At 47.7% G+C, this 144179-nt stretch overlaps 2 protein-coding genes across 3 annotated transcripts; one reads left to right on the forward strand and one right to left on the reverse strand.

Annotated features, from left to right (window-relative positions):
* Positions 1–15854: 15854 nt before the first annotated feature.
* SHQ1 (SHQ1, H/ACA ribonucleoprotein assembly factor) lies at positions 15855–77946 on the reverse strand. 2 transcript variants are annotated; one of them, XM_044301469.1, is made up of 12 exons: positions 77905–77946; positions 77116–77269; positions 75332–75396; positions 74627–74749; positions 70316–70467; positions 64615–64727; positions 58560–58672; positions 57219–57373; positions 52464–52517; positions 41069–41192; positions 38761–38881; positions 15855–16885 (listed from the first exon to the last, which is right to left on the reverse strand). In XM_044301469.1, the coding sequence occupies exons 2-12, from the start codon at positions 77256–77258 to the stop codon at positions 16255–16257; spliced, it is 1794 nt and encodes a 597-aa protein (XP_044157404.1). In that variant the 5' UTR covers positions 77259–77269; positions 77905–77946; the 3' UTR covers positions 15855–16254. The 2 variants fall into 2 exon arrangements, with proteins under 2 accessions (XP_044157404.1, XP_044157405.1); XM_044301470.1 differs by having other exon boundaries at positions 77832–77909.
* A 24186-nt stretch (positions 77947–102132) lies between these two features.
* Positions 102133–143340, forward strand: GXYLT2 (glucoside xylosyltransferase 2). The gene is made up of 7 exons (XM_044300899.1): positions 102133–102542; positions 123578–123761; positions 124487–124618; positions 133472–133723; positions 138394–138517; positions 139713–139885; positions 142220–143340. Exons 1-7 carry the CDS (start codon positions 102283–102285, stop codon positions 142400–142402), a joined length of 1308 nt encoding a protein of 435 aa, XP_044156834.1. The 5' UTR covers positions 102133–102282; the 3' UTR covers positions 142403–143340.
* Positions 143341–144179: the final 839 nt, after the last annotated feature.

The raw sequence follows: 144179 nt of genomic DNA on the forward strand, positions 1-144179 counted from the left end.
TACCATCTAAACGCCACCTTCACAGAGTTCTCTTGTATTTTTATACATTTCGGGAAACTGTGAGCACCTTTGGACCCACTTTTTGCTATTATCATCTTGCGTGAGATGTAGCTCTATCTCCTAGTCAGCCACCCATGGTGGGAGATTGGAGTCTCTTGCACAGAGTATTTGCCTATATATGTGGGTGGTGCACTTGTGGGGCAGAGTTGGCAGTAGTGTGAAGTTTTCTAACCACGTTGGATCTGGTAATGGAACATACTTAGAGGTCTTAAACTGTCTGCAGACGTTTTCGAAGTCATTCCCTTGAATAAAGTTCCTTCCAGGGTCTGGTCTTCCAGAAAGGGCAGCGTAGAAGTCGGTAGGGGCCTGTAACTTCGTTAAGTCACCCAGTCTGTGTCGGGTCATTGAGAGACAGATTTCAGACGGGTCTCTAACTTGTGGGCACATAAGGTTGGGGAGGACTGATATAGGAGAGATTCTTGCTTGGCCAGTGTTGAGCTCTTTTGATTTGTGGCAAGCACGTAACATCCCTCTGGTAAGTTCGCTGTCTATTTTGACCCCCTCTCCCACTTTTCCAGGTAACCACAGTCTGTGGAGTGAGTCTTTGCCCAAAAGGGCCAACTCGAAATCTACATGCATACAGTGAGTTTCCTGTCTGGTCAGCCTCAACCACCTTTCTAAGTGAATTGCCTGAATATAAGCCGGGATGTCTGGGAGGGAAATGCCGCCATGTTTTTTCCTGCGAGAGAGCAGGCGGAGGGACATTCTAGGTCGGCCACCAGCCCAAAGATATTTACTTATGAAGTTGCAGGGTAATGAAATGGGATGAGCCCGTAGGGTACACATAAGTAATGGCAGGATGTAGGTGGTTAAGACATTCTTCCTGCCTAGCCAGGTGAGGAAAGGTGTGGATAATTGTTATATGTGCTTCCTGTGATTGTGGGGACAGAGATCCACCTCTAAGTAGATGATTACAAACATCGACAAAGCGAGGTATTAGAGTGTCCCTGAATTTTTTGTAATAGGAGATTGGAAACCCATCGGGCCCTGGGCTCTTACCGCAAGGTGAGGAGCCTTTTGAGAGAATAGAGGTGACTTTGGTAAGTAACGGGGGATAATTGAGGCAAAATAGGAGCTTAGGATCTAGTGGGATCATGACTCCCAGATATTTTATTGCCTGGGAAGGCCATTTAAACGGTGTGAGGGCTTTAACCCTAGCTCGCAAGGTAGGTGACAGAGATATGCCTAAGGCTTCCGACTTATCAAAATTTATCTTAAAGTTCGAGATTAGCCTAAAGGATTCGAATATCTGTAGGACCTCCGGCAGGGCCTCCTCTGGACTCGTCAGCAAGAGCAGCAGGTCGTCCGCAAAGGCGGCCATCTTGTGGGAGTGATTTCCCAGTTTTACGCCTTTGATCGTGGGGGACTGGCGGAACTTTAGCAGTAACGTTTCCAGGGTGAGAATGAACAGGATTAGGGACAACGGGCATCCCTGGCGGGTACCGTTTTTGATTTGGAAGGCGTCTGATAGGGTCCCGTTGACCAGCACTCTTGCAGATGGTGCTGAGTACAATGTAAAAATGGCTCGTGTAAAGTCCTCTGGGAAGCCAACGCCATTCAATACACTTCTCATATAGTACCGACTGACCCTATCGAACTCCTTCTCTGCATCTGTGCCTAGCAGCACAAGGGGGGACTTAGTTTTAATAGCGTGTGTGGCCGCATGTATCCCTCTACTGATGTTATGTCTGCCCTCTCTGCCTGCCACGAAGCCCACTTGCTCTTCACCCACCAACCCAGGAAGCAGCTTCGATATTCTGTTGTTAAGCAGTTTAGCCCACCATTTTAGGTCGGTGTTTAGCAGCGATATCGGTCTGTAGCTTCCACAGACCTCTTTATCTTTTCCATCTTTGTGAATAATCGTTATATGTGCTTCCTGGGATTGTGGGGACAGAGATCCACCTCTAAGCAGATAATTACAAACATCGACAAAGCGAGGTATTAGAGCGTCCCTGAATTTTTTGTAATAGGAAATTGGAAACCCATCGGGCCCTGGGCTCTTACCAGAAGCGATAGACAAGAGGACTTGGTCTACTTCTTCTATCGTAAATGGCAGGAGTAACCTGCGTATATCTTCTGTGGATAGGCTCGGAATGTTAATGGAGCCTAGAAACTCCGTGATGCGGTCGTCGAGCTGCTGATTAGAGGAGGATGCCGGGAGGTTATACAAAGTCGAGTAGAAGGAGCAAAACTCCTGTGCTATCGCTGGGGTGTTGATAAGTCGGAGGCCGGAGCCCGATTTAATGGCCTGGATAAAGGATTTGTTCCTTTGTCCTTTTAGAAGGCTAGAAACTAATTTGGATCCCCTGTTCCCGTGTAGATATTGTTTAAAACGCAGGGTCTTTAGAGCTCTAGCAGCCCGTACGTTCAGTAGGTCTGTAACCTGTTGTCTCAACCGTTTTAGCGACTCCAGAACCTCTACTGATCTCGCTCTCTTGTGCAAAGTCTCGAGTGTGGAGATCTGCTGGAGGAAGGAGTCTAACTGTTTCTGTCTATTTCTCTTAACCTTGGTGCCCAAACTTATAAAGATCCCCTCTGATAACCACCTTGTGCGCCTCCCAGAGAGTTGTCTTACTGGTGAGGTCCTGGTAGTTTTCCCTGAAATAGTTTCTAAGGTGTTGATCTATAGCTCCTCTGTGTGATTCGTCTTCTAGAAGTGTCTCGTTCAATCTCCAAACCCAGGACTTCGGTGGGATTGCGTGGAACCTCACCTTCACTCTCACCGGCGCATGGTCAGATATGACTATGTTCCCAATGCTGGCCTCTGTTACTGAAGACAGCAGTTGGTTTGTCAAAAGTAGATAGTCCAGGCGCTGGTATGTATTGTGCGCCCGCGAGTGTAAGGTGTAATCATTCTCCTCAGGGTGGGTGAGGCGCCAGACATGAGACCCCCAAGTCAGTGAAGGTGAGGAGAAGTCTTCTCAGTTGCCTCTTAGAGAGAGGGCGGCCTGTAGAAGTTGTGTCTTTGGATGAGTCTAGAGTGAGATTAAGGTCTCCCCCTATTATGAGGTGTCCCTCTCTGAAGGTTTTAAGAATCTCCAGCGTGTGGAGCAACCAGGGAATCTGTCCACTATTAGGAGCGTACAGGTTTGCCAGAGTAAACATGGAGTTCGTCACACTACCTTTCAGGAATAGATAACGTTTAGATGTCAAAGTGAAGGGTATATTCTGTCCCAGGCCTATGGAAACCCCCCTGGCTGCTGAGGAATAAGAGGCGTGATGCCACACGGAAATGTTTGCTCTCGGCACTCTCCTTCTTGAGCAGGTGGTAAATTTGGTTTCTTTTTTGCAGGGTATTCATGCCATTCACATTGAACGACACAATCTTTAAGTCAGTCATGGCGGTGGTATGGGGGGCCTGAGCAAATGAGCAGCGGTAGTAGTCAGAGGGTGACACAGGGCAACATATGGAAAACAGAGTATAAACATTGCAATAGAAAGGATTCTTAAATAAGCAAAAACAAAAACGGTATAATTTACCAAAGAGGTCTTAGACCTCAGGAGGGGGAAATTAGTGTGGAAGTGCCCGAGTACCAGATCTCACACACTAAGCTCATTCAAGGAATGCAAATAGCAGACATAGTTAGGTAATACAGAGTGAAGGCACTAATCATGGAACAGGCACTCTACATCGCCACCCTTGAATGGCTGCCCATTGTTCCAATCTAGCCCGGGGTGGCCATTTTAATGGACTAACTCCAGAACGGTTGGGGCGACAAGATACATGTGGGGGGGGGGGGGGGAGGAGTAGGTAAGATCAGAAGTGGTGTACAAGGACAGCAGTAGAGGAGAAAAGAGAGAAGAGAGGGGGGGAACCCCATGGGAAAGGAAACAAGCAGGGGCTACATAGAACCTGAGTCCTGCAAGAGGAGGATGTGGCAGCGGCCTCAAAGTGTGCTTCCAAGGCCTCTGGAGGTATTGATTCAAGGGACCCTCTTCTTCGGGGGTTTCTTTTTTTGCGCCGAACGCCATCTCTCCGGCCGCGGCAGGCTTGGGAGGTCCAGGATCGGACTGCAGGGAAGCCAAGACTGGCGGAGAGTCCTGCGTTTGGCCAGCGTGCTCGTCGCCAGGTCTTGAAACAGGAGCACCTTGTGCCCATCTAGAGTGATGTCTCCCTTCTCTCTAGCCGCTCTCAGAATGGCAGCAGTGTCCAAAAAGTTCATTAAGGCACACACCACATCTCTGGGTAGGTCTCCCGCGGCAGGTTTAGGCCTGAGGGCTCTTTGAGCCCTCTCGATGACAATGGCGGCGGCTTGGTCTTGTCCCACCAAAAGGGCAAATAGATGGCGTACGGCAGGTCCTCCGCCGGCACCACCTCAGGTATACCGCGTAGGTGAACATTTTTCCTCCGCCCTCTATTCTCCTGGTCCTCCAGGTGCACATAGGCCGCGTTAATCATTTTAGACATATCGGTCAGGTGGTTTTGTACTCCGGCTTCATGTTGAACCAGGAGATCGTGGCTTTCTTCCAGGTATTCAACCCAGTGTCCGAGTTGCTGGAACTCAGCTTTGATGTCAGAGAGTTCTTTCAGAACCGGGATTAGGGCCTGGGTTAGCGATTGTTGCAAGAAGCTCCGGGTAAGAGGGAGGGAGTCTGTCTCACTTCTGTTGAAAGATTCAGCGTCTGAGCTGCCGGCATCTGAATCGGCGTCTTCCCGCCCTGAATCCGTTCACGCCTTGGGCACCATCATGCCGCTCTCACGGTGCGAGGACGTTCTTCTATAGAGGAATTTATTCAGGTCTCCATGTCTTTTTTGCCTTCAGGGTGTTCCCTGTCGCACCATCTATGTCTCTGAGAGTTTTCCCCATCGTGGGTTCTCTGTCTGCTGATTATAGCTGATAAAGCTGGGCTAGCGGCGAAGAGCTCTGGTGGAGACGTCCTACACCATGGCTTGCTGGCTCCGCCCTCGACTGTAGAGTATCTTCCATAGGGACTTACAATTCATCGATTAGCCATTCAGTGGTGAAATTTGTTTGTGATACAGCCTTTTTGGGGAAAATTGGTCGGTGAATGTAGACTTTCTTTTGTAGGGACTGAGTAATTGTGTCGATTAGCCATTCAGTGGTGAAATTTGTTTGTGATACAGCCTTTTTGGGGAAAATTGGTCGGTGAATGTAGACTTTCTTTTGTAGGGACTGAGTAATTGTGTCGATTAGCCATTCAGTGGTGAAATTTCTTTGTGATACAGCCTTTTTTGGGAAAATTGGTCGGTAGCTGTAACTACGGTCAAGGACAATATATGTCCTTTACGGCCCACTGGGTAAATGTGGTTCCTGCCCAGCCACACCAGCAACTTGGCCAGGTGACGCTGCTTCCGCCTCCACGTTCTCATGCCGTTGGTCCTGCAACAATGTCCGCCTCTGCCTCTTCATCCTCCACCGTGTCCTCAGCCTCCACTGCAGGGACAATTCACAGTGCTCTTCCAGCATACCACATGTACAGGGCACGGCGGTGTCACGCTGTTTTACACCTCGTTTCCCTAAGCGAACTGAGTCACACAGGGGAGGAACTGCTCCGTGTCCTTCATCAAGAAGTCAAATCCTGGCTTTCTCCGCGACAACTAAAAATCAGAACCACTGGTGACCGACAACGGGAAGAACATGGTCTCAGTGCTACGTCAAGGGAGGCTGAGCCATGGGCCCTGCATGGCGCACGTGTTCAAGCTGGTTGTAAAGCGATTCCTGAAGTCTTCCACCCATCTGCAAGACATCGTAAAAATCGCCAGTAAACTATGCAGTCAGTCTTCAGCCACTCGTACACCGCCAAACACACCCTCCTTGAGCTGCAGAACGGCGTCCCCCAAGATAGGCAACGTTTCCACCCGTTGGAATTCCACCCTCCATATGTTGGACCGACTGTACGAACAGAGAAAGGCCATAAACGATTTCTTGATGATCCAAGCAGACAGAGGTACTCCCCTGTGTAACTTCGATGTTGGCCAGTGGCAGTAAATCATCTTTTCCAGGATGTGAATCAGTGGAATGACGTTGTCCATCCCATAGTCCTGGCGACTGACAAATAAAGTTGCCTCCTCAAAGCGCACGAGCAAATGGCAGGTGTCACACAGTGTATGAGCTGGAACACACCAGCCCTATACTGTGACCGCTGCAGTACCAAAGAACGGCCACTACACAGTGTATGGATGCTGTGGCTTCATAGACTGTTGACTTGCAGAACTGTGTTTGCTGTTAACCCCTGATCGATGGAGGTTCCAGGGTGGATAGGTAATTTATATATTAGTCCTGGAAAACCTCCTTCTTCCATAGACATGGGATTTTTGTTGGCTGATCTCCCTGACTGGAGGAATTTTCACCTAGAGTCTGAACAGGATAGATTTCAACCTGTCCCACTGTATTGTTTCCTCCGGGGTATCTGGTAGCCGCTTATCTCTTTTGCACCAGATCTCTAGTAGTGTCCTTCAATCCTTGACCGTCCACTTTGTTGCAAAACTACAACTCTCATCATGCTCCCCACAGCCTGTGACTGCCAGAGCTGTCGCACTGGATGGCGACTACAGGTACTGGTCTTGAGCCACAGTAGGTACGTGTATACTACCGCCTTCAGGCTGCAGCACACCCGGTAGATGGTGACATCCTTTCCCCGACACCTGCAGGATCTCCGTTCCGCACCTCTCCCACTTCTGTTTCCTAGAGCTGCGGCACCCCACGGCTGCGTGCAGAGCTGCACGCTTGTAATACACATAATTAGGGAATTGGGTGGAAAATGAACCAGATCATTGCGGGCTGGCGTTACGTGCTGCGGGTTTAGAGACCAGGGTAGAAATACAATACAGCATCTTACTGAGCAGAATGCAGACCACAACCACAGCATGAAATACATGAAAGCTTTGGCTACAGCATGAAGGCTTAGACCCGGGGAGATGTAAGCTCACGGGACCAGGATATCGGATCATATTAAAGGGACAGTAAACTGAAGCTGCTCATACCGCAGATATTTGTCGCTATATCCCATTGATTTCAAGAGGTCGATGATTATCAGATATGCGTAGAAACTGCCCCGCTGTACCCCAGACACCACATTAACCCCCTTCAGTCCTTTGCTTGGTGTTAGTCTACTTTCACACTGCCATTTTGGCTTTTGGTTTGTGAGATCCGTTCAGGATCAGGTTGCATTCTAATGCATTCTGAATGGAAAGGGATCCGCTCAGAATGCCTCAGTTTGCATTTGTTCAGTCTCCGTTCTGCTTTGGAGGCAGATTTAAAGGGGTTATCCCATCATAATGATCACTGTTAAATCTGTTAATGATTTGACAGTGATCATTTTTGTAAATATACTTTATTAACAAATCCCCACCGATTAGGATAAAATTCATACCCACTTACCTGATTGTTGTGACTCGGTCTCCCCTGGTTACGACCATTGTTCTTCTCCAAAAGCCGGAAGGTCGCGCTTGCCCAGAAGACGACTCCTTTTCTCCCGGCCGGTCCGCTCACTGTTCTGAACGCGCACGCTGCCGCGCATGCGCGACAGTGACTTCTTCCCAACCAGAATAGTACAGAGCTGCGAACGCGCACGCCGGCTCTGTAGGAATAAGTCACCATTGCGCATGCGCGGCGGCGTGCGCATTCAGTCCAGCGCACAGCACGGCCGGGAGAAGACTTCAATCAAGATGAAGCCCGCCCCCAGCCAGAATCCAGGAAGTGAACGCGCGGTGGCAGCAGGTAAGTATGAAAACGCTTAGTGGGATAACCCCTTTAACTGAGCCGGATCCTGGCACACAATGTAAGTCAATGGGGACGGATCCGTTTTCTATGACACAATCTGGCACAATAGAAAACGGATCCGTCCCCCATTGACTTTCAATGGTGTTCAAGACGGATCCTTCTTGGCTATGTTAAAGATAATACAAACAGATCCGTTCTGAACGGATGCAGACGGTTGTATTATCTGAACGGATCCGCACAAAACGCGGCGGTGAAAGTAGCCTTACATGTAGGGCAAAAAAAACAAAAAATATGAGAAACCGTCTTTGTTGCCTCTAGCAACCAATCATAATGCAACTTCAGAAAGAAATACTGATCACCGGTTGGTTGCCATGGGCAACAGAAATGTTCTTTTTGTTACATTGTTAATAAACCAAACAGACCTTAGCTTCACTATCTTCAAGGGAGTTTACCATCTTAAAGGGAAAGGGTCATCGGAAAATGTCTTACTTAAATCACGTGTTAATGTTAAACACTTTTTTAAGATATTGTTTTTCATTTTCTGTGTCATTTTCCATAGTTAAACTTCCTCTTTTGTAGAAATCAGCCGTCACCTCATAATCATCATCATGAACAGGATTACAATGTACAGATAACATTCATAAAAGGCGATATCAGAGCTCACCTCCTCCCCCTCTCTGCACAATAACCTCTTCACAGGTTACAGAGCATGGCCACAACACTTCCCACAGAAGAGGCATGTCCAGTCTACAGGTTCCTATAGGCCAGGGGTGGCCAACCTGAGGCTCTCCAGCTGTTGCAAAACTACAACTCCCAGCATCCCCAGACTGCCTTCAGCTATCAGCCTACAGCAGGGCATGGTGGGAGTTGTAGTTTTACAGCAGCTGGAGAGCCGCAGGTTGGCCAGCCCTGCTATAGGCTATGTGGCTGCTGTAAAGCATATCTCTGAACTGCTGTTAAAAGCAGCTCAGGGAAGATGGCCGTCCCCATAATCAGGTACAGAAAAACGAATAAAAACATATTAGAATTTTTTATTTTTATTAGGCAATTTTGGTCAATGAAAGCTATATTTTTTCTGTTTTTCAATTTTCTCACACGTTCACCCCATAGTGGAAAAACAACAATAAAATACATATAATAACATTCCCTTAATCCGGCATCAATGACTCTTAATTATTCGATCCTGATCCATCACAGAAATAAGTGTAAGGAGCTGTTCCGTTCATCCACAGACACAGCAGCGATCTGCTGGATCTTTGGTACGGCGGGCTCTAGTGAGAGACTGCACAGTGTGAACACAACCCAAGGCTACAGTCACACGACCGTACGCGTTTTGCAGTCCGCAATACACGAATACCAGCCAATGAGCGTTTCACATTTTGCGGAAAACGCACACTGCCAGTCCTATCATAGAAATGCCTATTCTTGTCCACAACTGCGGACAAGAATAAGACATACTCCAGCTTTTTTGCGGGGCCGCGGAATGGAACTACGGATGCGGAGGGCACACAGTGTGCTGTCTGCATCTCTTGTGGCCCAATTGAAATGAATGTACCCAAAGACTTCGCGTGGAAGGGTAGAACGCAGGAACAAGTGCTAGATTATAAAACGTTCTGGATTATCAGATGCTGGATCAATACTAACACCGATCAGTCATGACGTTAAAAGTAAAGCGCGAATATCACCGAACGTTGATGTATTGGAAGCAGGAAAAATCTGCAAGCGTCAGGATCTGTGCTACTTTGGGGCTAGACGACTGGGTCAGAGCATCAATAGTCTTGTGGGGTGTTCCCAGTATGCAGTAGTTAGTGCCAACCACCCAAAAGTGGTCCAAGGAAGGACAACTGGTGAACTGGTCGGCATCCATGGCACACGAGACTCCCTGAAGTGCGTCGGATCCTAGGAGACCGCTCTTCATAACTTACAGAACCTCGAGGATCTGCTGCTGGCGTGGAGCCTACGCCTCAGGGCCCGTGCACGCGACCATATGTCTCGGAGGGCATACAGTCGTGGTCAAGGGCCCTCAATCTGTTTTGGCGGCACGAGGGTGACTTACACAACTTAAGGTTTTAATGTTTAATGGTTAATCAATTATTTCTTCAATTTATCTTAATTTTGATTATTTCTTCATGAATATATTTCATTTTTTGTGTGCTTTTGTTACATTTCTCGGAAAGTGACCAGAAAAAACATGAAATAATAGTAACATTTTAAATTCAGCATGAAAACAGCCCCAGCGAGAATTCCTCATCCGTTATACATTGGTAACAGTTACAATATAAATTGAAATTGGTTATCAGGAATTGTCCCTGCTGGGTATGAGCGATTGTCCCCGGGCCCGGGAAATGGACTCCTGCGGAGCGGTAGAATAACCAGCTATTTGCAGTCACAGCAGGAGGCCGCTCTTTAGACACACGAGAAGACCAGTAAAGTGATATTGTCTTAAGCTGGGGGCCTGTGTACACGGAACGACAGGTCATGAGACTCGCTCCGTGCAAACGAGATCTAACGACAGGTTAATCGGAGAGTTGATCTCCACACCTGTTGGTCTCGGAGGTCCATCAGTACAGGTCTCCTGCTGCATTAGACAAGGACTAATCCTGAAGAATGAACAAATGAATGGAATCATTGTAAATGGCCTTATTTCTGTGTAGGGAAGGGATGAGCGGCAGGTTACAAACATATGGCGCCTCTTATCTCAAAGAAGCAAATCACCAAGGAGATAAAAATGCAACCTGTTGTATCTGCCATCATCGAGGATCAAGCACGGCGTTTGGCCATAAAGAAATTGCCCAAAACATTTAAGGAATCTTGGAAGTCTTAGGCCCCTTTCACACGGGCGTTGCGGGAAAATCTGCGGGTGCGTTGCGGTAACATGCACGATTTTTCTGCGCGAGTGCAAAACTTTGTTATGCGTTTTGCACCCGCGTGAGAAAAATCGGCATCTTTGGTACCCAAACCCGAACTTCTTCACAGAATTTCGGGCTTGGGATCGGTGTTCTGTAGATTGTATTATTTTCCCTTATAACATGGTTATAAGGGAAAATAATAGCATTCTGAATACAGAATGCATAGTAAAATAGCGCTGGAGGGGTTAAAAAAAATTAAAAAATTATTTAACTCACCTTAATCCACTTGATCGCGCAGCCAGCATCTCTTCTGTCTTTTTCTTTGCTGTGTGCAGGAAAAGGACCTGTGGTGACGTCACTCCGGTCATCACATGGTCCGTCACATGATCTTTTACCACGGTGATGGATCATGTGATGACCGGAGTGACGTCACCACAGGTCCTTTTCCTGCACACAGCAAAGAAGACAGAAGAGAAGGCGGGCTTTGCGATCAAGTGGATTAAGGCGAGTTAAATAATTTTTTAATTTTTTTTAACCCCTCCAGCGCTATTTTACTATGCATTCTGTATTCAGATGCATTTATTTTGTATTCATAACCATGTTATAAGGGAAAATACTAATGATCGGGTCTCCATCCCGATCGTCTCCTAGCAACCGTGCGTGAAAATCGCACCGCATCTGCACTTGCTTGCGATTTTCACGCAACCCCATTCATTTCTATGGGGCCTGCGTTACGTTAAAAACGCACAAAGAGGAGCATGCTGCGATTTTCACGCAACGCACAAGTGATGCGTGAAAATCACTGCTTATGTAAACAGCCCCATAGAAATGAATGGGTCAGGATTCAGTGCGGGTGCAATGCGTTCAACTTACGCATCACATCCGCGCGGGATACTCGCCCGTGTGAAAGGGGCCTTAGGATCCTATTCACACGTTCGCAAATGGACTATAATAGAAATGCTTTTTCTTGTTAGTTTCTGCGGACAAGAATAGGACATTTTTTAGTTTTTTTTGCAGGGCCGCGGAACGGAAGTACGGACAGCACACTGTGCGCATCTTTTGTGGCCCCATTGAAAATGAAAGGGTCCGCACCCGTTCTGCAAAATGTGACTGAACCCTTAAAGGGATTGTCCATTTCATCAATGAGGTCTTTTGAGGGTCCTGGCCAAAAGTGAGTAAATCTGCCCTACTGGTATTTGCCTATTTAAAGGGAGCACACTTCATGTCACTTTGCCTAAAAAGGGGGGCGTTTCTGGCTGCGGAGGGGTCTGTGGAATGGGGCAGGGGCTTAAAGGGGTATTTCAGCTAAAAACATTTATTCCTTGTTTGCTCATTCTAGCTGCTCCTGGTCCGTCGCTGTGCTGGGGGGAGGGGCCCGGGACTGAGTCCCCCCCCAATTTGGTAATCAGCGAGGGTCCAAGTGATCCGACCCACTCCCATCTTACTTATATAATCTATCCCGAGTATAGACAATGAGAGTTTGTGGCTGGGATATTCCGTTAAAAAAAAAATCATGCAATTTGGAAGCCAAATAGCGGAAAGGGCCCGGACACCTCACTGTTTGACGTAAAGCCAGGAAAAGCCAAATATATCCATAGGCCTCCATTCACCCCACAGAGGTAAAAAATGTCTCTCAGTAAATCCTCATTCACACGAACGTGTCCAAAACCGTGAAAAGGTGGTCAGTGATGCCTCCGTGAAGGAGCCGTGTGCAGCTGAAAAATTATTTTCATCAGCTTCTCTTCCTATATAGAGATGAGCGAATTTCATATTTTGAAATTTGTTTGCGCTTTGTTTGGTGGTAAAAGCAGAATTGCGTTATGGATTCAGTTACCACGGACCATAACGCAATTCTATGACGGAATGCCTTTAGAGGCATTCCGTCATAATAAAGTCTATGGGCTTCAAATGGATCCGTCCCGTTACCGTTATGCAGGGGAGTCCTCTCCTGCATAATGAAAACGGGACGGATCCGTTTTGCAGCCCATAGACTTCTATTATGACATTATAGAATTGCGTTATGGTCCATGGTAACGGAATCCATAACGCAATTCTGCTTTTACCACCACAAACAAATTTTATAACATTAAATTCGCTCATCCAGTAGTTTTCACAGACCCATAGACTATAATGGGTGTGACAAAATAGAGCGTGCATCCGTGCTAAAAACACGGATTGTGGTAAAATGACTGGGTGTGTGTGCTGTGCATGGAGAACACATACGTGGAACACTGTTGTGTGAATGAGGCTTAATACAGTACCATGATAAACACCATATGGCGGCACAGGGAGTCCTCTGTGCTGATCGGCGGCCACTCTACGGGAACTGCAGCATTACATGCCGGTCATAAATAACCAGCCGTGAAATAAATGTACAGGCTAGGTTTCCCAGAGGGCAGGCTGTCTGTTGGCGTCCACTGGATGGTTGTCCTTCGGGGGAGCAGCTTATCAAAGAATGAAACATTACTCACCTGCTACAGGTCTGATCCCGGGGGCTTCCGGTCCTCCCTACTGCTCACATGACCACTCTGCTGAGGTCAGGGGAGCAATGGACATGACATCATAATTTCCTGTCCGAGGGGGGGTCAGAGCGGCAGTGCCGAAATTGAGGGAAACCTAGCAGCTATTGATTTTAGAAAATGGATGCAGAAATGGTTTAAAAGGGCCACGAAAAATGGAGAGCGTGTCAGTTTTTCACTGTCCTGTGACTGTAGCCTAACAGTACTTTCACACCTGTCGTTCTGATTCAGTTTTTGAAGCCAACAGTGGACTGTAAAGCCATCGAAATTATATAAGAAAGACTTTTTTTTCTCATCTCAAAAGCATCCTTAAAGGGGTTGTCCCACAAAAATATTCTAGTTTTCAAACCAGCACCTGAACCTGAATCTTTTTGTAAATGCATGCAATTAAAAATTTAGACCAGCCAGAGTTATTCAATAAAATGGATCTGTATAGCGCCACTTTGTTTGTTTCTTATTCCTTCGTCCGGTTTACTGGGAAGGCCGCACATGCTCCGTTTCATCCTTCGACGGCTTCCCGAGTTGTGACAGGGACACGTCCCCTTAGATGCAGCAGAAAGGACGCTCCCCCTGAGCTGGCAGCTTGATATAAATCTAGCAGAGCAATGAATGTGGAGATCTCTGGACCCATGCAAGGTCCAGGGCTGGTTCTAGCTTTGTTAGAAAGAGGTTGTCATGTATTATAGGATGTCCGATTTAAATTTTTTACATTAGTCTTGGGATAAACTTTAAACTTGCAGGCATGCTCAACCTGCGGCCCTCCAGCTGTTGTAAAACGACAACTCCCACAATGCCCTGCTGTAGGTTGATAGCTGTAGACTGTTCGGGCATGCTGGGAGTTGTAGTTTTACAACAGCTGGAGGGCCGCAGGTTGAGCATGCCTGCTTTAAAGGGTCACTGAGTTTTGAGAAAACTCTTGCTATGCCAAAAGTTTTTCATTGGTGAGCGCTGAAAACTCCACCGATTGCTAGAATGAGGAGAGAGATGGGCTCATGCATTGTCCTCTCCTCGCCGCAGGAGATGGGCTCAATAGAAAGTCTACGGGCTCGTCTCCATTCACTATGCGGGCGCTTCTCCTTCGGTGGGGGGGGTCTCAGCACTGCACCAATCAAAACTTTTAACTTACGTCTCTATGAGATATCAAAAGTTTTCTCAAAACTATTTAAAGAGCCGTTAAAGAGACGCCCCCCTCTAAGGGGAATAGATAAGAAATGGAAACTTTCTGGAATTGGTCATGGTAGATCTAGCGACCGCACAAGAGACGTTCCTAATTGCCTGCAGCGAGGAGCTGCGTCCCCCCCCCCCCCCCCCCTCCGGCTTATCTCGAGTTGCAGCTCCGTTGCTTATCTTGCAGACAAATGGCCTGCGCGCACAACTCAAACAGCTCAGGCATTTATCTCTCCTGACATGTGCGTCCCTGTTTGTTTTCTGCAGCCTTGAGACATCAGCTCAATCTTCTGCCATTATTTAAGCTGTGTCTGCCGGCAGGGTAATGCTCCCCAGTCGCTTCCTGACGTATTAATCAATTTCTTCGGTGCATTTATCACTGAGCGCAATAAATCCGCGCAGATCAATGTCTATCGCCGGCTCTGACGCCTGCAGAAATCTGCAGGAAAAAATACTCTGAGAAAACCGGAAAAGAAACAAGAGGAATGGCGCTTTAATCCTGTTTGTTACCACGTCGTCGTCCTCCTCCTCGCTTCTGGTGTCAAAGCCGATAGTAAGGGAGTCAATAGCACCGATTCCCTTTCAGATTTTCTTCTCCTCCGATTGTGACTGGAAAAAACCACTGTAATATAATTAATTATAGATAAGCATAAGCATTAACGAGAGTGGTAAAAATCCGATAATCTGGATTGACAGCGCCATGGCGGTTCGGATTAACCTTTCGCATACACACAGATGTGTCTGCACCAGTTTTACAATGATGTACCAATGCCAGGTAGATCTCCAACAGTCTATGACAATTTTCAGCACCACATGTATAGCTAAATTCCTTTAATCCAGCAATCTCGATTAATAGATCAGTCATGAAAAGTCTATGAAAAACCACATGTAAGGCTATGTTCACAAATCGGCTTAAAATCTGCTGTGAATTCTTCATGGCAGAAACCCAATCAGACCCACAGATCACCCGAGAGAGTATTAGCCCCATTGTCGTTCAGTTCAGCAGATTCGCAGCTTTTCCAAATGACCACAGGAGGATATCCAGCATCTGTATGACCGTCACCATGCCAGAGGCGCAGCCTGTACTGCAGTATTGATGTGACCTCAACAGATACCAAGAAGCTGCAGAACCCAAAGTAAAGGGGCAATACCTTGGTGATGTGATCATTGACAAAGCAGCACGAGCAGTTTATACTCAATCACAATAAGTTTCCATGGTTTTTTTTTTAAGCGAGAAGAGAGAGCGAGAGCAGTGAGCGAGCCGAGAAGAGAGAGCAGAGAGCGAGCCGAGGAGAGAGAGCAGAGAGAAGAGAGAGCGAGAGCAGAAGAGAGCGAGAGCAGAGAGCGAGAGCGAGAAAGCGAGCCGAGAAGAGAGCGAGAGCGAGCCGAGAACGAGAGCGAGCCGAGAAGAGAGCGAGAGCGAGCCGAGAACGAGAGCGAGCCGAGAAGAGAGCGAGCCGAGAAGAGAGCGAGCCGAGAAGAGAGCGAGAGCGAGCCGAGAAGAGAGCGAGCCGAGAAGAGAGAGTGAGCGAGCCGAGAAGAGAGCGAGCCGAGAAGAGAGAGTGAGCGAGCGAGCAGAGAGAGTGAGCGAGCGAGCAGAGAGAGCGAGCAGTGAGTGAGCAAGCGAGCAAGAAGAGAGACCGAGCAGTGAGCCAGAGAGAAGTGAGCAAGTATGAGCCAGATGGATGAGCTGTGAGCGAGAGTGGTGAACGAGAGAGAGATGAGATGACAGAGAGAGAAGCGAGAGAGATGAAATGAGTGAGAGAGATGAGCGAGCAAGAGAGCGATGAGAAAGATTTCTTACTTACAGTGTAATAAATCAGATATAACATGCTTCGCTCACTAACAATCCTCAGATATCTATCTATTCAATAGATAACACTGATTTTGCTGATCTATAAAAAATACAATGAAGCATTAAAATAGTCACAGTATAAATCCATCGTTCATCCAGAGCCTCCATGAGGAGAGAGATTAACCCACAGATAGCAGCTTATCATCTCCCTCCTCCTCCGGTACCCCTACAATGTGCAGACGATTCATCATCCCCAGATCCACCTCTAAGAACTCCCTGGTCTGACGCTTTGGTTCGGTACATGGCGGACAGTCTGCTGCGTTCTGGTCTTGGGACTTGTCCGGGGTAACAGCAGGAGCGTGGCGGTGGCTGTTGGGAGTCTCCGGGCTGGTAATTGCCTCTTGCACCTTCTCCTCTGTGCTCATCGGTGCTTGTAAGGGAACAGATGTGACCCCGGGATGGGACTCTGTATCGGCAGCTGTATTGTCCACAACCTGTATGAGAGGTGCCGCCGTCTCCCCCTGGAGGGTCTCAGAGGAGTCTTGCAATTCATTTTCCTCACCGCTGCTGCTCTCGTCCTCCTCGTCTGATGAGGTGTATTCAGTCTCTGATGAGTCAGAGCTGCTCGATGCCTCGGATGTAACCTGCGCTGACGGCTGCCGGGGAGCATCGTCTGGCGCCTCCAGCAGTTTCTCTTCCTCTTGAACCAAAATGGCAGCTTCCTCCAGCTCTTCCAGCTCAAGGCCCAGATCTGCCTTGGAGACGGCAGTCGCTTGCAGGCAATCTAACAAGCCAGCCACTTTCTTAGATCTAGTTTAGAAAAATAAGAAAAAAATAAAATAAAATGTAACATTTTCCAGCAGTCACAGTTCCAAGAAATAAACCTTATATAACTATAAGACTACCATCACGTTAAAAGTCTTATGGCTGCCAATGTTGTGGAGAACCATGAATTGGCTGCGTTTTTTCTTAATTCGATGTTTGAAATAGACTTTCCTGAGCATTATGTTATTTTTAGGGCCACACCCCTGCACAGACATAGAATTAAATAATATAGATGCCTACAGCCACCACTAGAGGGAGCTCAGTGCATACTGGGTTCAAAGTATAAACCGTATGCAGTAAGCTCTTAAACGCCCTCTAGTGGTGACTGCAGGCAGCAAAAATTATTCTAATTCTATAACTATGCACGAGATTTGGCGCTCTATAATCAGGAAAAAAAAAGGAGCTCTGAGCGCTATCAAGATATATTAGGGAATTGATCAACGTAGATTTCTGGATCTATTTAGTGTTTCGGTCTAGAAATTTACTCTAAGGGCAGTCATAAATCGGCAGATCTATAATCTGGACATTTTCTGGACTTCTGATTGTCCTATTCCCTTGAGCAGGTAGAGATACGTGCATTGAGTACATGATTAGGTAGACCTGCCAGTTACAATCTGGGGAGGCAATGCACAAGAACCTAACTCAACCGGTCCGGCCACGAGCAGACGCCATAACAGAAACACAGATTTTATTTTTTGCTTCCTCCTGGCACATGGGTTCCTCCGCAGGTGTAATTGACAGTTGGCACGTGAGTAGGTGACACACCTCGCACCGGTTATACATTAACCCCCACCATGTGTATACACAAGGACAGCAGGACGCTTCCTGCCCAATGTAAACAGCTGCGGCCTCTGGGGTTTAGTTCACCACATGCGTCTCGTCTCCGTGTCAGGGTTGTCTGTGATAAGATGTATGAAACACCGACAATCTAAATCTGTCAAAAGCCAAAAAGCAGACGATCGGTTTAAAAGGGACACTAAATAGTGAAAAAAAAAATATATAAAATGCTAGAAACACAATGTCATATAATGGATTTCTGTATCTATCCTGGGCCTCTAGTCTGCCCCTTCCCAGCTTTTAGCCTTGCTGCTGGAGGAACCATTGGCAGACCAGAGAAGCCAGGCCAAGACGGGGACAAGGAGGAAAGTGCTTTCTCCACACGGTTTCTACAAGATTGTTTGCTTTATAGGTTTGCAGAAGGGTAAAAAATACAGGGGTGAAAGGTTTTATTCTCTTCTTATTCTAATTTGTTTAAGGTTTTTGCATCCCTTTAATAAATGTTGTCCTATCAGGACAACATAAATCACTGAAAAAAAAGGTGCACCACAATAGTTTTTAACATCAGCGTGAGGGTCTAGCCAGTATGGTCAGTCGCATATTATTGTGGTGCACCTTTTTTCTGTGATTTATGTATTCCTATATTTTCATCCACACATTATTTCATCTTGTGTAGGATGTTTTTGTGGTGCATGTGGTCCGCTGCCGGCAATCCTCCATTGTATGCATTTTTGCTGGGGATTGCTGTTAGCAACTGATCACTTGCGGAGGAATTGCTCCCCCGATTATAAACACGCTACAGTGTTTGGGGTTGAGCATTTCCTCCCATTTACGCCACTTTATTCAGTGTTTTTTCCTATCAGGACAACTCCTGGCCTGTAACAGGCCTGCTGGAGAACGCAACGCTTTATTACATGGGCACCCACAGTTTTTCATGGACTTTTACATCTGTCACCACTATGTGTGATAGGCTGGAGGCCAGTGTCTGCCTCTGTTCTGCTGTCCCGGGCGGTTGGGGGGCCTCGCTCCACTCTCCCTGTGTATATTGGGTTTCTAGTATCTAGTAACCAGCAAAGGTGTGATCTCCTGTCTGACTCCCCATGTACCGTACCTAGTCTGTTATCTGGAATATGCACGTACTCAGCTTGCCCAGACCTTGGACTGTATTCAGACTACATCTTTAGCCTGGTCCCTCGGTGTATCCGACCCCCGGGAGTCAGCAGCTAACTACACCAGGACCATTCCAGGAGGTAGCGGCCTGGTTGTTTCCCTGCAGCGAAGTCTAGAAAGGTTGAATACAAAGGAACTTCTAGGACAAACGCCCTTAAACTAGTTAGTTGGCACAATTACGATGTGTCCGTTACAGTGTGCAACGGTTGGCAGCTGTCTATCCGCACTTTTAAGATGAGTCCCTTGCCCTATCTGGCATCTTCATGCGTTCCGTCAATCTTAAGAAAAGATACTTTTTATATTATATACAATAAGTTACTCCCTAGGTGCAATAAGGGTGGTGCGGTTGCACCCAGTGGCTCCCTTCTGTCCATGCCACACCCCCACCTCTGTGCTGTACTGGCCGGGTAGTCACTGAAGTCTTGTGGGGTTGCATTCTGTACATGCGCAGTAAAGAGATGGAGATTACCAATCTACTTTCCCTTTACTGCGCATGTACAGAATGCGATTCCGTGAGACTGTCTGGCCGGTACATCGGAGGTTGGGGCATGGCATGGAGCTTCTGGGTGCACCACCACCATCATTGCACCAAGGGGGCAATTTACATATTATAAGAAGTCTGACGGAAGCCATGAAAATGCCAGATAGGACATGGGACTCATAGGTGCAAATGGACAGCTGCTGACCATTCACACAGTGGTATGTGGTGACAGGTGCCCTTTAAGAATCATTTTGTGTATGCTAATGAGAATTACTATTGATAATTCAGATTATGTAAATGAGCATGTACTTTAAAGGGTCCATTCACACGTCCGCAATTTCGTTTCCGCAAAATAATTGCTGACCCATTCATTTCTATGGGGCAGCACAACGTGCTGCCCGGATCTGGAATTGCGGATCCGCACTTCTGGGTCCACAATTCCGATCCCAAAAAAAATAGAACATTACCTATTCTTGTCCGCAATTGCGGACAAGAATATGCATTTTCTATTAAGTGCTGTCCGCAAAATGCGGAACGCACATCGCCGATGTCCGTGTGAATGGACTCTAAAGCAGCTGCACACATTAGACAAATGTCAGCCAAACCCGGACAACCATCTAATATGTGCGAGGCTGTCCCAATCTACAGATGTCGGGCGACCGGAGGATCAGGCATATTGGATTTCAAGATCCCTAATAATTTTTTATCATGACATTCCCCTCTCTCTGTTGGAGAACACACGCATGGGGGGGAGAAGAGAAGCCTAGCTGTCTACTGAACAGTGCCTCGGTAACGCAAGTTTAATGTAACGGTTACCATACCGCTGGGTCTACAAAAGCTATTGGTGATGCTGCAGTGCAAAGCATAGGGGAAAGGGAGAGCAGCGGCATGAGGCAATCATAAGACAGGAGGGAGATTTTATACTACTACGAATTACACATACTGTAAGTTCAAATATTTACTTGCCGCCCAGGGCCTGAAAGAATCTAGAACGGTTCAATGGAATTGGCACAAAAGGAGCCCAAAACGAGGGTTTTTCCCACCTCATTTGCAGGTCGGTGGGGGTCCGGCTGCTGCGCCCCTCTGGACTTTTTCCAGACTCGCCGGCGCTCAGCATGCTCAGATCCCTGGTGGGGGATTATCCACCTCCTGTCAATCTGATACCTAATGTCCTAAACTGCACTTTTCCCCCTCGGCGGGCGAGCGAGCGAGCGCAGGGATCTGTTTGCACTTATAAGCAGCTGGATGTATCCGCACAATCACAGGCAGCCGCTCCTCCGGGAGAGCGGGGGGGAGCAGGGTTTTCATCTCACTTCCCTCTCATTCCATTCCTGTGACATTACTGAATTGGAAATAAAATAAAAACGAACTGAACGGGGAAGAAAACAAACAATGTGCAGCCCCGATCCAGCAAAAGTGAGTGGTTAACCTCTTGTCGGCTGGAGGTGGTGGGGCAGCACAGCTGAACACCCGTCTGAACTATACGACCAGCAGTTAAAGTATAACAGGGTTGCACCATCTGACCCTTACCCCCATGTACAGATTTCCAAGCAGATCCAGCACCCCCCCTCCCAATAACATTAGGTCATTGACAGATCCCATTGCAAACAGCAGGATCTGTCAACAGCAATGTAATGTGCATGGACACGTAGGACAGACCATCTGACACCAATCAATCTCTCCAGGGGAAAAAGAGGGACTGAACAAGAAAAATCCAGTCCAATCTATATATTTGTTTTCACTTTCATCAATACACCTGCTTGCTGTCAATGAACAAAACACTAGAGCGGTGGTTGAGCATGCACACTGCTCCTCCATTCATCTCTATGGGACTGTAAGTGATCTGGGCACCGCGTTCTGCAACATGCAACCCTGTCAGAAGAATTTCCCCATGGCATCTGTTACCCATATATTAAAAAAAATAAAAATAATCTACCCTACGGGAGCCAATGGATACATTTAAATGGATTTTACGGGTTTTTTATATTGATGACCTATCAAGATAGGTCATCGATACCTGATTGGTGGAGGTCGGACACCCAGCACCCCTGCTGACCAGCGGCGCTCGGGTTGCTGCCTGCTCACAACTTACCAAGCACAGCGCCATCCACTGGATAGTGGCTGTTCTTGGTATTGCAGCTCAGTCCCATTCACTTGAATAAGACAGAGCTTCACCTAGGCCATGTGACCAATGAATGTGATGTCACTGGCCTAAGAAGAGGGTGCAGCGCTCACAGATCACCCCAGCCTCTTCAAACAGCGGGTATTGGACCTGCCCCGATCAGATACTGAGAATAGGCCATCAGTATAAGGGCTCACTCACACCACTGCATGAATGGGTCAGTATCCGTTCTGCAATTCTGAGAAACGGGTGCGGACCCATTCATTTCAATGGGGCCGCAAAAGATGCGGACAGCACGCTATGTGCGATCCGCATCCTTGCTCTGCAAAATAGATAGAGCATGTAGGCACCAGACATCTCTGGCGCCGCTTATCCTCCAGGAGGAAGAGGAAAGGACATTACCTCCACCCCTACCAAATATACAGACTATATACTCACCGACACAGGGGCTGTCTCATGAAAAATAGTCTACAGATCCCGCCCCTGGATCTGAATGCTTTTCTAATTGCATGTAATTAAACATTTAGTATAGTCTCTGTTATTTAACAAAACGTATCTGTATAGCGCCACCTGCTGTTTTTTTTTTTTTTCTCATTTCTTTGTCCTGCTCACTCAGATGGCCGCACATGCTCAGTTTCACCCTTCAACTGCCTCCTGAGCTGTGATAGGCAGAGCATGGACACGCCCCCTTAGCTGCAACAGAAAGGACACGCCCCTTGAGCTGTCAGCTTGATTTAAATCTAGCAGAGCAATGAATGGGGAGATCTCCGTGTCCATATGAGGTCCAGGGCTGGTTCTAGCTTTGTTAGAAAGAGACTCTCATGTACTGTATTTGCTGTCCAATGTTCATTCTTTGACATGGGACAACCCTGACAAGTGAGTGTCTGGAGTGCGGGAAGAAATCCACATTTCTGATAAGACTGAAGGGAGAAGCAGCCGCCCAGCGCTGACAATAGAAATTCCAGGGCGTCAAAGTAAAAGTGTTTTTTTTTTTTATCTCACTCAGTGTGCGAAGGGCAAGGATCTGTTTGTAAAGCTATGGGGGGGGGGGGCACCTTTCTAAAACAACAAAAAAAAATACCAACCTCCTTGTGATTTCCAAGGCTCAGGCTACAGAAGCCCCTGCATCGCCCTTTCTGTTCCGTTTTTTTTATTTTTATTAACGTATCTCCTTTTGGTACCATTACAGCGGCCAGAGGGGTTGTCATCCGGCTTTCCACTGCACCTGAAAGGCACATACGGTACCATTGCCTCTACCTGTGCACTTTTGGAGAGTTTGACCTTGGTGATCCCACTGACCACAAGAATAAGCCCCATGTGCCCAGTCATCCCCCATTACAACTCTGTTATCTATGTTTCACCCCGTTTGCAATATCTCAGCTTGCTGTCAGTGTGTGGAAACATTCTGGTCTGCATCCGGAGGCTGTAATGATTAGCACTGACATAATGCAGTTCAGGTCGGGCAGAGACGCACAGCATTATAAATCATAACACTGGAGTCCGGTGGAGGAGCAGAGTTCACTACAGGAATTCACGCCCCCACATTGAGAGCGTTTCGTGCAGAGAACACCCTCGTTTGAAACTGACCGCAGGGGAGATTTACTAAGCAAATTGTGCCAAAAATCTGTCTACATGCAGTCTACCAAATTTATTATGGGTGTTAGACGCCTTACACCTCACAAGGCAGCTTTGAAAAGTGCCTAAGAAAAGAAGTGTGGTTAAAGGGGTTGTTCAGGGTAAGAAAAACATGGCTGCTTTATTTCCTGGCCCCATTTACTTCAAGGGAGCCGAAAAATAAGAAAAAGCAACCATGTTTTTCTAATTCTGGACAACCCCTTTAAGTGGAGTTATAACGCAGTTTTGTAGCTGGAGCCACGGAAAAAGGAGGACACCCAAGTGGACAGGGAGCCAGGAACCCGGACTGCCCGGCCCAAAGCCTCATACGTACGTGCCTTCTAAATTTAGGATGATAGTAAGACATGAACATGGCCTATAGGCCAGGGTCACACACTGGGCAAAGCTGTCTAACACAAAAACTGGCTTTGTTGCCCATAGCAACCAATCAGAGCTCAGCTTTCACTTCTTAACCTGCTGTGAAAAAATGAAAGCCAGGCTGTGATTGGCTGCTAGGGGCGACAAGGCTAGGCTTTGAATTCAACAGCTTTAATTCATGGAGGAAATTGAACAAGTGTCATAAAGGGGGGCCATAACCTGCCAATATCTGAAAAGCCACTTATAGGAAATGTTCGACTCCGCCCCTCAATTTGGTCACGGACATTTTGGCGTACATTTGAATAAACCATTTCCCCCTGTGGGCAAAAAACATGACGGGTGGGAAAAAGGGTATTAAAACCACAATAACAAAAATAAAAAAAGTTGAATAAATCATGCTCAATTTGTGATAAACTTGCTTGCTAACTCTCCCTCCATGTTTCCTATAATCAGGCATGTCCTCCGGCAAAATCTGCGCCGTCGCCACGCGTCGTCTGCCGCCGCCATGTTGCTGCCAGGCACCGGATTCAGATGAAAGAACTGTTTTCTGTGTAGATAATTACCGCACAATAACAACGCTGCCAATCAATGCCCCCGGGTGCCAGATGGCTTCAGATGAGTCGAAACACGAGGCGCACGCAGGTTTGTCTGGTCTCGGCAACGCATCAGGGACCTAAAGAGGATGCAATGTATAGCAATGTCCACAAGAAGATGGCAGCAGTGGTGATGGAGGAAGGAGCCAGCTCTGCCTTCATTTCAAAAATGAAAGAGACAAAAGTGCAATAATCCATTTATAACAGAACATGATGGGCAATATCAAGCCTGATACGTGCAATGCCAAGGCAGAGGGATTGTGGGTAATGCTGGGTAGACGACACGATCAGGAGAGGCGGTCTGCTTAGTGATGGTGGCGGTAAGGAGGAAGTCTGATCAGGAACCTATAGGAGATAAATACAATTTTGGCCATTTTCACAGATGAGCAATATGGCCCATATACTCCTGTCCACCACAGAGCCCAACGGGTCCGGTGTTACTGTCCAAGTGGTTTGTATCAGTGGGCTGGTGGAAAGGCCGCCGCCGCCATACTGTTTCACCAATTTGCATCAGCTGGTAGTGGGCCTCCGATCCGGAGGACCAATTATCAAATTGGCTTCTGGAATCGCCAGAAAATAAACTTAGACCCTACATACTTACCAACGTTCCAGTAGGTAAAATCGGGACATATAAGCCCCGCCCCCGGCAGCCCCCTGAAGCTGCCTGGGGTTTGGGTTAGCCCCCACCATTTTTGACCCGGGACAGCGCAAATTTGGACCCTTTTGTAGCCCTACAGCAGGCACCAGCAGCCTCCCATAGGCCAGCTGTTGAGGAACTACAACTCCCAGAATACTACAATCACTTCTATGGGCGTGCTAAGAACAGCGCAGCAAGTGTGCATGCTGGGGGATGTAGTTTTACAATGTACAGTCGATGCTCCAGTAGCAGAAGCGGAGGCTCTGCACTTGTGCTGGCACAAGACTGTCATGGCCGACCCGAAAGTCCAGCACTGTCAATCGGCAGGGGAAGGGTCTTCAGCTGCGGGTTCACCCTCTAGCAGGTGTGATTGAGGAGACAAAAAAATAAAATTAAACATGAACGGACACAGAAAGAACATACGTTCGTGTGCATGAGCCCTAAATCGAAGAAATAATAAGGCACGAATGCAGGGAGATGGAAATATTCGCCATATTGATGAAGGCTTACCGCCAACCATTTACGACACCCGGCCGTACACCGCCACCTGCTGAACGCGCACCCACCTTATACAACTTTCTAATGCAATTAGTTTTCATTGCATCACAGTTTTAATATCTGTGCTTACTACCAGTGAATGAAAACATCCATTGGCTCCTATCGGCCCCGATGCGTCTCCCAGTTTATTATAACGTGTCCAGTCCAGGCAGCTAAGCCTCCGCTGACACACTGTAGCAAAAAGGATGACAGATTTGTGCCACTTGATATATGTACTCAGATAAGACTGTCTAGACCAGGGGGTCAGCAACCTTTGGCACTCCTGCTGTTGGGAAACTACAACTCCCAGCATGCTCAATTCACTTCTATGGGAGTTCTGAGAAGGGCCAAGCAATTGTGCATGTTGGGAGTCGTAGTTTCACCGCTGTTGGAGTGCTGAAGGTTGACGATTCCTGGTCTAGACTCCAAACTCTCAAATGTGAACGTTAGAAGGCAAGACTGGATGCATACAAGTTTTCGCACGTACTGCCGGCAAGCAGAGATCTTGAAAATGGCAATGAATAGAAAGACACAGTATGTTAGAACTTTTTAAGACACGCTGATCAGTGGCAATCACTATATTGCAGCATACTTCTGAACATGTATACGCCAAGTCACATTACTGTTGTCCTCCATGGGTTAATCAGTTACGACGGTGAGAAGCGGCGAACAGGAAACCACGTGAGCGGTATTGTAGTAGATAGGGACATCCTGCTTGTGTCTACCGTCCATTGTAACCCACAGACCAAAGACGACGTCCTGCAGCGCCAGATCTCGTTCATTTCCTCTGCAGCAGCCCTCGGTAACCTCCGAGGCGAGGCACGCTGACAGCAGAGCAGTCAGCACATTAAGTAATAGACAAGTCCCGGGAGGACGCGGCGGAGGGGCACGCTCTCTCGGCTGAATGGCTTTTAAAAGCTTCATATTTTTCTCTCCCGGGAGGATAATCGTTTTACATTGTCACAAACTTTGCGCTCTACAGTCTAATAGGATTCTTGCTCTTCTCCGCGATCTCGGCTTAGGAGCGCAGCTCTTGCAGCCAGGGTTTATATCAACAGCCGCGCCAAGAAAGGGCATGTACGTTTCAGGCACGGTGTCCGCTTGTGGTTTAGCTGGGGTTAAACCGCGAGTGGGTCAGCAGGATTCCCACTGAAAAGCTTGGCAAAATCTGCTGTGTGAACGGGGCATAAAATGGACACAAAAAACACCACCATAAAGCCTATAAAGGCAAGTAACGGTCAACTGATCACGCTATCTGGTCTCAAAGGGAAAGTCCGCTTTTCAGGGGCAAAATGATATCACGATTAATTTGTTTGCTATATTGTCATCAGTCAGAGCTCCATTCTTCTGACACAAAGCTCCAAATCCCCTGCAGAGACAGAATCAAATGATACTATTTTGTTGATATGCAGCCACTAGACGGAGCTCATTTATAATTCTGTCTGCCTGCAGCCACCACTAGAGGGAGCTCACTTATAATTCTGTCTACCTGCCTGCAGCCACCACTAGAGGGAGGTCACTTATAATTCTGTCTGCCTGCAGCCACCACTAGATGGAGCTCACTTATAATTCTGGCTGCCTGCAGCCACCACTAGAGGGCGCTCACTTATAATTCTGTCTACCTGCCTGCAGCCACCACTAGATGGAGCTCACTTATAATTCTGTCTGCCTGCAGCCACCACTAGAGGGAGCTCATTTATAATTCTGTCTGCCTGCAGCCACCACTAGAGGGAGCTCACTTATAATTCTGTCTACCTGCCTGCAGCCACCACTAGAGGGAGCTCACTTATAATTCTGTCTACCTGCCTGCAGCCACCACTAGATGGAGCTCACTTATAATTCTGTCTACCTGCCTGCAGCCACCACTAGATGGAGCTCACTTATAATTCTGTCTGCCTGCAGCCACCACTAGAGGGCGCTCACTTATAATTCTGTCTACCTGCCTGCAGCCACCACTAGATGGAGCTCACTTATAATTCTGTCTGCCTGCAGCCACCACTAGAGGGAGCTCATTTATAATTCTGTCTGCCTGCAGCCACCACTAGAGGGAGCTCACTTATAATTCTGTCTACCTGCCTGCAGCCACCACTAGAGGGAGCTCACTTATAATTCTGTCTACCTGCCTGCAGCCACCACTAGAGGGAGCTCACTTATAATTCTGTCTGCCTGCAGCCACCACTAGAGGGAGCTCACTTATAATTCTGTCTGCCTGCAGCCACCACTAGAGGGAGCTCACTTATAATTCTGTCTGCCTGCAGCCACCACTAGAAGGAGCTCACTTATAATTCTGTCTGCCTGCATCTACCACTAGAGGGAGCTCACTTAGAATTCTTTATGCCTGCAGCCACCACTAGAAGGAGCTCATTTATAATTCTGGCTGCCTGCAGCCACCACTAGAGGGAGCTTACTTATAATTATGTCTATCTGCCTGCAGCCACCACTAGAGGGAGCTCATTTATAATTCTGTCTGCCTGCAGCCACCACTAGAGGGAGCTCATTTATAATTCTGTCTGCCTGCAGCCACCACTAGAGGGAGCTCACTTATAATTCTGGCTGCCTGCAGCCACCACTAGAGGGAGCTCATTTATAATTCTGACTGCCTGCAGCCACCACTAGAGGGAGCTCATTTATAATTATGTCTACCTGCATGCTTATAGCCATCATTAGCTTACAGGAGATTACCGCATACTGCTTTATTATTGGGTTCAATGCATAAAGGGCATGCAGAGCTCCCTCTAGTGGTGGCTGAATGCAGTCATAACTTTTAACTCTGTCTACGCAGAGAATTTGGTGCTGCAGATCTGACTGCTACAAAGATAAGTAAGAAATTACGGTAATTGGCACAGAATTTTAGACTTGGACAAAAATGGTGGTGTTAAAAGCCAGAGATTTGGTTTAGCCAAGAATAGGGGCTGTGCAGCGAGAGGGAACATCGGGGAAAACATGATTTACTTACAGCACAAAGCACAGCTCTTCAAAAGGTACCATGAACATAGGGGGTTACTTATGGATGGACTTCCCCTTTAACAAGTACATTTTTTCTCTGCATGCTTGCCTAGCAGGCGAGTTCTTCCTGTACTGATGTTAGTGGTGTCCTCCCCTCTCTCACAGCATAAGGCCTCCTGCACACAAACGTTATTTTTTTCCCCCGTTTCCGTTCCGTATTAAATGGCTCCGCAAAAAGAACAGAAGGTATTCCGTATGCCTTCCGTTTCCGTATTTCCGTTCAAGGATAGAACATGTCCTATTATTGTCCGCATAACGGACAAGGATAGGACTGTTCTATTAGGGGCCAGATGTTCTGTTCCACAAGAAATTGAATGCACAGGGATGTCATCCGTATTTTTTGCGGATCTGTTTTTTGCAGACCGCAAAATACTGAAAAAGCCATACGGTCGTGTGAAGGAGGCCTAAGTCTCATACATACGGTGAGGCAAAGAGAATGTTAAGTTATTCACGACCCCCTGATTCTCACAAAACGAGTCTCACACTGACACGGAGGGAGAACTACAGCTGCAGCATATCCCCCTCCTCCGTGGTTTCTGAACATTTACAGACAGGCAGGGAAGCGGGCACTACAGGCTGCTGGAAGGTGAAGTGAATAAAAGGCTAATAAAATATTATTATATCTTTCCAGTAAAGTAACGTGGACGAGGCTTTTGTGAGCCGTCGGCGGCATCAGTTTTACAGGGATCACGCCAGGTTATGCTTTTCAGAAACACATCCTATATCATAAAAGGGACTGTTCTGGGGGGGGGGGGGGGGGGGGAGACGACCTCCCTCCATAATCAAATGCAGTTGTTCCTCGGTTGGCTATTTAATTTGAATTTAATGAGGTTAGGTGAGGACAATGCGAGGTACACATGTAACCAATTTACAATTCTGAATGGTACCTTTTAGCCAGACAGGAAGATATCTCCCCCCCCCCCCCCCAACCCCTTTCTTTTTAGGATAAAAATAAATAAAAAATCTATATAAAAAAAAAAATATATATATAAAAAACCAACCTCATGGCTTCCTCGATAAATCTCTGCCATCACTGATAACAATTTTGCATAAAATCACATGTAATTAAAGGGAAAAACACCTCTTTCAGAAAATGTCAATTAAATATAATTTACTATATTTGCCTCAAAATTAAATTGCTAGTTCCACAAAACAAAAATGACAGTGAATATTTTTTATGTTACAGTTAATGTATTTTTTTTTTTATTTGCTCGGCCTGAAACTAGGTTAGGCTGGGTTCACTTATGCGCTTTGAACTCCGGCAGAGGAACAGACTACCGGAGTTCACTGTGTCCGGCACAGCCGGATACCACCGTACACCGCCAGATCCCCATTCACTTTAGTAGGATCCGTCTGCTTTCCGGCATACATGGCGGTTTTTTCGGCTGCTCAAAAAAATGCCGAAACAGACTGCTGAAGTTCAAAGCGCGTATGTGAACCCAGCCTTCAAGGGGTTATCTGATATCTAAAATATTCCCCCCAATGCCCGGGCCCCCCCCCCGTATGGAATTATACTTTCCTGCTCCCCAGCACCCACGTAGCTCCGGATACCCCCCAATGCCCGGGCCCCCCGTATGGAATTATACTTTCCTGCTCCCCAGCAACCACGTCGCTCCGGATACCCCCAATGCCCAGGCCCCTTGTATGGAATTCTACTTACCTGCTCCCCAGCACCCACGTTGCTCCGGATACCCCCCAATGCCCGGGCACCTTGTATGGAATTATACTTACCTGCTCCCCAGCACCCACGTCGCTCCGGATACCCCCCAATGCCCGGGCCCCTTGTATGGAATTATACTTACCTGCTCCCCAGCACCCACGTCGCTCCGGATACCCCCAATGCCCGGGCCCCTTGTATGGAATTATACTTACCTACTCCCCAGCAACCACGTCGCTCCGGATACCCCCCAATGCCCGGGCCCCTTGTATGAATTATACTTACCTGCTCCCCGGCCGGCACCCCCATAGAAATGCCTATTGTTTGCAATTGTGGACAAGAATAGGAAATGTTCTATTTTTTTCCGGAGCTGCGGATGCGCTCCAGAAATGAGGATGCGGAGAGCACATAGTGTGCTTTCCGCATCCATTCCTGCCCCATTGAGAATGAATGGGTCCGCACCCGTTCGGCAAAATTGCGGAACGGACCCATTTGCGGACGTGTGAATGGAGCCCAACAGGCAGAACTGGATAGACGGATGTCTTTTTTTCAGCCTTACAAACAATGTTATGATGAAATATCAGTGTGGCTCAGGTTGCAGGAAGCCGCACAGGAAGCCCGCCGAGCACTTCTGCATCCATATACCACTGTCGCCAGGTCTCCCTCGCCGGTGGTTACTCTCTATAAAAAGTTCTAATTCCCCGGGGCACAATGAAGGTTAGCAGGTTATCACCACCAAGGTCAGCGCATGGTAATAAAGCTCCAGAAGCAATTAGTGTCCATTAAAAGACAAGTCGTTAATGCCGGCTCACTATTTTCCATTCCAGCAGCGGAGTCACTCTGCCCCGGAGCCCAGATCATAGCAAAGGGACCATGACTGGATCCAAAAGTGAAGAACGGGTCGTAGAAAACTGCAGTATAGTCCGACATGGGTACAGTGATTTGCTAGCATTTTTCACCATCAGTTTTTTTCTTACCAAAAAATAATGCCACACAGCAGTACCAGATGCAGCCTGCAAACAAGGGTGGCGCTGCTTCTGCAAAAAAAATTATAATATTGCCTTTCACATACCCAATGCATGGGGGAACGAATGATCGTACTTACGATCAATCCTCATTCACTTTTTTATACAGTCAGCAGCACATCCCTTGTTTAAATGACGCATTCAGATGCTTGAAAGATGCAATTATATGACACGCGTTTTGCTGGTTTGTCAGGTGACCGGCGGCACTGGGACACGGGCAGATTAACGGCAAGGAGGGTTCACAGGAAAGACGGCTTCCGATAATAAACAGTGTAAAAGGGCCCCGAGACTCGTCATGCACATTAGACATCTATCTCATCTCTTCTCTCTCACACACACCTGTCTCACACACACACACACACACACACACACCCCTGTCACACACACACACACACACACACACACACGCCTCTCTCTCTCACACACGCCTCTCACACACACACGCCTCTCACACACACACGCCTCTCACACACACACGCCTCTCACACACACACGCCTCTCACACACACACGCCTCTCACACACACACGCCTCTCACACACACACACGCCCCTCTCACACACACCTGCCTCTCTCTCTCTCTCACACACCTGCCTCTCTCTCTCTCTCTCTCACACACCTGCCTCTCTCTCTCTCTCTCTCACACACCTGCCTCTCTCTCTCTCACACACACCTGCCTCTCTCTCTCTCACACACACCTGCCTCTCTCTCTCTCACACACACCTGCCTCTCTCTCTCTCACACACACCTGCCTCTCTCTCTCTCACACACCTGCCTCTCTCTCTCTCACACACCTGCCTCTCTCTCTCTCTCTCACACACCTGCCTCTCTCTCATCTCTCTCACACCACCTGCCTCTCTCTCTCACACACCTGCCTCTCTCTCTCTCTCACACACCTGCCTCTCTCTCTCTCACACACACCTGCCTCTCTCTCTCACACACACCTGCCTCTCTCTCCTCTCACACACACTGCCTGCTCTCTCTCTCACACACAACTGCCTCTCTCTCTCTCACACACACTGCCTCTCTCTCTCTCACACACCTGCCTTCTCTCTCTCACACACCTGCCTCTCCTCTCTCTCACACACCTGCCTCTCTCTCTCTCTCTCTCACACACATCCGCTCTCTCCAAACCTGCCTCTCTCTCTTCACACACACCGCCTCTCTCTCTCTCACACACACCTGCCTCTCTCTCCTCTCACACCACACCTGCCTCTCTCTCTCTCACACACACCTGCCTCTCTCTCTCTCACACACACCTGCCTCTCTCTCTCTCACACACCTGCCTCTCTCTCTCACACACCTGACTCTCTCTCTCTCCTCTCACACACCTGCCTCTCTCTCTCTCTCACACACCTGCCTCTCTCTCTCTCTCACACACCTGCCTTCTCTCTCTCTCACACACCTGCCTCCTCTCTCTCACACACCTGCCTCTCTCTCTCTCTCACACACCTGCCTCTCTCTCTCTCTCACACACCTGCCTCTCGCTCTCTCTCACACACCTGCCCTCCTCTCTCTCTCACACACCATGCCTCTCCTCTCTCTCACCACACCTGCCTCTCTTCTCTCTCTCACACCCCTGCCTCTCTCTCTCTCACACACTGCCTTCTCGTCATCTACTCACACACCTGCCTCTCTCTCTCTCCTCACACACCTGCCCTCTCTCTGCTCTCTCACCACCTGCCTCCTCTCTCTCACACACCTGCTCTCCTTCTCTCTCACACACCTGTCCTCTCTCTACTCTCTCACCACCCTGCCTCTCTCTCTCTCTCACACACCTGCCTCCTTCACACAATGCTCCTCTCTCACACACCTGCCCTCTCTCTCTCTCACACACCTGCCTCCTCTCTCACACAACCTGCCTCTCCCTCTCTCCTCTCCACACCTGCCTCTCTCTCTCACACACCTGCCTCTCTCTCTCACACACCCTGCTCTCTCTCTCACACACCTGCCTCTCTCTCTCACACACCTCCTCTCTCTCTCACACACCTGCCTCTCTCTCACACACCTGCCTCTCTCTCATCACACACCTGCCTCTCTCTCTCTCACACACCTGCCTCTCTCTCTCACACACCTGCCTCTCTCTCTCACACACCTGCCTCTCTCTCTCACACACCTGCCTCTCTCTCTCACACACCTGCCTCTCTCTCTCACACACCTGCCTCTCTTCTCACACACCTGCCTCTCTCTCTCACACACCTGCCTCTCTCTCTCACACACCTGCCTCTCTCTCTCACACACCTGCCTCTCTCTCTCACACACCTGCCTCTCTCTCGCACACACCTGCCTCTCTCTCACGCACACCTGCCTCTCTCACGCGCACACACACACCACACCACACACACCACCACACAACACACACCACACCACACACACACACACACACACACACCCTGTCCCCGTCTCTCTCTCTCTCACACACACACACACACACACCCACCCCTGTCTCTCTCTCACACACACACACACACCCCTGTCCCCGTCTCTCTCACACACACCTCTCCCACACACACAACACACACACCTCTAATTCTTATTACTAGATGGTTATTACTAACACAGACAAGTCAGCTTTAAGAAGCTGTTAAAGGGGTTTTCTAAGAAAACACTGATGTCCTGTCCTCAGGAGAGACCCCACCGGGACCCCCACAGATCAGCGGATCACATAACGGGGCTAGGCTGCAGTATCAGACAGTCCCTGTAATATATCACACGATCAATAAGCCTGTCGCCTACCTGAAAATCACAGCTGCTCAGGCGCCCAATGTCTATAGGGCAAAAATATGATGCTGGAATTCCTTTATTCTGGCAGCGTCTGATAATCGGACACTTGTCTCTTGAAAAATTATCTAGAATCAGCGCAATCCAAAAATGATCAATGACAATAATCCTGAATATTTGATAACCCATCGTGTCCGGTGACTACTGCCGTATTAACAGAATTTTACCGTTACCTCCACAATACGGTATTACATGATGTGACTGTTCCGATTAGCCTGATCCAGATATAGGTCAGGGAAATCCGCTCGCTGCGGGCAGCTTTGGATTGGATATCAGTTGTACGTATATCTCTGTAGCCACCCACCACGATCAGATCCAGGCCCGGATACCACGGAGCGTCCGTCCAGCGCTCACATACATGACGCGCCGAGCTTCCCTGCCAAATGCACTTGTAATGAAAGCCGTCGCACAGCTCGCAACCTACGCTGCCAAATCCATCTTCCTCACACAAGCAGCGTCTTGTGTCCATGCCAAGGTAAATACGTCTGTATGAAGCGCGAACCTCCAATACAGAGACACGCTGCAAGGTGATGGCGGCAGCCACAGCAAGAAGCACCGCCGAGGCGGGGATATGACGGGCGATAATATATCTGCAGCAGAGGGAGTAATGACCTCCACCAAGACAGCGGATCAACGATCCCATCAAGGCAACCAAATCGTGTAAGGATTAGAGAGATTACTACGTATCGGATAGAAAGCTTAATGTGTGCGAGCGCTCCGGCCGTGGTAACCACATGCGGCTTCTCTTCTCTCATATCTATCTAATAAGTATCTAATACACCATAGACATTCTAGGAGGAATAAAAGAGGAACATCACAGCACAGTGCTCTAGGACAAGATGCTCCAAAATTCTTATTACTAGATGGTTATTACTAACACAGACAAGTCAGCTTTAAGAAGCTGTTAAAGGGGTTTTCTAAGAAAACACTGACGGTCTATCCTCAGGAGAGACCCCCCCCCTCACAGGTCACATATTGGGCTGATCTGCAGTATCAGACACCGCTACATGTAATACCGCAACTCCGTGGTGCTCCCCTTCGACGAGCCTTTCTTCCCCGGCCTAAACCAGCTGATAACAGAGAGCACCAGCCTACGCTCAGAGCAAATAAACACCGCTTTTTATTTTTTAGGGCCACTTTAGAAGAAAACCCTATGAACAAATGTCACGAACTCGGCTCAGAAGGAATAAAATGGGGATTTCCAGAAGAATTTGCAGAGACTGAGGTTCCGTTTCAGTGTATTATGTAAATGTAGGTGGTGGAGGCGGCGGGGGGGGGTTTGATAAGCTCACTTAGCGGGAAGATGGAACGAAGCAATGACATTCCACCGTGACCTCGGGGGTTAAGGATGCAATTTTCCATCTGGTGAAACCTGGCTGCGGCGCACAGGCTGCCACCACCTGCTGTTCAGCGCTGGAGGATCTGAGGAATCAATCCGCTGACAATGAAATCGCTGCCGAAGCCGCCGTTCCACTTCAGTCATTTCCTTGAACAAATCAGCTTATCTGTATGCGCGCAGGCGATGCCGGATAGATTTCCATACCGTATCATCAACGTCCTGGGATTTTTACAAGAAAAGGGGAACAGCTAATCGCATTCTTGTACTCGGCGCCTTCTCAAAACTGTGCTTTTTTTGTTTTAGTTCATCACTGTTTTCAAAATGTCTGCTTCCTGTCAGTGAATGAAAAAAAAATGTTTACATCCAGAGACCGAAAACCTGCTCTGATCGCGTCCAAATGCTCGGCGATTTATTTCGATAACCAAATGCAGGGGGAAGGGGGGGGGGGGGGGGATTGGAGAACTTTCCAGCTGCAGACCCTTCACAATCAACAAACAGTTGGAGGGCCCTGGTTGTGGGGGGGTCCAATCCGGCACTTAGCACCTAGCCTCATAATTGTAGACGAGTGGAAATGATCATTTATGGCCATCAGTGGCACCATTGCTCGGAGGGGATCTACAATGTTACCAAATAGACCACTAAGCCCAACACACGGAGGTCCCAGCAGTCCCATTCTCAGGATCGGTGGTGGTCCCTGCAATCGGACCACATCTAGTGATCAGTGGTGATCCCAGCAGTGAGAATTAATCTCAAGGTCAGTGTGGGTCCCAGAAGTCAGACCTCATCTCATGATTGGTGGGGGAGCCTGCAGTCGAGCCCCATCTCATGCTTGGTGGGTGGGGGTTCCTAGGGTTTTCCTGTGAGGGTCCCTGCAATCACATATAGTGATCAGTGGCGATTCCAGCTGTCAGACCCCATCTCATGGTCAGTGCAGGTCCCAGAAATCAGACCCTCTTCTCATGATCAGCAGGCAGGGATTCCAGCAGTCAGCCCTATTTCCTGATGGGTGAGAGTCTGTACAGTCCGACCCAATCTAGTGATCAGTGGTGATCCCAGCAGTCACATCCCATCTCATGATTGTGGGAGCCGCAGCAGTTGTACCCCGTCTTATGCTCAGTGGGGGCCCCAGCAATCACACCCATTCTCCTGATGAGCGAGGGTCCCTGCAATCAGACCACATTTAGTGACCGGTGGCGTTCCCAGCAGTCAGACCCCATCTCACCATCAGTAGAGATGCCAGAAGCCAGACAGACATTCTCATGATCAGCAGGGGCCCTAGCAGTCAGACCTGTTCTCCGATCACTGGGGGGTCCCAGCAGTGTAATGCATCATCAATTACTATTAGTACAGAATCCATTCAGCCGCCTCTTGTGACTTTCATTTGGGGCTTGCAGATGACAAACACATTTGCTGCTATTCCGATAATCTGAAGGAAGAACATCCTGGACAGAAGTCCTGTTAGAAGAGCCGGGGCATTTACACTTCACATTATGCAGTGAGGTTTCTGCTATAGTATTTAAAAAGGCAAAAAAAAAAAAAAAAAGGGGTCTCATTTTGGAAACAGCTGCTCCTCCCGTGCTGCACGGAATATACGGAGTGCGTCTGTCTGTGTAAAATTGGCTTCCACAAAGCTTTTCCCCCTGGAGAGAACGCAAGTGAAAAGCTGTAGTTTTGCACAACGTCTGCCAAGCAATGGTCCTAATCGACACTGAAAACATTAGCTGACAATACGGAGGCGCGTCGAGATCACTCAGGAGCGGCAAAGAATCCCTTTACCGATAAAGACGTTTCCGCTGAGCGCTGCAGACTTAACCCGTGAGATGCTCACAGACGTATCCAAGGGTCTTCTTCTCCCCCCTAATCCTCCCATTCAAGATGTTCCTCATTAACAGAGAGTTAACCTTCGGATGAGGCCACCCAGCTCGTCATTAAAAAGATACTGGAGACGTCTCCGTAACCATTACCCCTCTAACCGCCGTGGATCCTGCACGGTAGAATGGAAGAAGAACTGCGCCACCTAGTGGCCAAACTATGGTGAAAACTGGAAGAAAGTCTGATACTCCAGAAACGAGGCTGGACTTCAATGGAATGAGAAGGATGCAATTAAAGGGACGGGACTTCTCACCACAGATGCAAACAAAAAAAGCCACTTTTATAAGGGAACGGAGACAGCATTCAGCTAATTTTTGCCAGGGACGCCATATGATATCAGTGGTGGGAGCTGGGAACTTTTTTAGACAGGTTTAATTAATATCATTTTAAAAAGATACAAAAAGAAAGGGATGCTTTCCAATGCAAGAACAGCGCCACCCTTATCCATAGGCTGTGTCTGGTATTGCAGCCTGTGTACAGCTAGGCTAAGTATGCATGTCAATCCATTAGGGCAGAGGATAAGCGCCAGCTGCCGCTTAGCCCTGGGGAAAACCACAGGATTGGAAACGTATAAAAATTCATCCCGCCTGACCCTTTTTCCCCATATAATAGGCAGCAGACCCCACACACCATCACTAATGGGGTCCGCTAATCTAATGTCTATGGCCACCATTCGTTCCAGCCTGCCTGGCGTATCGTTTGCAAGCCCTAAATAATTCTTCATCTACAGATACGCTCACCTCCCTCCCCCACAGCTTCCCTGCATATAGCAGAGTCTCATGTCCTCGGAGATGCCGAGGTTCCATCCCGGCTCCCGGCAGCTCCTTGCGCTGGAAACGTTTCATATTTCATCTCTCTCCGGCGTCTCCGCACAAAACAACCCAACTTGCTCTTGTCACTGTGACAGCCAGAGTTAGAGCAATCTGCCATGTGTCTCTCTGGGGGAAGCGAGCTCTGCGCGAGAACCTGCTCTGCGAACCCCCTGAGCTGGCGCTCTGCGCAGATGGCTGGTGCTGATACTCGCTGTCAGTGTATTATCGCACACTCCCGCTCTGCGTGAAGACGGGACAGAGGCCGGATCCCAAGCTGACCTCGCACTAAATAGCTGCGCTTGCAGATAAAGGTGAATGCAAAAAAGTAATTCTGTACTGCAGTGGTCTGCAAACCTATGGTCTTTTACATTTGTTGCCAAAGTACAACTCCCAGCATGCTCAATACTAGGTGATGTAGTTTCGCAACAGCTGTGTAGCCATCAGTTGAAGACCATCGCTACTTTGTAATGGTTTATTGCAACGTAGTGGCAGCTATTAGGGAGGGGGAAGATAATCGGCTTAAATACTGATGACCTATTATTAGGATGGGTTATCAATATCAGATTAAAGAGGGTCTGACTCCCGGCAACTGCAAAGAGGCACAGCACCGTGCACCGTATAGTGCCCGTGCCTGGATCTGCATGTCTGTCCCATACAGGTAAATGGGGGAGAGCTGCAGTAACCAGGCACGGCCACTACACAGTGTATGGCGCTGTGCCAGGTTCCGATGTCCTGCATGCTCTGCAATCAGCTGATCGGCAGGATTGCCGGGAGATCTGAAACTGATGACGTATCCCAAGGATAGATAAATAAAAAGTCCTGCAAACCCATTTAAAGTAAATGCCCACCCTTGAATAATATACATTTTTGCGGATTCATTTTGTAATATAGCTTTATGACAACTCCATTTTTTTCTGACACAGAGCTCCAAATCCCAGGCATAGACTAACTAAAAATTTACTCTTGCTGCCAGCGGCCACCACTAGGGGGAGCCGACTGCATACTGACTGTATAATGAATTCAATATCACACTATGCAGTCAGATCCTATTAGGACTTACTTGACTTTCTGAATCCAGATACAGTAGTCTGTAATATACAGGTCATTAAGAATGTAGGCGGGGTCGTTCTCTTGAAATACGGCATGGATGTCCAGCAGACACTTCAGGATAGCTGCTTTACCTTAAGAAAAAGAAAATAATTAAACTTTGCACGTCACAATACTGAAACCTTATCAGCTGGAAAACAATAATATCAAGGTAAATTAAAGGGGTCCTCCCAAGATTTAAATGTATCCCCTATCTACAAATTAGCCGGGGCTGCAGGCAATACAACAGCGACCCCTGCTGGCCACATTGTCATGTAAAATAGTGCTTTGCTTAGCTGACTCTGGATGCAGCAATCCCTCAGGGAGAAATTACTACCTAATGGAATACCCTAATCAATGTCCTGCTGGCTCCTTCATCAGGACTCAAGCTATGGCTACAGCATCATGTATCCTGTCATGGGGGAGTCCTGATTGATAATGTTCTGGGAGTTAAAAATTGGTGACCTTCCCCCCCCCCACAATAGGTCATCAATATCCGATCTGTAAAGGCTCTTTACAGGAGCGGATGCCGTGCGTGCAATCCGCTGCGTGAAAAAGACAGCCAAGCCCCGCTCCGGACAGCAGAGACACGGAGCATTAACGTGATATTTTTACTACGAAACCACAGTGAGATAAAGTTGTCACTGTGATTTTGTAGTAAAAAGATCACAGAGAGGCAAAGAGCATTATCAGTCATGTTACTGCTCCGTGTCTCTGCTGTCCGGAGCGGGGCTTGGTTCTCTTTCACACGAGCGGATGCAGTGCGTGGAATCCGCTGCGTGAAAGACTCCTAAGAGTCCAACTCCCAGCATCCTGCTGATCAGCTGACTGAGGCTCTGCTGCCGCCTCCTCGACCTGTGAAGTCATGTCCATTGGTCACATTGAAATTAATAGGACTGAGTTGCAATACCAAGCACAGCCACTACACAATGTACGGCGCTTTGCTGGGTATACTACGAAAAGTCTCTTTTTTTTCTTTTTTTTTTAATCTAGATCTTTGATGACCCCTTTAATTGCCCTTGCACCAGGTTTATAGGCAGACACTGCCTGCGTCCATGTGTAAACATATAGCGGCAGTCGCTGCCCTTTGGATGTCTACGGAGCTCGCCGCTGCGTATTCCTGGCTCCGTTACCCGCAGGAGATAAAAATAACAGAGATTGTCGTCTAAACTGAAACGTCTTTTTGGCATTCCTCGGTGCGCTCACATTTTTTGCAATCCCCACTCTTGGCAGGCGACGCGCTGGGAGAAAACGATATCCAGATTGTGTTAAATAAAACACACATTTTTCTCTCTAGCGCAAAACCCACAACCTCCCCACAAAAGGCACAAGCAGAAACCCCCCGAACTGTACGTGGTTCCCTGCGTCCCGCCGACCTCCCCGCTGTGGTGCTGCCGCCTGGTGAGCAGACCCTGGGATGGTGCTGGTACTGACACTGCAGATAAACGCATCGGCATCTGCCAAAGTCAACTGAATTTAAAGGGGTTTTCTGGGCCAACGGTGTTGACGACCTTGTCCTCGGGATCAGTGTGGGTCCGATATCCAGCAGCCTCACTGATCAGCTTTTACCTGCAGCCGGCAATGGAACTACAAAGCACAGCTCTGTTCAAAAGTTAATGGCTGTGACGGGTTTCACGTGACTGCCTTAGTGATGCTGAAGGGCTCTGGACAGAATCCATCTCCTTCCCCCTCTGGCAGCTGACAGTATAGTCCCTTCTTACTTCCAATGCGGAAGGAGTTTCCTTAGCTATACGGACACTTTACTGCAAAGATTATGCTACTCTCCTGACAAGCAGGCAGAAAGCCATTTCTGTTGGCTGCCCTGCAGTTAAAGGAGGATGACTGTGCAAGTGGAGAGAATGACTGAGCATGTGTGTCCACTAGTACTCCGCTCAAAGGACGTGCACATTGCGATACACTTTTGAACACCAGGTGGTGCCATATGTATGAACTGTGCAATTAATGGGATATTTAAAGGGGTATTCCCATGGCAGCCATTCATTCCTAAGATCGGAATACTAATTGTATATGGCGGCCAGTGGTAGGTGGGGTTACAAAAACACCCACCCTAGCGGGCTGCGCTACAGCAGTCAATAGGAGCTACAGAAACAGCATAGTGAGTAGTTTTCTGAAGTTTGGGAGGCACGACATAATTTCCATGGCTTCCATCCACCTTCGGGGCTATGGAAACGGTGCGGCACAAACCGTTCGTCTGTTTCTGCAACTCCACATGGGGAGGACACATTTGTTGCCTACGGCTACGAAGGGATCTAATATCTTACCGAGTCGGAGCAGAGCGCAGGTGTCCTCTATCGCCTTGGTCACCAGGCAGAAGTTTCTATACAGTGGATAGCACAACGAGCGTCTCCCAAATGACACCAGGACGTCCGTGACTGACCTGTAATTCTAAGCAAGGGAAAGCAAAGGGTTAAAAAGGAGTACAGATCAAAGCCTCATGCACACATACGTATCCGTTTTGCACTCCACAAAATGGCAGATCCGGAAAAAAATACGGATGCAGTTCATGTGCTTTCTGCATTTTTTTTTTGCGGACCCTTTGGCTTCAATAGGTCCGTGGCCTGCATTTCGTGGTCATATTCTATCTTGAGGAGCGGACATACGGATGTCCTTAACGAATCCGCAAAAAGATAGAACATGTCCTTTAATTGGCCGCAAAAAAAACGCGGACCCGCTGAAGTCAATGGGTCTGCAAAAAAGATCACTGATGGTATTGCGGACCGCAAAATACATACGGTCGTGTGCATGAGGCCTTAGTCTAACACTGTGCAATCAATAGTGAGACATCAAAAATTCTGAAAAAAAAAAAAAGACAAAAAAGAACAAATCTACCATCAGCATGGGACGACCTACAGCGCAGCAAAAACATAAAGGAGGAAGATGTAGAGAAACGAAAGACCTTTCAACACACACACACCAGTGCGGGCAGCACGAAAAACGATGGCGACTGGCGGGGTAAAAAAAAAAAAAAAAAAAAAAAAAAAAAAAAAAATTGGAACCAATTTTTCTGATCCTTTTTTTCCCACCATCAGGAGGAGAAGTCGGAATACCGCCATACGCCTCAGATGGTTGACGGGTTCAGCCAACATTCAACTACTGTGTATGGCCGTTCTAATTCAGAGTCAATAAAGGGGGTCTTCCCTTCAGGACCCTCCTCTATTAGCCAACGTGAGGACAGTGACAAAGGACGCTGTAGCGCAGTAAACAAACTGCAGTGTAATGCTTCCTTTCTCCTGCGATGGCGCTGCAGGACACCCTGCCGATCCGGTGAATGTCAGCAGCACTGCAGGGTGTCCGACCCCCCGGATCAGATGGTGAGGAGTTGAAAAAAAACTCGTAAGAGGACCAGTCTGCTCTTTTGATACGTCTCTCTTAATATTCCCCGATCCTCTGTTATTCCTCCTAGAAAGGTATGAATAAACTGACAACTGGGTGTCGCCATTCCCCTTGCGTGCCCTGCAAAGCCCGACATCCAGTGACAACCTCTAGTGGCAATCTGGAAAGGAAGGCGATACAAAGATCGATGCAGCAAACGTCCCCCTCAAGCCGCTGTAATAACCCCGTAAGATTCATGACTGGAGACGGAGCTCGCAATCTGATTCCGTCTTCAAAATGCGACGCAACGCGTGGTGCTTACAGAAGACGTGTGTACATCGCTGATCTTTAAAGATGACTTATGAGAACGTTTTCCAGAAAGTCTTGGTTGACGAGAGGGTGGGGGGGGGGGGGGGGATGGGCGCAGCATAATACGGCGGCTGAGCATTGTACGCCGCAGAGCGAGAAGAGCCAGAGGTGATTGTGCCGTAGCAGAGTCTTCGAGGAGGCAATTAGTCAATGGCGGGGACGGATCCTGCGCATAAAACGAGTGTTTATTAGACATCGACATTTACCGCAGATTAAAAATTAAACCGTTGCGGGCCCAGCGGAGGCTCTCAGCGCCCGCCATGAATATTTCACTTGTGTGGAAGCGGCACCCTTTCATTGCCATACGATGACTGTTTGTAAAACCAGCCCATGGGTTAAAAAATATTATTATATATATATATATATATATATATATATATATATATATATATATATATATATATATATATATATATATATATATATGTATAGAGTGCCACCCCTGTCCACAGGTTGTCTCTGGAACTGCATGGGAGTGAATTGGACTGGGCTGCAATACTGCACACAACCTGTGGACTGGGGAGGCGCTGTCTACAAAAGAAATCGGCCACGTTTACGTAATTCCATGGAGTCACTTTTTACATAAACCTGATGTTGGGAAAGCCGGAGGACAACAAATATGGCTGCCAATAAACCCCCAACAAGGGGGGGGGGGGGGGGTTGGGGTCATCCAGCTCTCCTATAGTAATGAACAGCACAGGCAGCAACATGGGAGCAGGGATCGCCCCACAGCTAATCCCAATCGCAATTCAGGGTTTTAGGAAAGCAGAGTGTAAAGCAGCCCCTATGGACGGTCACTCAGCTTTCCCAGGCATAGATTTAACTGCGAGACCGCAGAATAGAATTATACCCCCCCCCCCCCCCATATTATATATATATTCATTAGGGAACGCAATGCTCTTTATTAGCCAGTACTACCAGCGCATTAACCCCCGAGAGACTGAAGCCGACTACTGAACATGTGTATAATCCACTGATATCCACTGCAACTGGAGAAGCAGCATCCCGCCATATACCTCATAAGTGCTGCAACCCATCTGCGTCTCCTGAAGGCCTCTTAAATAAATGATCACAGCCGCTCTTCCGTGCCAAGACACAGCTCCCGGTGAAGGCTGCGAGCAATTCAAACCTTTCTGAGCTTTTTTTTTTTTTTTTCCCTCCAGCAACAAAACGATAAAACTGAATTAGAGACTTAATACAACTGACAAGGAGGAAACCATCGGAGATTCGGGCGACCAGTGCCAAAACAGCAAAGGAACCTCGTGGGCCGGATAGTCATAGTCCAAATTAGAAGCATTAACACCATTATTACCAGTACTAGTTAACGAGTCGTTTACTGAAGCCATATTTATACAGCATCAGTTGAGCTCAACATTAAGTCTGTATGCAGCCAGCTCCCCCTAGTGGTGGCTGAACAAAGCCAGAATGTTATGAACAGAGGCATGTGCGAAGTGAAGAATGATGGAGCCCACGTTTACGTTTTTTCCTGCACAGCAATGCTCCTGCGTGGTTGGCGTTACAGTCCCGTGCAAAGCAGGTGGCCGAGTCAGGACAGTGCAGGGACAAAAACATTGATGGGACACCACCACTGCGGCCCTTTTTTAGTGGGGGTCCTAGTGATATGCCATCACTCCCTTTAACGACCTGGTCCTCTAGGCTTAATGGCCACAACTCCTATCTAAGGACCTTGTTGCCACCTTCATCCAATGAGCCAAGATGGACACATATGGTCCCCCCCAAGTCTGCAATGGTGTCCCATGGGTGCAGTAGCCACGAAAGTCCAATGAACTCCATATTAAATCCGTATGCAGCAAGCTCCCCCTAGTGGTCGCATCTGGCAGCCAGGATGTTGTGAAAGGAGACATGTGCGATTTCCACCGAAGCATGATGGCGCTGCAACACCAGCCTCCTTCCATTCAGTAACTCCCTTTAATGACCAGGTCATTAAACAGGGTAACGGCATATCACTAAGGTCTGACTTCTAGGACCACCACTCCTATCTAAGGACCCTGTTGCCACCTGGATGCAATGAGACAAGATGGACGCCTATGGGCATGAGTCTGCAATGGTGCCCTATGGGTGCAGTAACCTTGAATGTCCAATGAACTCAATACTGCATCTGTATGCAGCAAGCTCCCCCTAGTGGTGGCATCTGGCAGCCAGAATGTAATGAAAGGAGGCATCTACCGAAGCATGATGACGCTGCAGCAGTAGCCTCCTTCCATTCATTAAAGGGAGTGATGGCATATCGCTAAGGTCTGACTTCTAGGACCACCACTCCTATCTAAAGACCTTGTTGCCACCTTCATGAGATAAGATTGGCGCATATGGGCCTAATTCAGCCATGGTGCACCAGGGGTGCAGTGGCCGACCAGCTTAACTGTAATATCTAACAAATGCATTTTGGGCTATTTTGATACAGGCAAGACCTATGGGATTTCTGGAGCACAGAATTCCAGACTGAAGGAATCGTATTTCTTCTCTTGGGCAAGGCTCGAATTTCATATATTTTTTTTGCTTTCTTCTCTAGAAGAAAACGTGATTTTTTTAAAAATGTAATCCATCACAATCGACTCTGTTCCCTTTTATTGTCAGGCTCCGAGCATCAAAAGGAGACATGGCCGAGTCACATGCGTTCTGCGCACCGCTGCACATTGGGGATTCCTCTGGCAAGATTTCAAAGCACAACAAGGTCTATCACATAGTGTGCGAGTGTCGCTCCGGGCACAGATAAGATCGCACTTTGATAATCCCACAAAAGAGATGGCACGGTGCCAGCAGCAGCGGGGAAAAAAAGTGCTACAAGACTGGCATCGGCACCGGAAAGGATGGAGGAAAGTGAGAGTGATGGAAAATACGCTGCAGATGTTATACAAGGAGATCACATGTCAACCAGAGGGTGAACCCTCGGCTATCACGCACCAGCATTTATTATACCGCTACCCAGAGCCAATCTGCTAAAGAGATGGGATCTACCAGATTATCTAATAACCCGGGGCAGGGGGGCACAAGCCCCAGTGTATATGTATAGCTGCTCATCCTTCTGAATGGTTTAACTGACCGGTGGAGGAGAGAGCATAAAGTGGACGCCATTGCACCCATACCCACAGCCCCTACAGGGATGTTAAAGAGGTATTCCCATTTTATAAAGTGATCGTATATCACTAGGCTATGCCATCACTTTATGGGTGGGTGTCTGACCCCTGGGACCCCTAGCAATCCTTAGAATGATGCGCTGGGCCCCCATTGTTATTCCCTGCACAGAAGCGCTCCTGGCCACCCAGCTTTGCAAGGAATCGCAACCATCTCAAGTCACTTGAATGGAGCCATGCTGTAGTTCCACTGCACGGCGGGTGGTTGGGATGGCGCTGTTAAAGAATCAGCTCTGCCACCCCTTCATTCTCAGGATGAGTGGGGGTCCCCAGAGGGCAGACCCCCAGGAAACAAATTGATGGCATATCCTGGCAACATGGGAATTCCCCAATAAACCATTAGAGTCCGCCAATACACCTTTTTCAGGTGGCCACTAACGGGTCTTAGGCTCAGCCTAGTCGAAGCACGCCACAGGATCTTGGCTCTCACAAGAGGGCCAGAGTCCTGCTCTAACAGCAGAAGCGCTGATCAGGGATGTTTAACCCCTTTTATGCTGCAGTCAATAGCAACCGCAGCATCTAAGTGGTGTAGAGGGAGGAGGCTCCCTCTCTAAAGGCATCGGCAACCCACAAATGAGATACTGGGGTGCCCATGTCTTCACATGGCAGCCGGGGACCTAATGAAGGCCCCGGGCCGGCCTGCAAAGAATACCTACCAGGCTGCGCCTCTCTGGAGCATGCTAATGGTACCCGTCAGTATAATACACTGTACTACATAAGCAGTACAGTGTATTATTGAAGCAATCAGAAGATCAACTGTCAAAGTCATTGTAAGAGTAGTACATGGTTAAAATAAAGTTTAAATAAAATTTTTATGAAATAAAAAAAATAAAAAATAATCTCGAAGTTAAAAAATAAATAAATACACCTTTTCCCATAGAAAAATGCTTATCAATGGAAAAAAAAAACTGCAAAATAAAACCCCCTCCACATATTTTCTATTGTTGCACCCATAAAGACTTGCACCATACAATTATCACGTAATTTATCCTGTACGGTGAACGCATAAAAAATTAATTAAAAAAAAGCCCAGAATTGCTGTTTTTTGCTTATCCGCCCCAAAAATATAAATAAATAAAAACTTATGAAAAGCTTTATGTATCCCAAAATGATACCAATAAAAACTACAAGTCGTCCTATAAATATCACTCACTCAGCTCTGTATAAAAGTAGTAAAATGTAAGAAAAACAAAAAAACAACAATATGCATTTGGAATCGCGGTGATCGCACTGACCCAGAAAATACATTCATCGTGCTATTCATGACAAAAAAATAAAAATTAACGTCACAAAATTTATAAAAGTAAAAAAACTCATTGCCATTTTTTTTTCTTCCCCCTTCAGAGCCAATAAAAGTTAATCAGTAAGTTATGTGTACCCCAAAGTGGTGCCATTAAAAACTACAACTTGTTCCACAAAAAAAAACAAAAAAAAAAAAAAAAAAAAAAAAAAAATACAAAATACAGCTATATCGACCAAACAAATAAGGCTACTTTCACACTAGCGTTCATGGGTCCGTTCGTGAGCTCCGTTTGAAGGGGCTCACGAGCGGACCCAAACGCTTCCGTCCAGCCCTGATGCAGTCTGAATGGACGCGGATCCGCTCAGACTGCATCAGTCTGGCGGCGTTCAGCCTCCGCTCCGCTCGCCTCCGCACGGACAGGCGGACAGCTGAACGCTGCTTGCAGCGTTCGGGTGTCCGCCTGCCCGTGCGGAGGCGAGCGGATCCGTTCAGACTTACAATGTAAGTCAATGGGAACGGATCCGCTTGAAGATGTCACCATATGGCTCAATCTTCAAGCGGATCCGTCCCCCATTGACTTTACATTGAAAATCTGAACGGATCCGCTCAGGCTACTTGCGCACTTGCGAAATTTTTCAAAGTTATTAATGCAGACGGATCCGTACTGAACGGAGCCTCCGTCTGCATTAATATGATCGGATCCGTTCAGAACGGATCCGATCAAGCGCAAGTGTGAAAGTAGCCTAAAATAAAAATATAGTTTTTGGAAGGCCAGGATGAAAATAGAAAAAAATTGCTTGAGCACTAAAGCCCAAAACAGGACAGGCTGGTGACCGAGGGGTTAAATGATGCGTTAACCATTTTTAAACAGTTTTAATGCATCTAATATAAAAAAATGCAGCAACTGAACACAGTTCTGTGGATACAGGTGTTATAAAGAATGGTAGCTCCACAGTCAGGTTCAAACTGACGCTGCCGTCGTGTGCCATCGCCTTCTGCCTCTTCTTCCTACCCTACAGCCAGTATAGGGGCCTATTCACAAGACCGATCAGTTTTTGCGGACTGCAAATTGCGGATCCGCAAAACACAGATACTGGCCATGTGCGTCCTTCCCTATGATAGAAATGCCTATTCTTGTCTGCAAAAATGGACAAGAACAGGGCGTGTTCTATCTTTATTGCGGGGCCGCTGCCACGGAGTGATGTCCGCATACGATCCGCATAATTGCGGAACAGATGCGGACAGAAAAATACAGTTGTGTAAATGGGCCCATAGGATGGGTTCACATTATGTTTTTTGCCATATATGTTGGATGCAAAAGTGTAGCAGACCATGATTTTCTATCCTGCAGAGTCCGGTAAAAAAAAAAAACGTATACGTTAACTTTTTGTTTTTTTTACAACGCGATTCTATGGTGAACAGATGCCACTGTAGGTCATCCGTCTGAGACCTCCGTTAACATACATTTTTGTATATGTTAAACGGATGGAAAAAAACATGATGGGAACCCGGCCTAAGAGGGAGAGATGGAGCCAAAAATGTATTGGCGGAGAAGCTAGGAGACCACTATAGCTGCTGCTCTCACAGATTCACCCAGCTTTTCCAGACATGTTTAATCACCCCCCACTGATACACAAATAGGCAGGCAGAGATCAGTAAAGCTGTGTGCGGCCCCCTGTGGAAGCCGTCATGGTGGTCATAGTGGTCGCGGCACAGCTTCCCAGGCTCCAGAGCTGACACTCATATGTTCTCTGGATGAAATCTTGCAGGACTTGGGAACGTTAGGTTTTTGCATCAACAATTTCTATTGCCAAGTAAAGCACAGAACAGGACGGGATCCGGCACAGACATGTTGATATTTCTGCAGCCAGCAGATGCAGCGCCGGCGGTCACGCGTCTTTCCTATTGCCGAAACACGATATTATTATTGCTGGAATTAACTCGAGCAGCTTGAGACCCTGGATGCCAAAATTGTACATTTGTCACATTAACCCATCGCTAACAGTCTTTACAGATGGAATAATATGATGGAAAACAAAGGCAGTAACCAGGATTAGAAAACAGGTTATTCTTCCCCCAGAAACAGCACCACTCTTTTCTATAGTCTATATCCAGTACTGCAGCTAGTATTCACAAAAAATAAATAAAAGTATGAACTGCAGAACCAGGCGCAGAGGCCATGAGGCGGCACGCCAGGCGCAGAGGCCATGAGGCGGCACGCCAGGCGCAGAGGCCATGAGGCGGCACGCCAGGCGCAGAGGCCATGAGGCGGCACGCCAGGCGCAGAGGCCATGAGGCGGCACGCCAGGCGCAGAGGCGGCACGCCAGGCGCAGAGGCCATTAACCAGCTGGTTAAACACACGCATGGTTTACCTACCAATCTTGGAGTATGTGCTGCCAAAGCAAGCACCAATAATGTCCTGTAGCTTCTGCCAACACTTGCATCCGAAGCGTTGGTAAGGAGAGGAGACGAGACAAGGCCCCATCCAGCTGCTGACTGTTTCAGACGCCCTGAGGTGCGATCCTGCTGAACTCCATTAAGGACCAGCGGATCTAAGCTCCGTGAACCCATAGCCGTCCATAGGGAGGTAACCAGCAGCTGCATTACCCACTTCATCAGGGTTAGGAACAAGCCAGGGGACCTCCACGTAAGAAGTACTGGGACGGCCACTTATAGGGTAGGAAGGATGAGGGATGAACCCAACGATCGAACCCAGGCCATCAGAGAACCCACCTATAGGCTCGGACTCCACCAGTTGTGTTCCGGGCTGCTAAGGGACCTCTACCCCGAGAGGTGTTAACAAGGCTATTTGAGACCTGGAAGGAGAGGCCGGACACCCCCCCGATCCTAGTCCCAGCCTTAGGCCCTAAAAGTTATTGTAGAATCTCTTCAACCCTAGAGCAGGGAACTTCTCTGCGTCTATCTCCCCTGTAGGGACAGGAAGAACGCCGGAGGGTGGAGGTGGGGGACATAGAATGTGTCGGCAGATAAGAACCATTTGGCCCATCTAGTCTGCCCAATATATCTGAATCCTATGGATAGCCCCTGGCCCTATCTTATACGAAGGATGGCCTTATGCCTATCCCATGCATGCTTAAACGCCTCCACTGTATTTGCAGCTACCACTTCTGCAGGAAGGCTATTCCACGCATCCACTACTCTCTCAGTAAAGTAATACTTCCTGATATTAGTTTTAAATTAGAGGGGCAAAGGTTTAAAACGATGTCCTCTTGTAGCAGTTTTTCTTCTTCTAAATATTCTCTCCTCTTTTACCTTGTTGATTTCCTTTATGTATTTAGAAGTTTCTATCATATCCCCTCTGTCTCGTCTTTCTTCCAAGCTATACATGTTAAGGTCCTTTAATCTTTCCTGGTAAGTTTTATCCTGCAATCCATGTACCAGTTTAGTAGCTCTTCTCTGAACTCTCTCCAAAGTATCAATATCCTTCTGGAGATATGGTCTCCAGTACTGAGCACAATACTCCAAATGAGGTCTCACTAGTGCTCTGTAGAGCGGCATGAGCGCCTCCCTCTGACTACTGGTAATGCCTCTCCCTATACACCCCAGCATTCTGCTAGCATCTCCCGCTGCTCTATGACATTGTCTGCCTACCTTTAAGTCTTCTGAAATAATGATCCCTAAATCCCTTTCCTCAGATACTGAGGTTAGGACTGTATCTCTGATTTTATATTCTGCTCTTGGGTTTTTACGCCCCAGGTGCATTATCTTGCACTTATCAACATTACATTTCAGTTGCCAGAGTTCTGACCATTCCTCTAGTTTTCCTAAATCCTTTTCCATTTGGTGTATCCCTCCAGGAACATCAACCCTGTTACAAATCTTTGTGTCATCAGCAAAAAGACACACCTTACCATCGAGGCCTTCTGCAATTTCGCTGATAAAGATATTAAACAATTTGGGTCCCAGAACAGATCCCTGAGGTCCCCACTGGTAACAAGACCTTGGTCTGAATATACTCCATTGACTACAACCCTCTGTTCTCTGTCCCTCAGCCACTGCCTAATCCACTCAACAATATGGGAGTCCAAGCCCAAAGACTGCACTTTATTGATAAGCCTTCTATGTGGGACAGTATCAAAAGCCTTACTGAAGTCCAGATAAGCGATGTCTACTGCACCTCCGCCATCTATTATTTTAGTCACCGAATCAAAAAAATCTATAAGATTAGTTTGACATGATCTCCCTGAAGTAAACCCATGCTGTTTACCTCGGTTTCGCCTCCTGTTGTGCGGTCACGAGGGATGAGATAGAAAATGGATCTGGTGTAGATTTAGACGTTATGTACAGACGGCGACTCTATATAACTTCGGCGCATTCACCGCCAGAGCAAGGGGTATTAGGACCAGCATCTAAAATGCCGGTCTTAATAAACTACCCCTTACATGTCCTGCTAACAATTCCTCTCCAGGCACTTTCAGCCATAGTAGACTACAGGGGACTGTCTACCGCCACTGACACATATACAAGTATTCAAGGTATTGCCTAGATTGGAAAAAACATGTCTTCTCAAGATAAAAAATAATAATAATAAATTAGCGCCACACCTGTCCACAGGTAGTCTGTGGTATGGCAGTCCATCACCATTCACTTTAACAGAGCGGAGATGTAATACCACACACCACCTAGGACCAGACGTGGCGCCATTTTTTTGAAGAACGCAGACAGTTTCCTAAGGCTACTTTCACACTAGCGTTTTTTGCGGATCCGCCATGGATCTACTAAAACGCTTCCGTTACAATAATGCAATTGCATGCATCCGTCAAGAACGGATCTGGTTGTATTACGTCTTCTATAGCCATGATGGATCCGTCATGAACACCATTAAAAGTCATTGGGGGACGGATCCGATTTCTTTTGTCTCAGAGAAAAAAACGGATCGGTCCCAATTGACTAACATTGTGTGCCAGGACGTATCAGTCTTGCTCCGCACCACATCGCGGACAGAAACGCAACCAAACAGAACGGAATGCATTTTGGTGCGTTCAGTTTTGTCCCCATTGACAATGAATGGGGACAAAACTGAAGTGTTTTCTTCCGCTATTGAGATTCTATGAGGGATCCCAATAGAGGAATTGAAAACGCTAGTGTGAAAGTAGCCTAATCCTGTACAACCCCTTTAACAGCGCCCCGTGTGCCTGGCCGATTGTAAGACAGAGGTAGGAACACCACAACGATGGCAAACAGTGGGCAGTAAGTGGCATCTTCCGATTTGCCAGAGAGGGCCAAATACCCATCAGGCAAGAAGTGCTACCCCCGAAGAGGTCAAGGTACAATGAATTACCTTTACATTCAATACTACAACCCTCTGCGCCAATCCCTCCCCCCGGGATTACGTACGTCTATCCTGCGTCCGGCGCGTTACACAGGGTACAGACTCATCCATGGGAATACACTGAATTGTATTGTTAATGAGCAGATGTGCAGACACCACTTATGACAGCGGCGCTCCTTTTTGAATTAGTGCGGGAGAATGAAAACCTTTGCAGCACGATTCACGCAACAGTCGCATCAAGGATTGCACAACTGATGTCGAAGTCTCGTCTGAAGCATTTACTCACCTCAAACCAGCTCAGGATCCCACTCAACTTTCTTATGTTCCATGCCGACTCAACCTACATCATAGAAACAGGTAAAGAAGGTAAATGCATTACAAGGAAAATGCTTAACCAACAATTCCCTAATGTAATATTACCTCAGCTTGCCCTCCCTTAGTGGTGGAGTATTGAAGACAGCTATGTGTATATCAGAAAGCTAGCAGCTGACTATTAGGGACTTGCTAGTTTATGCATATGCTTATCTGAGCATCAGTTACATATAGACAAATCTATAAGTCACATAAACACATTATCAGTGATCCCGAGTTACATCCTGTATTATACTCCAGAGCTGCACTCACTATTCTGCTGGTGCAGTCACTGTGTACATACATTACTTATCCTGTACTGATCCAGAGTTACATCCTGTATTATACTCCAGAGCTGCACTCACTATTCTGCTGGTGCAGTCACTGTGTACATACATTACATTACTTCTCCTGTACTGATCCAGAGTTACATCCTGTATTATACCCCAGAGCTGCACTCACTATTCTGCTGGTGGAGTCACTGTGTACATACATTACATTACTTCTCCTGTACTGATCCAGAGTTACATCCTGTATTATACTCCAGAGCTGCACTCACTATTCTGCTTGTGCAGTCACTGTGTACATACATTACTTATCCTGTACTGATCCAGAGTTACATCCTGTATTATACTCCAGAGCTGCACTCACTATTCTGCTGGTGGAGTCACTGTGTACATACATTACATTACTTCTCCTGTACTGATCCAGAGTTACATCCTGTATTATACTCCAGAGCTGCACTCACTATTCTGCTGGTGCAGTCACTGTGTACATACATTACATTACTTCTCCTGTACTGATCCAGAGTTACATCCTGTATTATACTCCAGAGCTGCACTCACTATTCTGCTGGTGGAGTCACTGTGTACATACATTACATTACTTCTCCTGTACTGATCCAGAGTTACATCCTGTATTATACTCCAGAGCTGCACTCACTATTCTGCTTGTGCAGTCACTGTGTACAGTCGTGGCCAAAAGTTTTGAGAATGACACAAATATTAGTTTTCACAAAGTTTGCTGCTAAACTGCTTTTAGATCTTTGTTTCAGTTGTTTCTGTTAGGGATCGACCGATATTGATTTTTTTAGGGCCGATACCGATAATTTGTGAACTTTCAGGCCGATAGCCGATAATTTATACAGATATTCTGGGAATTTTCATTTTTGAAAAAAATTTTTTTGTAAATCTTTCTTTTTCATTTATATTTAATATTTTGGTGTTTTTATTTTTATAACTTTTTTTTAAACTAACTTTTAGCCCCCTTAGGGACTAGAACCCTTGTCCTATTCACCCTGATAGAGATCTATCAGGGTGAATAGGAGCTCACACTGTCCCTGCTGCTCTGTGCTTTGTGCACACAGCAGCATGGAGCTTACCATGGCAGCCAGGGCTTCAATAGCGTCCTGGCTGCCATGGTAACCGATCGGAGCCCCAGCATTACACTGCTGGGGCTCCGATCGGAGGAGCAAGGGAGAGGGGATCCTGTGGGGGGGGGGGGGGGCGCACTGCGACTGGGGTGGGGGGGCCCTATGCGCCACCACTGCTTAATACTGGGGGGGAGGGGGGGCGCACTGCGCCACCAATGCTTAATACTGGGGGGGCTTGGGGGAGGGAGGCGCACTGCGCCACCAATGAAGCTTAATCTCTAATTTATTCATATACAGGAGGCGGGAGCTGCAGGATCACATAGCCGGCTCCCGACCTCTATGAGCAGTAGCTGCGATCCGCGGCACCTGAGGAGTTAACTACCGCAGATCGCAGCTACAGCTCATAGAGGTCGGGAGCCGGCTATGTGATCCTGCAGCTCCCGCCTCCTGTATATGAATGAATGATAGATTAAGCTTCATTGGTGGCGCAGTGGCCATAGCTCCGCCCCTCCTCCTGTCCCCTGTCCTTACATTGGCGGCAGCAGCAGCAGCAGCAGCACAGGGGGAGGAGACACTGCTCCTTCTCCCCGTGCTGCTGCTGAGGGAACACGGAGAGTGCTGACAGCAGCGCGATCTGTGTTCCCCATACACTATCGGAATATCGGCAAAATAAATGCCGATACCGATAGCGTTAAAAATCCTGAATATCGGCCGATAATATCGGTAAATCCGATAATCGGTCGATCCCTAGTTTCTGTGATGTAGTGAAATAGAATTACACGCACTTCATACGTTTCAGAGGCTTTTATCGACAATTACATGACATTTATGCAAAGAGTCAGTATTTGCAGTGTTGGCCCTTCTTTTTCAGGACCTGTGCAATTCGATTGCGCATGCTCTCAATCCACTTCTGGGCCAATCCCTGACTGATAGCAACTAGAGATGAGCGAACTTCTGTTTTAAGTTCGGCGTCTAAAGTTCGGGGGCGGGTTAGCGGAGAATCCCGATCTGGAACCGGATATGGATTCCGACTTCCGTTGTGGTCCGTGGTAGCGGAATCAATAATCGGCCGATTATTGATTCCGCTACCACGGACCACAACGGAAGTCGGAATCCATATCCGGTTCCAGATCGGGATTCTCCGCTAACCCGCCCCCGAACTTTAGACGCCGAACTTAAAACAGAAGTTCGCTCATCTCTAATAGCAACCCATTCTTTCATAATCACTTCTTGGAGTTTGTCAGAATTAGTGGGTTTTTGTTTGTCCACCCGCCTCTTGAGGATTGACCACAAGTTCTCAATGGGATTAAGATCTGGGGAGTTTCCAGGCCATGGACCCAAAATGTCAACATTTTGGTCCCCAAGCCACTTAGTTACCACTTTTGCCTTATGGCACGGTGCTCCATCGTGCTGGAAAATGCATTGTTCTTCACCAAACTGTTGTTGGATTGTTGGAAGAAGTTGCTGTTGGAGGGTGTTTTGGTGCCATTCTTTATTCATGGCTGTGTTTTTGGGCAAAATTGTGAGTGAGCCCACTCCCTTGGATGAGAAGCAACCCCACACATGATGCTTTACTGTTGGCATGACACAGGACTGATGGGTAGCACTCACCTTTTCTTCTCCGGACAAGCCTTTTTCCTGATGCCCCAAACAATCGGAAAGAGGCTTCATCGGAGAATATGACTTTGCCCCAGTCCTCAGCAGTCCATTCACCAAACTTTCTGCAGAAGATCAATCTGTCCCTGATGTTTTTTTGGAGAGAAGTGGCTTCTTTGCTGCCCTTCTTGACACCAGGCCATCTTCCCTCCAGTCTTGGCCTCACTGTGCGTGCAGATGCGCTCACACCTGCCTGCTGCCATTCCTGAGCAAGCTCTGCACTGGTGGCACTCCGATCCCGCAGCTGAATCCTCTTTAGGAGACGATCCTGGCGCTTGCTGGACTTTCTTGGACGCCCTGAAGCCTTCTTAACAAGAATTGAACCTCTTTCCTTGAAGTTCTTGAAGATCCTATAAATTGTTGATTGAGGTGCAATCTTTGTAGCCACAATATCCTTGCCTGTGAAGCCATTTTTATTCAACGCAACGATGGCTGCACGCGTTTCTTTGCAGGTCACCATGGTTAACAATGGAAGAACAATGATTTCAAGCATTACCCTCCTTTTAACAGGTCAAGTCTGCCATTTTAACCCAATCAGCCTGACATAATGATCTCCAGCCTTGTGCTCGTCAACATTCTCACCTGAGTTACCAAGACGATTACTGAAATGATCTCAGCAGGTCCTTTAATGACAGCAATGAAATGCAGAGGAAAGGTTTTTTGGGGATTAAGTTAATTTTCATGGCAAAGAAGGACTATGCAATTCATCTGATCACTCTTCACAACATTCTGGATATATGCAAATTGCTATTATAAAAACTTAAGCAGCAACTTTTCCAATATTTATGTAATTCTAAAAACTTTTGGCCACGACTGTACATATCTATTCTGCTAGTGGAGTCACTGTGCACATACATTACTTATCCTGTACTGATCCTGAGTTACATCCTGAATAGTGAGTGCAGCTCTGGAGTATGATCAGGATGTAACTCAGGATCAGTACAAGATAAGTAATGTAATGTATGTACACAGTGACGCCACCAGCAGAATAGTGAGTGCAGCTCTGGAGTATAATACAGGATGCAACTCAGGATCAGTACAGGATAAGTAATGTAATGTATGTACACAGTGACTCCACCTGCAGAATAGTGAGTTTAGCTCTGGAGTATAATACCGGATATAACTCAGGATGAACACAGGATATGTAATTTATGTATATTATACCTACATTTTTGGACTGATGGAGGAAGTCTGAATGAGTAAACTATAAACTACTAAGCAAAATGTGGATTCCTTTAACCTTATCCTGCAAAAACCGTCTTCGCTGCAGCCAGGACATGATGTACAGCGCCGTTACACGGCATCAATATATGGTATACACACACCACAGCTTTGCTAGGATATATTTTTCAGTTACGTGCCGCCGGGCAATTCAGGAGGCAGGCGGCAAAGTCAGAATGGGCAGGGAGCGCTCCTCGCTATCTGGTAAATCTACTGCAAAATACTTCTAACAGCAGCCTTCAGCCTTATCCTCTGAAGGAGTGGGACTCATTTTTCACCTGTCAGATTATTCCTCGCTCGTTGTCTGCGCGCCTCGCCTGTCAGGAGGGGAGGCGTGAGGCGCACAATAGAAGACTATTACAGCAGAATCCTCTTGGCAGGAGTATTCTCCAGACAGAAGACGGAGCCAGAGCGAGAGGGGAGGAAAAAAAACCCACTCACATTTCTCTCTCCTTCAGTAACGCGGACCTCGTAGCAGTAAGCCAGGAGCAGATCGATCAGGCTCAGGTACACCGCCTGCTCGCTTTTCTTCGCCAGTAAATACGACTTGTTCGTGAATTTTCTCAGCTGTTCCTTCTCCTTTTCTGTAAATTTTACTAGAAGGGGGAGAGGGGAAAAAAAAAAAATTAGAACCTGGTCCCGCGTCATTGCTACAAATTCTATTACATCTGTATCTGGGAAAGCTGTTTGACACCAACAGGGTCACCATTTCTACATCTGCAAGAGTTGTCATCCAGCTTTCCTAGAGTCCTGACGAGTGCATCGGCCTAGCTACGCAGCAACATGAAAGAAAAAAAAAGGTATGTATGACCGCCGTGGGGTTTTGCTCTGGTAGACAGGATTAGCGGACGCAGTATAGAGGCAACAACAAGTTCTTTGGATCAAACAGTTCAGTGTTTTATTCACACTTTAGGCAAGTGACAAAACAAGCCGTCATAGACGAGCAAAAAGCCGCCTTGCGGTGTTGGTGGTAATTCACACCATGCAGCACAAACCTGTTTTCACGCCAATCAGGTAGCAAACCTTCATCCAGACACAAGGCTCCCGGATCCCAACACAGAGACCTCGCTTCTGAGCCCAGCTGCCTATTTAAGGACAGCCAGGTGCTGACAATACCCGGACCGGCACTTGAAATCCGGTACGGTATTTGACCTCACCTGGCTGTAAATCAGCCCAGCAGCACATGCTGGGAGGAAAATACCTGTTTTCCCAGACAAAATCTCTCACTGTGTCACACCGCCAAACTGTGCATGTATGCTGTTCAGGACTCCGGGAAAGCTGGGTGACACTACCTGTTCTAATGGTGGTTTTCCTGCAGTTTTGAAACCCTCTCAAGAAAGCTCCTAGCACAGACCACCAACTCGTTTGCTCCAAACCGCTTCGGGGAAGATCTATATACAGCTGCCTGATACACTGGCGCCGCTTATCTCAGGGAAACAATAGAATGGATCAGGTTGAAATCCAGCCTGTTTCCTCTGGCATAAGTGTGCCATCCGTAAGTCCTCAGAGACATTGATTCTCGGCAGATCCCACTAGAAATTGGGAGTTGTCCTCCGAGAAAAAAAAAATGTCTATGATAAGCCTTACAAATGGCGTGCTTTTCCAGCGATTACAATACCATGGCTCTTCTCCTGTTGGCTTAAATCAGTCATTTTTATCAAGGAGCAACTGCTCTGAGAAATCAGTGTTCCGTGCGGTCTGTTCCGAGATCACAAAACGTCCTGAAGATAACACGAAAGTTGGTCCATGAAAACGTCTCCCATAAAGGGCAGATGGTCTCACCTCCGGAGTCCTGACTGTCAGGTGACGCGCCGCTTGCTCCCTTCTGGACCTCCACCCACCACGGCTTATACTTCAGCAAATGTTGAATGGCATTGTCCTCAAAGAGATCCGCTCTGGGGAAGAAACATGGAATAAGTGAGTCAGGCAGAAACAGTCAGCAGGCAGGAAACAGTCTACGCACAATAATTACTGCCCACCTTAAAGGGGTTGTCCGATTTTTTTCTATTGATGATCTATTCTCTGGATAGGTCATCAATATCAGATCGGCGGGGAGGATGACTCCCAGCACCCCGCAAATCAGAGTGAATCAAGTGACTAGGATGAAGCCGCCCCATAAAAGTGAACGGGGATGCCATAGTTGTAATTACACTGCTTGCCACTACAGTTTGCGACGGCGAGCAGGTAAACGGAGAAGAGAAGGCAGCGCTAGTACAAACAGCAGAACTGCCGGGGTGCAGGGTGTCAGCCCCAGCCAATCTGATCTTGATGAACTATCCTGAGGACAACCCCTTCAAAGACATGAGCAGCTATGCTTCTCATCATAGTCATGTGTATGGAAACGTGGAAGACATTTGCCACTGGGAGCATGTCAATCACTATAACGGTGGTCCCGAGCCCCTTCTTCCTTCTCACTCTACGACCGCAGTGAGAAGTAGTTTGGGTGGAGCAGCTGTTGAACATGAGCGCCGCTGCTCCACTCAATGACTATAGGGCTAAGAGAAAGGCAAGCATTGTATTCTCAGTCTCCTACATTTCCATGAAAAATGAATGGCGCGCACGTTCATACCCAGGCGACACAGGACCCCCATTTTTATGATCGGTGCAAGCAATCGTGGGCTACTTTCACACTAGCAGCAGCCTTCTCTGGTAGGCTGTTCCGGCGGGTGAACAGCCTGCCGGATCAGTGCTGCCGCTAGTGCACGTGTGCCGCCAGAGGTCCGCTCTGGCCCCATTGACTATAATGGGGGCAGGCCGGAGTTCCAGGGGCAGCATGGCAAACATGCAGAGAGGCAGGCAGAAAAAAATAAAATAAAAAAATACTACATGTCGTAGTTTTATTCCGGCCGCCTCTCTGCATGTTTGCCGTGCTGATGCCGGAACTCCGGTCCGCCCCCATTATAGTGAACGGGGCCAGAGCGGACCTCTGGCGGCAAGAATGCACTAGTGGCAGCACCGATCCGGCAGGCTGTTCACCCGCCGGAGAAGGCTGCCGCTAGTGTGAAAGTAGCCTAAGGCTACTTTCACATCTGCGCTTTCCCTTTCCGCTATTGAGACCCACGACAGGATCTCAATAGTGGGGGAAAACGCTTCCGTTTTTTCCCCATTCATTGTCAATGGGGATAAAACTGAACTGACCAAAACAGAGTGCACCAGAATGCATTCCGTTACGTTTGGTTGCCTCCCTATCGTGGACAGAACAACGCGGCAAGCGATGGGATGCGGAGCAAGACGGATACGGCATGACCCACAATGCAAGTCAATGGGGACGGATCCGTTTTCACAGACATAATAGAAAATGGATCTGTTCCCCCATTAACTTTCAATGGTGTTCATGACCGATCCGTCATTGCTATTTTAAAGATAATACAACCGGATCCGTTTAGAACAGGTGCAGGCGGCTGTATTGTTATGACGGAAGTAGCCTAAACCGCACTGATCAGAAATGTATCCGCTATGTCTGGCATGGGACGGGTCACATGTTGCCGGGAATGGAGAGATGACTGCGCATGTGTGGCTCTCTCCATTAACCTCTGAAAGTGGTCAAGCGTGCTTACTCGGCTATTTCCAGAAGTCCAGGAGGTGAATGGAGAGGAATACACTCTTTACTACTGGCGATGCAAGATGGAGGTCCGTTCCAGAGATAGGAGTGGGTGCCAGAGGTGGGACGCGCACCCATGGGTATATTCAGAGACGAAAATACCTCTTTAAATCTGAAATGCACAGATCTGAGCAGGAACACGGGCTAGAATGCCAGTGGCAGGACAGAAAGAGTTAAAGTAGTTGAGTTTGGAGCCGGAAAGAAGCGAATGGTGAATTGCTCTCTGTCGCTGCAATGAGTCCACCGGCTCCATTACCGCGAGCGCTTTCGCAGGTGGAGAAAAGCATTAGTAGTGCTATCCAACACCAGGCGTCCTCTCAAGCGCTCAGAAATCCTGCTGCTGCCTGTTGCTCGAGACAACTATAAAAAAAAAAGACTGACAGCGAGTTCTGGAACGAGAAGCCGACGACTGGGAATTCGGAATTAGTGGCAGGACGGGAGAATCGATTCAACAGAGTTCAGATTGGCAGGGAATCCGAATTATTTGCTTCTTGAACTAAGTAAGAAAGGCTCAGAGGAAAACGCTGGAAGAGATTCCGATCTCCGGAGAAACAGCGCCACTCTTAGGCCTCGTTCACATCTCCATCAAGCAGATCTGGCAGGCTGTTCCGGAAGAGAACAGCCGGTCGGATTTCGCCGGATCCGGCCATTGCTGGATTCTCTAGTTCACTGCCGGATCCTCATTGACTGTAATAAAAGGTCTGGCGGTGATCCGTCCGCTAAAAAACGTTGCGTGCAGCTGGATCTGCTTGACGGAGACTTAAACGAGGCCTTTGGCATTGCGTTACTCAAGTAAATGGAGCTGAGCTGCAATACCAGACGCAGTCTACAGACCAGAGGGGGGGGCTCTTTCAGGTAAAACAGATCATAATTCCACACAACCTCTATGGGGGCTCGATCACGGGGCAGAATCCAAAAAGGGCAGAATCTTGAGACCCTGGACAAGGTCAAAAACAGGAGCCGAGTGAGGCCTTATGCACACGACCGTGTCTGCACTGCGGTGCTCAAGGCACGGATTTGCAAAATATAGACACTTCCACCCATTACAAAAAAATTACTACTCGTCCACAATACGGACAAGAACAGGACATGTTCTATCAGTGGCAGAACGGGCACACGGATGTGGACAGCACACAGATGACATCCATGTGCTGTCCGTTTTTAAAAAAATGAATGGATCCGTGTGCCATCCACAAAAAATGTGGATTGAATAGAGACGCGAAATACGGTTGTGTGCATGAGGCCCGAGGAAATGAGGCTTTGCTATTAAAGGGTCCATAATGTGAAGTCAATATTGGAGTCTATCTGTATGGGCAGGACGTGACATCACTAGAAACGAAATTGTGACGCGCAGCAAATGGTTGCCACGTTCGCAAACAACGTGGTCCTTGGCCTTAGGACTGGAGCAGATTTGCAGCCCTTTTTTGTCCTATATTCTTGAATCTGAAAGGATGGGGGGTTCAGATAAAAACAACATAGAAGGGAATAGGTAGTAGGGCAATTCCCCAATACAGCGATGCAATTGGTGGTGTGTCACTTTAAGGAGAGCAGACTATTAGTTATGTAATTGTTATAGCAGAGCAATAGGCCAAGTTTGCTGTATTGCCTCTGGTGTCAGGGCAGGGCTCCTTTAAATCGCCCCTTTAATAGAGAAGCATCATGGCAATAAAAATAGAAAAACAAGCAGCACTAGGAGAGCAGCCAGTTGGCTCCGGCGGACGGACGAATGAATGAATGATGTCAGCGGCAACTGCAGAGAATTCCTCTGGTGTTCATCAAGCAGATTAGGCTGAACCGCGCAGGATCGCTCTGCTGGGACGGAGCCCAGTAAGTCATGGATGGACAGCGATCCCTCCGAGGTGTCGGACGGCAGGCACGGCTTAGAGGAGCACCGTTTTCAGGCTCCAGATGATAGGACGGAGCGCTGTAGCCATAGTGACTCCAAGGGCAGAGGAAGGATGGGGATCAGGGAGATGAAAGACGGACGGCAGCAAAAACAACAGCTGCAGCGCACGCAACGTACAGGAAGGAGCAGCGCTCACTGACACTGGAGGAGGAGACGGCAGGAGAATGAATGTGTACGTGCACGGAGGAAAACGGGAAAGAGAATGAGACTGGAAGTAAACAAGCAAGCGAACGAGCAACTAATGAATGAATACAGGAGGAACCGACTGATTAATGAGGAAATAAATGACTGAGTAAATGATTAAATAAATGAGGATGGAAGCAGCGCGGCTTGTTCTGCTATGTTGTCCCATTTACTACAAAGGGAGTTACGGAAAACAGCGGCGCTCTGGCCCTCTTGGCTATTTCCATAAGCCCGGACAGCTGAGACCATCACCTAGGCAAGGGGGACAACCCCTTTAACAAGCGAACGAGCGAGTATGAATAAGGTCTCTATCACACGTCCCTGTTCGTGACGACGCCGGTGACAAGATGTTCAGTGGTTCATCTGTGAAGATGTGCATGAAGGATTCGTTTGGTCCATGTGTCCTCCGCACTCCACGTATCCTGCTAGGCTGAACATTAGTTTCCAGAGCATCTCCTACCAATGGTCCATGAAAAGATGTCATCCATATTGTGTCAGCGGTTTTCACGGACTCAGAGACTTCAATGGGCGAGTTTGGTGCACATCACGGACCAAAAGTAGTTCACTGTGGTGTGATCAAGCACATTAAAATCAACGGGTAGGTGTGCGGTCCGTGGAGAACAGAGAGAGCACTCGTCCGTGATTCACCGAAATGTGAACAAGGTCTTAGCAAGCGATAGAATCTGCAAATTTGGGGGCAGAGCCTGTTTGGGGGCAGAGCCAGAGACCCGGCCTGAAGGGGGGGGGAGGGCAGGGCCAGAGACCCGGCCTGAGGGGGAAGGGGGGGGGCAGAGCCAGAGAGCCGGCCTGAGGGGGAAGGGGGGGGGCAGAGCCAGAGAGCCGGCCTGAGGGGGAAGGGGGGGGGCAGAGCCAGAGAGCCGGCCTGAGGGGGAAGGGGGGGGGGCAGAGCCAGAGAGCCGGCCTGAGGGGGAAGGGGGGGGGCAGAGCCAGAGAGCCGGCCTGAGGGGGAAGGGGGGGGCAGAGCCAGAGAGCCGGCCTGAGGGGGAAGGGGGGGGCAGAGCCAGAGAGCCGGCCTGAGGGGGAAGGGGGGGCAGAGCCAGAGAGCCAGCCTGAGGGGGAAGGGGGGGGCAGAGCCAGAGAGCCGGCCTGAGGGGGAAGGGGGGGGCAGAGCCAGAGAGCCAGCCTGAGGGGGAAGGGGGGGGCAGAGCCAGAGAGCCAGCCTGAGGGGGAAGGGGGGGGCAGAGCCAGAGAGCCAGCCTGAGGGGGAAGGGGGGGGGGCAGAGCCAGAGAGCCAGCCTGAGGGGGAAGGGGGGGGCAGAGCCAGAGAGCCAGCCTGAGGGGGAAGGGGGGGGGGGCAGAGCCAGAGAGCCAGAGACCCAGCCTGAGGGGGAAGGGGGGGCAGAGCCAGAGACCCAGCCTGAGGGGGAAGGGGGGGCAGAGCCAGAGACCCAGCCTGAGGGGGAAGGGGGGGCAGAGCCAGAGACCCAGCCTGAGGGGGAAGGGGGGGCAGAGCCAGAGACCCAGCCTGAGGGGGAAGGGGGGGCAGAGCCAGAGACCCAGCCTGAGGGGGAAGGGGGGGCAGAGCCAGAGACCCAGCCTGAGGGGGAAGGGGGGGGGGGGCAGAGCCAGAGACCCAGCCTGAGGGGGAGGGGGGGGGGGGGCAGAGCCAGAGACCCAGCCTGAGGGGGAAGGGGGGGGCAGAGCCAGAGACCCAGCCTGAGGGGGAAGGGGGGGGGGCAGAGCCAGAGACCCAGCCTGAGGGGGAAGGGGGGGGGGGGGCAGAGCCAGAGACCCAGCCTGAGGGGGAAGGGGGGGCAGAGCCAGAGACCCAGCCTGGGGGGGAAGGGGGGAATAGGGGGGGGCAGAGCCAGAGACCCAGCCTGAGGGGGAAGGGGGGGCAGAGCCAGAGACCCAGCCTGGGGGGGAAGGGGGGGGGGGCAGAGCCAGAGACCCAGCCTGAGGGGGGGGGGGGGGCACACCTCTAAGCGATATCTTTTAAAAATATTATGAGATACTGATCTATCTTCAGGTTGTAGAGGAAAAGCAGAATATACAGAAAATAAAAGGAAAAAATAAATAAAAAAGTCAGACTCCAGATCTCAGAGGATCAAATCCAGGGGCAGCCATAAAGTGATGTCAATCCTTCTGGGGAATGTGCTGCTTCACAGACATTAAAAGGCACTTACAGGTAATGATCGGGGTCAAACTTGGCGGTTTCAGCTGCCAGACGCCTCTGCGTGCGCTCCGAGGCCGGGGTGACGTCTGGATCTCTTAAGTCAATAACATCGTTCAGTTCCTCCTGAAAGAGCAGAGAGCAGCGCGTCACCCGCTGAATAAAACCGTACGCAGCCGCACACAGAGGAGGAGAACACATCTCCTGTGTGACCGCTCAGTCCTGCAGAATATAAAATGGTTACTATAGTGAGGATTATACACGGCAGACAGCAACCACAGACCACTTACCATACCGACACCTGTATACAAGGGGGCGGCCATGTTCAGGGTTAAAAGCGTTTTCCCATCTGGACAACACCTTCTCTAACTGGGACCCGCTGGTGCTCACTTGATCCCCCCCAGTGATCAGCATGGTGGAAGCTGCAGTGGCCACTACAGGTAAAAAGTGGTACTACATGGCGTCCATCCAAATGAATGGGCAAAATATAATACACGGCCATGCTGAATCTGATGGAGTGATAGTTGCAGTTTGCTGAAGCTCTCCTCTTAGGCTAATAGAAGGGGCCAAGGGCTGGCGAACCCCCTTTATGATGTCCATATACAGGGTATATAGACAGAGGCGTCCAGCAACCTCAACATCCTTCTACAATTTAGGCGAGATTTTTTAACCCCTTAAGGACCGGGCCATTTTTGACCTTAAGGACCAGACAGATTTTTGCAAATCTGCCCAGTGTCACTTTATGTGGTGATAACTTTAAAACGCTTTTACTTATCCAGGCCATTCTGAGACTGTTTTCTCGTCACATATTGTACTTCATGACAGGGGTAAATTTGAATCAAAATATTTCATTTTTATTTATTAAAAAAAACAAAAAACAAATTAAGCAAAAATTTTGAAAAATTCGCAACTTTTCAAATTTTTATTTCTCTGCTTCTAAAACAGATACCTCATATAATAGTTATTACTTTACATTGCCCATATGTCTACTTCATGTTTGGATCATTTTGTAAGTGACACTGTCTTTTTTTGGGATGTTAAAAGGTTCAGAAGCAAATCTTGAAATTTTTCAGAAAATTTCCAAAACCCACTTTTTGAGGCTGGGTTCACACCTGAGCGTTTTACAGCGCGTACGATCGCGCTGTAAAACGCCCGATGCCCCAAGAAGTACATGAGCTTCTTTGGGGCGTCTTGTCGCGCGTTCCCGTACATAGACTTCAGCGGGAACGCACGGCAATGGGTGTTCGCTTGTTCCGGAGCCGCGTATGCGAGACGCCCGCAGAATCGCGCATACAGAGCGCTCCATCGCGAACGCTCAGGTGTGAACCCAGCGTAAAGGACCAGTTCAGGTCTGAAGTCACTTTGTGAGGCTTACATAATAGAAACCACCCAAAATTGACCCCATTTTAGAAACTACACCCCTTAAGGTATTAAAAATTGACTTTACAAACGCTGTTAACCCTTTAGGTGTTCCACAAGAATTAAAGGGAATCTGTCACCTCCAAAAACCATCCCAAGCCGCCAGCAGTACCTGACAGTAGCCAGCAGCGAGTTTCTGACGACAATTTTCTTCCTGAAGGCCAACGCGGCTAAAGCTCCGAAAACGTTGTTTTATCCCCTGCCGGCGCGCTTCTCTCATCATGCTTGAAGTCAAGGGGGCCGCGGCCTGCTTGCTTCAAGTCAAGATAACCACGCCCCCTTCCCTGCCCCTTTTTGGAAGGCGGATTTTGATGGACTGCTTTTTTGATGCCATGTCCCATTTGAAGACCCCCTGATGCACCCCTAGAGTAGAAACTCCAAAAAAGTGACACCATTTTAGTAACTACGGGATGAGGTGGCAGTTTTGTTGGTATTATTTTAGGGTACAGATGATTTTTGGTTGCTCTATATTACACTTTTTGTGAGGCAAGGTAACAAAAAAAAAAAAAAAATTGCTGTTTTGGCACCGTTTTTATTTTTTGTTATTTACAATGTTCATCTGACAGGTTAGATCATGAGCTATGTTTATAGAGAAGGTTGTTACTGACGCGACAATACCAAATAGGACTACTTTTCTTTGGTTGTTTGTTTAAGTTTTACATCATAAAGCATTTTAGAAAAAAAAACTAAACAATTTTTTAGTGTCTCCATTAGGGCTGAAACGATTATTCGAATAACTCGATTAAATCGAGTCAAAAAAATTCATCGATGCAGTTTCCCTGCATCGAGGAATCGTTTACATCACGTGATCACGGAGCGGGAGTGAAATTAAGCGTCTCACTCACCGCTTCCGTGTCCTCCGGAGGCCAGAGAGGCAGGACTGAGCGGCCGGCACAGCTGAGGAGGAGGAGGAGGGAGTCTCTCCCTCCCCACTGTGCGCGGCTGCCGCTGAAGACCAAGTAGGAGGAGGAGGGGAGGGACTGAGTAGGAGGGGAGGAGTAGGAGGGGAGGGACTATGGCCACTGCGCCACCAATGAATCTGCCGGCCATATCCCACAGGGTCCCCCTCCTCCCCCCAATCATTGGTGGCAGTGTCAGTTCCGATCGGAGCCCCAGCAGTGTAATGCTGGGGCTCCGATCGGTTACCATGGCAGCCAGGACGCTGCTTAAGTCCTGGCTGCCATGGTATGTTAGTGAGCAGAGAGCAGCGCATTATACTCACGTGCGCTGTGGCCGGCGGTCGCTCCTTCTCATAGGTCTGTGCGGCGCATTGCTAATGCTTACAGCATTAGCAATGCGCCGCACAGACAGAAGAAGGAGCGACCGGCGGCCACAGCGCACGTGAGTATATTCTGCGCTGCTCTCTGCTCACTAACATACCATGGCAGCCAGGGCTTCAGTAGCGTGACTCCTGGCTGCCATGGTAACCGATCGGAGCCCCAGCATTACACTGCTGGGGCTCCGATCGGAACTGACACTGCCACCAATGATGGGGGGGAGGAGGGGGACCCTGTGGCCACTGCCACCAATGATTAATACTGGGGGGGGGGTTGCGTTACCAGAGGGGGCAGATCAGAGGCTGGGGGGAGGGGGGGGGCAGATCAGAGGCTGGGGGGGGGGGAGGCAGATCAGAGGCTGGGGGGGGGGGAGGGAGCCAGATCAGAGGCTGGGGGGGGGGGGAGCCAGATCAGAGGCTGGGGGGAGCCAGATCAGAGGCTGGGGGCAAACAGATCAGAGGCTGGGGGCAAACAGATCAGAGGCTGGGGGCAAACAGATCAGAGGCTGGGGGCAAACAGATCAGAGGCGGGGGGCAAACAGATCAGAGGCGGGGGGCAAACAGATCAGAGGCTGGGGGCAAACAGATCAGAGGCTGGGGGCAAACAGATCAGAGGCGGGGGGCAAACAGATCAGAGGCGGGGGGCAAACAGATCAGAGGCGGGGGGCAAACAGATCAGAGGCTGGGGGCAAACAGATCAGAGGCTGGGGGCAAACAGATCAGAGGCTGGGGGCAAACAGATCAGAGGCTGGGGGCAAACAGATCAGAGGCTGGGGGCAAACAGATCAGAGGCTGGGGGCAAACAGATCAGAGGCTGGGGGCAAACAGATCAGAGGCTGGGGGCAAACAGATCAGAGGCTGGGGGCAAACAGATCAGAGGCTGGGGGCAAACAGATCAGAGGCTGGGGGCAAACAGATCAGAGGCTGGGGGCAAACAGATCAGAGGCTGGGGGCAAACAGATCAGAGGCTGGGGGCAAACAGATCAGAGGCTGGGGGCAAACAGATCAGAGGCTGGGGGCAAACAGATCAGAGGCTGGGGGCAAACAGATCAGAGGCTGGGGGGAGGCAGATGGAGAGAGAGTGGTTAATGGAGGCTGCAAGCACCACCTTGGCATGTATAAAGTTATTGGTTTAGAGAGGGGTTAATGAAGGCACCTCCAAGGTGCTTTCATTAACCTCTTCAGACCAATAACTTTATACATGCCTAATGCCAAGGTGCTTCCATTAACCCCTCCAAACCCAATGGGCATGTATAAAGTTATTGGTTTGGAGGGGTTAATGGAAGCACCTTGGCATTAGGCATGTATAAAGTTATTAACCCCTTCAAACCAATAACTTTATACATACCTAATTACGTACGTTATTTTAAGTAGCTTTTTCTTATTAGATTACTCGATGAATCGAGAAATATAATCGATAGAATACTCGATTACAAAAATATTCGTTTACTGCAGCCCTAGTCTCCATAGTCTAAGAGCCATATTTTTTTTTATTTTTTGGGCGATTGTCCTACGTAGGGGCTCATTTTTTGCGGGATAAGGTTACGGTTAGATTGGTACTATTTTGGGGGGTATACACCTTTTTGATCGCTTGGTGCTGCACTTTTAGTTATGTAAGGTGCCAAAAATGGCTTTTTTTTTAAATTTTATGGCGTCTATGAGACGCGGTGGATCAGGTCATATATTTATAGAGCCGGTTGTTACGGATGCGGAGATACCTAATATGTGTGTTTTTTCTTTTTCTATTTTTTATTATAAAATCAGGGGAAAGGGGCGTTTTTTTCTTTTTTTTTTTTACTTGAAACTTTTTTTTTTTTTTTACTTTATTTCTGTCCCACTCTGGGACTTCAACTTTTGGGGATCTGATCCCTTTACATGTGTATTGTAATGCATTGCCTGTTAGTGTATGACACTGAGTCATACACTAACAGGTTGCCTAGGAGACCGGGCCTGAGGCTGGATCTCCTGGGCACCCGTAGAAGGCAGGTCCCCATGCCGTGCAAGACATTGGACAGCCTCTGCACGGCATCGGGCTGCCCTGTCACACATCGGGTCCCCGCCACAGCAGCGCTCCTTCACCGGCCGCAAACCACTTCTATGTCGCGGTCAGCGCTGACCGCGGCATAGAGGGGTTAATCTGCCGAAATTGCTGTAAACAGCGATGTCGGCGGATACAGCAGGTGCCCAGCTACCAGGGACTGCCGGACCCCTCCAGTGATCGGGCGGGCGCAGCTCCTGCACCCGACCGATCAGCCTGCCGTGCATGTACGGTGAAATGCGTTCTGGCACAGCATCCCCCGCCGAACATGCACGGCATTTTGCATTAAGGGGTTAAGATTGGCGTTTTATACGTCTATAATTTGCATCAATTTCCATAGTTTTAGTAAATTTGCCGACCCAACAGACGCCACGCCCATTCCAAGCTAACCCCTCTTTCGTAAAGTCAAAAAACAATCAAAAAGTTGCAAACTACTGCACAAATATAATGTACATCATTCTTTGCCCCCTGTTTTAATTCCTCTTCTTACTGTTAGTGAATGGGAATATTTGGGTTTACATCTGGAAGCTAAGAACCTCTACAGGCCTCGCCCTGCTCACGGCAGAGGGTTTGCCACAATGCATCCAATCCTGGCAAACAACCTGCATTTTTAGTCTCTGGATGCAAACAAGAAGATTCCTATTCGCTAAAAGCAAGCAGAGATACTGAAATTGGCAAAAAATTAAAATGCAAAGTAGATTAGAAACCTGAAAAATGTTTCATTATGAGAAGCTCTACCTACCTAAAACCAGAAGTCTCTCCACCTTTTAGGGAGAATTTACAAGTAATTTTACGCCAGAAATTTCCCCCCAAATTTGCATGTTTTCCCGCGGCAAATCAAGAGACTGAAATCAGCAACTACTGAGACATGTCACAACCGAGGTGTGGTAACATAGCCTGGCAGATGTGGACGGCATCACCGTGGCTCCATCATACACGGCACGCCTATTCAGGGCCATTCTGTGCACACACATCCCGTACCTGGAGTCGTCCGAACACGCCGACTCGCAAATTCCCAAACCCATAGCCACAATGTGCATTAATGGCATCGCTGGACGGCTCTTCATAGGGCGTCTGCTCGATCTGCCAGTCAAATTCCTCCTCATCGTCTTCAAGGGCCTCATTTGCAGAACCTCAATTAGAAAAAAAAATAAAAATAAAATATGAGAAGGAAATTAATGGTTGTCACAGACAAACTCTTCCTAATTTCCAGAGATTTAGCAAAGTCAGGCCCTCCAATCACTGCGCTTATTTTCAAACATGGCTTCTGTACCTCGGGGGCGGGGCCATTATATAAGCTAACAAGCGGGCATAAAAAAAGCACTGCTTTCCTCCTGGCAGCAGCAACTGCCAGGTGGAGGGTCGGACGACCAGCAGCACAGAATTGGATTGGTGGGAAACTCTTCCCCTAATCCAAGTCCATGATGCCAGGCATCCATTCTGTACCTGTGCCCGCTCAATCAAATTCAGTACTGGTCACAGTCCTAGCCGCTGGGCTGGCACATGTTACACATAGATGTAGCCCTATACATAGAGGCATCAGTCCTGCCCAAATAAATAATCTGCCCCGTCATAAACACCAATATAGCCAATGGAAGATTTATGTGTATGGCGGGCCTGGCAGAGAGGGTCTTATCTGCAGACACTGCACTGGTTATACGCCAACTCATAACCATACGTATAATAGCTGGCGTCGGCTCCAGAATTAATTATTTACATTGCCTGTTCTTACGAAGGTTAATCTCGCAAAAACTGCATGCCTTCCCCCTGGCTGTGAAGCGATCCGCCATTAATCGCACAGTGTGACAGTGAGGAAGTCAGCGTCCACTGAGAGCGGAGGTCTCCTTTACTGAAGATTTACATGATAGGCGCCAGGGCGTAGAGGGTGCTGTAGGGGCCTTTCACTTCAAGCTGTGCCCAGGCCATGTGACCTATGGTCGTTACGTCTCTGGCCTACGGGAAGCAGCGAGATGGATGCGGGGCTACTGGGGGGTCTTCTCAAACAGCTGATCACCTATCTAAAGGATAGATCATTAGTCTGAGAAAGGCAGATGACCCCTTTAAGCTTTGCCGTGGAGCCATTTGTTGTCCCAAAATCACCACCTGCTAAAAGACGAAAGAAAAGAGATCCATCATGGCAAGTCTTCCAGTCCAAAAATCCACAGCAGTGAGATCTTGTCTTTATAATGTGAGGCAATGAGGAAATGAAAATGGCTGAGCCTAAGAAAGAGGTTGTGAAGGTGCCTGGTGAAGCGGAGCTGAAAAGGGCGAAGACCACCATCCATGGAACCGCAGCTCGGGACATTGCCACCAGCAAAAAGAGAGCTGCAATTGTGTCTTAGCATCGCCAGTCCCAGGGAATCCGGAGCGGAGGACATCTAATACCCAGCGGTATCAAATCATTAACAACCTGTCTCCATCCTGAGGACCAGCGGCAGAGAGGCGCTATGGAACTACCGGAGATAGCCAAGCAAGCGCTCATTTATTTTTGGTGCTCCCACAGAAATTAATGGAGGACGGCTGCGCATGCACTTTGCAAGCTCCGTTCTAGAGATAGGTGCGGGTCCCAGAGATGGGACCCACAGCTATTGGATATTGGTGGCATATCCTAGCAATATGCCATCAGTGTCTTACGCAAGACAGCCCCTTTAAGGTTTTTTTTAGGGATTTAAATATTGATGACTTACCCTCAGATTGGTGGGAGTCCTACTCCCAGCACCTCTGCTAATCAGCTGCTTCAAGTGGCTCTTCTTTGGCGGTTGCCTTCTCAAACAGCTGATCGGCGAGGGTCCCAGGTGTCAGCCCCCCACTGATCAGTATACTGATTATCTATCCAGTATTTAAGTCTCGGAAAAACCCTTTCATTACGTTTTCACTGAAATTTAAAACGCAGCCTGCAATGCCCCTCCTCAGCCACTTGGTGGCACTGTTGCAATCGCTGCAGTGGGATTGTTTACTTGTGTACTACCCCTTCATTAAACGTAGAGCCGGAGCCGGCAGGACCCGTCTATGGAGCTCTGCTTATTCTTGATGGATTGCTATACTTTCATTTGCTCTGCAAGAACTGCAAAACAGACACATAGAAGGCTCTCCCAGAGGTGGCATCCACTTCCCCAGTTAAGCAGTACAATTGATATGTTGCTTTAGCCAGCGCACGCTTCTACGCACAAGCAAAATGCGGCGCTGCACTGTGTATTTCCCTGGGGCTTAATGCCAGTTTGCAGTCAATCGTGGTCTCCATCCTTAACTATCCCTAGGGTCAGACTGTGACTCTGGAGAAGCGAGTGGAGCAGCACTACTGTGTGCACCTGAGTCACTCCTGCGGGATAAGCTTCCCCCCTCGGGGAACATCATATAGGCAGAAAACTGCAGTGCACCGCGCTTCTCCGAGACCGAATATTAATCCCTAGCCATGAATTATATAGTTTATCTGCAAAACATGTAAACTATCAAAACGAGATAGGACCCTGTCCCACCCCAAACCCTACAGGGATCATAGAAAGAAGGCTACAGCAGCAAACAGACAGTATAACAGCTGGCTGATACTCCGTACATAAAGAGCTGGGTCCTTTTTTGGGATCCACTTGTAGCTTTAAACACCTATGCAGTCGGCAGCATTGTCTGCCTCGCTCACAGCAGGAAATCCAAGCACTACCAGCTGAGTCACGTGTAGCCAATCTGCGGGACTCTCAGCCTCCTAATAACCTCCCGAAGCCTAAGGCTGTATTCACACGTCCGCAATGTGTTTTGCGGATACACGGAGACACGGATCCGCAAAACACGGAAAGCGGCAATGTGCTTTCCGCATTTTGCGGACCGCACATTGCCGACATAATAGAATATGCCTGTTCTTGTCCGCAATTGCGGACAAGAATAGGACATGTTCTATTTTTTTGCGGAAACGGAAGCACTGATGCGGAAGTGCGGATCCGCAAATGTGGATGCGGACAGCACATTCCGTCCCCATAGAGAATGAATGGGTCCGCACCCTTTCCGCAAAATTGCGGAAAGGATGCGGACCCATTTTGCGGACGTGTGAATGGAGCCTAAGCAAGACGGCAATCACTAACCTGGTCCAAACAAAGGTTGCACACTAGTGGTATGGTAAACAGTTAATGCAACTGTCACACTAGCGTTTTTGCTGGATCCGTCATGGATCAGCAAAAACGCTTCCGTCACCGATAATACAACTGTCTGCATCCGTTATGAACGGATCCGGTTGTATTATCTTTAACATAACAATGACGGATGCGTCACGAACACCATTGAAAGTCAATGGGGGACGGATCCGTTTTCTATTGTCTCAGAAAATACGGATCAGTCCCCATTGACTTACATTGTGTGTCATGACGGATGCGTCTTGCTCCGCACCACATTGCGCACGCAACCAAATGGAACGGAATGCATTTTGGTGCATTCCGTTTCGTTCAGTTTTGTCCCCATTGACAATGAATGGGGACAAAACGGAAGCGTTTTCCCCCCGCTATTGAGATCCTATGACGGATCTCAATAGCGGAAAGGGAAAACACTAGTGTGAAAGTAGCCTAACTCTTAGGGTCCATTCACACGTCCGTTGTTTCTTTCCTGATCTGTTCCGTTTTTTGCGGACAGCACAATGTCAGATTTTTTTTCAGGACCCATTGAAAATGAATGGGTACAGAACTGGTCCAGATCTGTTCCGCAAAAAACGGAACAGATCAGGAAAGAAACAACGGACGTGTGAATGGGCCCCTTAAAGGGGTGTTCCATTCATGGCTACAATCTGAATACCTGTCATATGCAGTGACCAGAGCCGAGCAGGCTGAGGCCGTTTCTGCAACCCTGATCGCCACCTGCGACAACTGAATGGGTGAGATGGCAATACTTCTTTAAATTCTCTTTATAATGTACAGCTCATTAATCCTTATAATAGACACCTCAGCTGCTGCAGATCCTCTTTTTGAAAAGGGAAGGGAAAAATTAATCTCCCGCCATTGATTAACTTGAAATAACTTCATTTTTATAAAGAAGATCTGCAGCAGCTGAGATGTGCATTATGCTGTTCTGCAGCAGCTGGGCCACACTACTGGGTAATGCACACTGCAGCTGCTGAAGAACCTCATTTTTTTGTTTTGTAAAAGCAGCAGCACTACATGCGAGTCCACCAGTGGTTGGTACACGAGACGGCACGTCCAGCAAAACCAATCTGCGTCAGACCTCTGCTACAGAAGAGATGAGCAGTGCTTCATGCATTGCCGCTTATCTCTGCATAATCAGGTTCTGTCATAAGAAGGTGATGTCTATCTCGCTCACCTATCTCTTCAATCAGAGGCTTACAGGTCCGTGCTCCCTTAGGTGCTAGCAGGGACGTCAGCAGGTTCAGGCCCTCAAACTGCTGTCCTGGGGTCTCTTTAGGCACTTGGACAGTGAAAATACCTGAGAAGGAAAGAGAATAATGTAACAGATCACAAAGAGGGGAGAGGTCCCCCGTATGGAGAAATATTCAGCTGGGTTCACTGGAAAAGCTTCCTAAATGTGTCCATAGGGGTCCATCAGTCAGACAGAGGCCAATATACCACAAAAAAGGATGGAATAGTGCAGTAGGCTCTGCTATTCCATTCCGCAGAGAGTGGAGCTGTCCACTAAGGGTAGGTTCACACAGAGTATTTTCAGTGTCAGCATCAAGTTCCTTTTCGGGGCATTTTTTTTCCTGATGCATTTTTTGATGCAGATTTTTATTTCTGCCCATTATAAATGGTGATTCTTGACACCGAATCGGAGTCAACACTGGACAGGACACTTCCTTTTTCAGTGGTGTGGTTTAAAAAAATGGCAAGCAGGGAAATAAAACGCAGTCAAAATTAACATGCGGGTGCCTCCCCAAAAATGGGATCTGAATGCGTTCTTGGCGGGGAATACACATGAAAAATCCATTGTGTGAACATAGCCTCAACTGATGAGTGTGTGGAAGCATCGGCAATGTACAAGGCGTACATGAAGCATGGGATCTGCTCTTACCATCATCTGCGTTGTACGTGGCCTTTTGTCTTCCATCTTCCACTATCCTCCCAGGCAGTGTCAATCTAAAGACAGAAGAGAATCATGAAGCCGTGGCGCCCAGCACGGGACAAAGCGCAATGACCTGAGCTTAATGTGCACCCATAATTTCAGGGAAAAAACAAAAAGGGGGTCAGTCAGCACATACCAAACCGCAGTAGCACATTGCAATGGCAAGGAACAACATTAAAAGACAGAAACATGCAATGCGACAATAAACTGCAATATAAAGTACAAAATTGCATAATAATAACAAGTGCTACACTATAAGTGCGAGATACTTGGCAAATCGTTTTGTACAAAATTATTTGAGCCCATCTGCCGAGCGTCAAGGCGATCTCTGTTAGACGGGTTCCTACGCTAAATTCTACCTGTTAGGTGCCATGACGGCTACCATACACTTCAGGGAGTGTAGACTCCTGACCACCCTGTCTGCTCCACAGGCTGATTTTAATTAGTGTTAGTACATAGTCAGGCCTGCTCCCCCTCATTCACTGAAGCCATGGCACCAGGAGTGGGACTCTCACTCCTTGGTAGCTGTTTGGCGCTGGTGGTGTTGTGGAGTGGGCCTGCTGTGTAACCTGCACTCCCTGAAGTGTATGGTAGCCGTCATGGCACCTAACAGGTAGTATTCAATGTAGGAATGTGGAATCTACACTCCCTGAAGTGTATGGTAGCCGTCATGGCACCTAACAGGTAGAATTTAGCGTAGTAACCCGTCTAACAGAGATCGCCTTGACGCTCGGCAGACGGGCTCAAATAATTTTGTACAAAACGATTTGCCAAGTATCTCGCACTTATAGTGTAGCACTTGTTATTATTATGCAATTTTGTACTTTATATTGCAGTTTATTGTCGCATTGCATGTTTCTGTCTATCATTTCAGGGAGCAGCACTAGGTCTGACTATCATAACACTCGAATTCTGCCTGCAGCACTCGTTTTCTCCTCTACAGGCTCCATCTCTAATTCTCAGGTCCCTGAAGACTCCTGTACAGAGCACACATGGAAGTGGAGAGGAGATCCTGTCCCCCTATCTCTCAAGCAGCACGTGGCTGTGAATCCTGCACTGGGGTGAGACAGAAAACTTACTAGAGCCTGCAGAAGTGCCTCTGTCTCACTCTGGCTGCTCCCTTTTAGGCAGCAAAAGCTGAATTCATGAATTCACTAATGCTGGCCATACACATTTAATAGCTGTTCGGCCCTCAGTTATTCCTCCAGAACCTCCCTGTACACATGCCCACTTGGTTTGGCAGACAGTGCATGCGTTTGTTTTTTTTTGTATTTTTACTTGCTGCTGATTTTTTTTCTATTAGAAATGGACAACCCCTTTTAGGGTCCATTCACACGTCCGTAATTTGAGTCCGCATTCATTCCGCAATTTGCGGACCCATTCACTTTCAATGGGGCTGGAACGGATGCAAATCCACATTTCCTGGATCCGCATCCGCATTTTCGGGATCCGCATCAGTTTTTTCGGGATCCGCAATTTCGTTCCTGAAAAAAAAAATATAGAACATGTCCCATTATAGTGTCTGTGATGTGCGGTCCACAAATTGCGGATCACACATTGCAGGTGTCCGTGTTTTGCGGATCCGCAAAACACTTACGGACGTGTGAATGGACCCTTAGGGTTTCCTAAAATTAACCGAAAAAGTCTAAATGACCTGAACGACAGTTTTTTTGCAGAATGCAGTCATCATCCCAATCCGTTGGTACTAATATAATTTGCCCTTTTTACGTCACCTGAGAAAATAAGGCTTGGCGTAGAACTTGAAGTCATCTCCATCAATGTAGAGGTCGACCTCTGATATCCTGGCATAGGGAACTTTAATGGTTATGATGAGAAAGTCAGAATCCTGAGTGATGTCAAAGGCCGGAGTGATCATTGTGAATCCCCCTAGAAGAAAATAGGAGTATTACTGACTGACCTTAGAGGGGGATTCCTATGTAAAGTATTACCGGTTGACATCAATGGGGGCCATTCTCGGTACCCGTCACAGACAACCTTCATACAATATCACAGGGTTTGACCGGCGGTACTGATACTAAAGATAAACTGCCCGACCTGCTGACCCCAGAACCATTATCTCACAAAGTCAACAGGGGAGATTAATTTAAAAAAAAAACTGGTAAAAAATGTGCTTAATTGTCCATAGCAACCAATCAGATTTCACCTTTCATCTTCCAAAGGAGGTCTCAGAAATGAAAGGTGAAATCTGACTGGTTGCTATGGGCAACTTAATTCAGTTTTCCTTTGCATCAGTTTTTAGTCCCTTACTGGGAGGACTGCAGCCCACAACAACAGTCCCAGCTTGCAGACCATGGCTAGCCTAGGCAATAGCCCCCAACACAACAGGATACCGGGCAGGACCCATGTGCTACGGTCTGCGCCTCTGAGGTATGAGGCATACTCCCTCACCACCAGGCTTCCGGCACCTCACGGCTGGGTCCGGTCTTACCGTCAGGACTGTGCAGCCGCCTCCTTTACTGTGTCTAGTAAACAGAGCGGATCCCATGTATAAACAGCCTCACCTGCGCCACACACTCCACATGCGCCTCGCTGAAGGTTTCCTACTTCCGGGTCTACACGTGTTACAGAATGAGACCAAAACGAGCTCACTGATTGGACGAGTGGCCAACGAGTCCCCTCCCCTTAAGCCAATGAAAGTCTAGATTAGAAAACCCGCGGGCGGAGATTGGCTGCTGACTGCGAATATGGGGCGGGGCGGTCAGGCCCGTTGTGATTGGCGGAAAGGAACGTGCCGGGGGGGGCGGGGTAAATAAAAAGTGACAACCACAGAAGCGTCGTGGTTGTCATAGCAACTGAACAACCTGAGCGCGACACGATAACTGATGCTATAGATATAGAGGCTTTATATAGGGTTTAGGTGAAAGTTATATACTGCAGGATATGGCTGGCTGATGGGGATCATAGTGTGAGATTGTACATGCTGTTGTCGGACATGTTGGGAGTTGTAGTCTTGCATCAAGTTATCAACCAGTGTGCTTGTGCATGCTGAGATTATCCATCATTCTGAAGTACAAATGGGGAAGATTCCATTAACTGACAGCAAGCAGAGATATTGAAAATGTCTTAAAGCTGAAATAAGAAGCATACTAGGAAGCGGTGTAAAGAGGGTTTGCGGCTCAGTAGGTCATCAGTATCTGATTGGTGGGGGTCCGACACTAGGGACCCCCACCAATCAGCTGTTTCAGGAAGCTGAGGCGCTACCAAGCACAGCGCCATACATCTTAGGGTCCATTCACATGTCCGCAACCGTTTTGCGGCCCACGAATTGCGGGTCCGCAAAACACGGATGCCAGCCACGTGCGTTCCGCATTTTGCACTATGATAGACATGCCTTTTCTTGTCAGTGTCTGCGGACAAGAATAGGACATGTTCTATTTTTTTTTTTTTTGCGGGGCCGCGGAACTGAAGTGCGGATGCGGACGATGTGCACGATGCGCTGTCCTCATCTTTTGCGGCCCTATTGAAAATGAACGGGTACGTACCTGTTCCACAAAATTGCGGGATGTATGCGGACCCATTTTGTGGACGTGTGAATGGACCCATAGAGCGACTGTTCTTGGCATTGCAGCGTGAATGGGGCCGAGCTGCACCTAGGCCATGTGACCGATGTACGGTGACATCACCGGTAGGGACGAGCGAACCCGACGGTCTCCAGTTCATCATCCGGGTTCTAATGGAATTCCATTATGGAAAACAAAGTCCTGTCCTGCATAACGTAAACCAGAGGGATCCGTTATGCTGCCCACAGACTTCTATAATGACGGAATGCCTCTTAAAGGCTTCCGTTTAGAATTCCGTCATAGAATTCCATTATATTCCGTGATAACAGAATTCCTCCACCACCCGAAGGCCGAACCTGAAAACGCCGGGTTCCCTCATCCCTAATCACTGGCCTAAGAAGAGGCCGCAGTGCTTAAGGAGCGCCGGGCCTCTTCTAACAGCTGATTGGCGGAGGTCCCGGGTGTCAGAGCCCCACCAATCTGAAACTGATGACCTATCTAGAGGACAGGTAAAAAACGGATCCGCAGAAAATACGGATGACGTCCGTGTGCATTCCGTATTTTGCGGAACGGAACAGCTGGCCCCTAATAGAACAGTCCTATCCTTGTCCGTAATGCGGACAATAATAGGACATGTTCCATTTTTTTGCGAAACAGAAATACGGACATACGGAAACGGAATGCACACGGAGTAACTTCCGTTTTTTTTTTGCGGACCCATTGAAATGCATGGTTCCGTATACGGTCTGCACAAAAAACGGAATGGACACAGAATTTAAAAATGTGTTTGTGTGCATGAGGCCTAATGCACACAAACACATTTTTTAATTCTGTGTCCATTTGTTTTTTTTGTGCAGACCGTATACGAAACCATGCATTTCAATGGGTCCGCAAAAAAACCTGAAGTTACTCCGTGTGCATTCCGTTTCCGTATTTCCGTTCCGCAAAAAAATGGAACATGTCCTATTATTGTCTGCATTACGGACAAGGATAGGACTGTTCTATTAGGGGCCGGCTGTTCCGTTCCGCAAAATACGGAATGCACACGGACGTCATCCGTATTTTTTGCGGATCCGTTTTTTGCAGACCACAAAGTACATACGGTCGTGTCAACGAGCCCGGTAATCAGAGAACTAAGGAAATGCAATCAGTATGAAGTTCTAAAGTAGTTCTGAAGTTTATTGGAAAATCACGAGATTAAAATAAAGATCCAGGTACATCCTACTGCGCAGGCGTAAAAATTAAACTATAGAAAAGCCATGGATACAGAAAACACAGGAATTGTGCTGAGACGTCTGGATCTGATCAGCACATTCCTAAAACACAGATAAGAGAAAACATCAATATTTTGGAAAGATGAACACCTGCAAAATTCTAACCCCTTAGTGACCCAGGAATTTTTTTAATTTTTCACCGTCACTTTACGGGGAGATGTAGCCTTATAAGGGCTTGTTTTTTACGGGACAAGTTATAGTCTTTATTAGCACCGTTTTGGGGTACACATAGCTAACTGGTTATTAAAGGGGTTGTCTCACTTAAAGGGAACCTGTCACCTCCCAAAACCATCCCAAGCCGCCAGCAGTACCTGCGTGTAGCCTGCAGCGTGTTTCTGATGATGCCTTTCTTCCTGAAGGACGATGCAGCAAAAGTACTGAAAACGTTGTTTTATCCCCGGCCCGGCGCGCTTCTCCACACGTGCTTGAAGTCACGGGGGCAGCGGCCTCCTTGCTTGAAGTCACGGTAACCACGCCCCCTCGCTGTGACGGGCAGCCGGCAGTTCGTCTGGCTTTGCCGAACTCTCTGCATAAGCGCTGTCAGTCACAGCGAAGCGGCAGGGATTTTTTAGCACGGATGCATGCTCTGTTTTGTCCGTGTTCACGGATCCATCACGCCCATTATAGTCTATGGGTCCGTGAAAACCACGGATGCCATCCGTGTTTCACGGATCATTAAGAAGAGATTCTTTGAAAGTTATTTTTCAGCGGTTCAGTGTCAGTGAAACACAGATGCAACACGGACAGCAAAAAAAAACGGATACACGGACCCAACATGGATCCTTCACGGACAGCCTTACGGATGAATCACTGACCACCTGCTCACGGATTTGAGCACAGACACAGACGTGTGAATGAGGTTTTATAGGATACACGGCAGGCAGGGCTGGCATCCCGCCATATAATTTGTAGGATGTCCATAGGGACACAGGGAGTCTGCTCCCTCTGTATACCACTGCTGCGGGCGCTATTGACCACAGCACAGAGTGTGCACATGAGGAATGACACTATTTCTGGCCATTATATGACTTGTATCTGGCATCTTCCTCTGCACTTGCTGAATATCTAGTTTGCAGTTCTCTTAGACCAGCTGCCATCCACTGCACACAGAAAGTAGAGGAGAATCTGCTTTCTAACTGTGTCACAGTCACTCAGAAGCAGCCCTGGGAAAATGTAGAACTTTACAGAGAAATACTGACCTATTTGCTTGTAAATGAAGCATTTGTGCTGAGCTCTCGCCTTCCTGTGTAGTTGTGCAGTCTGCCTGTCTGCGTGTGTCTCAATGAGGCTGCTGCTCACTCCTCCCTCTACCCTCTCCTCTGCATTGACATTTGGAATATGACCATCCTGCAGAGATGTTCTGTCATGGATGAAAAAAGGCATTTTTCAAAGGGAAATGCAATTAGTGCGAGAGCTGATTCTGTGAAAAGTTAGTAACCACTTAAGGGCACATGTAATTATAACCAGGCAAAATGGAGAAAAACTAAATGGCAGACAAAACACTTCAACACATGTTTCTGGGTCATTGCTCCTGGCGATATAAGTTGGGTCTGTGGCTGTCGTTTAACTAGCAATGTTATGGGGGCTGATTAAAAATAGGCCTCAAATAAATGCAGCAAGAAACACAAACACATGACTTTACACACAGAACCAGGGCAGGGGTGCTACCTTAAAGGCGTTATCCAACCCCAAAAATATCGCCTCCCCCCCCAAATGCGGGTGACGCTAGGGAGGCTTGCTCCCATTGTGGCCTGCTATTGGCGGATATTCCCAGGACTGTGACTGTGACGAGGGGACATCCTCTGCGTCTGGAGCAAAGAAGGTTTGTACACAAACCTAGAAGAGGATTCTTTACGGTAAGAGCAGTGAGACTATGGAGCTCTCTGCCTGAGGAGGTGGTGATGGTGAGTACAATAAAGGAATTCAAGAGATGTATTTCTGGAGCGTAATAATATTACAGGTTATAGCTACTAGAGAGGGGCCGGGGATCCAGGGAGTTATTCTGATTGCCTGATTGGAGTTGGGAAGGAATTTTTTATTCCCCTAAAGTGGGGAAAATTGGCTTCTACCTCAGTTTTTTTTGCCTTCCTCTGGATCAACTTGCAGGATAACAGGCCGAACTGGATGGACAGAGGGCTTTTTTTGACCTTATGTACTGTGTTACTATGTTACTCATCGTCAGGTGCTTCGATCTGCGCAACGGGGAGATGCAGTGGCGGCCATGCGGGCATCAAAAGCGACACAGATGCCGGAAAGGTAAGTACAATCTGTGTGAGGGGCCAGGGCATTAGGGGGCATGCATTACAGGGGTTGGATAACCCCTTTAAACTCTATGACAGTGGCTCTCCAACTGTTGGAAGACTACAACTCCCAGCATTTCTTGACAGTTAGAGGCCACTAGTCTATGACTTTCTACTATATTTTACCTTTTTATTTTTAAATTCATGTTTATTAATTTTTAAGAAATTTACAAAGAGAAAAACAAATAAGAAAGAAAGAAAGGATCTTGCAGGACCCTACAATCTAGTAAATGACAAGTGACTAGTCTTTCTGGTAGACAGGCTAGCAGACGCAGTACAGAGGCAATCACAAAGTCCTTAACTTAAACAGTTCGGTGTTTATTCACACATAGGGAAAAACAAAATGACCGTTCACAATCTTGGTGCTTGTTCACACCATGCAATGTCCATAGAACAAAATTTTCACCTGGTTACCAGTTTTCCACCCTCAGTCCACAGCAGGCTTTAGGGGCCTGTTTCCCGGCATGCGGCTCTCAGCCCGTTAGCACAGCACAAATTCACAGGTCCCAAAACACAGAGACTCCCCAGCTTCTCTGTCAGATGGAGGATCAACCTGTAATGACCGGCGTCACACACAGGGAGGAAAACAGGGAAAGCCCTGCCCAAGGGAGAGGGAAAGGTGGTGACCCCTAACTCACCTAGCGGCTGGCACCTGACTGCCCTGACGTCCCTAGACGGGTTCCTCACCCGTGCGGCGATCACGTGCCTAAACCCTGGCTTTCCCTGAAATGAGCCCTAGATAGTGAATGGGCCGGTGGGATCGCTAGTCCGCACCACTGCACTAAGAGGGAAACACCAGGGAGAGGACAGACAAATACAAACAAACACAAACACCCAGGTGGGCGACCACAGCAGTCCACAAAGGTCCAACAGGGATCCGGAGGGAAACGTTCTGAAACAACCATCCGAGAACGCAGCAACACAGCTCCAGTGGGTCAGAATAGATGTCCAGGCAGGAAGCTCTATCTCTGGCAACCAGAGAAGTGTGAGAGAGGAATATAAGGAGGTTTGGGAGTGCTGGACAAGGAACAGCTGAGGAGAAGGAGCTACGGATCCCTGAGTGAGCCAAAAGGGTTTGCAAAGCAAACCCAGAAAGCTACCATAAGGAAAACAGCCCTATCTTAAATAGAGCGTGCAGCCAACCGCTGCAACTTCCTGACCCCGGGTATAACGGAGTCAGGCGTGGTTTTCGATACCCTCGTGACACAACCACACCCAGCTGACACTGCTGGCTGGGTTTTATATAGGCCATAAAAGACCCGGCCTGGAGCGTGGGGAGCAGCCACCCACCCGGCACTTTGGCTACTCCCAGTAAGAGCCGGCCTGGATTGGCTTTACAGCCAAACTAACAACAAACTTAAAACTACCGGCTCTTACCTCACCGAGGCCAGGAATCTCGGTGACACATACCTTCCGTCAATGACTGCCCCTTGCGTCTTCCTACAATATATAATGAGGTAGCACTCCAGATACGGTGAAAGGGTGGTGAACTCGCTATATTCACTCCAAACGCAACCTTTTAGCTCAACACAATGAGGCCTTTCTTAAGGAAGATATATATATAGAGAGAGAGAGAGTATATACTGGACATACTCATAAACCTCTGTGGCAGAGATGGGGTTAACTAGTAAAATATAATCTTAATTGAAACCCCCCCAAAAAAACGTGACAAAAGTTATGATCTTAATAATAAATTTCAAGGGGGTTTAATATTACTCTACTCGCCAAAATTTTTTATTTTCTTTTCATAAAACACAAGACTTCCCCTTTAACCGCTCCGCCGTCAGTAATAGGTACCATGTGTAATAAAAACAAGAGCATAAAGGTGCACGATGTAATCCCGCATCTTAAATGCATTTGTGACTTTATATCCTGTGATTCGATATTTCCAAGATTAATTTCCTAGCAAAATATAAAAAGTGGCCCTCCTACGGTCATAAATCCACGTAAGAGCCAAATGTCGCGCTGCAGCTTCGGTTCACTCCAGGATACTGTAGCCGAGGAGCACGGCGCAGTCATATTTCTGTCAGACCTTCCTTTCTGGGAATAATTCAGAGCGGGCTTCGCTTTCGGCCTGTAATTCAGCTCTGTATCGTTTCCAGCGAGGAAAATCAATACGAATATCTTGCGCGCTCACATCAGCGTTCAGATTGCGGACGAGCGAGCCCGTTTCCCTCCGATCAGCTTCGAGACGTGATTTCGTCAGCGACAGCTGCTCTACCGCCGCGCGACTCGTGGAATCGTTCCAGCTGCGTGACCCTCTAAGCGATCCAGATGTTTCAGGAATTTGGATTTCAGTTTTAAAGCCAAAGAGGCCTTTCTTCCCGCGTGCTGGATTTTTATCGTCTTTCGCTTTACGAGCTTGTTTCAGGTTTCACGGTTCACGTCAGGGCCAAGCGAGCGGTCTAATCTCAGCGAATATGGTTGCATGGCAGGCTTTAGGGACGGTTTTTATTTTGCCATACGATATGGTTGCGATATAAGGGGCTATAGCTGGTGCTTATTCGGGTACCATAGCTTGCAAGGTTATGGGGGCCCCGTGGTTGGAGGGTATGGGGCCATTGTAGCTCATAATGTGCTTATCCTGGCACCATGCTCTTAAAGGGGTTTGTCCAGCATAGACGTTAACTGGAAAATTCTGATTGGTTGAAAAGTAAATGACGGAACCCAAGACCCACATACAAAATTCAGGCCAGTTGGCAAGTGTACCAGATGTGGTCACTCTCCATTAAAGTCCGTGCGAGATGCCGAAACAGCAGTCTTCTTCACTTCGACATGGAGAGCAGCCACTCATGTGATGCCACTTCTCCTTGAAATTAGCTTATGAGGGGTTCTGCTTCTCCTTAAACGGGTTGGTCCATCTCGGACATTGATAGCATATCTCTAGGCTATGCCATCAATATCAAATAGGTATGAGTCCCACCTCTAGGAGCCTCTCTTATCTCTAGAATGGGGCCCCTGAAGTGAACAGAGAGCAGCCGCGCATGCGTAGCCACCCTCGGTTCACCGCTACGGGACATCTGAAATAGCAGTGAATAGAGAGGTGGCCGTGCATGCATGATGCGTTTGCCATTCACCGCTGTGGACTTCCGAAAACAGCCGAGCGCAGTTGCCCGGCTATTTTCAGAACTCCCATAGCAATGAATAGAGAGCAACCCGCAAATCTGCAGTACACTCTCCTTGACTTCAGGGGCTCCATTCTGTTGATAGGAGCAAGTCCCAGAGGTGGGACTCGTCCCTATCTGACTTTGAGGGCGTATCCTAGTAATATGCCATCAATGTCTGAGATGGGAATAGCCCTTTAAGGGTGTTTCTCCTAGCAACCAGGAGGATGACCGCTGCAGGAAGGATGGGAAAAGGAGTGCAGCAAAGGTCAGACAGATGCTGGCGGTAAGGGGACTCTATTATTAGGAGGACAGACAGGGTCATCTGTCACCGAGACCATGAATGCCAAACAGTGTGTGGTCTGCCGGGTGCTCGGGTTCGGCATATGGCGGATCGGATTGACAGATTGCTGGGTGGGGCTGGTGAAGACCCGGCGGTCATGGAACACATTGGCACCAATGACAAAGTCAGGGGGAGATGGAAGGTCCTTAAAAATGATTTTAGGGAACAAGGAGAGAAGCTCAAGTCCAGGACCTCCAAGGTAGTGTTTTGAGAAATACTACCAGTACCACAAGCGTTACCAGAGAGACAACGGGAGCTTAAGGAGTTAAATAAGTGGCTCAGAAGCTGGTGCAGGATGGAAGGGTTTGGGTTCATGGAGAACTGGGCCGACTTCTCGGTCGGTTACAGGCCTTACAGTAGGGACGGGCTGCACCTTAATGGGGAGGGTGCAACTGTCCTGGAGGAAATAATGGTTAGATAGATTGTAAACTAGGATCTGGGGAGTGGGTGGGGGGTCATACTAATAAGGGGGTAGATAGTGTAGATAGAGAGTGGGATACAGAAGGGGACAGTGGGGATTTAGTGGGGCTGGGGTTAGCGAGGAAAGTAGGGAGTAGACTGGGAATAACAATACATTTATGAAAAATAGAACTGCTGGTAACAAGAACCTGTTACATACAAACATCAAACAAGGCAACCCAAAAATCCCGGATATTCACTTTACAGGTAATAGTAATTTAAAATGTATTTTCACAAATGCCAGAAGTCTAGATAGAAAAAAGGGGAGCTGGAGGCTCTGGTACTAGAAGAACACATAGATGTAGTTGGTGTGGCTGAGACCTGGTTGGACTCTTCACATGACTGGGCTGTTAATATTGAGGGTTTTGTTTTACACTATTTAGGAAAGACCGGGTCAATAGAAAAGGCGGTGGCGTGTGCCTGTATGTGAGGAGTGACCTGAAGACAAGTGTGAAAGAGGCAATTGTGGGTCCAGATGGTGAGGATGTGGAAACCTTATGGGTGGAAGTTCAAAGGGATATAAACACTGAAAAAATTATACTTGGTGTAATTTATAGACCCCCTAACATGACAGAGGAGATAGAAAGGCAAATGTATAACCAAATAGAGCGGCTGCACAGGCTGGTACAGTGGTCATAATGGGAGATTTTAACTTCCCAGACATTGACTGGGGTCTTGGTTCTGCCTCAACCACAAAGGGGAGAAAATTCCTTAACTTGCTGCAGGACCACTTTATGGGCCAGTTTGTAGAAGCTCTCACTAGGGGCGATGCTCTGTTGGATCTGGTAATTTCTAATGATGCAGAGCTTGTTGGAAATGTTACTGTTCGAGAAACACTAGGTAATAGTGACCACAATATAATTATATTCCCCATAAACTATAAGAAGCAAACTCTGTCGGGCAGAGCAAAGATACTAAATTTCAAAAAGGCTAATTTCCCTAGGTTGAGGGCAGCATTTCAGGGCAGCTACTGTCACATAATAAGGCCTCATGCACACGACCGTTGTGTGCATCCGTGGCCGTTGTGCCGTTTTCCGTTTTTTTTCACGGACCCATTGACTTTCAATGGGTCCGTGGAAAAATCGGAAAATGCACCGTTTGGCAGCCGCATCCGTGAGCCGTGTTTCCTGGCCGTGAAAAAAATATGACCTGTCCTATTTTTTTCACGGCCAACGGTTCACGGGCCCATTCAAGTCAATGGGTCCGTGAAAGAACACGGATGCACACAAGATTGGCATCCGTGTCCGTGATCCGTGGCCGTAGGTTTTAGTTTCATAGAGACGGATCCGAAGATCCGTCTGCATAAAAGCTTTTTCTGATCTAAGTTTTCACTTCGTGAAAACTCATTTCCGACAGTATATTCTAACACAGAAGCGTTCCCATGGTGATGGGGACGCTTCTAGTTAGAATACACTGCAAACTTTGTACAAGACTGCCCCCTGCTGCCTGGCAGCACCCGATCTCTTACAGGGGGATATGATAGTACAATTAACCCCATCATATCCCCCTGTAAGAGATCAGGGCTGCCAGGCAGCAGGGGGCAGACCCCCCCCCCCCTCCCCAGTTTGAATATCATTGTGCGGCCCCCCCCCCTCCCCTGTTGTTAACTCGTTGGTGGCCAGTGTGCGCACCCCCCTCCCTCCCTCCCTCTATTGTTTTAATACATTGGGGCCAGTGTGCGCGCCCCCCCCCAACCCCCCCTCCCTCCCTCTATTGTTTTAATACATTGGGGCCAGTGTGCGCGCGCCCCCCCAACCCCCCCTCCCTCCTTCTATTGTTTTAATACATTGGGGCCAGTGTGCGCACCCCCCCAACCCTCCCTCTATTGTAATCATCATCGGTGGCAGCGGAGTAGAAGATTTTCATACTTACCTGCTTCTTGCTGCTGCGATGTCTGCGTCCGGCCGGGAGCTCCTCCTACTGGTAAGTGACAGGTCTGTGCGGCGCATTGCTGTCACTTACCAGTAGGAGGAGCTCCCGGCCGGACGCAGACATCGCAGCAGCAAGAAGCAGGTAAGTATGAAAATCTTCTACTCCGCTGCCACCGATGATGATTACAATAGAGGGAGGGAGGGGGGGGGGGGGGGGGGGGTTGGGGGGGGGGGTGCGCACACTGGCCCCAATGTATTAAAACAATAGAGAGAGGGAGGGAGGGGGGGTTGGGGGGGCGCGCGCACACTGGCCCCAATGTATTAAAACAATAGAGGGAGGGAGGGGGGGGTTGGGGGGGCGCGCGCACACTGGCCCCAATGTATTAAAATAATAGAGGGGGGGTTGGGGGGCGCGCGCACACTGGCCCCAATGTATTAAAACAATAGAGGGAGGGAGGGGGGTGCGCACACTGGCCACCAACGAGTTAACAACAGGGGAGGGGGGGCCCACTGGCCACCAATGAGTTAAAAACAGGGGGGGGGGGGTCTGCCCCCTGCTGCCTGGCAGCACCTGCCAGGCAGCAGGGGGCAGTCATGTACACAGTTTTTTTGTATATTCTAACCTGAAGCGTCTCCATCACCATGGGAACGCCTCTGTGTTAGAATATACTGTCGGAAATGAGTTGCACGATGTAGCTCATATCCGACAGTATATTCTAACATAGAGGCGTTCCCATGGTGATGGGGACGCTACAAGTTAAAATATACCATCGGATTGGAGAAAACTCCAATCCGATGGTATAACAGAACTCCAGACTTTACATTGAAAGTCAATGGGGACGGATCCGTTTGAAATGGCACCATATTGTGTCAACATCAAACGGATCCGTCCCCATTGACTTGCATTGTAATTCAGGACGGATCCGTTTGGCTCCGCACGGCCAGGCGGACACCAAAATGACTTTTTTTTCATGTCCGTGGATCCTCCAAAAATCAAGGAAGACCCACGGACGGAAAAACGGTCACGGATCACGGACCAACGGAACCCCGTTTTGCGGACCGTGAAAAAAAACGTCCGTGTGCATGAGGCCTAATACTGAGGATAAATGGGAGAGCTTTAAATCCACATTCAGTAATTGCACAAAAAAATGTATTCCTTTAGGTAACAAGTATAAATGGCTAAAATTAAACCCCCCATGGCTTATAGCTACTGTAATACGGGCAATAAAAGACAAAAAAAAGGCATTTAAAAAAAATACAAATCTGAGGGGTCAGCTGTAGTGTTTGAAGATTACAAAGGGCGTAATAAAATCTGTAAAAAGGAGATAAAATTAGCAAAAATACCAAAACGAACAGCAGGTGGCAAAAGAGAGCAAAACAAATCCCCAAAAATTCTTTAAATATATAAATGCCAAAAAACCTAGGTCTGAGCAGGTAGGTCCCCTAAATAATGGTAAGGGGGGGGGGGTAATGAAGATGAGGAAAAGGCAGAGTTACTTAATGTTTTTTTTAGCTCTGTATATACAAAAGAAGAGAAAGGAGCTGATATCTGTGGAGCCGGGGCTGTTAGTACATCCAGTGATATACTCACTTGGCTAACTGTAGATATGGTCCAAGATAAAATAAATAAGGTAAATGTGAACAAGTCTCCGGGTCCAGATGGATTCCACCCAAGAGTGCTTAAAGAGCTCTGTTCAGTCATTGCTGTGCCCCTGTTTATAATTTATAAGATTCTCTAGGTACTGGTACAGTGCCAAGTGATTGGCACAAGGCAAATGTGGTGCCCATATTCAAAAAAGGATCAAGGTCAGTGATGGCGAACCTTTTAGAGACCGAGTGCCCAAACTGCAACCCAAAACCCACTTATTTATCGCAAAGTGCCGACACGGTAATTCACCCTGAATACTACAGTCCAGTATAGTGTATCTTCCATGTACTTTATCATTTAGCTATAATAGCCTGCCTACATTCAGTGCGCTGCCTGTGCTGTTCATAGTGCACCCTGCGCTGATGAATGGCAGGAAAAGTCTATGGCATATTGGTACACCACAGACTTATTCCAGGATGTGGGTGCCCACAGGGAGGGCTCTGAGTGCCACCTCTGGCACCCGTGCCATAGGTTCGCCACCACTGATCTAGGTCCTCCACAGGTAATTATAGACCTATAGGCTTGGAAAGTATAGTCTGTAACTGGCTGAAGTACCGTGTCCAGAGAGTTGTGGTCAATGATTCCTATTCCGAATGGTCCCGGGTTATAAGTGGTGACCCCAAGGTTCAGTGCTGGGTCCTCTATTATTTAATTTATTTATTAATGATATTGAGGACGGGATTAATAGCACTATATCTATTTTTGCAGATGACACTAAGCTGTGTAGTACTGTGCAGTCTATGGAAGATGTACATATACTACAAGCTGACTTGGACACTCTGAGTGATTGGGCATCAACTTGGCAAATGAGGTTCAATGTGGACAAATGTAAAGTTCTGCATCTCAGTAGTAATAATCTCTGTGCTTCATATGTCCTAGGGGATGTAACACTGGGAGAGTCACTTATAGAGAAGGATTTGGGTGTCCTTGTGGATAGTAGATTAAATAACAGCACAATGTCAATCAGCTGCCTCTAAGGCCACCAGGATATTGTCATGCCTTAAACGAGGCATGGACTCGCGGGGCAGGGATATAATATCACCACTTTACAAAGCGCTGGTGCGGCCTCATCTGGAATACGCAGTCCAGTTCTGGGCACCAGTACATAGAAGGGATGCACTGCAGCTGGAAAAAGTAGAGAGAAGAGCGACTAAACTGATAAGGGGCACGGAGGGTCCAAGTTATGAGGAAAGATTAAAATAATTGAATTTATTTAGACTTGATAAGAGACGTCTAGGGGGGGACATGATTAACCTATACAAATATATAGATGGGCCATACAAAAAATACGGTGAAAAACTGTTCCATGCAAAATGCCCTCAAAAGACAAGGGGGCACTGCCTCCGACTGGAGAGGAAAACGTTCAGTCTCCAGAAGCATCAAAGCTTCTTTACTGTAAGAACTGTGAATCTGTGGAATAGACTTCCTCAGGACGTGGTCACAGCAAGAACAGTGGACAGTTTAAAAAAAGTATTAGATTAATTCTTAAAAGTAAACAACATTAATGTTTATGAAAACGTGTAGAAATCTGAGTCTCACTTCCTTCTGGGATTCGTGTCCCCACCTATCCCTTGGTTGAACTTGATGGACGTATGTCTTTTTTCAACCGTATTAACTATGTAATTATGTAACATGACTAATGTAAAAAATGAAAATCAGACATCATATAGCACATGACAGCCCTGTACCTCACATGGACACAGATCTCCCCATTCATTGCTCTGCTAGATTTATATCAAGCTGGCAGCTCAAGGGGAGTGTCCTTTCTGCTGCAGCTCAGGGGGCGTGTCTCAGCTCTCCCTATCACAGCTCAGGGGGCGTGTCTTAGCTCTCCCTATCACCGCTCAGGGGGCGTGTCTTAGCTCTCCCTATCACAGCTCAGGGGGCGTGTCTCAGCTCTCCCTATCACAGCTCAGGGGACGTGTCTCAGCTCTCCCTATCACAGCTCAGGGGGCGTGTCTCAGCTCTCCCTATCACAGCTCAGGGGGCGTGTCTCAGCACTCCCTATCTCAGCTCAGGGGGCGTGTCTCAGCTCTCCCTATCACAGCTCAGGAGGCATGTCTCAGCACTCCCTATCACAGCTCAGGGGGCGTGTCTCAGCTCTCCCTATCACAGCTCAGGGGGCATGTCTCAGCACTCCCTATCACAGCTCAGGGGGCGTGTCTCAGCTCTCCCTATCACAGCTCAGGAGGCAGTTGAAAGATGAAACTGAGCATGTGCAGCCTTCTCAGCGAGCAGGACGAAGAAATAAGAAAAAGAACAAACAGCAGGTGGCGCTATACAGATACATTTTATTGAATAGCTCAGCGGTTATAATACATTTTTAATTACATGCAATTACAAAAGTATTCAGATCCCAGGTGCTGGTTTGAAAACTGTAGAATATTGTTCATGGGATGACCTCGTTAAGGAGATATTTTGCTTAACATGAAACAAATCAGAATTATATGTTATATGCATTTTCTCAATATTCTTAAAGTGGTACTCCCACCTTATAAAGTAAAAGAATATCACTAGGATATGCCTCCACTTTACGATCGTGGGGAGGGGGAATTTGCGATCTCTGGGATCCCCACTGATCCTGAGAATGATGAGGCTAAACGCTGAGCCCCCCACTAAGGTTTTCTTTGTAAAAGCTAAAACAGCGCTGCAGCCCCTTCATTGTCAGGATCTGTAGGGGTCCCAGAGATCAGCCCCCTAAGTGGTGGGATATCCTAGAAATGTGCCGCCACTTTGTAAGATGGGAAACTCCTTAAAGGCGTTGTCGATACAGAAAGAGGGTTTCTGTTGGTTGGTGGAGGAACTTGCAAAATTGCTATTTTGACCCCCCCCCCCCCCCCCCAATAATGCGGCCATGCTGTGACCGAAACCCAGCAGTAATAGGACAATCTCACTGACTCCACATATGGGACCTGTTCATACAAGATTTTGGAGTAGTTTACCCTAAGGCTGCATAGCTGAAATTATAAATGTGTTATGTGCAGCAGTGCTAACCCTATTGCAGTCTGCACTGAAGACGAGCCATGGATGGAAGCAGTGCTGACCCATTATCTGATAGGATCTCGGTCCTGCTGCCTGTCTGCGCTTCCCCGGACTCGGGAATGGCCTGGTCATGCAGTAATAAACAGCTAAACCTCAGAAACAGTTGAATATAATATTAATAGGATGAATAACGGAACCACTTAGATACTTTACACCAGATTTTTTATGGTTTAAAGGGACATACACATAGATAGTAAAAGAACAGACAGCACCCTCTAATGGCCAGAAGACATAACACAGCATAATATTGTTTTATGAGTGATATTTTGTGTGTAATCCAGAGAGACGCCGTCTGCAATGCTGGAAATAGATTTATGTAATATTATCCCTTAGATAGAGGTCATCTGAACGCCCTGTCAACGAAACTCCCCCATACACATGCAAGCTTGGCCAAGCATGCATGTTCTCAATGGGAAGAGGGGAATGAGACACTTCTAGCGGTGACTTATCTGCTTCAAGAGCAAGGGCATGTTACTGGTGTCTTCTCATGGGGTTGAGGGCCCCCTCAGGCACCAGGGCCCAGTTTAACCCCCTATACCCCCTCAGGATGGGATTTTCACAAGAAAGGTACAGGTATGTTTTGGAGGCACTTACCCTATGTGGCGGTATGCCCACTATGAAACTAATTTTAGAGGTGACCCCCTTCTAAAGGAGAGCATAAACATAAGATAAGTCCAACACCGCCCACCATCTAATGTGTATGGTGTCCCGACCCCATGGGCGGACTGGGAACGTAAAGTGGTCCTGGTAAAAAAAAAAACTCAGTGGCCCCCTCTTTGTAGGCAGGAGCAAATTGACAGAAGGTGGGGCAAGAGAAGTAGGCGGGGCCATCATTACCATAGTACAGAACAAAATACCGCCCCTGCAGAACCCGATACCACAGTGGAGCACAAAACACTGCCTACATTAAAGGGGTTGTCTCATCTCAGACAATGGGGACATGTCGCTAGGATATGCCCCTATTGTCTGATAGTTGCGGGTCCCACCACCGGGACCCGCACCTATCTCCTAAACAGAGCCCCGAAAGTGGTGGAGGGTGCACTGCGCATGCACAGCCGTCCTCCCTTCATTTCTATAGGTGCCGCCCGAAAATAGCCAAGCGCTGGCTCAGCTATTTCCATCGGGCCAATAGAAGTGAAAGGGAGCGGTGGCCGGTCATGCGCGGTGCGCTCTCATTCACTTCAATGGGGAGAAAGCTTGGTGGTAGCCTTGTAGGGCTCCGTTCTCCATATAGGTGCAGGTCCCACCTATTAAACAATGGGGGCATATCCCAGCGATATGCCCCCATTGTCTCCGATGAGAATACCCCTTTAACTAATGCTGAGAGCATCAGATCTTTCTTTACCTGGCTGGCGGCCAAGAAGAGGGATTGGGTACCGACCCACCGGGAAATTTCACTGTAGGGTCTATGACCAGTCCACCCATGCCTGGGCGGAGAGGAAAGAAGAGCTGAACATGTTGGATTCTGTATTCTGTTCACAGGGCCGAGGGGAGCAGCCACAAGCAATGAGATTCCACCGCTACATGTATGTTCAGTATATTGATGAGCAGGCGAATTCCGACTGCACAAGCGAAGGTTCCTCAAAGCTTTTATCAGAAAGGGACATGGTGGAGGCGTTGGGTCTCTGTCCCTTTAAATAGAACAGGAAGCTTCCGGGTTTTCCATTGTCACTAGAATGTGTCATTCAATCTGCATTGTGATAGAATCCAGGACATAGGTCGGGCGTGCGCGATGAGTGCTGTACGGAGACATAGCGCAGCAGCCAGACTTATCTATGGGCCTGCAATGGCATTTTCTCAAGGATTCCATTGCATGTTGTGTTACTGAGTTAGGCCTCAAGCACACGACCGTTGTGTGTTTTGCGGTCCGCAAATTGCAGATCCGCAAAACACGGAAGGCGTCCGTGTGGGTTCCGCAATTTGCGGAATGGCACGGACAGCCATTGTCCGCAAAACGGTTATATTTTTTTTGCGGACCATGGTACTGTCCGCAACTTTTGCGTCCCTATTGAAGTGAATGGGTCCGCATCCGAGCCGCAAAAACTGCGGCTCGGATGCGGACCAAAATAATGGTCATGTGCATGAAGCCTTATTTTTCTATCTTCTATATTCTTGCATCTCCAGGAATATTCAGTGTCATAGGTGTCAATGCTACAGAACCACAGGGACACCGGGTGCTGCCATCCGTACAGGCTCTGTGCCCGCTGCCACGCTGTGTGCATGAGGTCTTACGGTATAATTAGGAGTTGTATTGTAGAGGATGATCCCGTCCTTGTCTTTTATCTTCCAGAGATAGCGCTGTGTCTGCAGGATAACGGTTATCTCCGCAGGCTATAGCGGACCACCCATATAGATCGCTGCAGAATATGGCGTGCTATCATTGTGAGGTTACTAATAACGTACATTATCTGTGTGTGACGTATGGCTCCAGGGACAAGATATGGCTGCTCGGTCTGCTGTGCTAGGCATGTTGTCTATATGATTATAGGGGGTTATAAAGCTGCTGAACACATTGGGGGTCATTTAGGAAGACCGGCTTTCTGCGCTGCCAGTAGATTCACCTAATTTGTTTGCTTCTGGAGTGAAAAACTACTGGCGAGGATGGAGTAAAAGCACCAGTGCGAAAAATCATTGTTACATAGGTGTTTACAGGGCATCTGTCAGCAGTTTTGCACCTATGGCACCGGCTGACCTGTTCCCTGTGCTCTTGGCAGCTGAAGGCATCTGTGTTGGTCCCATGTTCCTATGTGCCCTCTCTGTAACTGCCATGTCCTCCCCACTTTGAATGAGGGCCAGGCAGCCATGATCACATTTAGGGCTCATTCACACGGCCGTTGTTTGGCCGCTCCGTGCATTGGGGGCCGCAATTTGCAGTCCCTAATGCACGGGCACCATCCATACGGCTGTGCAACGGATCCAGACCCATTCAACTTGAATGGATCCGTGATTCATCCACACCGCACAAAAAAATAGATAACGTTTTTATTTTTTGCGGTGCGGAGGCCCTCCATAGTGCTTCAGTGGGGTTCCCTATTACACCAACCTTCCGGATTGTGGACCCATTCACTTGATACGGTGTGCACAAGGCCCGTGCACGCATATTGCGCCTGTGGTAGGGAAGAAGGGGTGTATATGCGCTTTTGTGCTACTTAAAGAGTCTAACAGTAGCGCCAAGTGATGAGCGCATCGTCCGACAGAGGGTGTGCAGTGGAGGATGGCTCAAGCAGATTGGGCCACACTGACCAGTCCCTGGCGGGGGACAAGGAGTTGGGGTGAGTGGCTACGTGACCAGGAGACAGCGTGAGATGCCAAAAGTGGCCCTCAGGGAGTACTGGAGAAATGAGAGTCCTCCAACTGCCACGGTGTAAAGGATACTACCATGTAGCAGAACCAAGAGCGTGGGGGGAAGCGTGCCACAGTAAGGGTCCATTCACACGTCAGTAGCGTATTGCGGATCCGCAATACACCCGGCCGGCACCCCTATAGATATGCCTATTTTTGTCCGCAACTGTGGACAAGAATAGGACATGTTCTAAGTTCGGGGCCGCGCTCCGGAAATGCGGATGCGGAGAGCTCACAGTGTGCTCTCCACATCCATTCCTGCCCCATCGAAAATGAATGGGTCTGCACCCGTTTCCGATAATGCGAAACGGATGCGGACCCATTTGCAGACGTGTGAATGGACCCTAAGTGTGCGGCCACGTGGTCGGGATTTCTGATTGAGTTTTGAAAGTCAAAACCAGGAGTGAATAAAAATAAATAAATAAAAGAGTGGAAGTCGTGTCTGTCCTTTATACTTTGCTCTCATTTTATGATGCACTCCTGATTTTGGCTTCCGGTACTGAATGTAGAAACCCGGCCGCGCGGTCTTAGGGCTCATGCACACAACTGTTGGTGTTTTGCGGATCCACAAAACATGGATACTGGCCTTGTGCATTCCGCATTTTGCCAGTCCTATCCTTGTTCATAATGGTCAGGTGGACATATAGACACGGAATCCACACAGAGTCATTTCCGTTTTTTTTTTTTTGCTGACCCATTGAAGTGAATGGTTCCGCATACAGCCCTAAGCGTGCTGGAGCAATGGCATAGCAGCTATCCCACGAGGGTGCACATTCCCTAATATTCTGTATCCGAGGGACATTTAGTCGTGTATTCTGCTGTGCTGCTCCTATGGCTTCTTCAAAGACCTCAGCACCTGCTACGTGTAATGCAGCAATACTGCGCCCGGTCACTTCCTCGCCCTTTCTATGGGGTATGTGCTGGACAATCTGTGCACAGAGGGGGAAGTGCAGCAGGTTTTAGTTCAAAGGTCACCCCCCCTGTGCCCTGGGGGCATTGACAACCCAGGCACCAGGACACTGAAACTCTGGGGACAGCGGGGGGTGCAGATCTTCCTTTAGTTTTCTATGTAGAGCCCGATAGTTTCTTCTGACACAACGAGCAACCTCCATTCACTAGGAGATACTATCACATTCTGATCGGTGGGGATCTGACGGCCCCCCATAAGTCTGGCAGTGCTCCTGCCGCCGCTCGTCCCCATGCAGCGGTGTGCCGGCGGCAGATCGGGATTACACAGCACTATCTGCCGCTGGCAAATGCAGATCATTCAGCATCAGCGCGCTGAAAGAAATGTAATACCCAATGAACGAGCGTCATTCATCAGGCAGTCAGAGGCGGTATCGGACTAGGAACGCTCGTCAGTGATTATCGAGCAGAAAATCTGCCCATCTAATATACCCTTTAGACAGGACGATCTGCTGCCCGGGAACGATGATTGAGGTGTCCGCACCACAGATCTTTTCACCTAATGAACAGAGCATCTGTGGCACCTTTAGGGCTCATTCACACGAGCGAGTCTTCAGGGTGCGATGCGTGAAGCAAACGTATAGCATCCGGACTGAATCCTGATCATTTCTGCATTCAGGAAAAGCCGCAGCCTGTTCCGTCTTTCACGCAGCCCCGGCTCCATAGAAGTGAATGGAGCTTCAGTGAAAAACACATTGTATCCGGATGCAATGCATTTATCGCTGATGGTTGCTAGGAGACGTAGACTGTTATTCTTCAGTTTTTTTCATTCGCGTGAAAACTGCATCAAAAACTGATTGCACCCACACAGAAAAAACTGAAACACTGAACACAATCGCAAGCAAAACTGACTGAAATTGCCTGCAAAACCATCAGTTTTTTCTTGAACAGATCATGACAAAATCCGTATCGATCGTGTGAAAGAAGCCTTAGGCCCCTTGCAGACGAGCGTGTCCGGAGGCGTTGCGGGTGCGTTGCGGCAAACCCATGCGAGAAGGTACCCAATTGCAGTCAGTTTTGACTGCGATTGCGTTTCGTTGTTCAGTTTTTATCTTGAGGGTGCAATGTGTTTTGCACGCAAGTGATAAAAAACTGAATGTGGTACCCAGACCCGAACCCGGACTTCTTCACAGAAGTTCAGGTTTGGGTTCGGTGTTGTGTAGATTGTATTATTTCCCCTTATAACATGGTTATAAGGGAGAATAATAGCATTCTGAATACAGAATACATAGTACAATAGCGCTGGAGGGGTTAAAAAAAAATAAAAAAATTTTTAACTCACCTTAATCCACTTGATCGCGAAGCCCGGCTTCTCTTCTGTCTTCTTCTTTGAGGAATAGGACCTTTGATGACGTTACTGCGCTCATCACATGGTCCATCACATGATCTTTTGCCATGGTGATTGATCATGTGACGGACCATGTGATGTGCGTAGTGACGTCATCAAAGGTCCTTTATCTCCTGCACAGCAAAGATGAAGACAGAAGAGAAACCATGTTATAAGGGAAAATAATAATGATCGGGTCTCCATCCCGATCGTCTCCTAGCAACCGTGCGTGTGAAAATCGCACCGCATCTGCACTTGCTTGCGATTTTCACGCAGACCCATTCACTTCTATGGGGCCAGGGCTTCGTGAAAAACGCTGAATATAGAACATGCTGCAATTTTCATGCAACGCACAAGTGATGCGTGAAAATCACCGCTCATGTGAACAGCCCCATAGAAATGGATGGGTCCGGATTCTGTGCGGGTGCAATGCGTTCACCTTACGCATTTGCACCCGCGCGGAAATCCCGCCCGTGTGAAAGGGGCCTTAGGCCTCTTTCACACGAGCGTTAAGGATTAGGTCCGGATGCGTTCAGGAAAACTAGCAACACTTTGCAAGCAAGTCCAGTGCGATTGCGTTCAGTTGTTCAGTTTTTTCCGTGCAGGTGCAATGCGTTTTGATGCAGTTTTTGATAAAAAACTGAAGGTTTACAAACAACATCTCTTAACAACCATCAGTGAAAAACGCATCGCACCCGCACTTGCTTGCGGATGCAATGCGTTTTTCACGCAGCCCCATTCACTTCTATGGGGCCAGGGCTGCGTGAAAAACAACGCTCATGTACACAGACCCATTGAAATTAATGGGTCAGGATTCAGTGCGGGTGCAGCACGTTCACGTCACGCATTGCACCTGCGCAGAAAACTCTCTCGTGTGAAAGGGGCCTTAGGCCTCATTCACGTGTCAGTGATACATGTCCATGTTGCATGTTTTCTACGGACAGCACATGGATCCGTGATTTTATTCATGCATCCGTGCTTTTCTGCAGAGCGTGGGAACGCGGAGTTGTGCAATTTGGCAAGTGTTGCTGACCAAACACTTCCATCCAATGCGTCTGTGAAAACAGCAGGCAGGACACAGATGTTATCATGTTTGGTCAATGTCTCTGTGATTCATTGCATAGAGGGCTGATCAAAATGTTATCAAAAAAAGAATAAAACTTGTCGTTTTTGTGGATACAATGAATGGATGAACCACGGTGAAGAAACATCCAGATGCAAGATACAGGTGCAAAATGGTCCACGTTTTTGCGTCCGCAATGTGGACACGGTCATCTGAATAAGACTTTACATTGACTGTTCTGGTTGCCAGGCAGCTTTTCCAGACAAACTTAAACGAGAGCTAATTAATAACTGATGACATATTTAGGCCCCTTTCACACAGCCCACCAATCCATTGGGGGGTCATTTACTAACGCCACGTCAGTTTTTGACGTATAAAAAAGTGGCAAGACTTTTTAACTGCCCATGCAATGATATTTCATCATATGGGTGTTCTTATACTGTCCTGGGGACTGGAGGGGCTAGGACATCGGCCCCTGTGAATTCAACAACATTTATGCCAGGTGTAAATGATGTCTAAAATCTACTCAAGGCAAGGACTCAGACTGCCAGAGGACGCGCCTTGCTTAAAAAGAGGCGCAAGCATCCTAATAAATGAGGTGCATCCTCCAGCAGCCGGTGTAAAATGGCAGTCTCTGATAGATCACCCCTATTGACGTTGACCCATCAGTGATTTTCCATGGACTGTGGGTCAGTTATGACTCCATGGAAGCATGTCCTATTTTTTCCATGATTACGGATCACTCATGTACATTATCGTCTATGGGTTTGTGAAAACCACGGGCACGACACAGATGCCATCCATGTTTGGTCCATGGTTTTCATGGACCATTGGTAGGAGATGGAAACTAATTTTCAACCTAGCAGTGTCCGTAGAATATGGATGACACATGGAGGGCAAAAAATGGACACACTGGCCAAACACGGATCCCACTGACCGTCTTGTCACAGATGTCATCATGGACACAGACATGTGAATGAAGCCTTACTGGTGATTTATGGTAATTACTCTTATTACTAGGAGTATTTCCAGTGGAATGCATACAGAACAGTACTGATACAATGTATCTTCCAGTATCCTATTACTAGGAGTATTTCCAGTGGAATGTATACAGAACAGTACTGATACAATGTATCTTCCAGTATCCCATTACTAGGAGTATTTCCAGTGGAATGTATACAGAACAGTACTGATACAATGTATCTTCTAGTATCCTATTACTAGGAGTATTTCCAGTGGAATGCATACAGAACAGTACTGATACAATGTATCTTCCAGTATCCTATTACTAGAAGTATTTGCAGTGGAATACATACAGAACAGTACTGATACAATGTATTTTCCAGTATTCTATTACTAGGAGTATTTGCAGAGGAATACATACAGAACAGTACTGATACAATGTATCTTCCAGTATCCTATTACTAGGAATATTTCCAGTGGAATGTATACAGAACAGTACTGATACAATGTATCTTCCAGTATCCTATTACTAGGAGTATTTCCAGTGGAATACATACAGAACATTACTGATACAATGTATCTTCCAGTATGCTATTACTAGAAGTATTTGCTGTGGAATACATACAGAACAGTACTGATACAATGTATCCTCCAGTATCCATTTACTAGAAGTATTTGCAGAGGAATACATACAGAACAGTACTACATAGTAACATAGTAACATAGTACATAAGGCCGAAAAAAGACATTTGTCCATCCAGTTCGGCCTGTCATCCTGCAAGTTGATCCAGAGGAAGGCAAAAAACCCCTGTGAGGTAGAAGCCAATTTTCCTCACTTTAGGGGAATAAAAATTCCTTCCCGACTCCAATCAGGCAATCAGAATAACTCCCTGGATCAACGACCCCTCTCTAGTAGCTATAGCCTGTAATATTATTACGCTCCAGAAATACATCCAGGCCCCTCTTGAATTCCTTTATTGTACTCACCATCACCACCTCCTCAGGCAGAGAGCTCCATAGTCTCACTGCTCTTACCGTAAAGAATCCTCTTCTATGTTTGTGTACAAACCTTCTTTCCTCCAGACGCAGAGGATGTCCCCTCGTACTGATACAATGTATCTTCCAGTATCCTATTACTAGGAGTATTTCCAGTGGAATGCATACAGACCAGTACTGATACAATGTATCCTCCAGTATTCTATTACTAGGAGTATTTCCAGTGGAATGCATACAGACCAGTACTGATACAATGTATCTTCCAGTATCCTATTACTAGGAGTATTTCCAGTGGAATGCATACAGACCAGTACTGATACAATGTATCCTCCAGTATTCTATTACTAGGAGTATTTCCAGTGGAATGCATACAGACCAGTACTGATACAATGTATCCTGCAGTATCAGAGCGGACGCGCGCCCTCTGCAGGTGAGAGCAGGAACACCCTGCAGTGTGTAGAATGGGAGCTTGAGCTCCACACATTACGGTAGGATCCCTCCCACCTCTGTGTCTCCTCTGCCCCCCTCCCCCTGCCCTGACAATCGGATACGTGGTGCCTGCAGCCCCGCAGCTCCCTGTGGAAGCTTCTCACAATGCTGCCTGCAATGCTGATCCCCAAGGGGTGAGCCCCTCCAAGTATGATCTGCAAGGAAGACCCCGAGTGACTGCCCCCCCTCACCATGAGGACCCATTGCAAGCTCCTGGCCAGCTTGCTTTGCCTCGGGGGGCTTCTGATCTTGTATCTCTTGCTGGGGAATGCAGATGAGCCCCCTGTTAAAGGAACCAGGAGAACCAAACTTCCAGCCCCTTCTGGACAGAACAAGGTGCAGCCCACCCCAACTCCTGGACACTTCAGAGCCATAGAGGAGCACAAGCCAAAGAGAGAGTCCAGGGTGAAGAAGAAGAAAAGCAAAGTGAAGGCAAAACCTGCTAAAATTAGGTAAGAAGGACCAGGATGCAGCTGCTGCAGAACTTCTTGGCAGATGTTGTGTACTTTGGGATCATGATTGATGCCACGTAGTCCTCATCATAAGTTCTGTTTATTGATAAGGACGGTGTTTATTTGTTTACTGTCCCTTGTTTATACAAATAGATACAATGTATCAACTGGCATTACTCCTGTCCCTTATTTGTACAAATAGATACAATACATGTCACGTCAGAAGGTAACATTGGTGGTCATGGGCTGCGACTCCCAGAGCCCCTGTGATTCATAACGCCCCCTTGGCTGAATTTAGTGGAGTTTTGTCAGTTATAATTGGGCATTGTGCACATGACTGTATTTTTGTGGATCGCATGCAGATTAATTCATTTCTATGGGTGCGCAAAAATTTCGGACAGCACGTGGATGTCATCTGCAAATTGTTTAACATGCCCTGTTTTGCGGACAAGAATGGGCATTTGGCTTCATGCACAAGACCATATTCCTTTTTGCAAACCGCAGATCCAGATACTGCCCGTGTCCATGTTCGTGAAGAGGACAGGAATAGGACATGTTCCATAATTTGCGGAGCGGCCACACAAATGTGGACAGCAATGGATGACATCCGTGACCGTGTGCTGTCCATGTTTTTAGACCCATAGAAATTAAGGGGACCGCGTGTGATTTAAAAAAAAAATAATAGGGAATGGACGTGGAATTATACGCGAGGCCTTCCTATAACGAAATTGTGGCATGCACATGGACGGGGGCTGTATTTTGCAGATCTGCTGACTGCAAAGAGGGGGATTTCCATGTGCATGATGCCTGAGGCCAATGATATGGAGCCACTCTGCTGGAGAAGCGAATGGAACTTTTGCCCCAGGTGAAAGATAGCCAAGCTTAGTGTTGAGCGAACCTGTGTTTTAAGTTCGGCGTCTAAAGTTCTGGCTATCAAAGAATCACGTTATGGATTCTAAATTCCGTTATGGTCTGTGGTAGCGGAATTCATAACGCGATTCTTCGATAACCCGAACTTTAGACGCCGAACTTAAAACACAAGTTCGTTCAACACCAGCCAATCTACTTCTACTCATGGAACGTGCTGAAGGAGTTAAAAGGCAGTATCACGGCCCACATAAGGACTCTTTGAAACGTCTGTGTCCTTGATGACATCTGTGACAAGATGGTCAGTGGTTCATCCATGAAGGGTCCGTGTGTCCGTTTTTTGCCCTCCATGTGTCATCTGTATTCCACGGACTCTGCTCAGTTGAATATTCGTTTCCAGAGCATCTCCTATAGACCTGATGGTCTGTGAAAACTATGGACTAAACACAGATGGCATCCATAGGTTTTCCCTGATCCATAGACTATGATTTGCATGAGGGATCCACAAAAATAGAGCCTACGGACTGTGGAAAACCCCTGCTGTGTGACTATACACATTAAAGGGGTATTCTGGTTGTATGAAGCTATCCTCTATCCACAGAAAAGGGGATAACTATTAGATCGCTGGGGGTCCTACCTATGTCCCCTTTCTGACGAGCGAGTTCCACGCATTGGACTTGCAGCGTGAGTATGCGGCAGCTCCCGTCCTGACCTCCCGGCACTGACAGGGTCACATAGCATTATATTGATTTATGGTGCTATGTAACCCTTACAGTTCTGGCATTATGTCAGTGTTATGCAATACATTCCAGAACTGTAAGGGTTACATAGCATCATAAATCAATATAATGCTATGCGACCCTGTCAGTGCCGGGAGGTCAGGGCGGGAGCTGCCGTATACTTACGTGAGTCCGATGCGTAGAACTCGCTTGTCTGAAAGGGGCCTTTGGGATCCCCATTGATCAAGAGAATGAGGACCCTATACCCCATGGAACCCCCCAAAATGAACAGACCAGATGATTGGGCAGGCCCTCCATTAATTTCTAGCAGTGCTCTGTACTCTGCTATCTGCAGAACTCCTATAGAAATGAATAAAGTGGCAGTGCACATGCCTGACTGGTCGCTCCATCCATTTCCAGGGGTTCCAAAGGGTACAGGGGGCTGTTCTCTTGATGCGTGCCCCCCCCCCCCTTCCTGATCTGATAGTTATCCCCTTTAAGTGATACTCCCTTCGGTGTTTTTTAAATTCCTGTCCTGCAACTTTAAGACAGGCAGCCATCTACATTCCGTGATATTCTGAATGACAGCATTAATTTGCAGCATTGCTGGGACTTGTAGTCCCCCCCCCCCCCCCCAGTTGATGACCCCCCCCTATATCTCGGCAGTACGTGTAACATTTCGGTGATATATGCCTCCTGCCATCCGCCAGAGCCATAAAGCGTGCCCAATACTCCTGATGTGAAATTGCTATACGGAGAATGATTACGGCTGCGTTTAGCGAGTGATTCGCTCGGTGTCGGCGGTAATATATCACGTCCTACGTCTCTGTCGTCCCATCATTTTAATGGAAGCACAAGTTTTAATTTGATCGATGGTAAGAAGTTGGGATCTGGCATAAAGTTGAGTTCACTGTGATTTTACCCGAGCGAAGCCTTATCCACATCCGTGCCGAGAAACCAAGACCGATGTCTCTGCGCCGGGGCTCTCAGGGACGGGTTAACTAAATGGTGCGCAGAACCAGCACATAGCTGTGTGCCAGGGGAAGGGTTTGGGGGCTGTGCGGCTCATAACAACCCACCATTGCCAGATTCCTCACAGCGTCAAGTAGAGGCAGTAAAGCCTGTTAAGAAATTGTATATCGTCATTTCGGTAGCCCGATAACGCCTTTGAAGTCCCCAGGGAGTTTTAGCGCCAGAATGCGTAACGGGAAGGTTGTCAACCCTGGACTCGTGTCTGTAGTCAAAAAGCTTACGTCTCGGTCTGCTCAGCACCTGAGGGTCTATGAAGTGGAGTGCGGAGATGGGGTCCGCTTTAAGGGGGCATTACCATGTGGGCATTTATTTCCATCCATCCATAGGATAAGCCATAAGGCCTCTTTCACACGAACCTGACGGATTAGGCCCGGAGGCGTTCAGTGAAACTCGGACCATTTTGCAAGCAAGTTCAGTCAGTTTTGTCTGCAGCTGCGTTCAGTTTTTTCCGTGCAGGTGCAATGTGCTTTGATGCGTTTTTTTACGCGCGTGATAAAAAATGAAGGTTTACAAACAACATCTCCTAGCAACCATCAGTGAAAAACTCATTGCACCCGCACTTGCTTCCGTTTTTTCACTGAAGCCCCATTCACATCTATGGGGCCAGGGCTGCTTGACAAAACGCAGAATATGGCCTCCTGCACACGACCGTAGGTGTCCCGTTGGCGTATTGCGGATCCACAATACACAGGCACCGTTCCGTGTGCATTCCGCATCACGGATGCGGACCCAGAGATGCGGAACGGAAGCACGGAACCCTACGGAAGAACTACGGAGTGCTTCCGTGGGGTTTCGTCCCGTACTTCCGTTCCGCAAAAAAGATAGAATGTGTCCTATCTTTTTGCGGAACGGCTGGATCGTGGACCCATTAAAGTGAATCGATCCGCAATCCACTGCGATCTGCTGCGGCTGCCCCACGGTCGGTGTTTGTGCATTGCGGCCCGCTCGTGTGCAGGAGGCCTATAGAACATGATGCGATTTTCACGCAACGCAGAACTGATGCGTGAAAAAAAAATGCTCATGTACACAGACCCCTTTGAAATGAATGGGTCAGGATTCAGTGCGGGTGCTGTGCGTTCACGTCACGCCTTGCAGCCGCGTGGAAAACTCGCTCGTGTGAAAGGGGCCTAAATGTCTGATAGGTGTTCATCCAACCTCCCATCTCAAAAACAGGCAGTGTAAACGACATCACATCGGGTCCTGTCAATCAAAGTGCAGAGGGTGCGGCAGTTGCAGAGAGAGCAGAGCCTCTAGGTGTAATGGTAACGCCCCCGTTGCTCCTAGAGGCTCATTTGCATATATTAAAACATGATTTCTCTCAGCAATGCGGGCACATAGGAACATGGGACCAACACAGATGTCTTCAGCTGCCAAGCGTACATGTAACAGGTCAGCCAGTGTCATAGGTACAAACAGGGGTGCACCTACCCTTTCTGCTGCCTGAGGCGAAAATTGAACCCCTCCAGGCATACTGTAAAACAGTTGAATATAGAGAGAGATTCCCAGAGTCCTGCCACTGCCCCCACTTGTCTCTAGGTTTTGCCGCCTGAGGCAATCGCCTCACCTGGCTTTATTGGTGGTGCACCCCTGGGTACAAATCTGCTGATAGATGCCCCTTAAGGCCTCTTTCACACTAGCGATACGGAACGTGTTAGGATCTATTCAGGAAAAAACGGATGGTTTTGCAGGCACGTTTAATCAGTTTTGTCTGCGATTGCATTCAGAGTTTCATTTCTTTCCGCGTGGCTGCAATCAGTTTTGATGCGTTTTTCAATGAAGATTAACAATCTACATCTCCTAACAACCATCAGTGAAAAAACGCATTCCATCCGGATGTCTTCCGTTTTTCACACAAGCCCCATTCACTTCTATGCCGCTTGAGCTGCATTAAAAACGCAGAAAACGCTGAATATAGAACAGGCTGCGATTTTTCCTAAACGTAGAGGTGATGCGTGAAAACTGACTGAACACTCATGGGCACAGACCCTTTAAAATGAATAGGTCCGGATTCAGTGCGGATTCTATGCTTCACTGCACACATCGCATCCGGACGGAAAACTCGCTCGTGTGAAAGAGAAGAGGCCTAAAGGGGTCATCGGGGTTCAGGAGAAGACTGGACTGGATAAAAGAACCTGATAAGTACTTACCCGGCAGGCCTCTATTTACCCGGCTGCAGCAGTGATGTCACTTCAATATCATATGAGGAAGCCAGTGATTGGCTGCAGCGGTCACAGGTTGTCGGCGTGACATCACCGCTGCAGCCAGGTAAATTTCGCCCGGCTGAGAGAACAGCAGCAGAGGTGCAGGATCTGACATGCAAGTGCTTATCCGTTCTGTACTGCAGGCTGATACCGAGGGTTGTCAGGTTTTTTTCCTGAAACCGGACAACCCCTTTAGGCCTCATGCACACGACCGTTGCGTTTTTTGCGGTCCGCACACCGCTGATCCGCAAAAAACGGAAGCCGCCCGTGGGCCGTTCCGCAGTTTCTAGAAATGCCTATTCTTGTCCGCAAAACGGACAAGAATAGGACATGCTATTTTTTTTGCGGGGCCACGGAACGGAGCAACGGATGCGGACAGCACACGGAGTGCTGTCAGCATCTTTTGCGGCCCCATTGAAGTGAATGGGTCCGCACATGAGCCACAAAATCTGCGGCTCGGATGCGGACCCAAACAATGGTCGTGTGCAAGAGGCCTTAAAGGGATATTTTCCTCTGAGGCAATCGCTAGGTTATTCCCTCATTGCCTGATAGGTGCGGGTCCCACCGCTGCGCAAAGTGGGGGCTGGAAGACACAATGTATGTAGATGGGGCACGTGCCCAGGAGCCTCCAGCGCCCATCCTCCCTATTGGCATCTGCCTATCCTGTATGTCGAGTGGAGTCTGTGTCCAAGAGGTGAGAGGGGGGCCGAGGGGCCTTCTCTGACCTCCATCTGGCCCTGGTCGCCTATAGTTAATGAGCCCCGCTGGCTTTAGGGCCCAGCTTCTCAGCAAGACTTTGCATACTTGGCGTAATAAAGAGGAATACTAAAGAGCGCGTTTGGCAGATGTGATCCGCGCACACGAAGCTGCGCTGGAAGGCTAAGGCTGGGATCTCATTGTGTGCTGCGCTGGGAAGGGCTTTACGTTCTGATCTGGATCGCGTTCTCCAGACTTCTCGGTTGTGTAATGAACATTTGGCGGCCGTTCCGTGCTGGCTTATCGGGTTCTGTCCTGTGGTTATTATAACAATGTGCTATTATAGTTCCGAGAACACTCCTACACCAGGGCACAAAGGGTCATTGGCACAGAACTGATCCCGCTTATTAGAGGATGAGCGAATTTCCGCTTATGAAATTAGTTCACACTTCGTTTGGTGGTAAAAGCAGAATTACGTAATGGAGTTATGGATTCTGTTACCACGGACCATAACGCAATGCTATGCCTTCAGAGGCATTCCGTTATTCAGTCCGTCATAATAGAAGTCTATGGGCTACAAAACGGATCCGTCCCGTTTCCGTTATGCAGGAGAGGACTCCGCTCATCTCTACCACTTGTCTCTCCTGCTGTTCTCTGACCATGACGTCCGGCGGCTGTCCTGCCTGCAAATGGGAACTGTCTCTTTAGATGGTTTTTGCTTCCTGGAAAGTGTCTTAAAGGGATCCTTTTTGCCCTCCTTCCCCTTCCAGTGCTAGAGTGGGTGAAGCAATATCTGTGCAAAAGGGCAGGGGTTAGGGTGCATTCTGGTGACAATGAAAAACGGACGTGTGCACCACCAATCACGGATGCCGACCCATTCACTTGAATGGGTCCGCAATTCCGGAGATGGGGAACGGAGTCACGGAACGGAACACCGGAAGCACTACAGACTGCTTCCGCTGTGTTTCTTTCCGTTGTTCCGCACCGCAAATAAATATGACATGTTGGTTTTTTTTTGCGGTGCGGACAGACCACGGACCCATACAAGTTAAATGGGTCCGGCCCGCTGCACGGATGTTGCCCGTGCATTAAGGACTGCAATTGCACGGAACGGCCGCACAACGGCTGTGTGCATGAGGCCTTATACCTTATCTCTGTGGAGGCTCCACTTCTGGTTTTGGCTCACAATCACTGACTGAACCCTGAGGCCTCGTTTACATTTCTGTGTCCGTTTGATGTCTGTAAAAAAAAAATCAGTCCGTGTTTAATCCGTGAAGATATCCGTAAAGGATCCGTGTGTCCGTTTTTTGCCCTCCCTGTGTCATGGTTCTTCTTCTACTGACACTGCTCGGCTGAAATTTTATTTTAAAAGAATCTCCTCTCAGTGGTCAGTAAAAAAAATGGACCAAACGCGGACGCCATCCACGTTGTGTCTGCGATTTTCACAGACTCCATACACTTCAATGGGCACGTTTGGTCCGCATCACGTCTCCTCCGTAATTTTTTTTCACCGACCCAAGGTCAGTAAGAAAAATACTGATGTGTGAACAAATACCTTAAAATCAATGGGAACATGTGCCGTCTGTGGAAAATGCGGACAGCACACGTCAGTGAAAAACGGAAACGTGAACGTGGGCGACTGTGAAATCGGCCTGAGCGTTATTTTTGCTTTTTTATATCAATATAGATATCCTGAATGCTGGCCTTTAGGCCTCATGCACACGACCGTTGTTGGGTCCGTGGAAAACTCGGCTAATGCACCGTTTGTCATCCGCGTCCGTGATCCGTGTTTCCAGTCCATGAAAAAATTATGACCTGTCCTATTTTTTTCACGGACAACGGTTCGCGGACCCATTCAAGTCAATGGGTCCGTGAAAAAACACGGATGCACACAAGATTGTCATCCGCGTCCGTTTTTTTCCTATCATTTGCATGGCAAACTAAACTTAGATTTTTTTTTTTTACTTTCCTTCATGTTTGGTGATCCTCCAAAAATAAAGGAAGGCACACGGAAACAAAAACGGACACGGATCACGGAACAACGGAACCCATTTTTGCGGACCGCAAAAAAATACTGTCATGTGCATGAGGCCTAATGCTGTAGATAAACTTCTAATAGAAGCGTTAAACCTCATCCACACGACCGTATGTATTTTGCAATCCGCAAACTACGCATATTGGCGACGTGCATCCCGCAATTTCTGCGGGCCCTGTTGTCAAAATGCCTATTCTTGGAGAATGGAGAAGAATAGGACGTGCACATATGGATGCGGACAGCAAGCTGTGAAATGAATGTGAATTTCCTGCGTTTTTACAGTGCAGATATTTTTTAGGTTTCCCCTCTCCGCTGTTACGGAGCCGGCCGCTCGTGTCGCGTCTCCGTAGAGCTTGGCAGGCGATATAACGCGGAGCCTCCACGTTTCATTGATTGCGCAGTTTAAAAAGGGATTTGTGGGTTTTGACGGCTTTATCAGCGAAGAGGCGAAACACAAATTTTCCTGTAGAGATTTCCAGGCGCTTTTGATGAATGCGATACCTCGGTATTCGGAGGCTGTATCCTCCGTCGGCCTCCCGTGCTTGTCTTGTCTGTCACGCTCTCTGGGGTAGACGTGACACAGATTCCGCCGGCTCTGCTGGAATACGTTATCTGTCCCGTACTCGGCAGGGGGTTTGTTGCAGCAGAAGCCGGAGATCACAGGATTGCGGATTGTCAGGCATCAGAGTCGCTGATGTGATGGGAATTGGCGCGGCTGCTTCAAGTAGGCCGGAGAGAGATGCTTGGCAGACTAATGATCGCTCTGTCACGGGAGGAGACGAGCGGCGGTAAAAGTCTTCTAGAACCTGGTACGGGGGTATAATTGTAGGGGGATCTGGACACTGCTGCCTGAGGGGGCGCTGCCCATATAGGAGGACACTGTTTCTATGGCAGGGAGCCCTGCTGCAAATTTTTTGCAATTAACCCCAGAAGCTTGGCATTGCTCATCGGATAGTGGGCACCGCTCATCTTGAAGATAGCAAAAGACATAACATTTATTATATGATGAACCACATGTAAATCCTATAGACTCATTCACGGCAGGTGGAACAAGCCCAAAAGAGTCCGAATCACGTTTTTTGTTGTGGTTGACCCAAAATCGCCAAAAGTGAGGTTTGACCGCAACCTGTAAATGCAACTAGGGATGAGCGAACTCGTGTTTCCAAGTCCGGCGTACAAGGTTCGGGTTATCTAAGAATTCCGCTTTGGTCCGTGGTAGCAGAATCCATAACGGAATTCTTAGATTACCCGAACCTTGAAAACACAAGTTCGCTCAACACTAAATTTAACCCTTAGAGATATACTGTGCAATGGTTTGCAAGCACCGCACCTGTCCATAGGTTGTCTGGCACTGCAGCTCTGTTCCACTGATGCGATGGGGGCCGAGCTGCAATACCATACGCAACCTGTGGACAATGATGGCGCTCTTTTCGAAAGAGAACAGCCATGATTTTCTAACCCTGGACAAAGGGCTCATGCACACGGCCGTTCCGTGCTGTTGAGGCCGAAATTTGCGGTCCCCAATGCACGGGCAACATCTGTGTGGATTCCGCAGACGGATCCAGACCCATTCAACTTGAATGGGTCGGTGATCCGACCGCACCGCAAAAAAACGGAACATGTTCTATTTTTTTTTTTTTATGTGCAGAGGCACGGAGAGAAACCCCACGGAAGCACTCCATAATGCTTCCGTGGGGTTCCATGCCTCCATTCCGCATCGGATCTTCCGGATGGCGTACCCATTCAAGTAAATGGGTCCGCATCCGTGATGCGGTACAAAGACGGTCGTGGCCCGTATATTGCGTGTGAGCCAGATTCTCCTTATAGTGTACCTCCAGTTATGAACATCACATTGTTTTAGTCTGATTCATGTTAGAATTTGTAAACAATCATTTTAATTTATAATATTATTGTTATTATTCATTAATAATTTGTTACTAGAGATGAGCGAATTTCATATTTTGAAATTCGTTCACACTTCGTTTGGTGGTAAAAGGTGAATTGCATTATGAATTCCGTTACCACGGACCGTAACGCAATTCTATGACGGAATGCCTTTTAGAGGCATTCCGTTATTCATTCCGTCATAATAGAAGTCTTTGGGCTGCAAAACTGATCCGTCCCGTTTTCAGTTATGCAGGGGAGTCCTCTGGTCCGTGGTAACGGAATCCATAACGCAATTCACCTTTTACCACCGAACGAAGTGTGAACGAATTTCATAAGCGGAAATTCTCTCATCTCTAGTTGTTACATTGCTCCAAATAGAGATAATTGCTAAAATGGTTTGTACCTGGAGCCACCACTAGAGGGAGCTTAGTGTGTAAGTTTAAGTCTTGAGTTAGCTCCCCCTAGTGGTGACTGTGGGTAGCCAAGATTCTATCATTTTACTCTACGACTGTGTAATGGAATTAATCAGCAAGGAATTTTGGACCTGAAACCCAATATTGGGTAATCTTAGCGCAACACATTGGATTTGTAAAGCGTATTTTTTTTTTCTTGTTACACAAAGTTTTTCAGATCGGATTTAATTAACTCCAAACAACAAGTTTCCAGTTTGTACTTTTGGGCATTGCTTAACTTGGGCCTGATGTGTGTATACATTCCCTCTGCTCTGTTGGATCGAATTACCGTTTTATGTTTCCAGCGATGCAATTAAAACAGCTTTTTGTAATCTCAGAAATATTCCATTTGGCTTCCTGGCAGACGCTTGGACGCAAACCGCAGATAAGTCACGTGACCTGGCCTTGGTCGCTGCTCCTGTTACGGTCGTAGGCACAAGGTTTCCATACATCATTGGGGGGTCAAGTTTTTGTATACGCTAAGAGGCAATTACCCGCGATCTTTGCAATAAAAAAATCAAAAATCAAGTGAGATTAAGAAAGAAAGCGCTCACTCCATACCCCACAATTGGCAGAATTTTTTGTTGAAGTTTAAAAACTTAGGCCACTCTGTCCCTCCACCGTGCTTTACACTGCAGCTCTGCTTCTTCTGATTGCTGTTCATTAGCACAAGCTCACCCATAGTCACAGTCTGCTTTCTTACAGCAAGAATAGAATGATTAGGCCCCATTCACATGACTGTATTTTTGGTCGCATCTGATCCGCAAAATTAAATGGGGCCGCACACGTATGTCTGTTCTGTGGACCAGAAAAAAAAATAATAATGGCCTACATGGTTGTGTGAATGGACCTCAGGCTACAGGCAATAGAACCACCAGTGAGACTGATTTTTTTTTCCGGTAGATCCTGAGCAATATATATGCATACCAGTCGAAAACAGAGTAACTAATCCATTGCATAGACATAAATTATAAAATGATAGCTTCCTGCTGCCACCACTAGAGGGAGCTTAGGAGCTTACATACTGTTTTATTATTGCATTCAATGTATGGCCAGTAAGCTCCTGAGCTCCCTCTGGTGGTGACTGCATGGAGCCATCATTTTTATTTTTTTTATTGTCTATGCAGCAACAGACCATTATAAAGGTGCAAAAAGGTGAATATTCATATTACGATGAGCTTTTCCTGTCTCATCATGCTCTTCTCCCTTTTTTGGAGCCTACAGATTGGAAGACCATTTAGTATCGGTCCATAATTGACAGGAACTTGATAGGGCTGATCAGTCCACCGCAGAACATCACACAATGGCGTGTCCTGACGCTCCCTCTCTGCTCAGTGGGGCGACAGCCGTCATTTATTAACTTTGCAGGTAATTGTCTCCTAGTTGTCAAATCAATGAGATAAAAATCGACAGCGAACCCTTCTTATCTGCGCAGGAATCGATGGTTGTGCTGCGCTGCGTCTCTTCAGAGAATGACACTGGATAAACAGCTTTTCTAAGCAGATGTGAGGCGAGGAACTCTTTAAAAAGCTGTAATTGATTGATCTGCCACAGGGAAAATGGATACAAATGCGCTTTTTGATTTTCGGATTCCCTCGCGGGTAATTGTCGGAATAAAAGACGCTGCTCATGCAACGGGCGCCTCCCCCCAGGGGCCCTCTATATAAAGTGTCCCAGGTGTATGAAATGCCAAGTGAAATGTTACGACCTAAAATGTCTCTTTGTGTGTGTCACGGTGCTCCTACCTCGATACCGCTGGACCCCAGGCTTTGGCTCCGAAGCAATAAATAGGGGGAATAATTGAGGGATAAAAGAAAAACTTGAGTCTAGACCTTGAAAAGAAGTTCAATGGCAGCTTTACTGCGCATAAACGGTCTCCAGAACAGTTTACAGGCTTTGTCTTGGTTCCAGCAGGCTTTAGCATGAAACTGGCAGGTAAACTCAACTATGCTATATCTGTTTTGACTCTGCTGCACTGACAGGCTGGCTGTATAACTCAGCTTCTTCTGTATGCTGCACTACTTCTCTGTAGTCTGTCTCTAGATTAGGCCAGGGAACTTTCCCCCTGGCTCCTGAGGCTTCAAGCTTTGGCCTACATGGCCAGCAGAGCTTAAGGTGCTCTGGCTGGCGTGGGCATGTCCAGCAGAGACGTGCCCCTGCACACCCTTCCCCTAAACTAGTCTGGAACTAGAACTTCTGCCCCACCCTTCCTGCATGAAGTAGGACTCGCCCACCTCTCTCCAAAGGAGGGGTTAGAATGGAATGGAAGGCTCCATTCTATCTAAGTATAGCTCTGCCGTGTTTGCTGCCACCTGCTGGTGAACCAGGCACATTACATGAACAGTTATATAACATTAGAAATGCACAGTGTGGAGGGCCTAGAATAAATGCATAAGATGACATGAGTTTTTTTTATTTTATTTTTTGGCAAAACGTTTTACTCTGCAGGTATAAGTAATTTTGTGACTTCCATTTACAGGTAGCGGTGCAGGCGGCCGATCAGCAATTATGAAATATGTTTATGGTTAAAGGAGATTTTTGGGAAGATTTAAAGGGATTGTCTTGCAGTCATCCTAAATTATTTCATTGGGGAGAAAAGCTGCTACCGGGCGCCTTTGGTTATCTCCCACTAGGAGAAAAACTTGGGCATATTGAAATCCAACATGCCCGATCCTTCTTCCCTTCAAAAATTAAAATGGTCTTCAAGGAGTACAGTATGGTGACGTCACTGGCCCAGGAAGAGGATGTAGCGCTCACGCGAGCACTGAGGCCTGTTCAAACAGCTGATCGTCAGGGGTCCTGTATCTCCTTGAGGAGAGCACCAGAGTCTTATAGGCCATGCAATGCTCCCTGGGAAAAAAGGATATGCAGATTAGCTCCCTCTATAGTGCCACCTAGTGGACGTAGGCATTTAATAATCAATGTCTGATTGTTTAACAGGGCTTGCAACATGTAAGTAAGAATATTAGCCAAACCAAGAGCCTTCTCCAAAATGTACAGGGGACCCATCAGTACAGAGCAGGGTGCTAGGTGGATTTAAACAGTACGTGTGAACCTGGCTCTAGTCCGGAGCAGAAGACCTGGACGTGAATGCAGTGCATGCATGAATAGAACCCTAGGAGCCAGTGAGACCGAATAGCAGTCAGTGTATCTTGGAGCGTTTCCTCCTTCTTTTCTCACTGCAACCTTATCCGATAGTTAGGAAGGAGCTCGACAATCTGGGATCACTGACAGCTGCTTCCATATGACCAGGACCCAGATGTCGTTTCAGCTTGTGAGTTAAAGAATTCACATGAGATTAGAAAGAGGAGCCTGCTTTTATTCCAGAGACGGCGCCACTCTTGTCCACAGGCTGTATCTGGTACTGCGGCTGCTCTTCCTCATACATATGTTGCAGTCCTAGACACAACAGGCCTCATGCCCTTCATTAACGCCTGCACCAGCCACACACAGTCATAGATCTTCCATAATAGTGACCATCGTGGGCGCTCCCCTAATAGTGACCGTCGTGGGCGCTCCCCTAATAGTGACCGTCGTGGGCGCTCCCCTAATAGTGACCGTCGTGGGCGCTCCCCTAATAGTGACCGTCGTGGGCGCTCCCCTAATAGTGACCGTCGTGGGCGCTCCCCTTAATAGTGACCGTCGGGGGCGCTCCCCTAACGGTGACCGTCGGGGGCGCTCCCCTAACGGTGACCGTCGGGGGCGCTCCCCTAACGGTGACCGTCGGGGGCGCTCCCCTAACGGTGACCGTCGGGGGCGCTCCCCTAACGGTGACCGTCGGGGGCGCTCCCCTAACGGTGACCGTCGGGGGCGCTCCCCTAACGGTGACCGCCATGGGTGCCCCCACCCCCGTTATGAAAGTGGGTCATTATCACTTCCATTGCGCCAGGGCCTCTGATTTCTATTTTTTCGCTCAGGTGCATAAATGATCTGAGTCTAAAGGCCGGGATAAGAGGCCGCGCTGCAGTCGGAGGCTTTTAAACCCATTGATTTAATCCCTGCTAATCTGGAAGATCTGAGGGGAGCAGCAGAGTTTCGGATCGTTCCTTTTATTCTTATGGAAATGACTCTGAGCTTTTTTTTTGTATTAACATGAAATAACTGTTGCGCTCGCACAAAAACCTCCGCTTGCCGGCTTTCTAGATGGCAGATCTGTCAGCAGAACGTGCTTTTATGTCTCAACGCCACTTTCATAATGTTTTGTGTGGGGTATTTTTTGTTTTTAAGCCTTAAAGGGCCGGTAACCTAAAATACAAAGCATATATACAAGTGCACTATTGCAATGTGAACTGCTACTAACATTACCACATAAATGTGGACCTGGAGGTTCTCAGAACTGGAAGTGTATGAGAAATGAGTGACCACGGGGGGTTGGGGGGAGCAGGTTATAGACGGCCTCAACCCATCCCAAAATGACAGCGTTGAAATCGACAACACAGGAGGTGGCTGCTTTGAGTATAATATATCCGTTTTCTCTTCCACTTTGGAGGCTCGTCCGGGATGAGGTATACAGTATTTAAGCTAGGTAGTCGCAACCCTGTTACTTTTATGCTTGTTCCTGGGCAGTTTCTTCCCTATTGTGTCTGACTGTAAGGGCTCATGCATACGAACGTATTTTATTTCCGCGTCTGTATCGTTTTTTTGCGGGCCGCATGCAGAACCATTCATTTCAATGCGGCCGCAAAAAAAACAAAAAAAAAACGGAAGTTGCTTCGTGTGCATTCCGTTTCCGTATGTCCGTATTCCCGTTCCACAAAAAAATAGAACATGTCCTATTATTGTCCACATTACAGACAAGGATAGTGCTGTTCTATTAGCGGGCAGCTTTTCTGTTCCTCAAAATACGGAATGCACACGGACGTCATCTGTATTTTTTGCGGATCCGTGCTTTGTGGACCGCAAAATACATGCGGTCATGTGCATGAGCCCTAAACCCTAGAGCTCCCCTCACCTTGCATGCTATATACAGCTATTCTTCATTAGGTCTTATACACATTATGTGCAGTCCGAAAATTGTGGACCCATTAAAGTCAATGGATTCTGCAAAAAAATAAAAATAAAATGCGGACGGCAAACAATCCACATCCGTATTTTGCAGATCTGCAGTTTGCAACCGAACACGGTCGTGGGCATAGGACCTTATAAACATGCACCCTGACCAGTACAGGCTGCCATATGCTGAAGACCACCTCGCCGGGCGATATTTAGGACCTGCCACTTTATTATGGGGTTTCACTAGCTCATGCGGTTAGAGTTCCTCCATGTCACACAGTCGTCTGCAAAAATCATGCTCATTTTCTTTCCCATAAAGCACAGAGGTCACACGGGTTTTACGGTAATGATGCTTTTTATCGTAAATCCTGGGGGATTCTAGAGCCCTAGCCTAAAATGTGAGCGTGTTTGATAATACAAGTATATTAGGAAATTTCTATCTACCGTATAAACATAGTAACATAGGTAGATCTCTGTACTGACCCCTGATATATTTATACATAGTAATTAGATCTCCCCTCAGTCGTCATTTTTCTAAAGTGAATAACCCTAATTTTGATAATCTTTCAGGGTACTGTAGTTGCCCCATTCCAGTTATTACTTTAGTTGCCCTCCTCTGGACCCTCTCCAGCTCTGCTATGTCTGCCTTGTTCACAGGAGCCCAGAACTGTACACAGTACTCCATGTCTGGTCTGACTAGTGATTTGTAAAGTGGTAGGACTATGTTCTTATCACGGGCATCTATGCCCCTTCTGATGCAATCCATTATCTTATTGGCCTTGGCAGCAGCTGCCTGACACTGGTTTTTGCAGCTTAGTTTGCTGTTCACTAAAATTCCTAGATCCTTTTCCATGTCAGTGTTACCGAGTGTTTTACCATTTAGTATGTACGGGTGACTTGCATTATTCCTTCCCATGTGCATAACCTTACATTTGTCAGTATTAAACCTCATCTGCCACTTGTCTGCCCAAGCCTCCAGATCCCTCTGTAGTAGTATACTGTCCTCTGTAGTATATATACAGTATACTGTCCTCTGTAGTGTGTGTATATATATACAGTATACTGTCCTCTGTAGTATATATATAGTATACTGTCCTCTGTAGTATATATATATATATATATATATATATATATATACAGTATACTGTCCTCTGTAGTGTGTGTGTGTGTGTGTATATATGTATGTATGTATATATATATATAGTATACTGTCCTCTGGAGTATATACACAGTATACTGTCCTCATCAGTGTAAATTACTTAGCACAGTTTAGTGTCATCTGCGAAAATGTATATTTTACTGTGCAAGCCTTCTACAAGATCATTAATAGATATATTGAGGAGAATAGGGCCCAATACTGACCCCTGAGGTACTCCTCTAGTGACAGTGACCCAATCTGAGTGTGTACCGTTAATAACCCCCCTCTGTTTTCTATCACTCAGCCAGTTACTTACCCACATACAGACGTTTTCTCCCAGTCCGAGCATTCTCATTTCATATACTAACCTTTTATGCGGTACAGTGTCAAATGCTTTGGAGAAGTCCAGATATACGACATCCATTGATTCGCGCTGTCAAGTCTAGAACTTACCTCCTCATAGAAACTGATTACCGGTAAATAAGTTTGGCATGACCGATCCCTCATGAAGCCATGCTGATATGGTGTTATTTGCTTATTTTCATTGAGGTGCTCCAAGATAGCATCTCCTAGGAAACCCTCAAACAGTTTACCCATGACAGATGTTAAACTTACCGGCCTATAGTTTCCAGGCTCTGTTTTTGCACCCTTTTTGAATATTGGCACCACATTTGCCATGCGCCAATCCTGTGGAACACTCCCTGTCAGTATAGAGTCCGCAAATATCAGAAATAAGGGTCTGGCTATGACATTACTTAATTCTCTTAGAATACAAAGGTGTGTGCCATCTGGTCCTGGCGATTTGTCTATTTTAATATTTTTAAGACACCGCTGTCCTTCTTCCTGGGTCAGAAAGGGCACTTTTAATGGGGAATTAACTTTTACATTCTGCATTTCATCTGACAGTTTATTTTCTTCAGTGGGTACAGTGGAGACAAAAATATTTAATAGCTTTGCTTTTTCCTCATCGCTCTCTGCAAATCCCCCCTCATTGCTCTGTAGAGGGCCGACACCTTCAGACAGAACTTTACATAAAAGCAGACCCCTCCCCCTCTCCGGTTTCGGCGATCCTTTCTAAACAGACTGTAACTCTGTACATTAACCACCCAGTCATAGCCATCATCCAGCCATGTCTCAGTTATTCCCACAGTCATAGCTATCATCCAGCCATGTCTCAGTTATTCCCACAGTCATAGCCATCATCCAGCCATGTCTCAGTTATTCCCACTGTCATAGCTATCATCCAGCCATGTCTCAGTTATTCCCACAGTCATAGCTATCATCCAGCCATGTCTCAGTTATTCCCACTGTCATTGCTATCATCCAGCCATGTCTCAGTTATTCCCACAGTCATAGCTATCATCCAGCCATGTCTCAGTTATTCCCACAGTCATAGCTATCATCCAGCCATGTCTGTTATTCCCACTTTCATAGCCATCATCCAGCCATGTCTCAGTTATTCCCACTGTCATAGCTATCATCCAGCCATGTCTGTTATTCCCACTTTCATAGCCATCATCCAGCCATGTCTCAGTTATTCCCACTGTCATAGCTATCATCCAGCCATGTCTGTTATTCCCACTGTCATAGCCATCATCCAGCCATGTCTTAGTTATTCCCACTGTCATAGCTATCATCCAGCCATGTCTGTTATTCCCACTGTCATAGCTATCATCCAGCCATGTCTCAGTTATTCCCACTGTCATAGCTATCATCCAGCCATGTCTCAGTTATTCCCACTTTCATAGCTATCATCCAGCCATGTCTCAGTTATTCCCACTGTCATAGCTATCATCCAGCCATGTCTGTTATTCCCACTGTCATAGCCATCATCCAGCCGTGTCTCAGTTATTCCCACTGTCATAGCCATCATCCAGCCGTGTCTCAGTTATTCCCACTGTCATAGCCATCATCCAGCCATGTCTGTTATTCCCACTGTCATAGCTATCATCCAGCCATGTCTCAGTTATTCCCACTGTCATAGCCATCATCCAGCCATGTCTCAGTTATTCCCACTGTCATAGCTATCATCCAGCCATGTCTCAGTTATTCCCACTGTCATAGCTATCATCCAGCCATGTCTGTTATTCCCACTTTCATAGCCATCATCCAGCCATGTCTGTTATTCCCACTGTCATAGCTATCATCCAGCCATGTCTCAGTTATTCCCACTGTCATAGCCATCACCCAGCCGTGTCTCAGTTATTCCCACTGTCAAAGCTATCATCCAGCCATGTCTCAGTTATTCCCACTATGTCATAGTCCTCCTCACACATCACTAATTCCAGTTCCCCCAGTTTATTAGTCAGGCTTCTGGCATTAGTATACATACAATTAGGAGGTTTATGTATATTTTTTACCCTACACTTTTTTCCTTCTGAACTGTTCTAGTCCCTCCTTCCATTCCTCCCCCAGTCCCATTATCTTGCCCCCGGTCTCTATATGCACTATCTTCCCGTCCTATAACGTAATTACCCCCCCAGTCCCTAGACACACCTCCAACCTTCTAGCCATCTTCACCCCCAGCACAGCTGCCCCTTCCCCATTGAGGTGCAGCCCGTCCCTACGATAGAGCCTGTAGCAGACAGAGACGACGGCCCAGTTCTCCAGGAACCCAAACCCCTCCTTCCTACATCGGTTCTAACTACACAAGTATATTTTGAGAAAACAGCGCCACTGTGGGTTGGTGAAGGTATTGCAGCTCATCCCCATTGAAGACTGAACTGGAATACCAGACACAGCCTGTTTTACAAGAGTGGCGCTATTTCTGCGGAAAAAACAACACCTTTTTTTCAAGTCCTAGAGAACCCCTTAAAGCGAGGACACCACAACACCAACACCACACTGCGCCGCAGTTTAGTTTAACACTATTTTTTTTCTAATATGAATTTTTTGTGATGAATGGCAAATACTTGAAATTTAAAGTCTATGTGGAAATCATGAATCCAGGGGAGGCTCGGATTATGGGTTTTACCAGATGGAGGCTCCCTTTAATAATTCACGGTTCTACATTAAAAGCTGGAAGGTAAATACTAATTCACATAAATGAGTTCATCCAATATTTATGCCCTTCTGAAAGTAGAATTTAATTAAGACCTAAGCCTTCTTCTCAAGTCTTATGTATACGCACATGGCGTGATCGCAGCAGTAATCCGGCGGTGAGGCTCCGTCCTGACGTTTTCTTCATGAATCTTGCTCGGTATTTCCCAGACTCTCATATTTATGCCAATAATAAAATAATTAACTTGCATGCTCCACCGTTAGACTGTGAGTGGCGGTGTAAATCTGCTATGCTGAATGTCGCCCCCTACTGAGTAATGTAGGGGCAGGGTCCTTTGGTCATGTGCGTTCTACAGCTGTTTCACCTGCCTCCCCCACCCACATGCATGCCCGAGCATGTGTTCCCAATAGGGAGAGGGATGCAAGTAGCCGCCAGACACAGCTGAAATCCAACATGCCTGATCTCTATCTCCTCCAACATCGGAGGAGAGTCAGAAGCCCACCCCTACCCATTAGATGGCCCGCCGAACCTGCTAAAATCGGGGACTTGAGTGAAGTATGGCGTCCATTAAAGGGGTTATCCCATAACTAATGTAATAAATGAAAAATCGGACATCATATAGTACATGACAGTCTCTTTCTAACAAAGCTAGAACCAGCCCAGTACCTCACATGGATCCAGAGATCTCCCCATTCATTGCTCTGCTAGATTTATATCAAGCTGGCAGCTCAAGGGGGCGTGTCCTTTCTGCTGCAGCTCAGGGGGGCGTGTCCTTTCTGCTGCAGCTCTCTTTCTATCACAGCTCAGGAGACAGTTAAAGGATGAAACTGAGCACGTGCGACCATCTCAGTTTCCCATAAAAATAAATAAAAATTAAAAACTGCAGGTGGTGCTATACAGATACATTTTATTGAATAGCTTAGTGGCTGTGCTAAATTTTTAATTACATGCAATTACAAAAGTATTCAGATCCAGGTGTTGATTTGAAAACTAGGATATTTTTCGTGAGACATCCCCTTTAAGAATACACATCAGTCCCATTTGGCTCTAAAGCTAGTCATACACAGTTACCCGATCCTGCCAGTTTGAGTCAGTATGAGGGGTTTTGTGACTGTCATGGTGGACAGAGGGTGGAAAAGAAAAATTGGGCATTTCGGAGCCCACCAGGCAGAAAGTTCTCCTATCCTTCCATTTTCTATGACATAAGGGATCCTTAGTTTGGTCCAGTCATTGGGTCGTAGCGTGCTCCATTGTTGTATAAATAAAGTTTAGTGACAGCTCTGCGGTAACGGGTCAGATCAGGCAAGTGGATAAACTACAGGGCACCACTGGCCTTTCAATAACTTTATTTAGAAAAGTATTAAAAAGTCAACCTATAAGGGCAACGACAGGAGCCTCTTCTGACACGTTGCTCACCTTCGAGTCCAGGTCGCAGCGGTGACGTCGTCCTCGGAGCCTTGTTCTTAAGTCAACTACTTCCTGTTTGGAGCCTCTTTGTTGACAGATATAACAATGGAGTAGTAGTGAACGAGGGCCAAGTCCGAGAGGAAGTTGTGGATCTATTGTTGATCTGTGCGAAGGAAAACAACAGGGACGGGAAGTAGTTGTATGTGGAGTTCTGTCCCAATTTCAAAGGAAATGTAATGGGGGTGGGGAGAGGGGGACGAGGGGCTATAAATATATTATATAGTGCTACGTTCATGTACAGTCCTATCAGGATAGTGCGTTAGAAGTACATGGCTGCTTTCTTCCAGAAACAGCGCCACTCTTGCCCATAGGCTGTGTCTGGTATTACAGCTCAGCCGCATTTAGTTGACTACCGCAGTACCAGACACAGGCCGTGGATCTTGAGCATCACCATTATGGAAGCCGACACTGGTCCTAAAGGGGTTTCCACCCAGTTTTCCCGGACTCTTGTGCCAGTGGCACCATTATGAACCACTGTGGAGCTCCGTACTAGGAAAATATGCAGCTCGGGGGTCTGGATTGTGACTTTTTCCTGCGTCTCTCCGCAGAGCCCCCGAAGAAAAGCAAAAATACGTGGTTCCCGAGGAATGGATGCACCTGGCAGTGGTGGCGTGCGGAGATCGCGTCGAGGAGACCGTCACCATGGTGAAATCCGCCGTGCTCTTCAGCGTAAAAAAAATCAGATTCCACATATTCGCCGAGGACGCATTACAACCCGAATTTGACCGGAAGGTAAGTGAACAACATATTATAACAGAGGATCATAGACTCCACCACCACCACCATACCATGACCTCATCAGAAGAAGCAGAAGGACCACCTTTATGAGGGCCTCTTAATGGGGTCTCTTAGGCTCGTCCATGCGGCGCTGTCCGATGCATTCACTGGAATGGAGCAGAGCTTACCAACCACAGCGCCATCCGTTGTATAGTGGCTGTGCTTGGTATTGCAGCTCAGCGCCATTGACTTGGGCCACATGACTAATGAAAGTGAAATCACTGGCCTAGGAAGAAGCCTAAGTACTCACGGAGCGCTCCGGCCTCTTTGTAGAGCTGATCTGTGGGGGTCTTGAGAGTCGGACCCCCACGATTTGATATTGATTGACCTATCAATATGTAAATCCCAGTGAACCCCTTTAATGTTTAATATTCTTAGTGCCCAAGTTACCGATGAACGTGACGTCACTAACGTAAGAAGGGGCTACCCATGGGCGCCAAGGGGGCAAGTCCATTCAGGCTGACGTAAGTCCAATTGAGCCGATTTTTATGCCACGTGGTTTCTGTCGGCGGTTTACTCCACTCTCCCCATTGAGAACACTTGCACACTCAGCAGAACCAAGTATGCGTGTGTACAGGGAGGAATGGCAGGTTGCTGAATCTCGGGTATTGAAAGTGTTGGGTTTCCATTCAGCTCAAGAAAGCAGAGCTAATCTTGATAATTTATCGCTTCTCTTCCAGCTCGGAGAATGGCCGCGTCAGCTCTCCAGAAAGTTCGAGTACAAGATCTACCCCATTACATTTTCGGTTGGAAACGCTCAGGAATGGAAGAAATTATTCAAACCCTGCGCGGCTCAGCGGCTCTTTCTTCCGGTAAGTGATTGGATTCAGGTTTCTTCGTCTTATTCCGCGTCTGGTCATCTACAAGGGATTAGATGCTGCTTTTACTTTCTCCCTCCGGCCAGGAATGTCTTATGGCTTCTTACCTCCCTCCTGGCCGGCATATGTTTTTCTGCTTCTGATCTTTTCGCCATGTGATTTGCTTTCTTTGAAGACCCCGGTCACAAGTTTGGTCCCAGTGCCAGCAGAGCTGAGCGTGCCAAGGCATGGAATACAGATTCTGGTGCCCGGATTCTTCCCTTAGTAAGAATAGCCAACCTACTGAAAGTGTGTCCTCGTGAGAGAGACAAGGGCGGAACAATGGGACCATTTAAAAGATGGGAGGTGAACGCGCAGGGTTAATGGAAACGGTGGTTCTGCTTAAAGAGACAGTACACTTAAAAATGAATGAGGGGGGGGGGAGCAATGACTTATCGTGATCATGTCACAAGACCTTTAGTATACTTACAAAAGGTGCAGCAAAATTGCAATCGAAAATCCTTCCAAACTTGTCCATTTCAGCTAGAGGCTGACTGAGGGGTGGGGCTTCCTGTTCACTTCAGCTGGAGGCTGACTGAGGGGTGGGGCTTCCTGTTCACTTCAGCTGGAGGCTGACTGAGGGGTGGGGCTTCCTGTTCACTTCAGCTGGAGGCTGACTGAGGGGTGGGGCTTCCTGTTCACTTCAGCTGGAGGCTGGCTGAGGGGTGGGGCTTCCTTTTCACTTCAGCTGGAGGCTGACTGAGGAGTGGGGCTTCCGTTTCACTTCAGCTAGAGGCTGACTGAGGGGTGGGGATTCCTGTTCACTTCAGCTTGAGGCTGACTGAGGGGTGGGGCTTCCTGTTCACTTCAGCTGGAGGCTAACTGAGGGGTGGGGCTTCCTGTTCACTTCAGCTGGAGGCTGACTGAGGGGTGGGGCTTCCTGTTCACTTCAGCTGGAGGCTGACTGAGGGGTGGGGCTTCCTGTTCACTTCAGCTGGAGGCTGTCTGAGGGGTGGGGCTTCCTTTTCACTTCAGCTGGAGGCTGACTGAGGGGTGGGGCTTCCTGTTCACTTCAGCTGGAAGCTGACTGAGGGGTGGGGCTTCCTGTTCACTTCAGCTGTAGGCTGACTGAGGGGTGGGGCTTCCTGTTCACTTCAGCTGGAGGCTGACTGAGGGGTGGTGCTTCCTGTTCACTTCAGCTGGAGGCTGACTGAGGGGTGGGGCTTCCTGTTCACTTCAGCTGGAGGCTGACTGAGGGGTGGGGCTTCCTGTTCACTTCAGCTGGAGGCTGACTGAGGGGTGGGGCTTCCTGTTTATGTCAGCTGGAGGCTGACTGAGAGGTGGGGTTTATTTAAAGAGGGGTGGCTTAGCTTATTTGGTTTCCCATTTAAATTGGTGGAAGTCTCTATAGGTGGGGCGGACACCTTCTGTAATACATATTGAAGACTGCTTTCACAACATGACTCCCCAGTTTGCATTCATTTTCTGTTGCTGGGTGGCCCTAGCTTTAATGTGAATCTCAACTTTTTAGTATTATGTGTGTTTTTTTTAGGCACTAAATTAAGATACAGATTTGCAAATCCTCTGCATAGACATATATCTAAAAAGGGGTGCCTGCAGTCACCACCAGAGGGAGCTTATGAGCTTAGTACATACCATGTTGTTATTATTATTGAGTATAAACAGTATGCCGTAAGCTCCTGAGCTCCCTCTAGTGGTGGTGACAGGAAGTGTTAACTTTATAATTTTACTGGAGCTTGGTATTTCTGATACAGAGTTCCAAATCCTCTGCATAGACATACATTTATAACAACAGTGCCTGCAGTCACCACTAGAGGGAGCTTATGGGAGCTATTATTGGGTTCAATCAGGTATAAACCGGATGCAGTGTGCTCCCGAGCTCCCCCTAGTGGTGGCAGCAGGAAGCTTCAGTTTTATCATTTTACTGGAATCAGAAGACGGAGCTCTGACCACTATAAGGATATATTAAGAAATGAATCAGAGCTTGATTTAGATTGGTGCTCACATGTGGACACAGCAGAGCTAGAGACTGACAGACGCTTCATACAGTTGTGTGTTGTTTCAGATGTCTCATGGAAGTAAGACTGTGCCCGTGGGAACAAACCCTGATTGATTTCATTATGCAGTGTTATATGTATATGATTTCACAGTTTTAATCCCCTGATGGAAGGAAACACTCCGGACCCCCAAACGCTAGAGCCATGTGGGACATAAGAGGGGAGGGGGTTAGTCGGAGCACCTGTTCCTTAGATTTACTGAAAACATCCTGGCATTGGACATCCTGCTGATTTCTTAATACTCTGCAAACTTCCACTGTTAACTCTTTCCATTCTGCAGTGACATTTAGTATGCTTCTGCCATTGCATTTCACCTTATACTGGCAGGGTGGGATTCTCCTGTAGGCACGGAAGACTCCCGTTGCATTTGCTGTACGTGTCTCACCCTGTAGCTGTGGACTGTATTGCAGCTTTGCCTTCTACAGCTGGTAAATATGAAAGCCCCAATGGCGGACTAGTGCTAGAGTGAATAGTCACTGCTGGAGAGATGTGTGGCCACGCGTCCCTGGTGTCTAGTGGTTTGGTGAGAAGGAATGCCAACAAGCTCTGCCTTTGATGCCACCAGATGTAAGACAGATATGCTATAAGTCAAGGTTCGACCCTTTAAATAGGCCTTGAGACATAACTAGAATAATAACTAAGCCAGCATCTCATCTGCAGGTAGCTGTTTCTGGGTGATTGCCCCTTATCACTGCAGAGCAGAGAGTACTGGTGTAACAGGGTAAGAGGCCTAAGTCAGGATTTTGGGGAAGGGGGGGTATAATCTCTCCTTACAGAGAGTGCCTTAATCAGCGTGATAGGCCATACATGCGCCTCTGGAATTCTGGTAAGGTATGCAAATCAGCTCTACTCTAAGGCCTCTTTCACACAGGGGTCATGTTTTTTGCCCGGATTAAGATGCGGGTGCGTTGCGGGAAAATGCGCGATTTTTCCACGCGAGTGCAAAACATTGTTTTGCACGCGCGTGAGAAAAATCGGCATGTTTGGTACCCGAACTTCTTCACAGAAGTTCGGGCTTGGGATCGGTGTTCTGTAGATTGTATTATTTTCCCTTATAACATGTTTATAAGGGAAAATAATAGCATTCTCAATAAAGAATGCTTAGTACAATAGGGCTGAAGGGGTTAAAAAATTTTTTTAACTCTCCTTAATCCACTTGTTCGCGCAGCCGACATCTCTTCTGTCTTCTTTCTTCAGGACCTGGGTAAAGGACCTGTGGTGACGTCACTCCGGTCATCACATGGTCCATCACATGATCTTTTACCATGGTGATGGATCATGTGACGGGCCATGTGATGAGTGCAGTGACATCACCACAGGTCCTTTACCCAGGTCCTGAAGAAAGAAGACCGAAGAGAAGCCGAGCTGCGTGATCAATTGGATAAAGGTGAGTTAATTTATTATTTTTTTAACCCCTCCAGCGCTATTGTACTATGCATTCTGTATTCAGAATGCTATTGTTTTCCCTTATAACCATGTTATAAGGGAAAATAATAATGATCGGGTCTCCATCCCGATCGTCTCCTAGCAATTGTGCGTGAAAATCGCACTGCATCTGCACTTGCTTGCGGATGCTTGCGATTTTCACGCAGTCCCATTCACTTCTATGGGGCCTGCGTTGCGTGAAAAACGCACAAAATAGAGCATGCTGCGATTTTCATGCAACGCACAAGTGATGCGTGAAAATCACCGCTCATGTGCACAGCCCCATAGAAATGAATGGGTCCGGATTCAGTGCGGGTGCAATGCGTTCATCTCACGCATTGCACCCGCGCGGAAATCTCGCCCGTGTGAAAGGGGCCTTTGGGTATATTCGCACGTCTGTATGTGTTGTGCGGATCCGCAAAACACGGACACAGGCATGGTGCACCGCACATCGCCGGCAATTGCGGACAAGAATAGGACATGTTCTATTTTTTCTTTTTTTGCGGAACGGAAGTGCGGATGCGGACCGCACATTCCGGCCCCATTGAAAATGAATGGGTCCTCACCTGTTCCGCAAAATTGCGGAACGGATGCGGACCCATTTTGCGGATGTTTGAATGGACCCTAATACTGACATTTGCTGGTTTGGTGCTGACATATGCAAGTGTCCCTAGGTTTATTACCTAGGTGTGTCCCTGGTGTCCAGTGGTGCCGACATATGAATGTGTCCGTAGGCTTATTGCTTAGGTATGTCCCTGGTGTCTGGTGGGTTTATACTCGCATATGAAAGTCTCCTTAGGCTTATTGTCCATGTCCCTGGTGTCCAGTGGTTTGGTGCTGACATATGAATGTGTCCGTAGGCTTATTGCTTAGGTATGTCCCTGGTGTCTAGTGGTTGTATACTTGCATATGAAAGTCTCCTTGGGATTAGTGGCCATGTCCCTGGTGTCTAGTGGTTTGATGCTTACATATTAAAGTGTCCTTAGGTTTACTGCCCATGTCCCTGGTATCTAGTGGTTTGATGCTCACATATGAAAGCATCCTTGGGATTAGTGCCCATGTCCCTGGTGTCTAGTGGTTGTATACTTGCATATGAAAGTCTCCTTAGGTTTACTGCCTATGTCCCTGGTGTCCAGTGGTTTGGTGCTGACATATGAATGTGTCCGTAGGCTTATTGCTTAGTTATGTCCCTGGTGTCTAGTGGTTGTATACTTGCATATGAAAGTCTCCTTTGGCTTATTACCCATGTCCCTGGTGTCTAGTGGTGGTATACTTGCATATGAAAGTCTCCTTGGGATTAGTGCCCATGTCCCTGGTGTCTAGTGGTTTGATGCTTACATATTAAAGTGTCCTTAGGTTTACTGCCTATGTCCCTGGTGTTTGATGCTCACATATACAAGTGTCCCTGGTCCCTGTGTATTCTGTATATATGTATTTGCGAAGGGACCATGGTTGTGACAATATTGATGGGTAGGACCTCAAACCAAATGCTTCTCTCCCTACAGTAAATCCAGTTCTGCCTATTGGCCGGCATTAAACCATCTTGGTGTATACAAACGTGATGCTTTGAGCACCATGGTGCAGGAGCAGAGGCGCACGTACCCTGGAGGTCCCGGCATGTCTGTCTATTATATGCCCATAGGAGCTGTGAAATGCTTCATTTATCTTGTGGTGGCGCCGCAGGAAAAGTGAACACTTCCCGTCAGGTTCCTCTACCGATTACAGCTGATCGCTCTGAGTTCCTTACCCAAAAGCCCCTTTATGTACTATGGGCTTTTGCCTTCTGGTGTAGAGCACTCCGAGTACACATATACCAGACCGTAAGTGCGCCATTTATTAAGCATTAGGTGAGAAAGTGCCGGCTGTGGATTACAAATGAAATTGCTTCGCCTTAAATGACTTTTTGAGCAGGACGCGGGGAGCGCTTCCATCCGTTGGGGTGTATTAAATGTTAAGTGTTCATCTTTCAACCAGGGATTGCTGGGCGAGATTACATCTCGTGGCGAGTTAGAGATAATTACGAAGCGCGTTGAAGTGATTCACTGCGCGCGGCAGCTGTTAGGTTGAGTGCGCGGAGGTTAATTACAGTGTTGTCTCCAGTGATGTTGCACCTTTTTATCTACCTTCAATGTAAGGTACGGAAGTGCGTTACAAGTTCTCACTTCTCTGGCTGCTAAATGGCGGGAGCTAACGCGTTTCTGCAACTATTCAATTTAGGACTTCTTGGTATTTAATTACCATTGTCACCTTTACTGATGGTAATTGTTGTCTCGTGAAGTTGTAAACTGCCTGTATCGCCGCTCAGGTCATGGCTGGGGTATAATTTGGGTGCTTTATGTTTGCTACATATTATAGTCTGTTCTTTTTTTAAAGGGATTTTTTACTGGCAGTACAATATTGATGACCTATCCTCCAGATATCGATTGCCTATCTGATCAGTGGGAGTTCAACTCCTGACACCCCCGCCGAAAAGCTCTCGGATGAGCCAGTGACATCACATCCATCCATGGTCTATGCGCAGCTCGAGCGAATGGTCCTGGGCTGCAATACCAGGTACAGCCACTAAACAATGTATGGCGCTGTGCTTGGTAAGCTGCGGACGCAGTGCTCATCTGATCAGTGGGGGTGTCGGGAGTCAGACCCCCATCGATCAGATATTGATAGGTCTTCATTATATTGTATTCCCAGAAAATCCCTTTAATCTCACTACTTAAAGGAACACTAGCCCGGGAATCAGCAACCTCCAGCACGCCAGCTGTTCGGAAACTACAACGCCCAGAATCCTCCTTTCACTTCTATGGGAGTTACAAGAATAGCGGAGAAAGTGTGCATGCTGGGAGTTGTAGTTTTACAGTAGCCAGTGATATATCTGTGAGATGGGGAAATGGCTCTCATTGTCTGAACATTGTGTTTGTTTAAATTAAGTTAAATGATCTGGACTGGCATTCTGCTCTTTGGCCACAAGATGCCGCTGTTTCCTAAGCACAGCAACAGACTGCATTTCATGTGATGTTTGGAGCTCTCAGAGTGGAGTTACAAGTCTGGAGAGGAAGACAGCAGCCATCTTCTAGTAAGGCTGTGAGTGACACTGATGAACTGTGTGAGCAGTGAATCGGACAGCATCCAGGTGTGAGAGTGACCAGAGCTGCAGCTAAGTGAAGCTGATCGTGTTCAAGACCCTGATCCTGTCCAGAGGAACGAGGATTGCTTCCAGGAACGCTGATGAGAGCTGAGGAGCAAAGCTACATACACTGCGGGACCACATGCTTGTTGGAGAGGCATTTGTTCTGTTCAGAGTCCCCAGCGGAGGCAGAGCAGACCCGGGTCGGTAAGATCGTGCACGCACCTCATTACAGTGTTGGCGCCTAAGGACTGAGACCAGGCCTGTAGTTAGTTAGGGTCTCTGTTGTTGTCGGGCCACAGGTGTTACTACTGGTCATTGCAAGAACTCCATAACTCAAAGTGACATTTCACATTGGAGAGCTGATAAAATTCTCACGAACTCAATCCAGGCTGGCGTTATGCTCAGAAGGAATACTCAGGCATGTGCAACAAGACCAGTTATGGGAGAGGGAATACTGTAGATCTGTGTAAGATTGTAAGCTGTTGTGCTGCACCGCAGGCTAGCCCGTACCACACAGCCATACAGTTATTCTTGTTCTTTTAAGGTAATAACAGGTGGTTTAGTTGTGCCCGCCAGTAGGTAAATTACTGCTCTTTCTTCCTGCATCCATCGGAGGGCGCCGTGCTGTGCAGCACAAGGGTCTCCCCTTCTGGCTGTGTGTATGTAAATTTATTGTGTGTTCTCAGCATGTGTGGTTGTGTTTATTGCCACATTTAGGTAAAATTCTGTTTTGGCAAAAGCTGGTGTTGGGGCTGATGTCCTCGTTCGTGACTTCACTGTATCCTGGGGAGCCCACCCCGGGACACGGCTTGCATATCTACCCTTGTATCAGATTGGGCACCTGTTATAGGGTGAAAAGGAGCCCAGCAATGGGTGCTGCATGTTACACAATCCTAACATTCCACTGGCGGGAGCTCACTGCATGCAGGATTTTATGACTCTTATTGTATTCAGTGCTAGCTGTATAAATCTATAGGCAGTGAGCTCCCTCTAGTGGTGGCAGACAGAATTTAATTTTACTACGTAGTCCTGAGGGGGTGGAGGGAATGTGAAGCGGTACGTCTGAAAAATGCAGCTCTGATGGCAAATAGTAAAAATCCTAAAATATGTGAAATTATATACCAACGTGTGTATTAATCTAATATGCATTTCCATGAATATTAATGAACCTTTCAACTGGGACAGTTTGATAAGTAGGTTAACATTACAGGAAATAAAGATTGCAGTTGGATCCGACACCTATTGCGTAATCAGGCGATGAGAAGCTTTTGGTATTTCGTTTGCTAGTATATGTTCCAAGATGTTAGGTGCAGTTGTACGAATAGAACACACACGTCTCTGTTTAGGCTGTGACGGCCTAATGTATCAGCAGGACATGACACGTACAATTTTAAGTATATTCAGGTGACATTTTCTGTTTTCTGCAGCTCACTTGCCAGCTTTGCTGTATAGACTGGGACAGTTTCAGCAGAGTCATTTCACTTTCTGTTTCCTTTAAAGGCATTTTCAGGGACTTAAAGGGGTTTTCTTAGATATTTTTACTGATGATGTCATCAATTTCTGACCCCCACCGATCAGCTGTTTTCACAGCTTTCCCTAGTCCATCTGACGACGCGTCCATCGGCCACATGGCCTCGGTGCACGGAGAAAGCCTTAGCACTTCTGCAAGCGCCGATGCCTTCTCAAACAGCTGATTGGCGGGGGTCCCGGCTATGGGACCCCCATTTATCAGATACTGGTGAGAATAGGTCATCAGTAAAAAAAACTTTTAAATATTAATGGCCTGTCATCAGTATCAGATCGGTGGGGGTCCAACTTCCAGCCCCCCTGCCAATCAGCTGAAGGCTCCATCCACTGCGTAGTGGCCGTCTCGGGGTACTACAGCTCAAATGAATGGGAGCTGAGCTGAAGCATGCTGGTGCCAGTAACTACAATGTGAACGGAGCCTTCTATTCACTGTGTAGTTTCCAGTGCTGCCGGTTGACCAAAACAGCTAATCGGTAGGGGTGCTGGGTGTCGGACCCTCGCCCATCTGATAGGATAAGACATCAATATCTAAGTCCCTTTAACTCCCATGTATTGCAACTGCCATAAAGCACATACACCCGCTGGACGCTGCGTCACCATAGATGCGGCCCCGTCCTCGGGGGTTACTGATGTTGGACGACCAAAAAGCAAATTCTATGAGGAATTATATTAAAATAATAATTAATAATAACCTCCTGTGTTTTCCATGGACAGATGATCCTGCAGGACGTGGACTCCTTGCTGTACGTGGACACGGACGTCCTGTTCTTGAGGCCTCTGGACGACATCTGGGACTTTCTCAAGCACTTCAATGACACCCAGCTGGCGGCAATGGCTCCCGAGCACGAGGTCCCCAAGATTGGCTGGTACAGTCGCTTCGCCCGGCACCCATTCTACGGCATGACCGGCGTCAACTCTGGGGTGATGCTGATGAATCTGACGCGGATTAGGAAGCAGCAGTTCAAGGTGAAAGGGGTTAACGCCTCTCACTAGATAGAAAATAAATCAGAGCGCTTGATAATTTGCTGGATGAAATGTATCTGGACGGATGAGTGAGCTTAATGTCCCCGACCGAGAGGGGAGGAGAGAATCGGTGACATATTAATGGTCTCTACAGCGGGAGGGGAAGACGTTCCTTCGAGGGAATGGAGATAATGGAATGGAATTTTTCATGCAAGGACTGTTACTAGAAAGAAATATATTAGCAATGTTAGAAAGTCTCCTTGTTTCATTTACAGAGGTCAGCGTTCTTGCCGAGCTTTCTTAAAGGGACAGGGCCATTTTTTTTCCCTCCCATATAGTATCACATAACACAAGTTAAATAAAGGACAAGAAAATTAGTCTAGCTGACCGTACACTTTAGAAAGCTCACCACCTCCGAGCACTTTTTCGGCCGACCACTATGTCGTCTGACCACCCCACACACATGCATGCTCGGCTGAGCGTGCATACATTCTGAACAGGCAGAGGGGAGTAAGCCGCTGCCGGACACCTGCTTACTTCCTCCCTTGAAAACAAAAGGATAAGACATGTTGACATCCAACAGCCCGATCCTATTCTCCCCCCCCTGCGGATCAGGAGGTCTTTATACACATTAGATGCTTAGCCGATGTACATCCAGTATGCACGGGCAAGCTTAAAGGGGTATTCCGGCTAGATGATGTGTTGCATGACGGTGGCGCTTCAGTGGAGCATTGGTACTACATTTGAAGTGCATGGCCTTGATGGAAACAGCCGAGGGAATGCAGTGATGGGTGGGACGATGAGTGAAGGTCCTAGCTAGGGCTGCAGTAAACGATTATTTTAGTAATCAAGTATTCTACTGATTATTTTTACAAAAAAATAGAGTACTCTAATAAGAAAAAATGAATTAATAGACTGTTTTCCTTTATACAAACTCATCAGACCCCAACACCCTTCGTTCCCCCCTGTGCGATCAGCCCAAGTGCATCAGTTCCCCCAGTGCCATCAGCTCCGTTCCCCTAGTGCCATCAGCTCTCCCCCACCCCCAGTGCCATCAGCTCTCCCCCACCCCCAGTGCCATCAGCTCTCCCCCACCCCCAGTGCCATCAGCTCTCCCCCACCCCCAGTGCCATCAGCTCTCCCCCACCCCAGTGCCATCAGCTCCGTTCCCCTAGTGCCATCATCTCTCCCCCACCCCCAGTGCCATCATCTCTCCCCCACCCCCAGTGCCATCAGCTCTCCCCCACCCCCAGTGCCATCAGCTCTCCCCCACCCCCAGTGCCATCAGCTCTCCCCCACCCCTGGTGCCATCAGCTCTCCCCCACCCCCGGTGTTATCAGCTCTCCCCCACCCCCGGTGCCATCAGCTCTCCCCCACCCCCAGATAAGTCATCCAGCCATAGAGCATGACTCAGTGACATATATTACAGAGAAGAAGCTGTGACCCCCCCCCCCCGACATGTGTCAGTCTTTACTGTAGTTCAGGCATTCTGTTCATGAAGGCACTCTCTCTCAGGTTCAGTCACAATCCGCCTGTGATGAGGACTTCACCCCTGAGCACTGATTTATGGGGGGCTCCCTATAGTAGTTTCCATTCCTATTATTGCTGAGCCTGCAGCTCACACCCCGGTGTTTATTACATATGCCCCCTCCATGCTGACTGTGCCCTTCTCCAGACTCTTCAGCTTCTTGCTAATGGTCCCATTGACTGCGGAGTGTAAGTGCCGCTTGTTCGCAATCCTGCCGCCCAGTCAGGATGCTTTTCATAGATTGTCTGTCCGGGCTCTGGAAGCCCTGAGCTCAGCAGTAATGAAGCTCGCAAGTGCTCGTCACCTGCAGTCCCCGGCCGCCCGGATCCTCCTTGCCTGCACCATGTCACCCCAGATCTCTGCTCATGGCAGCGTCATCGCTCCTACTACTTTGCTGTTTCTTGCAGTGAGGTTGTGGACATGAAATGGCCAGTACTTACCTTTCCTGTAGGGCAGGGATGCTCAACCTGCGGCCCTCCAGCTGTTGCAAAACTACAACTCCCAGCATGCCCAGACAGCCTTCAGCTATCAGCCTTCAGCTATCGGCCTGGAGGGCCGCAGGTTGAGCATGCCTGATGTAGGGGCTCCGCTCCACAGCTCCTCCAACTTCTTCTCCGCGCTGCACTGCCATCCTGACGTGCACTATGTCCTGACGATGTGTAAGGGCTAAAAGTGCAAAAAAACTGATGCAGAATTTTTAACACTGTTTTTGGTGCAATTTTGGCTAGGACTTTCCTGCCCATTTTCAATAGAAATTCTGGATGTGGATTCCGCATCCTGAATTTCTGAAAGCGGAAAAAAAGCCCTGTATGCAGATTCCTGATTGAAATCAATGGGGGAGTTCTGCTGTGCCAAAAATCCCACTCCGAATACTCCGTGTGAACCTAGGCTAAAAAGATTTGGGGCGATGTAATGTTACCAGTATATATTCCGGTTTAGGCTACATTCACACGAACGTATTTTGTTTCCGTGCCCATTCTGTTTTTTTTGCGGACCGTATGCGGAACCATTCATTTCAATGGGTCCGCAAAAAATGCGGACAGCACACCGTGTGCTATCCGCATCCGTATGTCCGTTGTGTAGCCCCACAAAAAAAAAAAATATAGAATATGTACTAGTCTAGTCCGTTTTAGGCATGGTTACAATGGATCCGCAAAAAAAACGGATGCCATACAGACGTCATCCTTTTTTTTTTTTTTGCGGATCCGCAATTTGCAGACCGCAAAACACATACGGTCGTGTGAATGTAGCCTTATTTTTCAGCTTTAGCGTCCCTCTAAATGCTCCTCGATAGTTCCCCTCTCAGAATAAAGTGCCCTATAAGCGCCGCTGCTATAAAAGCGCACACAGGAGCTGATAAATCGCTGGCGAGGTATCGTAAATCAAGCGAGTCTCGGCGTTGAGTCACTCACTCAGCGTTACATTGTGACAGCCATGTTACGGATCAGCGGCATCCTCCGTCAAGGTGAGCGGCGGTGTTCATGTCCTTAGTGATCTGAAACATGGATGTCAGCGGAGAACAATGGGGAGATCTACAGCGCCAGCTGTGCGGCGGGCCGCGGTTATTTACCGCAGTGCGCTGGGTAATCGTTTACTGGATGTACGGGGCTTGCGGAGAGATAACCGCCGCCAGCAAATCACATAGTGCCACCCCGGCTCTGGAACCGGAGGGGAAACCGTCATGGAATTAAATGTGCTCCTACCTGCAAATATTTATGGCCTCCGTAAATGTAAGGCTATGTTCACACAGTGGAAATCACGCGTACAGCCCGTTTCACGGCGTGCATTAGTAATATATCCTATATTATTGTGTAACTGAAGCAATCTCTATGCACTATGTGTTTTAATGCTTAGCCGTTTTCAAGATCTCAGCTAGCTGTCAGTGAATAGAAGCATCCTTGTGTCCATGCAAAGGCTGGAAACCAAACCCGATGGTGTTGGAATGAAGCAGGTACAGAGCTTGTTTTGGGGCTCTCTTATGAAGCAAGCCATGCTCCTTTCGTTAGTTGGACGTCGTTAGGATGGAGAGAGTGTTTCCATTCATTGACAGCAAGCAGACATGTTTAAGAATTGAAAGATAAAGTGCGCTGGACACTAACGTAGTAATATAGTGCAACCTCCGGCTTTCTTATGAAGCGAGCCATGCGCCTTTCGTTAGTTGGACGTCGTTGGGATGGAGAGAGTGTTTCCATTCATTGACAGCAAGCAGACATGTTTAAGAATTGAAAGACAAAGTGTGTTGGATACTAACGCAGTAATATAGTGTAACCTCCGGCACTCCAGCTGTTGTGAGGTTACAACTCCCAGCATGCACCCTTGCTTGGCTGTTTTCTGAATTCCCATAGAAATGAATGGAGCACGCTGGGAGTAGTAGTGCCACAAAAGCTGGAGTGCCGAAGGTTGCTGACCCCTGGTGTGGAGTGACAATGCTGTGCTTAAAGGGGTTGTCCAGGATTATTATTATTATTTTTTTTTTAAACCTCTCCTACCCCTGCAGGACCTGTGATGGACAATGCTCGATCCTGGCTCCGTGGGTCCCCAGCTGCTTTTATTTTAATATAATTCAGCATAAAAAACTATTTTTATTTTTTGTTACAAAAACACTCCAGTTGTGAGACATTCTCTTTACGCCATCATGATGGCACCCCCTGGGGTTTAATCTGCATAGTAATGCACACGTCCCTCCTTCCACTGGCACCAGCCATCTCTACTGATAGAAAGTGTGGCAGTCAGAGGGAGAAAGCTGCAGAAGAAAGGACACGCCCCCTAAGCTGTGATAGGAAAAGAGCTGCAGCAGAAAGAACCCTCCCCCAGAGCTGTGATGGGGAGAGAGCTGCAGCAGGAAAGACACGCCCACCTAAGCTGTGATAGGGAGAGTTATAGCAGAAAGGACACACCCCTTGAGCTCCATGCTTGTAATAAATTTAGCAGCGCAATGAATGGGGAGATCTCTGGATCCATGTGAGGTACAGGGCTGGTTCTAGCTTTGTTAGAAAGAGAATGTCATGAACTGTATTGTCTGATGTCTGATTTGGTAAGCCTTTTAAGATTTGTCGTAATATACGTGGGTCGCACACCCCTAAAGCCGGTACCGTGCTCATACAGTAAAGCCTAATTCTCAACTTCGATTCTTCTTCTCCTGTAGAATAACATGATTCCCGCCGGGCTGACCTGGGAGGAGATGCTTCATCCATTGTACCAGAAATACAAAAACTACATCACGTGGGGCGACCAGGACTTGTTAAATATCATCTTCTACTTCAACCCAGGTAAGAATCCCGGGATCCTGAGCAGACAAATCTATTGGACTTTTATACATTCAAATCCCTTTAAGGCTACATGCACACGTACAGGATTCATGTGCGGAGAATCCGCACTGAAATCCGCAGGTGTTCACAGGCAAATGTGCGGATTTGGTGCGGATTCGGTGCGGATTTTCTGCATGCGGATTTCACTAAGTGAATTAAGAAAATCCGGTCAGGAAAAAAAAAATTAATTGACATGTCGCGGATTTTAAAATCCGCACCGCAGGTCAAAATCCGCGCGGAAAAAATCAGCATCGTGTGCATTGAGAATTTCAAATTCTCATAGAATACAATGTACATGACCTACGGTGCGGATTTTCCGCACGCAAATCCGCGCGGAAAATCCGCACGCAATCCTGATCGTGTGCAGGGGGCCTAATCCGGCATCAATGGGCCTGATAGGTTATCAAATATTCTGGGTTATCGGACATCATTGAAAACTATGTAAAACTCAGCTGAGTAACAGCTTTTTACCACCAGACCATCTATAGTCATTGACTCCAACTTGGTTGCATTGTATACTGGGAGCCTATGGTAGTCTGAAATCAACTTCCTATTTCATCAAAGACTACTGCTTTGTCTCTCCCCCATGCTTTACACTGCAGTTCTGCTTGCTCAGATTGGCATGATCTGTAGCCACTTTTAATGCCTTCTTCGTCAAATTATGAAAGTGTCACCAATGAGTATGCTTAAAGAGGTTTTCTGGGCTGCAGATGTGGATGATCTATCCTCAGGATAGGTAATCTACGTCAGATCTGTGGGGGTCTGACACCCAGCATCCCCACCAATCAGCTGTTTCAGGCTGTCGGTAACTAACAGGCAGAAGGCTTAGTCCACTGTAGTTTCCAGCGCCGGTGTACTGAAGCTCAGCTCCCATTCATTTGTATGGTAGCTGAGCTGCAGTACCCTGCATGGCCACTACACGGTGTATGGCGCTCTCTGCCACCGGCAGCCCTAAACAGCGTCAGACAGGTGTCAGACCCCCGCAGATCTGATGTAGATGACCTATCCTGAGGATAGACCCGGAAAACCCCTTTAAGTCAATCAAGGATAAGTCAAGTTAGAGGGGTGTCATTTTTTTTAGCATGAAATATTGGCATATTTGCACGCCTAATCTAGCAAGCGGCACAACATTTTTTTACATTATTTTTTTCTCTAGAGAATCTGTTTGTATTTCCGTGTCAGTGGAATTATCGACCTGATCACTGCATGTACGGGAGTAACTGCAAATCCGCAGAGGAAGATGGCGTCTCTATTCTCCATGGCAACAGGGGCGTCTACCATGATGACAAGCAGCCGGCGTTCAAAGCTTTCTATGAAGTGATACGTGATGTACGTGTATCGCATGTTCCGCATCTTTCTTTGTGTCGCTTATTATCGAGGGGGAGGGGGTTGTATGGAGGTTACCCCCTATTCCCGATGACGGTCACTAGTAAGATCTCGTGGAAGCCCTGAAGTAGTAGAAGCTACATCACAGGACACGCCCTTTTCATGAATACATGTCTTTTTAAAATTCTGCTGGTTGCCCTTGGAAACAGACAGCGACTTCTCTTGATGCTGCTGTCTGTCACGTGACCCGACTACTCAGCTGCCATCTTTCTCATCATTTAAAGGGGTTGTCCTGCTCCGTATCAACTTTTAAACCCTCACCCACCCTGCAGGACCTTTTGGGCGAAGCATACTTACCTGCTCCCTGACGCTTTGTCCCGGCTACTAGGATCCGGTGCTGACTTCCAGCGTATATCAACATCCAGTATAGACAGGGGTCACGTGCGGCACTGCAGCCAATGACTAGCAGCAGAGATGACACGCCCCCAAGCATTACGTGATACCAACAAGTGGGTGGGGCTTAACAGAAGGGGGTGTGGCCTCACACCGACCCATATATGCTACCACATAAATTTGCATAAATGATTAGGCTGTTTGTGCTTTACTGGTGCACGGACAATCAAAAGATGGCTCGTTGCTCTTCAGCGCGCTATAGTTTAAAGGGATATTCCAGGATTTTTGGATAGACAATTAATATTTGATTGGCGGGGGTCCGCCACCATGCACCCTGCTGTTTTAGTGTGCAGCGACGGGGTCCGTAGGAGCAACACATGAGGCTACGGTGGGCCGATGGGGGTAGTAGTTCATGTACTCGCAGTTAGCAGAGCCTCCCTGGGCCGACGTGCAGTGATGGGAAGGACAGCACTAAATCCTCCGGGGCACTCTCTATTGCAGGGAACACCAGCCAGATGGAAGTTGAGGTGCCCTTGATGGTATAGGTGTTTAAGGTGCTTTGGTGGCTGGACCCCTGTGTTCGTGACGCCAGCACCGTAAGGTGCAAATGTGGAGGGTAGTACTAGAAAGGATGAGGAGGCAGTTGAACATTTACTGAATCAATGGTCTCGGGACAGTTGTTACAGTTCATCAATATTGCGAAGGTAATAATCCAGATGTTACTTTAGCTGAAATTCCTTAATACAGATCTGGCAAATGTCAGTTGAGGAGTTCTCTTAATACTTTGGGCTTTAACAGGCAGAGAGGCAATTCTTGCTTAAGTCGTTTTGCGCTAAGTCCACTTTCTAGCACTCAGGTACTGAATATAATGATTTCCTATTTATCTTGAGCAATTCAATAAGGGCGTTCTCCCTCGTGACAGGCAAACTCTCTGTTACATTATTTGATGTAAGATGCTCTCCTGAAATATTCAGGTTCACTATGTTCCCAGAGGGGATTTAGTGAAAATGGACAATTCTGCGCACTAATTATCCAGTTGTGTCCAGGTACCTTTAAGTCCCTCCTGGTCACTGGTGAAGTCCCTTGGCTAGACTCAGCTCTAATCTTCACTAGACTTGCTTAATATCCGTACTTAGACTTAATGTCTTGTGCTGGGCTGCTGTGACTCCTTGGTCTGTCATCTCCAGGCTTGATCAGGGCCCAGAAGAAAGAAAGGCAGCTACATTGTAGAACTTGCCTGTTCTCCTCCTCCATCAACTTCCTTCTCCTCTCTCTCTCTCCAACTAACTACTTCACTTCACTTCCTGTTCTAGCACACCCCAAGCTATATATCGTATGTGGCACCAGCACCACCTAGGGGCAAATAAATGTAATGACAATGCCAGCCTGATATTAGGAAACTTAAATACATTGAATAAGACATTTAGCAGCAATTTATGCCCATAAGTGGGACACTGCAAGTGCAGCATTGGCGCTGGAAATCCACAGCTCCGTCCATTTGTTCCATTGAAGTGAATGGAAGCAGCGCCGCAGTACCCAGCTCTGTCCACTACACAGTTAATGGCGCTGTGTGATTCCGCAGATAGCTTCCAGCACTGGTACTGCACTGTTGCACCCACTCGTCGGGGGTTGCGGGGTGTTAGACGCCCGTCAATCTGATATTGATGGCCTATCCTGAGGATAGGACATCAAAAAGAAAATTTTGGAATATGAAACGATAGTCTTAGTAAAGTCCCTCCAAATTCTTAAAGAGACAGCAGCCGATTTGAGGACGAGCTAATGGGTTCAGTAACTACCTTTCGAAGCTATATGAAGTGCTAGGTGATCTCCAGTATAGGGAGAGATGTGAAATCTAAAATGTAGTATGTACGTTGTGAAATGTTAACTAAAAAATATTTTTTATGAATTAAAAAATATATATAATTTTCTCCCCTTCCCCGGCAGTATCCCTTTGATGGAAATCTTTTCCAGTCGATGTATTACCCCCTTCAGACAAAGTTCCTGGAGAGCGTCCATACGTTATGCGGTCGCATCCCTCAGGTGTTCCTCAAGCAGGTCGAGAATACTATGAAGAAGGTGTACGAGAGGCGGGTGATCTTCTACGCCGGATCGCGAGTACGAGGCTGAGGCGACGGCGTTCATTGCTTTAAGGAAATTATTTAAAATCCATAAAAAAATATATATATGGATAAAGTTTTTAGTGGTGAAGTGTAAAGCTATGCAAAGATAAATGGCACGGATTGCACCAGAGACTCTTCAAGGAGACACCTCGAGGTATTCAGTGCATCCTCCCTCCGAGGGGAACGACTATCATAAGCCCAAATTGGGCAAATTCGTCTCGTCCTGGCCCGGAATGGGTGGGGGTTATATAAACCCCGCCCAGAAGTGGACATCTTGGGTCGGGCTTAGATGCCCCAAATTCACCATCACAAATGTATGGACTATAAAAGAACTTGGATCACAAAAAGTTCTGTCAGTAAGAAGTATAAATGATGCAAAAAATATTCTGACAGAAAAAGGAAAACGCTGGGCTTCATGTACAAAAACCGCCACAGGCAAAAATTGGGAGTGTTGTCCATAGCAACCCATCAGAAATCAACTTATATTTTTTCCAGTGTGGGCGTTGTCATTAGTAGCCAATCAGTGGTCAGCTTATATTTTTTTAAAGTGAAAGAAATGGCTTGATTGGTTGCTATGAGAAACAAGTCCAGTTTTGCCTGCAGTAATTTTTATCCAGGAGGCCGTTTTTTATATACCTTTTTATACTCGTTTTTTACTTTTTCTCCTGTGTGAAGAATGATTGTGGTATTCCCAAGAAGGGAAGTGTTTGTGCCAGACCCAAAGGTCATCCTAGAGACGAGCCAAATAATGGTTTGTTGCAACTAGCAACAAATCAAGATGGCCGCCGGACACCATCTGACATTATTTCCACTGTGTTCGTTTTTGTACATGACCACTATAGGAATCTCAGATACGTGTCAATAATTGTGGTGATGACTGGAAATACATAAAAAAAAAAAAAAATGGAATATGATGGAATTTTAGATTAAAGTTCCTATATTCTGGCATCTGAAAATTCTGAATCCAGCATCTGAAATAACATATCGGGTATATAATAATCTGATTACGAATCTCCCATTGTTTTCTGTCCACTGCTATTATGTAGGCCCATTTGTCTCCATGGTAACAGACTACAACCAATCCTCTGGACTAGTCCACTGCTATTATGTAGGCCCATTTGTCTCCATGGTAACAGACTACAACCAATCCTCTGGACTAGTCCACTGCTATTATGTTGGCCTATGTGTCTCTATGGCAACAGACTACAAACAATCCTCTGTACTGCTATTATGTAGGCCTATGTGTCTCCAGGGCAACAGACTACAAACAATTCTCTGTACTGCTTTTATGTAGGCCTATCTGTCTCCATGGTAACAGACTACAACCAATCCTCTGTACTAGTCTACAGCTATTATGTAGGCCTATGTGTCTCCAGGGCAATAGACTACAAACAATCCTCTGTCCTGCTTTATGTAGGCCTATCTGTCTCCATGGTAACAGACTACAACCAATCCTCTGTACTAGTCTACAGCTATTATGTAGGGCTGTGTGTCTCCATGGTAACAGACTACAACAAACCCTCAGTACTAGTCTACAGCTATTATGTAGGCCTGCGTGTCTCCATGGTAACAGACTACAAACAATACTCTGTGCTTTGATTCTGCAGTCATACTCCCTCTCTTCTGTTCTCTGGCACACAATCGTTAGGATAGCGAGAAGGGGACGCATATATGAGAGTGTGACTGCAGGATCAGACTGTAGTCTGTTACCATAGAGACGCATAGGTCTGTAGCCACAAAACGAGGGGAGAGTTTTCATAAAGAATTGTTTCATTTCTTCATTT

Source organism: Bufo gargarizans, chromosome 7, assembly GCF_014858855.1.
Source record: "Bufo gargarizans isolate SCDJY-AF-19 chromosome 7, ASM1485885v1, whole genome shotgun sequence".
NCBI lineage: Eukaryota > Metazoa > Chordata > Amphibia > Anura > Bufonidae > Bufo > Bufo gargarizans.

Coding starts and splice junctions, on each gene's coding strand:
- SHQ1 (XM_044301469.1), bottom strand. CDS start 77,258: ATGATCACTCCGGCCTTTGACATCACTCAGGATTCTGACTTTCTCATC. Junction 52,518..57,218: donor TTACTGAAGGAGAGAGAAAT/GTGAGTGGGTTT, acceptor TCTATGATGTAG/GTTGAGTCGGCATGGAACAT. Junction 38,882..41,068: donor CTGCGCTCTGCTCCGACTCG/GTAAGATATTAG, acceptor CTTTTTCTTAAG/GTAAAGCAGCTATCCTGAAG.
- GXYLT2 (XM_044300899.1), top strand. CDS start 102,283: ATGAGGACCCATTGCAAGCTCCTGGCCAGCTTGCTTTGCCTCGGGGGG. Junction 133,724..138,393: donor TTAGGAAGCAGCAGTTCAAG/GTGAAAGGGGTT, acceptor CTTCTCCTGTAG/AATAACATGATTCCCGCCGG. Junction 139,886..142,219: donor TCTATGAAGTGATACGTGAT/GTACGTGTATCG, acceptor CTTCCCCGGCAG/TATCCCTTTGATGGAAATCT.